Source organism: Salmo salar, chromosome ssa20 (genome assembly GCF_905237065.1).
Source record: "Salmo salar chromosome ssa20, Ssal_v3.1, whole genome shotgun sequence".
Lineage (NCBI taxonomy): Eukaryota > Metazoa > Chordata > Actinopteri > Salmoniformes > Salmonidae > Salmo > Salmo salar.
In genome coordinates, this window is record NC_059461.1 from 38,686,821 (window position 1) to 38,830,999 (window position 144,179).

Here is a 144,179-nt window from a genome sequence, read left to right on the forward strand (position 1 = left end):
GGGGGGGTTAGCGAGAGCGTTTTAAGTGTGTGAAATGCTTTCTCACACTCAGAGCTCCAGTGGAATCTAACCTCTTTCTGTGTCAGAGCATTCGATGGAGGCACAACAGAAAGCAAAGTTCTTAACAAACCTTGTGTAGTAGCAGCAGAAACCTGTGAAGGCTTGCACTTCAGAAGACGTTCTGGGTGTGGGCCAGTCTCTGACCTTGTCTAGGTTCTTTGAGTCAGGCGGCAAGCCATCCACAGATATGACATGTCCAAGGAATGTGACTTAGATGTGAGCAAGATGACACTTGCTTGTCTTGAGCTTCAAGCCAGCCTTTTGGAACCGGATGAACACTTCTTCCAGTCTGTAGGTGTGCCATGAAGGTCCTGTTGAAAACCAACACATCAAGGTAGATGAGACACACGTTCCAATGTAGGCCACGGAGTACAAGCTCCATTAATCTCTGAAGAGTGGGAGGAGCATCCGTGAGGCCCACCGGCATGACCTTAAAATGGTGCAAGGAGCTGCCAGTCGTAAAGGCAGTCTTCTGTCTTCCTTAGCTAGTTCAACTTGCCAGTTACCACTAGATAAGTCCATTATACTGAACCAAAGGGCAGTCTTCTTTCAGTCTTCCTTAGCTAGTTCAACTTGCCAGTAACCACTAGATAAGTCCATTATACTGAACCAGCATGCACCTGATAAGAAGTCCAAAGCATCTGATGTCCGTGGCAGGGGATGATGTCCGTGGCAGCTTCCTGAAATCAAGGCATTTGCACAACAGGAGAAGCCCAGGGGCTGTTGCTCTCCTAAATATGGTCTAGAACTAACAGCTTTTCAGCTTGCCTGTCCAGTTCTTTTCTCACTTTGGGCGATGTCCTGTATGCACACTGAAGGATGGGCGGGGAGTCTCCTGTGTTGATAGTGTGTTTGATGAGATCTGTGTGTCCATGATCCTGAGCACTGAAGACAGAGTATTTGTGCACCAAGCTGTCCAGCTGCTGGCGCTGCTAACTGTCCACTGGTGAGTGCTGGAGGTCAGGTTTGGGAAGAGCCTGTGGTTTTGCCTGCACATTGTTAAAGGCGGTCTCAACTACAATGTATTCCTAGCAAGGTGTCACTTGGGATACGCCATTCCTCATTGGTGGGGTTCATTACACAGATGAATGTGACATATTTTTTGACTTGGAACAAAGTATGTGCCACATACAGATCTGGGAAGCTGCTAAGTTCAGGTTCAAGTAGACCAATGTAGTTGGAGGACATTGACTGATGCTCAGTTGGGGGTCGTACTTTAGCTAAAATGTTAATTTGGAACATGGTGGGGATGCACAGGGGAGCTAAAGTAACAGCATTGCATCTGAGTGGGTCATTGTGTCAAGAACACAGCAAGGGACCAGTCCAATTCCACAGCCATAACTGTTTCTCTCCCAGATCTGTTACAGCGTGATGCGAGGAAAAAGTCCCAGCCCAGAATGAATGACTGACTAGTTTCTGACTACTTGTACATTATGGGTGAACATTTCTTCTCCTATTCTAACAGCAATGGAGAGGGTACCTAGGGTATCAAGACACTCGCCAGTCACTGACTGTGCTAACACATTGGATTTTTGGAGTGGTTTCTTCCTAAGTGAGGGGATTGACATGCGGAGGCTGTCACTAATGAGGGAGATTTCTGAGCCTGTATCAAGGAATGCTCGTACTGCAGCGTCCTCAATAACAGCAAAAACATAGGATGTAAGCCTGTCAGGCCCATTTTCTTCAACAGCAGACACTTGGCCCTCAGTGCTTGCTAGCACTCATTTCCCTGGTGTGAAATCTCTGCGTTGAAGCAAACTCGATGCTCCTGCTCTCTGGTGGGTCGTCACTGGTGTGAAGTTTCCTCTGCGTTGAAGCAGACTCGATGCTCCTGCTCCCTGGTGGGTCGTACCTGGTGTGAAGTTTCCTCTGCGTTGAAGCAGACTCGATACTCCTGCTCCCTGGTGGGTCGTACCTGGTGTGAAGTCTCCTCTGCGTTGAAGCAGACTCGATGCTCCTGCTCTTGTGGGTCGTACCTGGTGTGAAGTCTCCTCTGCGTTGAAGCAGACTCGATGCTCCTGCTCTTGTGGGTCGTCACTGGTGTGAAGTCTCCTCTGCGTTGTAGCAGACTCGATGCCCCTGCTCTTGTGGGTCGTCACTGCCTGGAGGAGGGGCTCTGTATGACTCATTCTGGTGACTGGGTGCAGGGGGCAGTCGTTCCTGTGTTTGTTTCAGATGACTCACATCAAGTCAGTGCTTTAACGTCAGCTGTGAGATCCTGAATGGCCTGCATTATTCCAGGGGATTGGTCAGTGTGAGCTGTGGAGGACACCAGGGTAGACAGCGGTTACCTCTGTGAGTAGTCAGGCAATGTCTCTAGTGTGAGTAGTGTTGTGGGGCTGGCCTGATAGACTGGGGCCATTTTCAGTGCCTCTTGAGCACGTTTACACGTGCATGCCACAGCCAAGGCCACCTCTAAGGTAGCAGCTCCATGTTCAGAACATTTTGGTTGCAACACTGGATCAAGACTTACTATGAACCTTCTGAAAAGTTCTGTTTCCCCTGTTGACTGGCCGTGGTCAGGGAATGCCTCCAGCACTAGACCAGTTATTTATGCTGCATGTACCTCTAGGGGTTCTCTGGGCTGATGATGCTAGGCATTGATGAATGTTTTAAAGTGATGCAAAAATTCCTTTCTTCCAAAAACCTCATTCAGTTTAGCTACAGCCTCCTTGTAGTCACCCTGCGTATCTGGGGGTAGTGAGAGCCAAAAGCATCCTCACTTAGCTGTGTTGGTAATAATATTGCCAGGACCTGTCCATGAGCATCATTGCATGCCTTAACAGCTAGATCTAAACTTGATTTGCACAGAGAAAAACTTTCCTTATATTTGCCATCTCCATGAAAACTAGAGGGGAGTGGAACCCCGGGGTTGTAAGGGCTTGTAAGTAAGCAATTCACGATTGTTGTATTCCGCACATGTGACAAATATAATTCGATTTGATTACCCGTGTGGTATTACCAAGTGGAGCCCGAGGCACATGTCCCTTCACTTGCAGATCGCCATCCCCACCTTGTGGTTGATTGTCATTGTCGGCTTCCTCCATGGTTAAAATAGTGCTGGTGTTCACTACTTGACAACTAAATTCTTGCCTTGAAACAAACACTCTGGGTGATTTATTTCCAATGTCCACTCACCACTAGCTAATGTAGTCGGTCAGATAATGCAATCAGTGTTGATGCTGCCTTGGTTGGTGAGAATGCTATGCTAACTTAGCATAGCCAAGTACCGCTGTCACCAGTTTGTAAACCTTATTTCTTGTTGAAGGTATTTAACACCATCTCCACCAGAGGAATTGTGGCTTCGAAGGAAACAAATAAAACACGAGTTGCAACGGAAAACTATTACCTGTGGTTGGATTTCTCCTGGACAAAGAGATACAGCCAAGCAGTCTCGGTGATAGTTGTTTGTTTGTTTTGTTCCCACCCTCTCTTGACAGGCGTAGGTGCCCCTGTGAATACTATTGCTTTCAAAGGAAAGGTCCCAAGGAACAAAATAAGTGCCTCAATACATTACGCCAAAATGAGTCATAACAAAAGGCTACACAATGATGTAGGCTGAATGCAGCAGTTAGCATATATGATATGAAAGTTTGACTTGGAAAGGTTTTTTTCGACTGGTCACAGAAAGCTGATCCACAAGTGAAGGGAAAAGGTGCGTGGAGGAGAGCCTGTAGATGTGAGAAGGAATACAACGATCAAAGGGATCATGCTTTTATGTGGCTGCTATGAAAGTTAACTTTTGGCATGTGGTCAGGGGTGGATTCATTCCGACTATTCTGTTAATGTTTCTTAAACGGAAGCAAACAGAACGAAACGGGGATAAACATACCTGAATTTGTCCAATAGAAACTCTAGTTCGCAACTGTGGGACTAATGATTACACCCTAGATCAGTTAGATGCAGGCAAGAGTGTGCAAAGCGGAATTGAATGTGACAATGTCTGTCACCTTGATTACTCAAATTTCTGTCCACCTGTGCACCTACAGTGGGGGAAAAAAGTATTTGATCCCCTGCTGATTTTGTATGTTTGCCCACTGACAAAGAAATTATCAATCTATAATTTTAATGTTAGGTTTATTTGAACAGTGAGAGACAGAATAAAAACAAAAATATCCAGAAAAACGCATGTCAAAAATGTTATACATTTATTTGCATTTTAATGAGGGAAATAAGTATTTGACCCCCTCTCAATCAGAAAGATTTATGGCTCCCAGGTGTCTTTTATACAGGTAACGAGCTGAGATCAGGAGCACGCTCTTAAAGGGAGTGCTCCTAACCGCAGCTTGTTACCTGTATAAAAGACACCTGTCCACAGAAGCAATCAATCAATCAGATTCCAAACTCTCCACCATGGCCAAGACCAAAGAGATCTCCAAGGATGTCAGGGACAAGATTGTAGACGAACACAAGGCTGGAATGGGCTACAAGACCATCGCCAAGCAGCTTGGTGAGAAGGTGACAACATTTGGTGCGATTATTCGCAAATGAAAGAAACACAAAAGAACTGTCAATATCCCTCGGCCTGGGGCTCCATGCAAGATCTCACCTCGTGGAGTTGCAATGATCATGAGAACGGTGAGGAATCAGCCCAGAACTACATGGGAGGATCTTGTCAATGATCTCAAGGCAGCTGGGACCATAGTCACCAAGAAAACAATTGGTAACACACTACGCCGTGAAGGACTGAAATCCTGCAGCGCCCACAAGGTCCGCCTGCTCAAGAATACATATACATGCCCGTCTGAAGTTTGCCAATGAACATCTGAATGATTCAGAGGACAACTGGTGAAATTGTTGTGGTCAGATGAGACCAAAATGGAGCTCTTTGGGATCAACTCAACTCGCCGTGTTTGGAGGAGGAGGAATGCTGCCTATGACCCCAAGAACACCATCTCCACCGTCAAACATGGAGGTGGAAACATTATGCTTTGGGGGTGTTTTTCTGCTAAGGGGACACGACAACTTCACCGCATCATTTGACGGGGCCATGTACTGTCAAATCTTGGGTGAGAACCTCCTTCCCTCAGCCAGGGCACTGAAAATGGGTCGTGGATGGGTATTCCAGCATGACAATGACCCAAAACACACGGCCAAGGCAACAAAGGAGTGGCTCAAGAAGAAGCACATTAAGGTCCTGGAGTGGCCTAGCCAGTCTCCAGACCTTAATCCCATAGAAAATCTGTGGAGGGAGCTGAAGGTTCAAGTTGCCAAAGGTCAGCCTTGAAACCTTAACCTCCCTGGGCAAGGTGGGACAGCCAGTGGAATCGCGTGGCGCGAAATACAAATACCTCATAAATGCTATAACTTCAATTTCTCAAACTGACTATTTTACACCATTTTAAATACAAGAGTAGGGTTAATCTAACCACACTGTCCGATTTCAAAAAGGCTTTACAGCGAAAGCAAAACATTAGATTATGTCAGGAGAGTACCCTGCCAAAAATAATCACACAGCCATTTTCAAAGCAAGCATATATAGTATGTCACAAAAACCAAAACCACAGCTAAATGCAGCACTAACCTTTGATGATCTTCATCAGATGACACTCCTAGGACATTATGTTATACAATACATGCATGTTTTGTTCAATGAAGTTCATATTTATATCAAAAAACAGATTTTTACATTAACATGTGATGTTCAGAACTAGCATACCCACCGCAAACTTCCGGTGAATTTACTTAATTACTCACGATTAACGTTCACAAAATACATAACAATTATTTTAAGAATTATAGATACAGAACTCCTTTATGCAATCGCGGTGTCAGATTTTAAAATAGCTTTTCGGCGAAAGCACATTTTGCAATATTCGGAGTACATAGCCCGGCCATCACGGCTAGCTAATTTGACACCCACCAAGGTTGGCCCTCACCAAACTCAGATTTACTATAAGAAAAATTGGATTACCTTTGCTGTTCTTCGTCAGAATGCACTCCCAGGACTTCTACTTCAACAACAAATGTTGTTTTGGTTCGAAATAATCCATAGTTATATCCAAATACCTCCGTTTTGTTCGTGCGTTCAGGTCAGTATCCGAAGGGTGACGCGCGAGCGCATTTCTTAACAAAAAATGTCTAAATATTCCATTACCGTACTTCGAAGCATGTCAAACGCTGTTTAAAATACATTTTTATGCGATTTTTCTCGTAAAATAGCGATAATATTCCAACCGGGCGATGTTGTATTCATTCAAAGAGAGAAAGAAAAACATGGAGAATTCACATGAATGCGCATCTCCAGTGTCACTGTTCTCAGCCTGACCACTCCTGCTGTTTTTCGCCCAGAGACTGGAGAGACGTCATTCCACTTTCTGGCGCCTTCTGAGAGCCTTAGAAAATGTCACGTTACAGCAGAGATGCTGTATTTTCGATAGAGATGCCACAGAAGGAGAACAAATTGTCAGACAGGGCACTTCCTGTATGGAATCTTCTCAGGTTTTGGCCTGCCATATGAGTTCTGTTATACTCACAGACACCATTCAAACAGTTTTAGAAACTTTAGAGTGTTTTCTATCCAAATCTACTATTATATGCATATTCTCGTTTCTGCGCAAGAGTAGTAACTAGTTTAAATCGGGTACGTTTTTTATCCGGCCGTGCAAATACTGCCTCCTCGCCCCAACAGGTTAACGACTTGGAGATCTGCAAAGAGGAGTGGGACAAAATCTGGTGGCCAACTACAAGAAACGTCTGACCTCTGTGATTGTCAACAAGGGTTATGCCACCAAGTCATGTTTTGCAGAGGGGTCAAATACTTATTTCCCTCATTAAAATGCAAATCATTTTATAACATTGTTGACATGCGTTTTTCAGGATTTTTGGTTGTTTTTCTGTCTCTCACTGTTCATATAAACCTACCATTAAAATTATAGACTGATAATTTCTTTGTAAGTGGGCAAATGTACAAAATCAGCAGGGGATCAAATACTTTCCCCCCCCACTGTACATTGTAAACTTTCCTTCATTGGCTATGTTGTAACAACCTCATGATGGGTATAGGGGAAATTCAAGTGTCATGTAGTAGTCTAAACCTATCAACATTACATTGAGCTGGGTGAATGGACTATGAATGAGTCATCCAATATGCTGTAATAGAAATACGGCCATGCTCATAAAAAAAATGATCATCCTCCCTCATCACCTACCGCCACTGATTTATATCTGCAACGTTCAGCGTGCTACGGATTTGAAGTGTGTGACGTTAACTCATATAGGGTCTACTCAAACAACAAAATCATTTCTGAAAATAAGTAGACCTAGGAGATCAACTTTGAATACATTCTCAATTTTCCTTAGTAGTCTATCAGCTAGGCTACTTTAAGTGTGCATTGAGGATATATTTGTAACCCATCATAAGTGAGTCTATCAGTGAGATCTCTAGAATTGGCTGAATGTTGGAGCTGTCCTTCAGCACCAATAAGTTCACCATGACAACTGCCATGTCTATACATGTCGTTTAGCGGCGCTGTCCTTTCAGCACCACACATACTCATACTGAGGATACACACTATGATATGAACAGAATTATTTGAGAAAAATGTGTATGTAAAAGCTGATTCAAATGTATAATAGCTATCAACATTTACAACTTGTTCCTCACATCTTAAATGACTACAGTCCAAACCAACACTGTTACAGACAACAAATAAACAGACCACCACTCCATTTGGATTGTTCATGACATTAGTTTTTATTAACAATGCATCCCTTTGATAGAGTGTATGCTTCTATAGGTCAGAAATACCCCAAAACACACGACCCACATTACACAAGGGAAACCACGATTCAGGCAACAAAAAATAAAAAAAATATTTAAAATTATAATACAGTATCAAGGAAAAAATAAATACATTTTCTCTTCTCTCATCTCTCTCTCTCTGCTATTGTACAGATATATAATAAATAGATCTCACATCACTCAGCCAATCTATAAATCATCCCTATAAGTCCACATGTGTAGCAGCATAATAGCAAAACAAAACGTTTCCCATGAAAATCTTATGCCAATCCATAAAATATCACATCTACCTGTCCCTCATCTCAGCCAATGATAGACAGCAATGTTGCATTGAGAAAATAACTTAGGGACCGTTACTTTCCCCAGTTTGTAAATAAGTGATGACAACCTATCATGATTTAAGACAATGAAAGTATTAGAAGCATTTGGAAGAAATATATTAATAATTTCCAGAAGAATAGTGACAATGATGATGTAATATTTCAATATGCTGTTTGCACATGCAGTAAGAACAAAGCACAGAGGTAGGGTTTGGGAAGGGCAACCAGGTGCTGTAGCCTCTCGCTCTTTGAATATGTACAATCGATGAAACAATAATACACTACACGTTACGTACCAGCATATTTCATGGCAGTTTCTGACAACATCCATAAAAATAACCAATGAAAGGTGAGAGAACACGGCTGTTGGCATTGTCAGAAGCAGTGTCTTTTCAGACCAGGGTCAGAGACAGAGGAATTACACAAGGCTTAACAGACAGCAAGGCACAGAAGTTCTGTTTTATGTGTCCAGATGGGAAGAGAGTGATGGTTAAATAATAAAAAAACACTACTGATGTTTGATTGTCTGTAGAAATGAATAGAAAAACAGTTGTTTGAACTAGAACGAGTCTTTGAGCAGAGTTGAAATGGATAAACGCACGGGGACACAGGAGAAACATACTGAGGGTATGACTATGAGGGAGGCTCCTGGAACCTTCTGTAGTGTTTCCATATGGAGGGAGAAGAGGATGGGACCAGCACTGACCTGGACGGACTAAACATCCCCTTTTTGGGAAAACTGCTCCCCCTGTTGGAGATGGGGAGGAACAGGACGAGGTGTGTCAGGTTTCATTTGTTCTCAGACAGTCCATCTCCTCTTTTTTTTTAAGCGATGGGAGGGAGACAACCCTTTTCCTCGTTCTTTAACATCCATGATCCTCCGCTCCTCTCATCCGTGCTCCCTCCATCCTAAGCTTCAACAACATACTGTGGGTATCCCATCCTGTTTTAGCCCCGTTCCTCATTCTCTTCACCCCCCATTTTCTTTACCTTTATTTAACTAGGCAAGTCAGTTAAGAACAAATTCCTATTTTCAATGACGGCCTAGGAACAGTGGGTTAACAGCCTTGTTGAGGGGCAGAAACATTTTTACCTTGTCAACTCGGGGATTAAAACTAGCAACCTTTCGGTTAAAAGTCCAACGCTCTAACCACCAGGCTACCTGCCGCTCCCTCTATTCTCCCACTCCGTTGCTGTCGTTATCTCTATGTGAAGGTTGGAGGGAGGGGGGTTGACAGGGAGACGGGGTGGGGATGGGGACGATGGGGACGATGATCAGGATTCCGTGGGACGGTCTATATCCACTCCGACAGGCTTTGGTGGCTTCGACAGGATCACTTCTGCTTCCTCGTACATCTAAGGGGGCAGGATGTGACATCAGCATGAGGTCAGAGGTCATATGAGATACATATTTCTGATGTAATCAGAAGTGTGGCAGAGAGGTGAGACAGTTGCTCCTCGACCCCTACGCTTCGATCACACCGACAGTGTCATTGCATTTTGGTACACCAGAACTACATTCATTTCCAATGGAACGCTGCGTTTGCCTTGCAGCATTGCATTGCAGAGGCAGTGGCAGCGCGTTCTGTGTGGTGCAGATGTTGGATTTTTCGAACTTGTGCATCAAACTGTATGTGTAGACGGCTTGACAAATGGTAGCAGAACGTAAATGTTGAACTTCTGTTGCATACATATCCAGATGATGCTGCGTACTATTTTGCTCAATGACGCTGTCAGTGTGTTGGAAGCGTTAACCAATGTATACGCTATGAAAGTCCCGCCTACTTCCTGGTTCAAGTCCCGTACTGTTTTTGAATGGCTTCAAGCTTATATCAAATTCATGAAAACGTGGCCATTTGAGATATACGTAAAATGATATTTGTATTCGTGGATTCATTTACTTCTACCTGATGCCTTTGATTGCATTATTTTTTTTTCAGAATTGAAAACCTTGGATAAAAGTAAATTAATCCACACATACAAATATAGTTTAACATATCTTAAATTACCCAAGTTTCATTAATTTGATGATATAAGTGTAGAGAGAGCGAGTATAGAGGACCTTACCGGTATGAAGTGTACATCCTGAAAGAGTTCCTGTATGAAGCGTCGAGATGGCAGGCGGAACATACAGTGGGCCAGCAAGTGAGACACCTCAGAGTACAAACAGATATCATCAAACGCATAGGGAAACTTCTCCTTTATCCTAGAGAGAAAGGGAGAGAGAAAGAGAGTGAGAGAGAGAAGGCAGAATAAGTAAAGACAGACACCATAAAACACAGAGTAAGGCTGGATGTTGCCAGGGACCTTACGATACAATCACGACACTTACAGTACCGTAATTTCCGGACTATAAGCCGCAACTTTTTCCCCAGGCTTTGATCCTCGCGGCTTAAACAATGACGTGGCTAATATATGGATTTTTCCCGCTTTCAATTTTTATTTCTCCAAAAAAACACATTCTGTGACGTGCTCAGTTTTTTGGCGGCATGAAGCTTTCATTAGACCAATGAAATTGCCGAACGGGTTAAGGTCAAACAACTTTTTTGGTTACTGTTTAGATTAAATCGAGCGCTCTCAAACTTCCCATCATTCTGATTACAGTAGTCATTTTGTCACCCTCATCATGGCAAAGACACAGAGAAATGCATATGATGCAGCTTTCAAGTTGAAGGCGATTGATCTGGCTGTTGGAAAAGGAAATAGAGCTGCTGCACGGGAGCTTGGTCTTAATGAGTCGATGATGAGACGTTGGAAACAGCAGCGTGAGGAATTGACTCAGTGCAAAAAGACAACTAAAGCTTACTGCAAATTTTTTATTTTTTGTTACAAGCCGTGTTTCGTTAAAGCCTATTTATTTTTGTTAAAGCCTATTTATTTTTGTTACAAGCCGTGTTTCGTTAAAGCCTGTGTAAAGTTCATTTGTTTCAATGTACCGGTAGGCACCTGCGGCTTATTTATGTTCAAAATATTATATATTTTTTAATTCAGTGGGTGCGGCTTATATTCAGGTGCGCTCAATAGTCCGGAAATTACGGTAGGTTCCGATAATACAGTTTATTCGGAAAGTATTCAGACCCCTTTACCTTTTCCACATTTTTTAATGTTACAGCCTTATTCTAAAATGGATTAAATCGTTTTTTTCCCCTCATCAATACACACACACACACAATACCCCATAATGACAAAGCAAAAACAGCTTAGATTTTTTTGCAAAACAAATAAAAAACAGAAATATCACATTTACATAAGTATTCAGACCCTTTACTCAGTACTTTGTTGAAGCGCCTTTGGCAGCGATTACAGCCTTGAGTCTTCTAGGGTATGATGCTACAAGCTTGGCACACCTGTATTTGGGGAGTTTCTTCCATTCTTCTCTGCAGATTCTCTCAAGCTCTGTCAGATTGGATGGGGACCTCATGGCTTGGTTTTTGCTCTGACATGCACTGTCAACTGTGGGACCCTATATAGACAGGTGTGTGCATTTCCAAACCATGTCCAATAAATTAAATTTACCACAGGTGGACTCCAATTAAGTTGTAGAAACATCTCAAGGATGATCAATTGAAACAGGATGCAACTGAGCTCAATTTTGAGTCTCATAGCAAAGGGTCTGAATAGTTATGTAAATATATATTATTTTTTTTTAAAATAAAATGTGCAAATGTCTGAAAACCTGTTTTCACTTTGTCATTTTGGGGTATTGTGATGTCCTTATGGGGTATTGTGATGTCATTATGGGGTATTGTGATGTCATTATGGGGTATTGTGAGTATATTGATGTGGGGAAAAATCTATTTAATCCATTTTAGAATAAGGCTGTAATGTAACAAAATGTGGAAAAAGTCAAGGGGTCTGAATACTTTCCGAATGCACTGTATATTACGATTCTCAACGTATTGTGATTCGATTCATACTGTGATTTTATCACGATTTGATGTTCCAAACATATTGCTAACTATATGTCTGCTGCAGAGACACGAGAGACCATGAGAAAACTACCGTAAATTCCGGACTATAAGCCGCTACTTTTTTCCCAGGCTTTGAACCTCGCGGCTTAAACAATGACGCGGCTAATATATGGATTTTTCCGGCTTTCAATTTTTTTTCTCTCCAAAAAAACACATTCTGTGACGTGCTCAGTTTTTTGGCGGCATGAAGCTTTCATTAGACCAATGAAATTGCCGAACGGGTTAAGGTCAAACAACTTTTTTGTTTACTGTTTAGATTAAATCGAGCGCTCTCAAACTTCCCATCATTCTGATTACAGTAGTCATTTTGTCACCCTCATCATGGCAAAGACACAGAGAAATGCATATGATGCAGCTTTCAAGTTGAAGGCGATTGATCTGGCTGTTGGAAAAGGAAATAGAGCTGCTGCACGGGAGCTTGGTCTTAATGAGTCAATGATGAGACGTTGGAAACAGCAGCGTGAGGAATTGACTCTAAAGCTTTTTTTTTGTTACAAGCCGTGTTTCATTAAAGCCTATTTATTTTTGTTACAAGCCGTGTTTCGTTAAAGCCTGTGTAAAGTTCATTTGTTTCAATGTACCGGTAGGCATGTGCGGCTTATTTATGTTCAAAATAAAATAAAACATTTAATTCAGTGGGTGCGGCTTATATTACGGTAGTTTTTAAATCAGTCATGGAAATAAATGTGCTGAAAACATGCTGACTCACTATTTAAAAAGAAGATGGAGAACAAGCTATAGGATGAAAAATACTGGAGCTTTGGCGCCAGTACAGCTGACTAGAGCAAGCTAACGCTACCTAACAAATCGATACAGAGTAGAAGTATCGATAAAATATTATTGCGATATATAACTGTATCGATTCCCCCCACCATCACTAATAAAGAGACGTATCCTTTAACCAATAAAGAGAGCGGGGGAGAGAGTGTGTGGGTGTGTCTTACGTCAGTAGTCCTGTTTCGTGGCCCTTGGTTCCAACAGAAGAGCTGAGGTTGATGACGAGGCGAAGCACTTCCTTCCTCAGCAGAACCCGACAGGCCGGGCCGTCGTAAGATATCCCCTTGCCACCTGATAAACACACACAACAGCCTATCAGAGAGCTCCATTCACACAGGGTCTGTGTGTGTGTGTGTGTGCGTACCCAGCACTATGTTAGCAGGAGACATCCCTGTGATACAGCAGCGTCGCTGCAGCCAGAGACACCAGAGAACTTGGACTGAGACATCACCTAGAGACGATGGCTGGTCTGACTAAACCACGGGAACTCTATGTAGAGAACACGGGGAGTAACACAAGCACTACTCAGTGTGGTGGAGTCACAGTAGTCTAATTCTACTTTTCAACAACACAACCACTACTCAGTGTGGTGGAGTCAAAGTAGTCTAATTCTGCTTTTCAACGACACAACCAAATCAAATTTTATTTGTCACATACACATGGTTAGCAGATGTTAATGTGAGTGTAGCAAAATGCTTGTGCTTCTAGTTCCGACCATGCAGTAATATCTAACAAGTAATCTAACCTAACAATTTCACAACTACCTTATACATACAAGTGTAAAGGAATGAATAAGAATATGTACATAAAAATATATGAATGAGTGATGGCCGAATGGCATAGGCAAGATGCAGTAGATGGTATAGAGTACAGTATATACATATGAGATGAGTAATGTAGGGTATGTAAACATGATATTAAGTGGCATTGTTTAAAGTGGCTAGTGATATATTTATTACATAAATGTTTCATTATTAAAGTGGCTTGAGTTGAGTCAGTATGTTGGCAGCAGTCACTCAATGTTAGTGATGGCTGTTTAACAGTCTGATGGCCTTGAGATAGAAGCTGTTTTTCAGTCTCTCGGTCCCAGCTTTGATGCACCTGTACAGACCTCGCCTTTTGGATGATAGCGGGGTGAACAGGCAGTGGCTCGGGTGGTTGTTGTCCTTGATAAACTTTTTGGCCTTCCTGTGACATCAGGTGGTGTAGGTGTCCTGGAGGGCAGGTAGTTTGCACCCGGTGATGCGTTGTGCAGACCTCACTACCCTCTGGAGAGCCTTACGGTTGTGGGCGGAGCAGCTGCCGTGCCAGGCGGTGATACAGCCCGACAGGATGCTCTCGATTGTGCATCTGTAAAAGTTTGTCAGGGTTTTTGGTGACAAGCCGAATTTCTTCAGCCTCCTGAGGTTGAAGAGGCGTTGCTGCGCCTTCTTCACCACGTTGTCTGTGTGGGTGGACCATTTCAGTTTGTCCGTGATGTGTATAACGAGGAACTTAAAACCTTCCACCTTCTCCACTACTGTCCCGTTGATGTGGATAGGGGGGTGTTCCCTCTGCTGTTTCCTGAAGTCCACGATCATCTCCTTTGTTTTGATGACATTGAGTGTGAGGTTATTTTCCTGACACCACACTCCGAGGGCCCTCACCTCCTCCCTGTAGGCTGTCTCGTCGTTGTTGGTAATCAAGCCTACCACTGTAGTGTCGTCTGCAAACTTGATGATTGAGTTGGAGGCGTGCATGGCCACGCAGTCGTGGGTGAACAGGGAGTACAGGAGAGGGCTGAGAACGCACCCTTGTGGGGCCCCAGTGTTGAGGATCAGCGGGGTGGAGATGTTGTTTCCTACCCTCACCACCTGGGGGCGGCCCGTCAGAAAGTCCAGGAACCAGTTGCACAGGGTGGGGTCGAGACCCAGGGTCTCGAGCTTAATGACGAGTTTGGAGGGTACTATGGTGTTAAATGCGAGCTGTAGTCGAACAGCATTCTTACATAGGTATTCCTCTTGTCCAGATGGGTTAGGGCAGTGTGCAGTGTGATTGCGATTGCGTCGTCTGTGGACCTATTGGAGCGGTAAGCAAATTGGAGTGGGTCTAGGGTGTCAGGTAGGGTGGAGGTGATATGGTCCTTGACTAGTCTCTCAAAGCACTTCATGATGACGGAAGTGAGTGCTATGGGGCGATAGTCATTTAGCTCAGTTACCTTAGCTTTCTTGGGAACAGGAACAATGGTGGCCCTCTTGAAGCATGTGGGGACAGCAGACTGGGATAAGGTTTGATTGAATATGTCCGTAAACACACCAGCCAGCTGGTCTGCGCATGCTCTGAGGACGCGGCTGGGGATGCTGTCTGGACCGGCAGCATTGCGAGGGTTAACGCATTTAAATGTTTTACTCACATTGGCTGCAGTGAAGGAGAGCCCACAGGTTTTGGTAGCGGGCCGTGTCAGTGGCACTGTATTGTCCTCAAAGCGACCAAATAAGTTGTTTAGTCTGTCTGGGAGCAAGACATCCTGGTCCGCGACGGGGCTGGTTTTCCTTTTGTAGTCCGTGATTGATTGTAGACCCTGCCACATACCTCTCGTGTCTGAGCCTTTGAATTGCGACTCTACTTTGTCTCTGTACTGATGCTTAGCTTGTTTGATTGCCTTGCGGAGGGAATAGCTACACTGTTTGTATTCAGTCATGTTTCCGGTCACCTTGCCCTGATTAAAAGCAGTGATTCGCGCTTTCAGTTTTGCGCGAATGCTGGCATCAATCCACGGTTTCTGGTTGGGGAATGTTTTAATAGACGCTGTGGGTACAACATCACCGATGCACTTGCTAATAAACTCGCTCACCGAATCAGCGTATTCATCAATGTTATTGTCCGACGCTATGTGGAACATATCCCAGTCCACGTGATCAAAGCAATCTTGAAGTGTGGAATCCGATTGTTCGGACCAGCGTTGAACAGACCTGAGCACATGCGCTTCCTGTTTTAGTTTCTGTCTATAGGCTGGGAGCAACAAAATGGAGTTGTGGTCAGATTTTCTGAAAGGAGGGTGGGGGAGGACTTTATAATAACAATGATCCAGGGTTTTGCCAACCTGGGTCACGCATTCGATATGCTGATAAAATTTAGGGAGCCTTGTTGTCAGATTAGCCTTGTTAAAATCCCCAGCTACAATAAATGCAGCCTCAGGAAATGTGGTTTCCAGTCTACATAGAGTCAAATGAAGTTCTTTCAGGGCCGTTGATGTGTCTGACTGGGGCGGGATATACACGACTGTGATTATGATCGAAGAGAATTCTGTTGGTAGATAATGCGGTCAGAATTTGATTGTAAGGAATTCTAGGTCAGGTGAACAAAAGGACTTGAGTTCCTGTATGTTGTTATGATCACACCACGTCTCGTTAATCATAAGGCATACACCCCCCACTACTCAGTGTGGTGGAGTGGTGGAGTCACAGTAGTCTAATTCTGCTTTTCAACAACACAACCACTACTCAGTGTGGTGGAGTCACAGTAGTCCAATTCTGCTTTTCAACAACACAACCACTACTCAGTGTGGTGGAGTCACAGTAGTCCAATTCTGCTTTTCAACAACACAACCACTACTCAGTGTGGTGGAGTCACAGTAGTCCAATGCTGCTTTTCAACAACACAACCACTACTCAGTGTGGTGGAGTCACGGTAGTAAAATCTCTTCGTCAAAACCCTCACAATTAAAACAGATTTCATGAGTTACCATAGACTAATTCAGACTATTTTGAGGAAGTGTATACTGGCTACGGCTTCTCAAAATGGACAAACAGTACTATTGCCGCTTTTTTCTAGTTTTTCAAGCGAGGGTCTTTTAAGGGAATCTGCGAGCACACTCGTTCGGTTCGCTAGCCGACTTCGGGTAGCCGCCAGTCGAACTGAAGCATGCTGACGCTTTTAACCGCCGAAGGTGTAAACAGTTAGCCATTGTTATGTAAGCATTGTCCCGTGTGGCTCAGTTGGTAGAGCATGGTGTTTGCAACGCCAGGGTTGTGGGTTCGATTCCCACGGGGGACCAGTACGGAGAGAGAGAGAGAAAAAAAAGAAATGTATGAAATGTATGCATTCACTACTGTAAGTCGCTCTGGATAAGAGCGTCTGCTAAATGACTAAAATGTAAATGTAAATGTAAATGCCGCCCAAAAAGCCCCAGCAGCCTTGCTTTGGCCGTGGCCCAGTGAGTCCCTGGAGCAGGTCTGCTTTGGCCGTGGCCCAGTGAGTCCCTGGAGCAGGTCTGCTGAGGCCGTGGCCCAGTGAGTCCCTGGAGCAGGTCTGCTGAGGCCGTGGCCCAGTGAGTCCCTGGAGCAGGTCTGCTGAGGCCGTGGCCCAGTGAGTCCCTGGAGCAGGTCTGCTGAGGCCGTGGCCCAGTGAGTCCCTGGAGCAGGTCTGCTGAGGCCGTGGAGGTGGAAACACAAACATCTGAGCCTTTTTGGTAAAACACAGGGAGGGTTAAATCATCAGTGCGTGTGTGTGTTTGTTCAGAGTAGTCTGTGTGCGAGTGTCTGTGTAACTGTTTTCCCTCACCTCTGCATGTGTTGTTGATCTGAGGCTGTGTGTGGTGGCCCAGTACAGTAGTTCCTACGCAGTAGAGACAGTTGTCATCAGTGTGTTCCTGTAGACCCGTCTCCTCTACACCCAGGATGTGGTTCTGGTTGTTCTCTCTGCTGGCCATCAGCTCTGAGATACTGAACTGCTGCTTCAGCAGTGGAATACGGGGATAGGGACGACCACCGTCACCTATGGTACACAGGGTAGAGAACACACACACTCTGTCACACAAACACATACTGAACTGGAAGTATCTCCAGCATTCACATGAAACTACCACCACTATCCACCCATCTCTCCATCCTCCCTTACATTCAGAGTCTCCAAAGTAGAATGGGCACTTGTCGTCGGCAGGCAGGCTGGTCTTCTGTTGGAAGTAAGGCGCGTCTCGGATGTGGAACATGTCGTTGATGTCCATGGGCAGCGCCAGGCCCACGTAGTCGTCATTACAGCTGTAGGTGGCGCTGGACACCATGGATCTCACTGAGGAGGAACGGTGCAGAGTGCTCTGGTTGATGGGGCTGAGCAGATCCTCCTTGTCCAGAGACGCAAAGCTCAACGCCTTCAGAAACCTGCCAGGCGGAAGGAGAGAGGTGAGAGGGATGACAGGACGGAGAGGGACGGGGGAAAGAAACAGAAGAGGCAGAGAGAGACAGAGATACGGAGAGGTAGAGTGTGAGAGAGAATGAACAACAAACGGAAACATGGACAAAGAGAGAACTATAACGCAAAAACAAATGAAATGTGTGGGATTCCTAATCGGCATGCCGCACCACATCTAAACAGTGCATCTATAAGACCACAGGCTTCATCTGCATGAGACTGTGGGAATCTAGCCTCCTAGTCCTAAAACCAATACGGTGCCTTTTGAAAGTAGTCAGAACCCTTGACTTTCCCCACATTTTGTTACATTACAGCCTTATTCTAAAATGAATTCAATTGTATTTTCCCCTAATCAATCAACACACAATACGCCATCATGACAAAGCAAAAACAGGTTTAGAAATTGTAGCAAATTAAACAGAAATATCACATTTACATAAGTATTCAGACACTTTACTCAGTACTTAGTTTAAGCACCTTTGGCAGTGATTACAGCCTCTAGTCTTGGGTATGACACTACAAGCTTGGCACAGCTACTGCATATTTGGGGAGTTTCTCCCATTCTTCTCTGCAGATTCTCTCAAGCTCTGTCAGGTTGGATGGGGAGCGTTGCTGCACAGCTATTTTCAGGTCTCTCCAGAGATATTATATTGGGTTCAAGTCCGGGCTCTGGCTTGGCCACTCAAGGACATTCAGAGGCTTATCCCGAAGTCACTCCTGCGTTGTCTTGACTGTGTGATTAGGGTCGTTGTCCTGTTGGAAGTCACTCCTGCGTTGTCTTGACTGTGTGATTAGGGTCGTTGTCCTGTTGGAAGTCACTCCTGCGTTGTCTTGACTGTGTGATTAGGGTCGTTGTCCTGTTGGAAGTCACTCCTGCGTTGTCTTGACTGTGTGATTAGGGTCGTTGTTCTGTTGGAAGTCACTCCTGCGTTGTCTTGACTGTGTGATTAGGGTCGTTGTTCTGTTGGAAGTCACTCCTGCGTTGTCTTGACTGTGTGATTAGGGTCGTTGTCCTGTTGGAAGTCACTCCTGCGTTGTCTTGACTGTGTGATTAGGGTCGTTGTCCTGTTGGAAGTCACTCCTGCGTTGTCTTGACTGTGTGATTAGGGTCGTTGTCCTGTTGGAAGTCACTCCTGCGTTGTCTTGACTGTGTGATTAGGGTCGTTGTCCTGTTGGAAGTCACTCCTGCGTTGTCTTGACTGTGTGATTAGGGTCGTTGTCCTGTTGGAAGTCACTCCTGCGTTGTCTTGACTGTGTGATTAGGGTCGTTGTCCTGTTGGAAGTCACTCCTGCGTTGTCTTGACTGTGTGATTAGGGTCGTTGTCCTGTTGGAAGTCACTCCTGCGTTGTCTTGACTGTGTGATTAGGGTCGTTGTCCTGTTGGAAGTCACTCCTGCGTTGTCTTGACTGTGTGATTAGGGTCGTTGTCCTGTTGGAAGTCACTCCTGCGTTGTCTTGACTGTGTGATTAGGGTCGTTGAAGTACTCCTGCGTTGTCTTGACTGTGTGATTAGGGTCGTTGTCCTGTTGGAAGTCACTCCTGCGTTGTCTTGACTGTGTGATTAGGGTCGTTGTCCTGTTGGAAGTCACTCCTGCGTTGTCTTGACTGTGTGATTAGGGTCGTTGTCCTGTTGGAAGTCACTCCTGCGTTGTCTTGACTGTGTGATTAGGGTCGTTGTCCTGTTGGAAGTCACTCCTGCGTTGTCTTGACTGTGTGATTAGGGTCGTTGTCCTGTTGGAAGTCACTCCTGCGTTGTCTTGACTGTGTGATTAGGGTCGTTGTCCTGTTGGAAGTCACTCCTGCGTTGTCTTGACTGTGTGATTAGGGTCGTTGTCCTGTTGGAAGTCACTCCTGCGTTGTCTTGACTGTGTGATTAGGGTCGTTGTTCTGTTGGAAGGTGAACCTTCAGATTGACCATCGGGTTCTTAGTCACATCGCTGACCAAGGTCCTTCTCCCCTGATTACTTAGTTTGCTCCAGGATGAGTCTTGGTGGTTCCAAACCTCTTCCATTTAAAAATGATGGAGGCCACTGCGTTCTTGGCAACCTCCAATGCTGCAGACATTTTTTGGTACCCTTCCCCAGATCTGTGTCTCGACACAATCCTGTCTCAGAGCTCTACGGACAATTTACGGCTTGGTTTGTGTCTGACATGCACTGTCAACTGTGGGACCTTATATAGACAGGTGTGTGCCTTTCCAAATCATGTCCAATCAATTGAATTTACCACAGGTGGATGCCAATCAACTTGTAGAAACATCTCAAGGATGATCAATGGAAACAGGATGCACCTGAGCTCAATTTAGAATCTCATAGCAAAGGGTCTGAATACCTATGTAAATAAGGTATTTCTGTTTTTTCATTTTTAATAAATTTGCACAAAAAAAAACACTTCTCACTTTGTCATTATGGGGTATTGTGTGTAAATTGATGAGGAAAAACTGTTTACTTAAAAAAAAAAAACGTGGAAAAAGTCAAGGGTTCTGCAACACTGGAGAAAACTGCTCTACAAATGGGATGGAGAGGTGCTCTATAAGCACAGGGGTTAAATGTATCTACGAGGGGCTCCACCCACCAAGGCATAGAGATGGACATCCTGCGGTGTGGCTGGACAACTGGACAGCTGACCCTCTTAGCAGACAACCTGAGAGACCAACACACACACACACACACACACACACACACACACACAAAACACACACACACACACACACACACACACACACACACACACACACACACACACAGCTGTTATTGCTCTGAACCAGCAGACACACACCGTTGCTGCTAAAGAGGACTAATAACCGGTGGCACTACAACACACACACACACCAGTGTTGCTACTAGAGACTACAGCTAACCCTTTCTCAGACAAGCTGACAGCACCATCACATCCAGGTATCTAAACGTGGGGTGGGTGGGTGGACACACTACTGTGGAGATGTCCACCCACCGAGGGAGGTAGACTCTGGATGGCCTGCGATGTGCATCAGCGAGGCTGGAGCCTGGACAGCTCACTCTCTTAGCAGACAACCTGAGGTACTCCACCTCAGTCTGCTTCTCTCTGTCTACCGACCAAGACTAGGCTGTGGGGAAGAACCCCTCAGGAGCCCAATCTGAGCTAGAACAAATGGAGAGTTCAATGTCTTCACAAACAAGCACACCCAAACTCACACACACATGGCCACAACAAAGACACACAGATGAAAAGGAGAGTGGAGAATGATTAAACAGAGCAGGAGAACATTGATTTGACCAGAGACGCAGACAGACAATCATGTACGATTGAGAAAAGCATGTGAGCTGACAGCTAGCAGCCAAGATGACAGCTAGCAGCCAAGATGACAGCTAGCAGCCAAGATGACATTGAAAACACAACAGGAGAAGTTGTGTATTACCTGTATATGTTAATGTGTGTGTTTGTGCGCGTATATTGCATTACCCATACGTGTGTGTGTGCAGCACACATAGCCTATGTGCATTAGTGTGTGTGTGTGAGAGACCTAACTGACCTGCGCGGCATCAGCCTCGAGTCCAGACTACCAGTCTTCATAGTGATAGCGTCAGTGAACAGTACGTCTTTAGCGGGCGACGCTAACGCCTCACTATGAGACAGAGACGGATGGATCCTCTGCTGCTGCAGCTTCTTCAGAGTAGCATAGCCTAGCGCATCCCGCGGGCTGGTGTACATGAAACTGCAGTCCGCCAGGCTCTTAATAGCCGTCATGGAGGGAGACTTGAGACTCTGGGATCTGCGGGGGAGGGTATGTGAGTAGCCAGCGGGGAACAGGGAGACAGAGTTAGACTTGGAAAGGGGCAGGTGGTTGGTCTGGGCCTGGGTTGGGCTGAGGGAGTACAGCATTTTTACGGTCTTGGCCGAGACCACTGTGTTAAGGCTGACGCAGTCCGAGGAGTCTGGTTCGGGCTCAGGGTTTCCAGCGGTCTCACGGAAGGGGCTGGAGCTCATGGAGCTGATGCCGCTAGTGGTGGTGTTGAAGCTCTGACTGCGGCTTTTAAACTGAGTCCCTCCCCCTCCTCCTCCCCCTCCTCCTCCCCCCCCTCCGGAGGAAGAGGAACCACCATCTCCTCCCGCTAGACGTTCCCGGCTACTCTGTTCCCTGGAGGGAGGCTCTCCAGGACCCCGCAGCCCAGTACCCCCTCCACCAGCCTGGTCTAGCCTCCTCTCTACCAGCTGCCCCTCTGACCCCTCCCCCGAGCCGCTGGTCACCACAAAGGAGGTTTCCAGGCTGACTGTGGGACTCTTGGGTAAGCCTCTCCCATTGAATACAGGCGTAAACACGTCGCCCTGCGATGAGGAGTAGATAGAGGGCTCTGTGACCGTCCTGTTCCTTCTCAGCCCCCCCAGTTTGGGCTCGGTGGGGGTGCAGCTGCCCCCCACTGCCTTGGGGTCACTGGTGGAGCGCAGCTTCTTTCTGGGGAGGGTCAGGGAGTTGAGGAAGCGGTTGCGTACGAAGCGGGTCGAGGCCAGGATGGTGAAGGGGCTGCGGTCCTTCCCGGGTTTGGAGTGCAGGTAGAGGGAGGCATCGTTTGATTGGTCCAACATGTCACACTTGTAATCATCCAGGATGTACATGTCTGAGGACACACACACACACACACACACACACACACACACACACACACACACACACACACACACACACACACACACAAATAAATAAGAACACATACATCCATAGTATATAAAAGTAGAATAAAAACTAGGAAAGCAAGAGCTGCTAAGGATGTACTTGAAGGAAAACTACCTTTTGGTATTTGTTTCATTTGTCCATTGCTCATGTGATACTGTGTTTTGTATCATACGATGTATTTTAGGTCATATATGCTGTATTTTGTATCATACGATGTATTTTAGGTCATATAACGCTGTGTTTTGTATCATACGATGTATTTTAGGTCATATAACGCAGTGTTTTGTATCATACGATGTATTTTAGGTCATATAACGCTGTGTTTTGTATCATATGATGTATTTTAGGTCATATAACACAGTGTTTTGTATCATACGATATATTTTAGGTCATATATGCTGTGTTTTGTATCATACGATGTATTTTAGGTCATATATGCTGTGTTTTGTATCATATGATGTATTTTAGGTCATATAACGCAGTGTTTTGTATCATACAATGGATTTTAGGTCATATATGCTGTGTTTTGTATCATATGATGTATTTTAGGTCATATATGCTGTGTTTTGTATCATATGATGTATTTTAGGTCATATATGCTGTGTTTTGTATCATATGATGTATTTTAGGTCATATAACGCAGTGTTTTGTATCATATGATGTATTTTAGGTCATATATGCTGTGTTTTGTATCATACGATGTATTTTAGGTCATATAACGCAGTGTTTTGTATCATATGATATATTTTAGGTCATATATGCTGTGTTTTGTATCATATGGAACAGAAACCCCGTCTGTCCTTGTTGCTTGCTGAGGAGTGTCATGAATAACTCACGGGGCTGGGACTCGCTCTCGCTATTGTGTTGGGAGCTAGTGGACTCGGAGTCGAGACTGAGCGTGCTTGGTACGGAGGAGAGTTCAGAGGTCATCAGTGTGTCCACCTCGTCAGGGGTGACGGGCCACAGCGTCCGCCGACTGTGTCTGACCGCATCCCAGCCATACCGTTTCAACACTTCACAGCCCTGCCGTGTCTTGGAGATCACGCCTAAGACGTACACACAAGTCCTGGAGAGAGAGAGAACAGACATGTAACTGTGGGTGAGCCGTCAGGCTAACGCTATTGGTTCATCTCTCTGTATCCTTACCCACGTATGGACAGGACCTCACAGTGTTGTGCCAAAGCCAGGATGTCAGGGATGACGTTCTCATCCTGCAGCAGGTTCAGACCCCAGTTGGATGAGCCAATGTTACCCTGGAAACAGCCACATTCACTGTCATTAACACATTGTCTCCATACTGACACAGACACTAGCAAAGCCAGAGCAGTGGAGGACACAGACCAACTGTCTGTAGTGTCTAGCCAAGAGAAAGGAAATAAAGAGCATTATGAACCAATAGTATCATTTCTTACTGTAACTAACAAGAGACAAGAACACTGATCAAACAACATTGTGAGTTATGTGCCTGGTGGTTAGGAAGACTGACCAGAGCCCAGAGGGCTGCCTTCAGCTGTTTGATGCCCTCCCAGGTGTCCAGCATCGGGCAGCGAACCGTGTAGCTGAGGTCAGGAACCACACTCTACAGAGAGAACATGAAACGCTAAGTTAGTTACAAAAACTCATAGGTTCCTCACAATAAAGAAAGACGTTTGGATATCTAAACGTAAATATTAATATGAAGGGAGTTACCTGAGCCTCCAGTAGATGGCAGCCTGTCTTATCATGGACCAGCTGACCATACAAGTGCACAGGAAGATAAACATTTGGTCTCTGTAACCTAGAAACAAAACACAGACAATATACAAACTTTCAACAACTGTGAGGAGAGGTACACGGGGAGTTGGAGTTCAATATCCCATCTGATAGATTTGTGGTGGTAGAGCGCAACAAGGTATGAGGGCTTCAGTTTCAGCCCAGCACTGATGCGCCAAATCAGGCGAGCTAGTGCTGGCTCAAACAAAAAGCCTGCACAGACTGCCTGCAGCCCTCCAGCACCAGGGCTGGTGACAACTGCACAGACTGCCTGCAGCCCTCCAGCACCAGGGCTGGTGACAACTGCACAGACTGCCTGCAGCCCTCCAGCACCAGGGCTGGTGACAACTGCAGACTTCCTGTAGCCCTCCAGCACCAGGGCTGGTGACAACTGCAGACTTCCTGTAGCCCTCCAGCACCAGGGCTGGTGATAACTGGATCATGGCTACCTGTCCAGCTTTGCAAGGTAAGCAGTCTCACCTTTGGTTGCTGCGTCTGACGTAGTTGTCTCCGTCCACAGGTTTACGGTATGTAGTTAACGCTTCATTCAGCTGCTCCTCTATCAGATCGACGTACCTCAGGTTGTACTCCTGTCACCACACAGTCAGGGACACACATAAAAACTCATCACTGGATTAGATTTGACATTTGTATTGATAGCGAGTGTATTTTGTTTTTCCAATCTGGGAACGATTTCTTTGTACTGTGTTTAGTGTGGACCAATGGAAGAGTAGCTGTTGCTAAATTAGCAGCTGATGGGTAAATTAATAAAAGAGCAGGCTTACCTTCTGCCATCTGTCCAACTGTTTGCTGACGTAGCCCCTCTCGTTGAGGTAAGAGAAGCCCTTAGGAATAGACAGGAACCTGCACAGAGAAGACTGGTTTAAGAGTGGGAACAACGTCACAGCACACCTGTGCATCTACACTGAACAAAAATATATGAACGCAACATGTAAAGTGTTAGTGCCATGTTTCATGAGCTGTAATAAAACATCCCAGAAATGTTTCACACGCACAAAAAGCTTATTTCTCTCAAGTTTTGTGCAAAAATTAGCTTACATTCCTGTTAGTGAGCATTTCTCCTTTGCCAAGATAATCCATCCACTGACAGGTGTGGCATATCAAGAAGCTTATTAAACAGCATGATCATTACACAGGTGCACCTTGTGCTGGGCACAATAAAAGGCCACTCTAAAATGTGGAGATTTGTCACACAACACAATGCCTACAGGTGTCTCAAGTAGAGGTAGCATGTTGCCAGATAATTAAATGTTAATTTCTCTACCATACCATTTCTCTACCGTCATTTTAGAGAATTTGGCAGTACGTCCAACCGGCTTCACAACCACAGACCACGTGTAACCACGCCAGCCCAGGACTTACACATCCGGCTTCTTCACCTACCGGATCGCCTGAGACCAGCCACCCCGACAGTTGATGAAACTGAGTTTGGGCAACCGAAGAACTTCTGCGCAATCTGTCAGAAACATCTCAGGGAAGCACATCTGCGTGCTTGTCATCCTCAGCAGGGTCTTGACCTGACTGCAGTTCAGCGTTGTAACCGACTTCAGTGGGCAAATGCTCACCTTCAATGGTCACTGGCACGCTGGAGAAGTGTGCTCTTCATAGGTGAATCCCGGTTTCAACTGTACCGGGCAGATGGCAGACAACATTGCAGCGTTGTGTGGGCGAGCGGTTTGCTGATGTCAATGTTATGAACAGAGTGCCCCATGGTGGTGGTGAGGTTATGGTATGGGTAGGCATAAGCTACGGACAACGAACACAGTTGCATTTTATCTATGCCAATCTGAATGCACAGAGATACCGTGATGAGATCCTGAGGCCCATTGTCATGCCATCATCACCTCATGTTTCAGCATGATAATGCACAGCCCGATGTCGCAAGGATCTGTACACAATTCCTGGAAGCTGAAAATGTCCCAGTTCTTCCATGGCCTGCATACTCACCAGACATGTCACCCATTGAGCATGTTTGGGATGCTCTGGATTTACGTGTATGATAGCGTGTTCCAGTTCCCGCCAATATCCAGAAACTTCACACAGCCATTGAAGAGGAGTGGGACAACATTCCACAGGCCACAATCAACAGCCTAATCATCTCTATATGAAGGCGATGTGTCGTGCTGCATGAGGCAAATGGTGGTAACACCAGATACTGACTGGTTTTCTGATCCACGACCCTAACCTTTTTTTTTTTTTAAGGTAACTGTGACCAACAGATGCATATCTGTATTCCCAGTCATGTGAATCCATAGATATGGGCCTAATGAATTTATTTCAATTGACTGATTTCCTTATATGAACTGCAACTCAGAAAAATATTTTAAATTGTTACATGTTGCGTTTATATATTTTTTCTGTGTAATTCTTAATGCGTGTGTGTGTGTGTTAACTGACCTGAGGAGCAGTAGAAGGCCCTTGTCTCCCAGGTGGGACAGAGCTGGTTTGAGCTGGATCAGAGCATGGAGGTTAGCCTGAGGGAACAAAACAAACATCAACTCCTCTCCACCAGGCCCCAGCCCCTCTCCACCAGGCCCCAGCCCCTCTCCACCAGGCCCCAGCCCCTCTCCACCAGGCCCCAGCCCCTCTCCACCAGGCCCCAGCCCCTCTCCACCAGGCCCCAGCCCCTCTCCACCAGGCCCAGTCCCACCTTGTCCTCGCAGGCCTCGTCCAGTATGTCCAGGGCCTCCAAGGAGACAGCTTTGCTGTGGTCGTGCAGCTGGGTGACCAGCAGCTCCATGCCCCAGTTACTGAAGAACTCCACCCCTGCCCTCAGCAACACACGCAGGTGCTTGGTGGCATACAGCCTGCACGTCTGTGGATGGACATAGAGGGATTGTTCAGGCTAAGTTTCGTTTCAACAACAACTATTCCATCATCACCCAAATAAAAGCCCATTGAATCCATCCACCCATCATTCCTAGGCCAGGCCTTACATCAGTGGCGGCAGTGAGGATCTTGGAAAGGATGACTCTGGCCAGTCCATCTCTGCTGTAGTCCAGAGTAGACACAGCCAGCTTCAACACAACGTCCTGGTTTTTCACAGAGCACAGGTTCAGCAGACTGAGGAGAAGAACACACACATGGAATCAGGTAGTGATCTGGGTTCTGTCTCGGCAGGCACCGTATTCACCATAACCTAGACATTCTGTAGAAGCCCGGACCAAACAACAGTCCCTCGACCTTTGGCACTCAATAGCCTACTTGTTGCCTTGGACTCATCTGGCCAAAAGGTTTGTTGCTGTTATTTCAACCAATCAGTGCTTTCATCCTGTTCAAGCTCATACTGACAATTATTTTAGTCAATAGTCCAGACTGACCACTGAAAGAGGCTGCACTTCTCTAGCAGTTTAATCCCGTGTAGGTGGGCTGAGAGGGTCCCCAGTAACAGGAAGTAGTGCTGGCTGAGGGTGGTGAGCAGCCCGTTGCTCTGGAGACAGGGGTCAGGCTTCAGGCCAGAGGACAAGGACAGCCAGGCCACCATGTCCTTCACCAGCTCCTCCAGGTATGCCTGGCCATCCTGGGAGAGGGAGGAGAAACAAGGAGCTCAACAATGACAAAAACCAGGAGAAAGAGGCTATTGGTTTGGAGCTAGGTAAATATCAAGGCTAGGCAAAAAGGAAAAAAGTGACACCAAAAAAAATAAAAAATGTCCGACATAGAAGTTAACCTTTAAACCTTTATTTTTCTGTTCTATTTCCTCACCTCGTCAGACTCTATGAGGAACTCGATGAACTGGCATCCTACCAGAGTGAGCTGTCTGGCTTTAGGATGGTCTAGCTCCAGACCTGCATACAGCTTACTACTGGGCTTATAGAAGTACAGCAGCCTCCGCACAAACCTGGACCACACACACACACACACACACATTTGACATTTTTGTCACTTAGCAGACGCTAAGTGAGCAATTAGGGTTAAGTGCCTTGCTCCAGGGCACAAACAGATTTTTCACCTAGTCGGTTCGTGGATTCTAACCAGTGACCTTTCGGTTACTGGGTCAATGCTGTTAACCGCTACGCTACCTGCCACCCTTTACACAAAATGGAACACGCATACGGTGAGAAGGGGGACACCTTACTACAGTCAAGCTCAGCTCAGTATTTCAGGAGTAGTGGTAATAGTGGCAGAAAAAGTAGTAGTAGTGGTAATAGTGGTAGAAATAGTAGTAGGAGTAGTGGTAATAGTAGTAGTAGCAGCAGTAGTGGCAGTAATAGTAGGAGTAGTGGTAATAGTGGTAGTAGTAGCAGTAATAGTAGGAGTAGTGGTAATAGTGGTAGTAGTAGCAGTAATAGTAGGACTAGTGGTAATAGTGGTAGTAGTAGCAGTAATAGTAGGACTAGTGGTAATAGTGGTAGTAGTAGCAGCAGTAGTGGCAGTAATAGTAGGAGTAGTGGTAATAGTAGCAGCAGTAGTGGCAGTAATAGTAGTAGTGGTAATAGTGGTAGTAGCAGCAGCAGTAGTGGCAGTAATAGTAGTGGTAATAGTAGTAGTAGTAGTAGTAGCAGCAGCAGCAGTAGTGGCAGTAATAGTAGGAGTAGTGGTAATAGTGGTAGTAGTAGCAGCAGTAATAGTAGGAGTAGTGGTAATAGTAGCAGCAGTAGTGGCAGTAATAGTAGTAGTGGTAATAGTGGTAGTAGCAGCAGCAGTAGTGGCAGTAATAGTAGTGGTAATAGTAGTAGTAGTAGTAGTAGCAGCAGCAGTAGTGGCAGTAATAGTAGGAGTAGTGGTAACAGTGGTAGTCGCAGTAGCAGTAGTGGCAGTAATAGTAGGAGTAGTGGTAATAGTAGTAGTAGTAGCAGCAACAGTAGTGGCAGTAATAGTAGTGGTAATAGTAGTAGTAGCAGCAGTAGTGGCAGTAATAGTAGGAGTAGTGGTAATAGTAGTAGTAGCAGCAGCAGTAGTGGTAGTAATAGTAGGAGTAGTGGTAATAATAGTAGGAGTAGCGGTAATAGTAGTAGCAGTAATAGTAGGAGTAGTGGTAATAGTGGCAGTAGTAGTAGGAGTAGTGGCAGTAGTAGTAGGAGTAGTGGTAATAGTGGCAGTAATAGTAGGAGTAGTGGTAATAGTGGGAGTAGTGGTAATAGTAGCGGTAATAGTGGCAGTAATAGTAGGAGTAGTGGTAATAGTGGCAGTAATAGTAGGAGTAGTGGTAATAGTGGCAGTAATAGTAGGAGTAGTGGTAATAGTGGCAGTAGTAGTAGGAGTAGTGGTAATAGTGGCAGTAATAGTAGGAGTAGTGGTAATAGTGGCAGTAGTAGTAGTAGTAGTAGCGGTAATAGCGGCAGTTGTAGTAGGAGTAGTGGTAATAGTAGGAGTAGTAGTAGTAGTAGCAGTGAGCGGTAATAGTAGTAGTAGCAGCAGCAGTGGCGGCAGTAATAGTAGGAGTAGTGGTAATAGTGGTGGTCGCAGCAGCAGTAGTGGCAGTAATAGTAGGAGTAGTGGCAGTCGCGAGCAGTAGTGGCGAATAGTAGCAGGAGTAGTGGCAGCAGTAGTGGCAGTAATAGTAGTGGTAATAGCAGTAGTAGCAGCAGTAGTGGCAGTAATAGTAGGAGTAGTGGTAATAGTAGTAGTAGCAGCAGCGGTAGTGGTAGTAATAGTAGGAGTAGTGGTAATAATAGTAGGAGTAGCGGTAATAGTAGTAGCAGTAATAGTAGGAGTAGTGGTAATAGTGGCAGTAGTAGTAGGAGTAGTGGTAATAGTGGCGGTAATAGTAGGAGTAGTGGTAATAGTGGTAGTAGTAGCAGTAATAGTAGGAGTAGTGGTAATAGTAGTAGTAGCAGCAGTAGTGGCAGTAATAGTAGGGAGTAGTGGTAATAGTGGTAGTAGTAGCAGTAATAGTAGGAGTAGTGGTAATAGTGGTAGTAGTAGCAGTAATAGTAGGACTAGTGGTAATAGTGGTAGTAGTAGCAGCAGTAGTGGCGGTAATAGTAGGAGTAGTGGTAATAGTAGCAGCAGTAGTGGCAGTAATAGTAGTAGTGGTAATAGTGGTAGTAGCAGCAGCAGTAGTGGCAGTAATAGTAGTGGTAATAGTAGTAGTAGTAGCAGCAGCAGTGAGTGGCGGTAATAGTAGGAGTAGTGGTAATAGTGGTAGTCGCAGTAGCAGTAGTGGCAGTAATAGTAGGAGTAGTGGTAATAGTAGTAGTAGTAGCAGCAACAGTAGTGGCAGTAATAGTGGTAATAGTAGTAGTAGCAGCAGTAGTGGCAGTAATAGTAGGAGTAGTGGTAATAGTAGTAGTAGCAGCAGCAGTAGTGGCAGTAATAGTAGTAGTAGTGGTAATAGTAGGAGTAGTGGTAATAGTAGGAGTAGTGGTAATAGTAGGAGTAGTGGTAATAGTAGGAGTAGTGGTAATAGTAGGAGTAGTAGCAGCAGTAGTGGCAGTAATAGTAGGAGTAGTGGTAATAGTGGTAGTAGCAGCAGCAGTAGTGGCAGTAATAGTAGGAGTAGTGGTAATAGTAGGAGTAGCGGTAATCGTAGGAGTAACGGTAATAGTAGGAGTAGCAGCAGCAGTAGCGGCAGTAATAGTAGGAGTAGTGGTAATAGTGGTAGTCGCAGCAGCAGTAGTGGCAGTAATAGTAGGAGTAGTGGTAGTCGCAGCAGCAGTAGTGGCAGTAATAGTAGGAGTAGTGGTAATAGCAGTAGTAGCAGCAGCAGTAGTGGCAGTAATAGTAGTGGTAATAGCAGTAGTAGTAGCAGCAGTAGTGGCAGTAATAGTAGGAGTAGTGGTAATAGTAGTAGTAGCAGCAGCAGTAGTGGCAGTAATAGTAGGAGTAGTGGTAATAGTAGTAGTAGCAGCAGCAGTAGTGGTAGTAATAGTAGGAGTAGTGGTAATAATAGTAGGAGTAGCGGTAATAGTAGTAGCAGTAATAGTAGGAGTAGTGGTAATAGTGGCAGTAGTAGTAGGAGTAGTGGCAGTAGTAGTAGGAGTAGTGGTAATAGTGGCAGTAATAGTAGGAGTAGTGGTAATAGTGGGAGTAGTGGTAATAATAGCGGTAATAGTGCCAGTAATAGTAGGAGTAGTGGTAATAGTGGCAGTAATAGTAGGAGTAGTGGTAATAGTGGCAGTAATAGTAGGAGTAGTGGTAATAGTGGCAGTAGTAGTAGGAGTAGTGGTAATAGTGGCAGTAATAGTAGGAGTAGTGGTAATAGTGGCAGTAGTAGTAGTAGTAGCGGTAATAGCGGCAGTTGTAGTAGGAGTAGTGGTAATAGTGGCAGTAATAGTAGGAGTCGTGGTAATAGTAGGAGTAGCGGTAATAGTAGGAGTAACGGTAATAGTAGGAGTAACGGTAATAGTAGTAGTAGCAGCAGCAGTAGCGGCAGTAATAGTAGGAGTAGTGGTAATAGTGGTAGTAGTAGCAGTAATAGTAGGACTAGTGGTAATAGTGGTAGTAGTAGCAGTAATAGTAGGACTAGTGGTAATAGTGGTAGTAGTAGCAGCAGTAGTGGCAGTAATAGTAGGAGTAGTGGTAATAGTAGCAGCAGTAGTGGCAGTAATAGTAGTAGTGGTAATAGTGGTAGTAGCAGCAGCAGTAGTGGCAGTAATAGTAGTGGTAATAGTAGTAGTAGTAGTAGCAGCAGCAGTGGCAGTAATAGTAGGAGTAGTGGTAATAGTGGTAGTAGTAGCAGCAGTAATAGTAGGAGTAGTGGTAATAGTAGCAGCAGTAGTGGCAGTAATAGTAGTAGCGGTAATAGTGGTAGTAGCAGCAGCAGTAGTGGCAGTAATAGTAGTGGTAATAGTAGTAGTAGTAGTAGTAGTAGCAGCAGCAGTAGTGGCAGTAATAGTAGGAGTAGTGGTAATAGTGGTAGTCGCAGTAGCAGTAGTGGCAGTAATAGTAGGAGTAGTGGTAATAGTAGTAGTAGTAGCAGCAACAGTAGTGGCAGTAATAGTAGTGGTAATAGTAGTAGTAGCAGCAGTAGTGGCAGTAATAGTAGGAGTAGTGGTAATAGTAGTAGTAGCAGCAGCAGTAGTGGCAGTAATAGTAGTGGTAATAGTAGGAGTAGTGGTAATAGTGGTAGTAGCGGTAATAGTAGGAGTAGTGGTAATAGTAGGAGTAGTAGCAGCAGTAGTGGCAGTAATAGTAGGAGTAGTGGTAATAGTAGGAGTAGTGGTAATAGTGGTAGTAGCAGCAGCAGTAGTGGCAGTAATAGTAGGAGTAGTGGTAATAGTAGGAGTAGCGGTAATCGTAGGAGTAACGGTAATAGTAGGAGTAACGGTAATAGTAGGAGTAACGGTAATAGTAGTAGTAGCAGCAGCAGTAGCGGCAGTAATAGTAGGAGTAGTGGTAATAGTGGTAGTCGCAGCAGCAGTAGTGACAGTAATAGTAGGAGTAGTGGTAGTCGCAGCAGCAGTAGTGGCAGTAATAGTAGGAGTAGTGGTAATAGCAGTAGTAGTAGCAGCAGTAGTGGCAGTAATAGTAGTGGTAATAGCAGTAGTAGTAGCAGCAGTAGTGGCAGTAATAGTAGGAGTAGTGGTAATAGTAGTAGTAGCAGCAGCAGTAGTGGTAGTAATAGTAGGAGTAGTGGTAATAATAGTAGGAGTAGCGGTAATAGTAGTAGCAGTAATAGTAGGAGTAGTGGTAATAGTGGCAGTAGTAGTAGGAGTAGTGGCAGTAGTAGTAGGAGTAGTGGTAATAGTGGCAGTAATAGTAGGAGTAGTGGTAATAGTAGCGGTAATAGTGGCAGTAATAGTAGGAGTAGTGGTAATAGTGGCAGTAATAGTAGGAGTAGTGGTAATAGTGGCAGTAATAGTAGGAGTAGTGGTAATAGTGGCAGTAATAGTAGGAGTAGTGGTAATAGTGGCAGTAATAGTAGGAGTAGTGGTAATAGTGGCAGTAGTAGTAGTAGTAGTAGTAGCGGTAATAGCGGCAGTTGTAGTAGGAGTAGTGGTAATAGTGGCAGTAATAGTAGGAGTAGTGGTAATAGTAGGAGTAGCGGTAATAGTAGGAGTAACGGTAATAGTAGTAGTAGCAGCAGCAGTAGCGGCAGTAATAGTAGGAGTAGTGGTAATAGTGGTAGTCGCAGCAGCAGTAGTGGCAGTAATAGTAGGAGTAGTGGTAGTCGCAGCAGCAGTAGTGGCAGTAATAGTAGGAGTAGTGGTAATAGCAGTAGTAGCAGCAGCAGTAGTGGCAGTAATAGTAGTGGTAATAGCAGTAGTAGTAGCAGCAGTAGTGGCAGTAATAGTAGGAGTAGTGGTAATAGTAGTAGTAGCAGCAGCAGTAGTGGTAGTAATAGTAGGAGTAGTGGTAATAATAGTAGGAGTAGCGGTAATAGTAGTAGCAGTAATAGTAGGAGTAGTGGTAATAGTGGCAGTAGTAGTAGGAGTAGTGGTAATAGTGGCAGTAATAGTAGGAGTAGTGGTAATAGTGGTAGTAGTAGCAGTAATAGTAGGAGTAGTGGTAATAGTAGTAGTAGCAGCAGTAGTGGCAGTAATAGTAGGAGTAGTGGTAATAGTGGTAGTAGTAGCAGTAATAGTAGGAGTAGTGGTAATAGTGGTAGTAGTAGCAGTAATAGTAGGACTAGTGGTAATAGTGGTAGTAGTAGCAGCAGTAGTGGCAGTAATAGTAGGAGTAGTGGTAATAGTAGCAGCAGTAGTGGCAGTAATAGTAGTAGTGGTAATAGTGGTAGTAGCAGCAGCAGTAGTGGCAGTAATAGTAGTGGTAATAGTAGTAGTAGTAGTAGCAGCAGCAGTAGTGGCAGTAATAGTAGGAGTAGTGGTAATAGTGGTAGTCGCAGTAGCAGTAGTGGCAGTAATAGTAGGAGTAGTGGTAATAGTAGTAGTAGTAGCAGCAACAGTAGTGGCAGTAATAGTAGTGGTAATAGTAGTAGTAGCAGCAGTAGTGGCAGTAATAGTAGGAGTAGTGGTAATAGTAGTAGTAGCAGCAGCAGTAGTGGCAGTAATAGTAGTAGTAGTGGTAATAGTAGGAGTAGTGGTAATAGTAGGAGTAGTGGTAATAGTGGTAGTAGCGGTAATAGTAGGAGTAGTGGTAATAGTAGGAGTAGTAGCAGCAGTAGTGGCAGTAATAGTAGGAGTAGTGGTAATAGTAGGAGTAGTGGTAATAGTGGTAGTAGCAGCAGCAGTAGTGGCAGTAATAGTAGGAGTAGTGGTAATAGTAGGAGTAGCGGTAATCGTAGGAGTAACGGTAATAGTAGGAGTAACGGTAATAGTAGGAGTAGCAGCAGCAGTAGCGGCAGTAATAGTAGGAGTAGTGGTAATAGTGGTAGTCGCAGCAGCAGTAGTGGCAGTAATAGAAGGAGTAGTGGTAGTCGCAGCAGCAGTAGTGGCAGTAATAGTAGGAGTAGTGGTAATAGCAGTAGTAGCAGCAGCAGTAGTGGCAGTAATAGTAGTGGTAATAGCAGTAGTAGTAGCAGCAGTAGTAGTGGCAGTAATAGTAGGAGTAGTGGTAATAGTAGTAGTAGCAGCAGCAGTAGTGGCAGTAATAGTAGGAGTAGTGGTAATAGTAGTAGTAGCAGCAGCAGTAGTGGTAGTAATAGTAGGAGTAGTGGTAATAATAGTAGGAGTAGCGGTAATAGTAGTAGCAGTAATAGTAGGAGTAGTGGTAATAGTGGCAGTAGTAGTAGGAGTAGTGGCAGTAGTAGTAGGAGTAGTGGTAATAGTGGCAGTAATAGTAGGAGTAGTGGTAATAGTGGGAGTAGTGGTAATAGTAGCGGTAATAGTGCCAGTAATAGTAGGAGTAGTGGTAATAGTGGCAGTAATAGTAGGAGTAGTGGTAATAGCGGCAGTAATAGTAGGAGTAGTGGTAATAGTGGCAGTAGTAGTAGTAGTAGCGGTAATAGTGGCAGTAGTAGTAGTAGTAGCGGTAATAGCGGCAGTTGTAGTAGGAGTAGTGGTAATAGTGGCAGTAATAGTAGGAGTCGTGGTAATAGTAGGAGTAGCGGTAATAGTAGGAGTAACGGTAATAGTAGGAGTAACGGTAATAGTAGTAGTAGCAGCAGCAGTAGCGGCAGTAATAGTAGGAGTAGTGGTAATAGTGGTAGTCGCAGCAGCAGTAGTGGCAGTAATAGTAGGAGTAGTGGTAGTCGCAGCAGCAGTAGTGGCAGTAATAGTAGGAGTAGTGGTAATAGCAGTAGTAGCAGCAGCAGTAGTGGCAGTAATAGTAGTGGTAATAGCAGTAGTAGTAGCAGCAGTAGTGCCAGTAATAGTAGGAGTAGTGGTAATAGTAGTAGTAGTAGCAGCAGCAGTAGTGGTAGTAATAGTAGGAGTTGTGGTAATAATAGTAGGAGTAGCGGTAATAGTAGTAGCAGTAATAGTGGCAGTAGTAGTAGGAGTAGTGGTAATAGTGGCAGTAATAGTAGGAGTAGTGGTAATAGTGGGAGTAGTGGTAATAGTGGGAGTAGTGGTAATAGTAGCGGTAATAGTGCCAGTAATAGTAGGAGTAGTGGTAATAGTGGCAGTAATAGTAGGAGTAGTGGTAATATTGGCAGTTGTAGTAGGAGTAGTGGTAATAGTGGCAGTAGTAGTAGGAGTAGTGGTAATAGTGGCAGTAGTAGTAGGAGTAGTGGTAATAGTGGCAGTAATAGTAGGAGTAGTGGTAATAGTGGCAGTAGTAGTAGTAGTAGTAGGAGTAGTGGTAATAGTGGCAGTAGTAGTAGTAGTAGTAGTAGTAGCGGTAATAGCGGCAGTTGTAGTAGGAGTAGCGGTAATAGTGGCAGTAATAGTAGGAGTAGCGGTAATAGTGGCAGTAGTAGTAGTAGCGGTAATAGTGGCAGTAATAGTAGGAGTAGTGGTAATAGTGGCAGTAATAGTAGGAGTAGTGGTAATAGCGGCAGTAGTAGTAGTGGTAATAGTGGCAGTAATAGTAGGAGTAGTGGTAATAGTGGCAGTAATAGTAGGAGTAGTGGTAATAGTGGCAGTAATAGTAGGAGTAGTGGTGGTAATGGTCGTTGACGTCTAGTAGTAGTAATAATAATAGTCAATGGAGAGTGGGTCTTACTTGTGCATCTGTTCATCTTTGTTGTTCCTGAGGTTAATGTTGGGCCACTGGGAGAGAATGTGAAATGACATGTAAATAGCAACAAACCAAGTGAAATACATCTAGACATTCAGTCTTCTACAGGTGTATTACAGTATTATTATGGCTGACCTTGAGGATGGTTGCGATGAGGAGCCAGTTCCAGTCAAGGTTCTGTTTGTGGTTGAGGATCTGACTGTCCCTCAGGTTCAACATCAGTGCTTCCTCTGTGTCCTACAACACACACACACACAGTTTGCTTCTCTGAAGGGCTTTGGGGCGCTTGGGGGAAAACTAACCTTGATGGCAGAGACGTGTGTTTGAGGCGTACCATAATAGTATAGATGTCTCTGTGTACTCGTGTGTGTGTCACAGACTTGCGGATGATATGGTCGAGATACAGACTATGGGGTTTGGGTCCTTGCTTCTTCTTGTCATGGAAACACTTCAAGTGGTTGACCGCCGCACTCGCCCGACTAAAATTCACAGAAAAGGAGGGGGGGGGTAAAAGGAAGTGGAAAAGTGTGTGTGTGTGTGTGTGTGTGTGTACTCACAGGCGTTTCTCCTGGGGGATGTCAAAAGAGGCAGCCATGTTGATGAGGGTGGGCAGACAGTGCAGGTGGTGACTGTGGGAGTGAGGGAGGATGGTGTTGGCCTAGAGAGATGGAGAGAGGAGGAGGGAGCGGGAGGGAACGAGAGAGAAAGTGAGAAAGAGACGTTGACGCAAACTGATCAAAACAAACCATTCACCCACAGCAGAAAAAACTGTCTTCGAATAGAGCCACATCCACAGCAGAGCAACATGCCTCTCAGAAAGTTACAGCATATTCAGATCATCAGAGAGCGGTGGCCCTGTGTTACCATGTGTAGTAGTTCTCCTAGTAGGATGGTGGCTCTCACTGATATCTGGGCCTCACTGCTGGTCACCACCTCTACCAGACCCTACAGGAGGGAGAGAGAAGGAAATGTAGGAAATAAATATCTTTAGAAAATGGGTGTTTCGAGCGCTGAATGCTGATTGGATGACAGCCGTGGTATACCCCTGATATACCACGGCTGTCAACCAATCAGTATTGAGGGCTCGAAACACCCAGTATGACCATTTTTTTTTACTGCTCTAATTACGTTGGTAACCAGTTTATAAAAGCAATAAGGCTCCTCAGGGGCTTGTGATATACGGCCAATATACCACGGCTAAGGGCTGTATCCAGGCACTCCGCATTGCGTAGTGTATAAGAACAGCCCTTAGCCGTGGTATATAAGTAGTATATAATACCGTTTTTTTATCTGGACGTCCCCGTCTCCTTACCTCTAGCAGGCCACTGGAGATGAAGGCAGACAGTAACAAGGCCAGGTAGTTATCTATCAGGTCAGGCCTGAAACAGCAGCAAGACAGACAGTCATTACAACCACAAGAGATATTGCAGGAATACACTGGTGGTTGGATCTGAGGCACCCATATTCACCGTTTTTTTATTAAGTGTAATAGGGTGTATAAATCTCTTCTAATATGGCATATTAATATCTTCTATATTTTGAATTCCTGGCGGTACAAAGAATTTACTTAATGGGACAATAAAGATATTGATTAATTGTCTGTGGTGTCATGTCTTACCTGGACCTGGCTCCATGGAGCAGGATGACTTTAGCCTCTGCAGCCACAAAACCATCAGACAGTCTCCAGCTGTCCTGGCACCTACTGGGGTCTGCAGGAGAACACCGGACAATACGCATCAACAACAGAAAACTAGTCAACACCAGAAGTTGTATTATACGCAAGTCTGATTAACGTGTATGAGCAGGGCATTATGGGCTAAAGAAATAAGTCATGTTAACAATACTCACCCACGCTGAGAAGTGCTTCAGTAAAGTCCTGGGTTACGATGGGGAGAGGAAGCCTGAATATCTCATACAACACCTCCATTAAACCTTCCTGCAGGGGGAAGGAGAAAGGAGCTCAACAGACAGAAATAAATAGTGGTTCTTGAAGAACAGATTGAGAAGGCGTAATTGGCATTTCATTCATTGAAAAAAGTATCATATTTCATTACCCACCCTCACTTCCATATTTGGTATACACAGCAGACCAATCAGGGACTGGATCCCAGAGTTCCCGGCCCTACAGAGGTTAATGATACCTGGATCGCCATAAAGACAGTCAACCATTAACACTTTCCTGACTTGGCAAAAGTGAAGACACTCAGAGGAAATTATGTGATACTAGCTTATAAAGTGAGTCTACTACCTTGCATTCTCTTCAGTAGGGTGTTTGACTGTGATCATTGTGACTTGTTTAAAGCTGTTGGTATAATACCTGTATGCTTCAAGTTATGATGCAACCACTATGCCCCAATGCAAAGGGAACCAGCTGAGAAACTGAATGGAGAGCTGAAAGAAGAGAGACTAACCAGACCAGGAACGGAAGGAAGCTACTATAGCCATCCTGCTGGACAGGAAACAAGCTTCACGGTCCTCCCTGGGGACACAAACACAATATGATCACACTCTACACCTGACAGAGAGACACTCTACGCCTGACAGAGAGACACTCTACGCCTGACAGAGAGACACTCTACGCCTGACAGAGAGACACTCTACGCCTGACAGAGAGACACTCTACGCCTGACAGAGAGACACTCTACGCCTGACAGAGAGACACTCTACGCCTGACAGAGAGACACTCTACGCCTGACAGAGAGACACTCTACGCCTGACAGAGAGACACTCTACGCCTGACAGAGAGACACTCTACACCTGACAGAGAGACACTCTACAGCAGGGTTCCCCAACTGGCCCGAGGATGATCCCCCCCCCAAACTTCACAGCAAAAAAATCATATATTTACATATATATATATTTTTATTGTTGGACATAAAAGACTAAAAACACCAGCAAATCAGCTCCAAGTGATTTTACATGTTGTTAATCTGTGCCAAAGTATTCGCACACTTAACAGAGCGATATGTGATCGAATACAAATGTAAGCGAAGTTTAATATGATTATGCTTTAGTCAAATATTATATTTGTTTGGGCTTCTTACGGTCAATTTGCAGTCCACACTTGATTTGCAATTATATTCCGTCAGCCTGACCAGCTGCTTCACCCGCGGCTGTGTCTAGTTAATGATCCCTGATATAGGCCAACAGAATATCGGAACAGAGACTATATGTTTACAACACTCACTTGAGCTGGCTCTCTGATGTGTCGGCATTGTGGCGGTAGTGGAAGTCTGTGAAAGGTGCTAGGATTTGCTGAAAGCCGGAGCAGAACAAGAGAGTAGTAGAGTAGCGTTAGCTTACATAGCACTATTAGAATAACTAAAAATGTGTATATGTATTCATCATCAGCATTGAAGGCTAAATAATTGAACAATATCACGAGTGGATACATTTTTCGTATTGCTGGTATTATACTTAAACGGTACAAAACGATCAAGCATTGCAGCAATAGGCCAGATTTTTTAAACATCTTCACAACCACTTTTTCCTGGCTGGAGATTCATGTGGACAAAGATATTTATTGATCCTAATAGATCACATATGCGGAAAAAAAGCCCATGGAATTGCTGGAAATCACCCTTTAAATCATGTGCAGCTGGGCCAGAAAGCTTTAATTAGGTGGGGAGGAAATGTCCGACAGATCTCAACTCATTAAAAGGAGGAAATGGCCACCACTCGACCTCGCTGCTTTCTCTCCCCCAACTAAATCTAATGCAGCCATTGTATGCGTCCACAAATCAAAGCAAGTCCGCCGAATCTTTAATCTGAATTATTTGTTGCGCTCGGGAGAGCGGGCCATCAGTTATTTTTTATAGTTCTAGTTATTTTGGTAAATTTTACCCCTTTTTCTCCCCAATTTCGTGATATCCAATTGGTAGTTACAGTCTTGTCCCATCGCTGCAACTCCGACGGACTCAGGAGAGGCGAAGGTTGAGAGCCATGCGTCCTCTGAAATACGACCCTGCCAAGCCGCACTGCTTCTTGACACACTGCTTGCTTAACCTGGAAGCCAGCCGCACCAACGTGTTGGAGGAAACACCGTCCAGCTGCCGACCGAAGTAGGCGCCCGGCCCGCCACAAGGAGTCGCTAGAGCGCGATGGGACCAAGAATTCCCAACCAGCCAAACCCTCCCCTAACCCGGACGATGCTGGGCCAATTGTGTGCCACCTCATGGGTCTCCCGGTTACGGCCGCCTGTGACACGGCCTGGGATCGAACCAGGGGCTGTAGTTACGCCTCAAGCACTGAGATGCATTGCGCCTTAGACCGCTGCCTGTTAGGACTGATTTGTTACTGGAGTGGCCATGCTACAGGTATGAAGGAAGGGCGAGGAGAATCAGTTTGCACAGACAGGATGTGTTGGAGAGAGAGGCTTCAGAGAGCTGATGAAACTGATCACTGTAATCTGCCTGGGAAAGAGAAAGACAACCCAAGGGTGAGTCTTGACTGGCATGGCTCACAGCCTAGTGGCTGTCTCTCAACAGTCTACACTGACTTCCTCTCCTTTCCTCAGGCTGCACTGATGGGGAAAAAGCCAATTCCCCAAGAGGTATCTTCCCACAGAAATGACAACAAATGCACCATATTGCTTTCACCTATCCTGGAGACGATGAAAGAAAGCCACCGTAGACTGACAAAGTGTGATGTGTTGGGTGTGAACCTCGAGCTCGATGCCTGTGTGTACATACTGGCACATGCCTGGGGGTGTGTGTGTGTGTCTCTCTCATGCTCTCTCTGTATTAGGGCTGTTACGGTGACCATAATACCGCCACACCGGCGGTCACGTGTCATGACCAGAGTTAAATTACATGTGACCGTTTACTCACGGTAACTAGGCATCTCCAAAAAACTGTGCTCTCATGCTGCTGATGGTCATCAGTAACCTACCAAACATTCTAACTGCCTGATGCTCAGCACTCCATTGTCCCTCTATTCACTCTGACATCAATGCAAATGTAATCGAAAATCATATCAAACACTTCATGAGAACCCATGAGCTCATGTTGCGTAACCTTTCTATGGGCTATACAATTGCATGAAAAAGAGTATTGATGGCCTCTATTAAAAAGAGGAGGATCCCATCAGCTTTCTATAGGCTAGGCATAGTATATTTATTTTTCAACTTTCCTAATATTAAGCACATTTCTTCGCTTTACAACAAGAGTATAGCCTACCTGGCTGTCATGAAAATGAACCACGGGGAAAGCGTCCTCCATTTGCTATTTAAGTGCATAGATTACATGTATTTTTTCCCCCAGCCCCTGATCCGAGGCAGGTGCATGATAATGGTCCATTCTAAATCAAAACTAATTTCACACATATATTATTTAGAATATGTAAAGACAAAATAAAATTAAGAATGGAAATATCACTTTTGAATGTCGTCTTTATTATCACTTGTGAATGATGCCCAGGGTGTGCATTAACTCAAGAAACAGCGCATGCCTTTTTTTTAGCAACTTTTTAAAATCATAGTTGCACATGTTTTGATAAGGTTTGTATCACATCTAAAGTGGCCAAATAACTTCTTAAAAATAAACAAATGAATCCGCTTTACAACCGGTGTAGAGCCTAACTGGCATTCATAGGCTGCGAGTGAGCTTTAAGTTTCGGGGAGATCATTTTCACCATAAAAATGCACCTTTATAATAAAGCATTACATGCATGACCGCATTTGTGGTCACTTTTGAGAACCGTGTTTTCCCGCTAATTGATTTCATTTTGCAACATTAGTGTTTATAGCCTACTGCGGTGTGCGCTTTGCTGCACTTATGTGAATAGCCTAATATTTTATCAACATTTTAAGCTAAACGTTCTGATCTGTTGCATCAGCTTCATTGCTTTAAAAAAATGTGAGTTGTATTAATTTGGGATCTATCACATCCCACAACTGTCCCAGACTATGTTGGGAATATTTATTTCTCGAACAGAAGGACAAGTTGACCAATAGAATGTCAACTGTTGTAGTATGGGGGATAGTAGATTGATATAGGCTAGTGCTTTTGCTGTTTGTTAGGCCTACTCATCTTTCTTGTTGGCTGACGAAAACTAAAATGTGGACAGTTCTTCTAACATCTTCAATATATCGTCCCTGATGTGTCCGTCTTCACTTGTAGCCTACTTTGGAGCCGAGATGCCGGTGATAAGGACCCGATCACAAGACGGGCATTGGCTAATAAGAATTGAGATATCTGAGAGAGCCATGTGAGTGAGAGGTGCTTCAGAGCATGACGATTGGCAGCTGGAAGTAGGGCATTATAATTCTTATATTCAGCCCAAGGGCACAACGCAAAGTATGGATTTTTTAGGGGGCATTACGGCCACACAAGGGGGATGCCGCCGAGAAATTTGAGGACTGGTGAGAATATTATCAAGTGCTTGTCAAATTGTCAATGAGAGACTGATGAAGTGTGTACAGCCTGCGCAAGAAACAAAGCATAGCTCATGCCTTTAATTACTTTTTTCAAATCCTTATTAGAGTCCCATCACGCTGCCTCAGAATGTATTAAAAATCAAAACACAGCCAAATGTTTGTATCACAACTAAAGTTGCAGAAATAACTCTAAATTAAGCATATAGGAGGACCTGTTTCTTTGTTAACCATTTTACACAGAATAGCCTCATGTGTGCACTCCCTCGGAAATTGTTTGGAGAAAATATCCTTTCTATTTTATTCAGATATGAAGAATACAATTTAGCATACTATAAAATAATGGCACGAATTTTAAACAAATCTTGTCTGCTAAACTAGTGTAGCCCACAGCCATAGCTAGATCAGGGCCTAACATCAAATCAAATGTTATTTGTCACATGTGCCGAATCCAATTGGTGTAGACCTCATCGTGAAATGCTTACTTACAAGCCCTTAACCAACAATGCAGTTCAAGAAATAGAGTTAAGAAAATATTTACAAAATAAACTAAAGTAAAAAAATGTAATAAAAAGTAACAGCTAGGGGTAGTGTGTCTATGCATAGATTATAGGTAGTCCGGGTGGCCATTTGATTAATTGTTCAGCAGTCTTATGGCTTGGGGGTCGAAGCTGTTAAGGAGCCTTTTGGTCAGATGCCAAGCAGTTGCCATACCTGGCAGTGGTGCAACCGGTCAGAATGCCCTCGATGGTGCAGCTGCATAATCTTTTGAGGATCTGGGGACCCATGCCAAATCTTTTCAGTCTCCCGAAGGGGAAAAGGTGTTGTCGTTCCCTCTACATGACTGTCTTGGTGTGTTTGGACCATGATAGTTTGGTGGTGATGTGGACACCAAGGAACTTGAAATTCTCGACCCGTTCCAATACAGCCCCGTCGATGTTAATGGGGGCCTGTTCGGCCCTCCTTTTTCTATAGTCCACGATCAGCTCTTTTGTCTTGCTCACATTGAGGGAGAGGTTACTGCCAGGTCTCTGACCTCTCTATAGGCTGTCTCATTGTTGTTGATGATCAGGCCTACCACTGTTGTGTCATCAGCAAACTTAATGATGGATTTGGAGTCGTGCTTGGCCACGCAGTCGTGGAGGAGCAGGGAGTACAGGAGGGGACTAAGCACGCACCTCTGAGGGGCCCCATTGTTGAGGATCAGCGTAGCAGATGTGTTGTTGCCTACCTTTACCACCTGGGGGTGGCCAGTCAGACCAGAATCAAGTTGCAGAGGGAGGTGTTTAGTCCCAGGGTCCGTAGCTTAGTGATGAGCTTTGTGGGCACTATGTCATTCTCACATAGGTGTTCCTTTTGTCCTGGTGGGAAAGGGCAGTGTGGAGTGCGATTGAGATTGCATCCACTGTGGATCTGTTGGGGCGGAATGCGAACTGGAGTGGGTCTAGGGTTTCCAGGATGATGGTGCTGATGTGAGTGCTACGGGCGGTAGTGATTTAGGCAGGTTACCTTCGCTTTCTTGGGCACAGGGACAATGGTGGTCTGCTTGAAACATGTAGGTATTACAGACTCAGTCAGGGAAAGGTTGAAAATGTCAGTTTAGATACTTGCCAGTTCTGAGTACACGGCCTGGTGATCCGTCTGGTCCTGTGGCCTTGTGAATGTTGACATGTTTAACCTGTTGGGGGTAGGGGGCAGTATTGACACGGCCGGATAAAAAACGTACCCGATTTAATCTGGTTACTACTCCTGCCCAGTAACTACAATATGCATATAATTATTGGCTTTGGATAGAAAATACCCTAAAGTTTCTAAAACTGTTTGAATGGTGTCTGTGAGTATAACAGAACTCATATAGCAGGCAAAAACCTGAGAAGATTCCTTACAGGAAGTGCCCTCTCTGACAAGATCTTGTTCTTCTTGTCTCCGTTTATTGAAGACTGAGGATCTTTGCTGTAACGTGACACTTCCTACGGCTCCCATAGGCTCTCAGAGCCCGGGAAAAAAGCTGAATGATATTGAGGCAGCCCCAGGCTGAAACACATTTGCGCGTTTGGCAAGTGGCCGATCAGAGGACAATGGGCTTAGGCGCGTGCACGAGTCGACCCCGTGCTTTATTTTCTTTCGTCTTTTACCTAAACGCAGATTCCCGGTCGGAATATTATCGCTTTTTACGAGAAAAATTGCATAAAAATTGATTTTAAACAGCGGTTGACATGCTTCGAAGTACGGTAATGGAATATTTAGAATTTTTTTGTCACGAAATGCGCCGTGCTCGTCACCCTTCTTTACCATTCGGATAGTGTCTTGAACGCACGAACAAAACGCCGCTATTTGGATATAACAATGGATTATTTGGGACCAAACCAACATTTGTTATTGAAGTAGAAGTCCTGGGAGTGCATTCTGACAAAGAACACCAAAGGTAATAACATTTTTCTTATAGTAAATCTGACTTTGGTGAGTGCTAAACTTGCTGGGTGTCTAAATAGCTAGCCCTGTGATGCCGGGCTATCTACTGAGAATATTGCAAAATGTGCTTTCACCGAAAAGCTATTTTAAAAATCGGACATATCGAGTGCATAGAGGAGTTCTGTATCTATAATTCTTAAAATAATTGTTTTGCTTTTTGTGAACGTTTATCGTGAGTAATTTAGTAAATTTTTCGTAAATTCACCGGAAGTTTGCGGGGGTATGCTAGTTCTGAACGTCACATGCTAATGTAAAAAGCTGTTTTTTGATATAAATATGTTCTTGATTGAACAAAACATGCATGTATTGTATAACATAATGTCCTAGGTGTGTCATCTGATGAAGATCAAAGGTTAGTGCTGCGTTTAGCTGTCTTCTGGGTTTTTGTGACATTATATGCTAGTTTGAAAAATGGGTGTCTGATTATTTCTGGCTGGGTACTCTGCTGACATAATCTAATGTTTTGCTTTTGTTGTAAAGCCTTTTTGAAATCGGACAGTGTGGTTAGATTAACGAGAGTCTTGTCTTTAAAATGGTGTAAAATAGTCATATGTTTGAGAAATTGAAGTAATAGCATTTCTAAGGTATTTGAATAACGCGCCACAGGATTCCACTGGCTGTTACGTAGGTGGGACGATTTCGTCCCGCCGACCCTAGAGAGGTTAAAAGGTCTTGCTCATGTCAGCTACGGAGAGCGTGATCACACAGTCGTTTAGAACAGCTGGTGCTCTCATGCATGCTTCAGTGTTGCTTGCATCGAGGCATTTAGCTCGTCTGGTAGGCTTGTTTCACTGGGCAGCTCGCAGCTGGGTTTCCCTTTGTAGTCCATAATAGTTTGCAAGCCCTGCCACATCCGACGAGCGTCAGAGCCGGTGTAGTAGCATTCAATTTTAGTCCTGTATTGACGCTTTGCCTGTTTGATGGTTCATCTGAGAGCATTGTCGGATTTCTTATAAGCGTCCGGATTAGAGCCCAGCTCCTTGAAAGTGGCAGCTCAAACCTTTAGCTCGGTGCGGATGTTGCCATCTGACCACTTTCTTATTGAGCGAGTCACTGGTAGTTTCTGCTTTTATTTTTGCTTGTAAGCATGAATCAGGAGGATAGAATTATGGTCAGATTTGCCATCTGGAGGGCGAGGGAGTAAAGGTGGTCTAGAGTGTTTTTCCCTCTGGTTGCACATGTGACATGCTGGTATAAATTAGGTAAAACGGATTTAAATTTGCCTGCATTGAAGTACCCGGCCAACAGGAGCGCCGTTTCCGGATGAGCATTTTCTTGTTTGCTTATGGCTTTATACAGCTCGTTGAGTCTGGTCTTTGTGCCAGCATCGGTTTGTGGTGGTAAATAGACGGCTCTGAATAATATAGATCAAAACTCTCTTGGTAGGTAGTGTGGTCTACAGATTATCATGAGGTACTCCACCTCAGGCGAGCAATACCTCGAGACTTCTTTAATATTAGACATCGCGCACCAGCTGTTATTGACAAATAGACACACACCCCCACCCTTCGTCTTACCAGACATAGCTGTTCTGTCCTGCCGATGCATGGAAAACCCAGCCAGGTCTATATTATCTGTGTTGTCGTTCAGCCACGACTTCAATGTCCCGTTGGTAGGATCATGTTGAACGGAGATCATCCAATTTATTTTCCAGTGATTGCACGTTGGCCAATAGAACGGATTGTAGAGGCGGGTTACCCACTCACAGACAAATTCTCACAAGGCACCCCGATCTCCGCCCCCAGTATTTCCGTCTTTTCTTCACGCGAATGACGGAGATTTGGGCCTGGTCTCGGGGAGGCATTAAATCCTTTGTGTCGGACTCATTAAAGAAAAAAATCTTTGTCCGGTTCGAGGTAAGTAATCGCTGTTCTGATATCCAGAAGCTCTTTTCGGTCATAAGAGAGCGTAGCAACATTACGTGCAAATAAAAAAACTAAATAGCACAGTTGGTTAGGAGACCATAAAATGGCAGCCATTCCCTCCGGCCCCATTAACACAGGGACAACTCACCGTATGCTATTCTGTTCTTCTGAAATAGACTACATTTTCTTCATATCATGTTTCTTTAGACCTGTCTAAAATAAATAATGGATTTATTGTGATGGTGTAGGTTATATTACATGTAGATGTTCCAAAGGTCTGCATCAGTGGCTTTTAGGCTATGCATGGAAGCCAAGAGATGCTAAACGTGTTTATGTTAATTAACAGTCAATTACCATGAGACCGGCAGTTATTTGCTTGACAATCACCGGCAGACAAAATGTAATGACCGCCACAGCCCCAGTCTGTATGTGTGTGTGCACGCATGGTAGCGTGTGTACCTCCAGCTCCACATCATTGCGTATGTATTGCCTGGTGTGTGGATGGTTGAGCAGGTGGAGGATGGTGGTGATCAGAGCCTCATTGATGCGGCTCAGCTGACAGTCAATCACACTCTTTAAGATGGCGCTGAGACCCCCCCTCTTGGTCACTACCTCCGGGTTCTTCAACGCTGCAGAGAGGGGTTGACATGAAGACACATGAAGACAAAGTGTTATTACACAGTAACTATGTGTATGCCGAGACGCCACCCACCCAGTTCGCAGACGATGGCGATAGCGGCACGGACCATGCGGTCCCTCTCCTGCAGCCCGTCTGTTCCCACGGCGATCAGAGAGTTGGTGACAGAGCTGGGGAACAGCAGGGGGTTCACTGTGATCATCTACAGAGACGGAGAGAGACGGGACAGCGAGAGACGGTCAGATGGGAGAGGAGAAGTGAGACGGTCAGATGGGAGAGAAGAAGTGAGACGGTCAGATGGGAGAGGAGAAGTGAGACAGTCAGAGGGGGAGGAAAGAGAGAAAGCGCAGGAGAGGGAGTCAGAGGGGGAGCAGAGAGAGAAAGTGCAAAGGCTACAGCACTTGTTTTGTAAGCTTATTTTAAAAGCAGACATAGGTCTCTCCTCCCCCCTTCTGCCACATTCAGAAGGTGGTGGGTCTAATCTGGGTGTGAGTAAAGCAGGTCTGTGCATCTGAGGCCCTTCCTCCCAGACACGTTCCCCTGAGCTAAGGTCCATTAACTGGAAAGGACCCAGACCACCAGCTGGAACAGGCTAGCTGGCTGACCAACTTGGGCTACTGTCAATGTAGCCAAGTATCTACCTCAGGTTTCTGATTTCACCGCAGGTGTTGCAGAATGACCTCTACTGTGCATTCCAAGGTTAAAACATTTAAGTTGAATCCAGTATTTAGGCCTATACTTTATTCCTTTGTATAGGGTTAGATTTGCATTGTTAATTGTAATATGTGTGTGTGGTAGTGTTACCAGTAAACTGCAGAGTGCTAAAAATACCCCAGCCCAACACAGATCATCCAATAACAGTCTATGCATACTATGCTACTATTCTGTGCTGCCAGTTAAAGTACAAATATTAAGTAGACCATGCAGTGTAGAATAGTCACTTGCAGTGTAAAAGTAATGAGTAATTACTGTGTCCATGTCAATTGTAATTATACACATGATATTACAGAGTTTGTGCGATATGAAGACAGAAGAGCATGGATCTTACCTTTCTGACCAGCCGGAGGGCCTGAGTCCTCTCCCCCTCATTGCTCTGCTGGATGTCAATGCACCTGATCACAGCACACAGTAGGTATGAGATCCCAGCCAGGATCATATCCCACCATGCTAACATCACCATGGAATAGTCCTTGTTTTATGGTACCGATGATGTGTAGTAATAACTTTCCAAGCAACAGACTACCACAGTAGTGCAATAACTTAACGCCTTTCTTTTAATGAACTACGGTGTTGTAACATATGGGCATTTCCATTTAAAAGGACCCATGAGCACCAACATGTGAAGTCCATAGGAGCATGTCAAATGAAGGCTAAGACTCTATATTTTTGAGAAATTAATGCATACAGTATATACACTACATGACCAAAAGTACGTGGACACCTACTCGTCGAACATCTCATTCCAAAATCATGGGCATTAATATGGAGGAGGTCCCCCTTTGATGCTATAACAGCCTCCACTCTTCTGGGAAGGCTTTCCACTAGATGTTGGAGCATTGTTGTGAGGACTTGATCCATTCAGCCACGAGCATTAGTGAGGTCGGGGTCTGATGTTGGGCGATTAGGCGTGGCTCGCAGTCTGCGTTCCAATTCATCCCAAAGGTGTTCGATGGGGTTGAGGTCAGGGCTCTGTGCATACCAGTCAAGTTCCTCCACACCAATCTCGACAAACCATTTCTGTATGGACCTTGCTTTGTGCACAGGGGCATTGTCATGCTGAAACAGGAATGGGCCTTGTTGCTCCTAGACGTTTCCACTTCACAATAACAGCACTTACAGTTGAACGGGGCAGCTCTAGAAGGGTAGAAATATGATGAACTGACTTGTTGGAAAGGCGGCATCATATGACGGTGCCACATTGAAAGTCACTGAGCTGTTTGTCTATGGAGATTGCATGGCTGTGTGCTCGATTTTATACACCCGTCAGCTACGGTTGTGACTGAAATAGCGGAATACACTAATTTGAAAGGGCGTCCACATAACATTTGACTGGTACTGTTTATTCAAAATTTGGACACACCTACTCATTCCAGGGTTTTTCTTTATTTTTACCATTTTCTACATAGTAGAATAATAGCGACATCACTACTATGAAATAACACATATGGAATCATGTAGAAACCAACAAAGTTTAAACCTATCAAAATATATTTTAGATTCTTCAAAGTAGCCACCCTTTGCCTTGATGACAGCTTTGCACTCTCTTGGCATTCTCTCAACCAGCTTCACCTAGAATGCTTTTCCAACAGTCTTGAAGGAGTTCCCACATATGTGGCTGCTTTTCCGGCTGACTATGCAGCTGTCTCTGCGGTCCAACTCATCCCAAACCATCTCAAATTGGTTTGAGGTCGGGTGATTGTGGAGGCCGGGTCATCTGATGCAGCACTCTATCACCCTTCTTAGTCAAATAGCCTTTACACAGCCTGGATATGTGCTCGGTCATTGACCTGTTGAAAAACAAATGATAGTCCCACTGAGCGCAAACCAGATGGGATGGTGTATTGCTGTAGAATTCTGTGGTAGCAATGCTGGTTAAGTATGCCTTGAATTCTAAATAAATCACAGACAGTGTCACCAGCAAAGCACCCTCACGGCATCACACCTCCTCCTCCATGCTTCACGGTAGGAACCACACATGCGGAGATCATCCGTTCACCTACTCTGCGTCTCACAAAGACACGACAGTTGGAACCAAATATTTGGACTCATCAGACCAAAGGACAGATTTCCACCGGTCTAACGTCCATTGGTCATGCTTCTTGGCCCAAGCAAGTCTCTCCTTCTTATTGGTGTCCTTGAGTGGTGGTTTCCTTTGCAGCAATTCAACCATGAAGGCCTGATTCACGCAGTCTTCTCTGAACAGCTGATGTTGAGATGTGTCTGTTACTTGAACTCTGAAGCATTTACTTGGGCTGCAATTTCTAAGGCTGGTAACTCTAATGAATTTATCATCTGCAGCAGAGGCAACACTGGTTCTTCCTTTCCTGTGGCGGTCTTCAGGAGAGCCAGTTTCATCATACCGCTTGATGGTTTTTGCGACTGCACTTGAAGTAACTTTCAAAGTCCTTGAAATGTTCTGCATTGACTGACCATGTCATAAAATAAATGATGGACTGTCTATTCTCTTTGCTTATATGAGCTGTTTTTATCATAATATGGACTTGGTCTTTTACCAAATAGGGCTATCTTCTGTATACAATCCCTACCTTGTCACAACACAACTGATAGGCTCAAACGCATTAAGGAAAGAAATTCCACAAATTAACTTTTAACAAGGCACACCTGTTAATTGAAATGCATTCCAGGTGACTACCTCATGAAGCTGGTTGAGAGAATACGAAGAGTGTGCAAAGCTGTCATCAAGGTAAAGGGTGGCTACTTTGAAGAATCTCAAATATAACATATTTTGACTTGTTTAACACTTTTTTGGTTACTACATGATTCCATATGTGTTATTTCATAGTTTTGGTGTCTTCACTATTATTCCACAATATAGAAAATAGTAAAAATAAAGAAAAACCCTGGAATGAGTAGGTGTGTCCAAACTTTTGACTGGTACTGTATAGTGTAAATGATTTGGATTTTAAGACATCTTGAAGTATTACAAAAATAAAATGAAAAATGGTGTGGTCGTGTTTTGGGGCGGAGCTCATTACAATAATAGCCAGTCTGTAGAATACCCAAATATGCAAAAGAAGGATATTGCATATTTCTACCTTTGTGGGAGATTTTACCGCCATCCAGTTACCAGAATTTGCATCTGCACAGTTCTTCCAATAAATGTGTATTTGTGAAACTGTGTGTAAATTGTTCAAAGTAGTCCTTGTGCATAGAGATATGATTTCTTAAGCGTTGAAAATAGTGTTTTTTTGTTTAGCACCCATTTTAGAGTAAAAAAATTGAGACAAAGCGTAATTCCGTAACCGTGGAATTGCCCATATTAAACATAGCTCTTGGCGTTCCCCTAGGATAGGGGGCGCTAAAGCGATTTTTGAAAAAAAATCGTGCCCATTTTAAACGGCCTCCTACTCAAACTCAGAAGCTAGGATATGCATATAATTAATACTTGTGGATAGAAAACACCCTAAAGTTTCTAAAACTGTTTGAATGGTGTCTGTGAGTATAACAGAACTCATATGGCAGTCAAAACCCCGAGACAGATCAAAACAGGAAGTGGAATTCTGAATTGCGAACTCAACTTCATCACGTTGCCTATTAATCACACCGTGAGCTATGGTTCATTGAGCACTTCCTATTGCTTCCACTAGATGTCCCCAGTCTTTACAAAGTGATTTGAGACTCCTACTGTGAAAACTGAATGAATGAGACGCTGTGGAACGTGGTCACACGGAGAGGGCCATCACCATTATGACGCCGGCGCACCTGGTTACCCTCCCCTTTCGAAACGTCTTTAAACACAATGCAATCGTCCCCCTCGAATCTTATTGGCTCTCTTGTTGAAAAACGCCCTGAAGATTTATGTTATACAATGTTTGACATGTTTGAATGAACCTAAATGGGAAAAAAATGCTTTTTGTCGAAATGGCTGTCCCGCGCCCGACGGAGGATTTGGATCAGCCTTCAGACGCGCTAACAAGAACAAGCTAATGGAACATAATGGATGAACTTTTTCGAACGAAAATACATTTGTTGTGGACCTGGGATTCCTGGAAGTGCTTTCTGATGAAGACAACTGATGAAGACAACAACCAAAGGTAAGGGATTATTGACAATAGTATACAAGACTAGATGTGATATGCGATTGTTCCAAGATGGCGCTGACCTGTAACGTTAGCCTATTTTTCAGAGTATCGCATCCCCTTTCATCGCAGAGTATGATTACCCAGTAAAGTTAATTTTAAATGTGGCATTACAGGTGCTTTCAAGAGATATTCATCTATAAATCTTAGAATGACAATATTACATTTTAAAAATGTTTTCGAATAGTAATTTAGTAAATTGTAGCTCTGTTTCATCGGATGCATTTGAGGGAAAATAGTTAGTCAACGTTACGCACCGATGTAAAATGCTGTTTTTATATATAAATATGAACTTTATCGAACAAAAGAATGCATGTATTGTGTAACATGATGTCCTAGGTGTGTCATCTGATGAAGATTGTCAAAGGTTAGTGCTGCATTTAGCTGTTTTTTGGTTATTTGTGATGCATGTGGTTGGTCGGAAAATGGCTATGTGGCTACTTTTACGATATACTCCTCTAACATAATCTAATGTTTTGCTTTTGCTGTTAAGCCTTTTTGAAATCGGACAACGTGGTTCGATTCAGGAGAGGTGTATCAATAAAACGATATAATTTGAAAAAAAAATGAAATAATAATTATTAAATTTTGTTATGCTAATAGCGATATGATTTTTCGCTGGATGTCCGTCCCGCATACAGGACGGAGGCCGCACAGGGGTTAAGCTTCTGAAGTTTCAAAATTGTATGTTAGTTAATGGTATGACATATCCGTTTTTTAGATTCCTGTTTTGGAAATAAGTGGTTTTGATCCGACAGCGACGCTATGTTAAGTGATCCACAGTGAATCCAGTGTGTCTTTATGCAGGTGCGGTGAGGTGACAGAGAATAGCTCTCACCTGGCGACCAAGTAGTCCACCTGCAGTCTGAGGACCTTTTGCAGCACATTGTTGTCTCTGATGAGGTACCTCAGAGCCCTCAGCCCTGCAGCACGCACCTCCTTGGCCTCGTTCAGCAAGGCTAACCGCAGGCTGGGGAGGGGACACAAAACAGCTCAGATACTGAAACTAAATGGAAAAGAAACACATACTGAAAAAGAATGGACAAATCGGATAGTTTGACCCCAAAAAATGCCTGCAATGACCGATGACTCATTTGGATTAATTCACTTCCATTTATTGACCAGGTTAGGATATATCCCACATACAAATAGCCTACTATGTTTTCTTGGTTATACTATACGGTACTACTTACTGATAGAAGAATTTGTATGTTTAAGATAATGACTAAAGTATTCCAACCTGAAACCATATAATTGTATGAAATGTGTTAGAGTCATAATCCAATAATGTGTGTGACTAGACCATTGTGTTACTATTTCACAATATGAGCTGGGTATAGTGGAGACATTCAAGGACAACTGAACTGTCGACTTGTGATAACGGTGAAACTAATAACTGGAAAGAGGCCTCCCCACCCTAGGGAGGAGAAAAACTGTTCGAAATGGCTAGGCTTGCAGAAGAGGATGAAACATGTTGCAGAAGGGTGACAAACAATGTATGTGAACTTTGGAAAAAATACAGTCCACCTAAAGAGAGGTGGAGTTTCTACTGATGTGAGTTCATTTGTGTGAGTGTGTGTGTGTGTGCGTGCGCTATAAAAAGATTGTGTTCTCATTTTGAAGACAGAGCGCTCTCTGAATAAAGTGTTGATCTATTGCAGATTGGGACTTTGTCTGATTCTTCATTAACCAGAGCCTTACAACCTCTGGGAATTTGTCAAAGCTATAAAATAGTTCAGTTAGAACATTGGGATAAAAAAAAATTGTGACACTTACCAGATGATGATTTCTTCATATGTAAACCCAAACTTCTCCTCGCAATGGCCAATGCTGCTTAGCAGCTGAAACGGACACAGAGGACTAGACTTAGTATCAGCTGACAGAGGATGCATTGGCTATCCATAACAGGCTGAAGACAATTTAATACATAGACAACAGTCTCTACAGAACATCACCATTTATGGGAGAGTGGCCAGAAGGGAGGAACATGACAGCGCGCCTGGACTTTGCAAAAAGGCATGTGACTCGGAGCATAAGGCAAAAGATTCTGTGGTCTGATGATACAAAAATGTAACTCTTTGGCCTGAATGCAAAGTGCTATGTCTTGAGAAAAGCAGGCAGCACTATCCTACCGTGAAGCATGGTTGTGGCAGCATCATGCTATGGGATGCTTTTCAGCTGCAAGGACTCGGAGACTGGTAAGGTTAGAGGGAACTATGAACGGAGCCAAATCGATAATGAGAACCTGCTTCAGAGTGCAAACGACAGACTGGGGAGAAGATTTACGTTCCAACAGGACAATGACCCCAAGCATAAAGCCAAAGCAATGCTGGAATGGCTTCAGAACAAGAATGTGAAAGTCCTTGAGTGGCCCCGCCAAAGCTCAGACATGAATCCCATAAAAAAAATCTGTGGAAAGACTTGCAGTTCACCGCCGCTACCCATCTAACTTAACAGAGCTTGAGAAAATCTGCAAGGAAGAATGGGAGAAAATGACCAAATCCAGATGTGCAAAGCTGATACAGAACTACCCAAGACAACTCAAAGCTGATACAGAACTACCCAAGACAACTCAAAGCTGTCATCGCCGCCAAAAGGTGCTTCTACAAAGTATTCACTCATCTTTTCACTTTGTCATTATGTGGTAGTGTGTGTAGATGGGTGAATTATAACTTTTGAAACCATTGTGAATTAAGGCTGACACAACAAAATGTAGAATAATCAAGCGGTATGAATACTTTCTGAAGGCACTGTATTGGCTAGTGAACACATTGAGACAGACACACATTTTGGGAATGTACATTATAGTTAAAATCATTAGGATTATTTTCCTGACATTTACAGTACACTGAACAAAAATATAAAAACGCAAAATGCGCCAATTTCAAAAGATTTATATGAGTTCAAATCAAATTTTATTAGTCACAACTGGTTCACCTTACAGTGAAATGCTTACTTACAAGGCCCTAACCAACAATGCAGTTTAAAAAATATGAATAAGAAATAAAAGGAACAAGTATTTAAAGAGCAGCAGTAAAATAACAATAGCGAGACTATATAAGGGGGTAACGGTACAAAGTCAATGTGCGGGGGCACCGGTTAGTCGAGGTAATTGAGGTAATATGTACATGTAGGTAGAGTTATTAAAGTGACTATGCATAGATGATAATAACAGAGTAGCAGCAGTGTAAAAGAGGGGGGGGGGGGGCAATGCAAATAGTCTGGGTAGCCATTTGATTAGATGTTCAGGAGTCTTATGGCTTGGAGGTAGATGTTGTTTAGACGCCTCTTGGACCTAGACTTGGCGCTCCGGTACCGCTTGCCATGCGGTAGCAGAGAGAACAGTCTATGACTAGGGTAGCTGGAGTCTTTGACAATTGTTAGGGACTTCCTCTGACACCGCATGGTAAAGAGGTCCTGGATGGCAGGAAGCTTGGTCCCAGTGATGTACTGGGTCGATAGCACTACCCTCTGTAGTGACTTGCGGTTGGAGGCCGAGCAGTTGCCATACCAGGCAGTGATGCAACCAGTCAGTGTGCTGTCGATGGCGCAGCTGTAGAACCTTTTGAGGATCTGAGGACCCATGCCAAATATTTTCAGTCTCCTGAGGGGGAATAGGTTTTGTCATGCGCTCTTCACAACTGTCTTGGTGTGCTTGGACTTACAGTTCATAAAAAGAAGTCAGTCAATTAAAACAAATTAATTTGGCCAAAATCTATGGATTTCACATGACTGGGCAGGGGTGCAGCCATGGGTGGGCATTGGAGGACATAGGCACACCCACTGGGGAGCCAGGCCCTGTCAATGAGAATGAGTTTATCCCCACAAAAATGGCTTTATTACAGACAGAAACCTAGTCATAAGGTCAAAGGAATTGTCCGTAGAGCTCCGAGACAGGGTTATGTCGAGGCACAGATCTGGTGAAGGGTACCAAAAGAATTCTGCAGCATTGAAGGTCCATATGAACACAGTGGCCATTCTTAAAAATGGAAGAAGTTTGGAACCACCAAGACTCTTCCAAGAGCTGGCTGCCCGGCCAAACTGATCAATCGGGAGAGAAGGGCCTTGGTCAGGGAGGTGACCAAGAACTCCAGAGTTCCTCTGTGGAAATAGGAGAACCTTCCAGAACGATCCTAAGCACACAGCCAAGACAACGCAGGAGTGGCTTCGGGACAAGTCTCTGAATGTCCTTGAGTGGCTCAGCTAGGGCCCGGACTTGAACTCAATCTACAATCTCTGGAGAGAACTGAAAATAGCTGTGCAGCGACACTCCTCATCCAACCTGACATCTTGAGAGGATCTGCAGAGAAGAATGGAAGAAACTCCCCAAATACAGGTGTGCCAAGTTTGTAGCATCATACCCAAGAAGACAAGAGGCTGCAAGCGCTGCCAAAGGTGCTTCAACAAAGTACTGAGTAAAGGGTCTGAATACTTACGTAAAATGTGAAATCTTATTATTTATTTTTTTTAAACACATTTGCAAAAATGTCTAAACTGTTTTTGTTTTGTCATTATGGGGTATTGTTTGTAGATTGATGAGGAAAAAAACTATTTATTCAAAGTTAGAATAACAAAATGTGGAAAAAGTCAAGAAGTATGAATACCTTCCAAATGCACTGTATATTTTCTCATTTACCTTGACATTAAATTACTTCCCCAATCGGTGCGGATAGAGCAGCTTGCTATAGAGCAGGTAAGAAATGCAATCTGTATACAAAGTCATTAAGAGCAAACAGCATGGTTTAATCATAATGTAAGACAAACACATACACTGTGCTGCCAGTCACTATGTAGGGCGCGAGATGCAACTGAAATTTTGCGGTTGAGGAGAGAGCGAGAGAGGATGGAGGATGCTTGCCTTAATGCATGTCATAAGATGCACAGCGCTTCATCTGAATTAGGCCCACAGAATTACACTTACAGAGGAGTGGCTTCTAAGGACGGTCTTTGAGCAGCACTAGAATTAAACACGTCTTAACTTTTTGTAGTTAATGAATCCAATATGAAACTTAACAACTATAGTATCCTTAACAATCATTGAAAAAGTTAATCCATTCTTTTAAACATCTCTACCTAATTTCGGAATAATTCTTGTAACGTTGTCAGTAGGCTACAGCAACCTATGTTTCAGAGGGAAGGGGCAGGTAGCCTACACACACACACACACACACACACATGCACAGCCACTTGCAAAGATTTCCAGCTGGCAGGCAGACGTTTCTTAGTGACAGAATGAAGGCTTTGAATAGGCGATTTGTTGCAATATTTGTGGGACTGGAAACAAATGGCCGGAATGTAAAAGAACATTATTAACCGGTTCCCATGCTTTTAAAAATAACAGTGCTGTTCCGGAACAGCATAGATCACTTTCGTTTCTGGTTCGGGTTCTGTTTGTGTTCTGGCTTGTATGGTTATGGCATCTTTTGCATTGTCAATCTGACAAAAGCTTTGTTTTATTGCTATAAATCAATGAGCTTAAACACTTTGCTGTAGGGTTGAAACAAAACTGCCATTCTCACACCGTAAACCCCAGGGTCCAGAGATGCTGCAGGATGCGGGAGTGGAGCAGGGTGGTGGGGTAGGTTGTGTGTGTGTGTTTGGAATCAGAAGTGACGTCAGAGCCCAGGCAGGCAGGAGGAATGGGGGCTTGTGACACTCAACAGGGGGATAAGATCACCTCTCGCAACAAGATGCTGCACTTGACACATTAAATTACTTATTCCAGTTACTAATAAGCATGCACCAATTATGAAATTCACTGTAAAAACTTAAATTCCCTTGGATTGATGAGGAATTGAAAAATGTTATGGTGGAGAGGGATGAGCCAAAAGGAATGGCAAATAAGTCTGGCTGTACAAACGATTGGCGAACGTAGCGCAAATTGAGAAAGTGTGTGACTAAACTGAATAAAAAGAAACCATACTATGAAACAAAAATAAATGATATAAGGAATGATAGTAAAAAATGTGAAATCAGATGGCTCATTCATCACAAAACCCACTGATATTGCCAACTACTTTAATTATTTTTCATTGGCAAAATTATAAAACTTAGGCATGACATGCCAGCAACAAACGACAACACTACACATCCAAGTATAACTGACCAAATTTTGAAAGACAAGCATTGTCATTTTGAATTCCATAAAGTGAGTTTTATTTATTTTTATTTCACCTTTATTTAACCAGGTAGGCAAGTTGAGAACAAGTTCTCATTTACAATTGCGACCTGGCCAAGATAAAGCAAAGCAGTTCGACAACATACAAAAACACAGTTACACATGGAGTAAAACAACATACAATCAATGATGCAGTAGAAAATAAAATAAAAAATAAAATAAAAAAATAAGATTATATACAATGTGAGCAAATGATGTGAGATAAGGGAGGTAAAGGCAAAAAAATGCCATGGTGGCAAAGTAAATAAAGTATAGCAAGAAAAACACTGGAATGGTAGATTTGTAGTTTGAAGAAAGTTCAGAGATAAAATATAAATAATATGGTGCAAAGGAGCAAAATAAATAAAATAAATAAATACAGTAGGGGAAGAGGTAGTAGTTTGGGCTAAATTATAGATGGGCTATGTACAGGTGCAGTGATCTGTGAGCTGCTCTGACAGCTGGTGCTTAAAGCTAGTGAGGGAGATAAGTGTTTCCAGTTTCAGAGATTTTTGTAGTTCGTTCCAGTCATTGGCAGCAGAGAACTGGAAGGAGAGACGACCAAAGGAGGAGTTGGCTTTAGGGGTGACCAGAGAGATATACCTGCTGGAGCGCGTGCCACAGGTGGGTGCTGCTATGGTGACCAGTGAGCGGAGATAAGGGGGGACTTTACCTAGCAGGGTCTTGTAGATGACCTGGAGCCAATGTGTTTGGCGACGATTATGAAGCGAAGGCCAGCCAACGAGAGCGTACAGGTCGCAGTGGTGGGTAGTATATGGGGCTTTGGTGACAAAACGGATGGCACTGTGATAGACTGCATCCAGCTTGTTGAGTAGGGTATTGGAAGCTATTTTGTAAATGACATCGCCGAAGTCGAGGATAGGTAGGATGGTCAGTGTTACGAGGGTATGTTTGGCAGCATGAGTGAAGGATGCTTTGTTGCGAAATAGGAAGCCAATTCGAGATTTCACTTTGGATTGGAGATGATTGATGTGAGTCTGGAAGGAGAGTTTACAGTCTAACCAGACACCTAGGTATTTGTAGTTGTCCACAAATTCTAAGTTAGAACCGTCCAGAGAAGTGATGCTGGACAGGCGGGCAGGTGCAGGCAGCGATCGGTTGAAGAGCATGCATTTAGTTTTACTTGTGTTTAGGAGCAGTTGGAGACCACGGAAGGAGAGTTGAATGGCATTGAAGCTCGTCTGGAGGGTTGTTAGAAGGGCCCAAAGTGTCCAAAGAAGGGCCAGAAGTGTACAGAATGGTGTCGTCTGCGTAGAGGTGGATCAGAGATTCACCAGCAGCAAGAGCGACATCATTTATGTATACAGAGAAAAGAGTTGGCCCAAGAATTGAACCCTGTGGTACCCCCATAGAGACTGCCAGAGGTCCAGACAGTAGGCCCTCCGATTTGACACACTGAACTCTGTCAGAGAAGTAGTTGGTGAACCAGGCGACGCAATCGTTTGAGAAACCAAGGCTACTGAGTCTGCCGATGAGGATGTGGTGATTAACAGAGTCAAAAGCTTTGGCCAGGTCAATGAATACGGCAGCACAGTATTGTTTCTTATCGATGGCGGTTACGATGTCGTTTAGGACCTTGAGCGTGGCTGAGGTGCACCCATGACCAGCTCTGAAACCAGATTGCATAGCGGAGAGGGTGCGGTGGGATTCGAAATGGTCGGTAATCTGTTTGTTAACTTGGCTTTCGAAGACCTTAGAAAGGCAGGGTAGGATGGATATAGGTCTGTAGCAATTTGGGTCAAGAGTGTCACCTCCTTTGAAGAGGGGGATGACAGCAGCTGCTTTCCAATCTATGGGAATCTCAGACGACACGAAAGAGAGGTTGAACAGGCTAGTAATAGGGGTTGCAATAATTTCGGCAGATCATTTTAGAAAGAAAGGGTCCAGATTGTCAAGCCCAGCTGATTTGTAGGGGTCCAGATTTTGCAGCTCTTTCAGAACATCAGCTGAATGGATTTGGGAGAAGGAGAAATGGGGGAGGCTTGGGCGAGTAGCTGTGGGGGGTGCAGTGCTGTTGAATGCAGTAGGGGTAGTTAGGTGGAAAGCATGGCCAGCCGTAGAAAAATGCTTGTTGAAATTCTCAATTATAGTGGGCTTATCGGTGGTGACAGAGTTTCCTATCCTCAGTGCAGTGGGCAGTTGGGAGGAGGTGTTCTTATTCTCCATGGACTTTACAATGTCCCAGAACTTTTTAGAGTTGGAGTTGCACGAAGCGAATGAGGAAGAGGTGAAAAAATTATTGTTGTCTATCAACAATGACAAGCCCCCGGGGTCTGACAATTACTGAGGATAATAGCGGGCGATTTTGCCACTCCTATTTTCTATATGTTATATCTAAGCCTACTAGAAAGAGTGTGTCCTCAGGCCTGGAGGGAAGCAAAAGTCTTTCCACTACCCAAGAATAGTAAAGCCCCCTTTACTGGCTCAAATAGTCAACCAATCAGCCTGTTACCAACCTGTAGTAAACTTTTGGAAAAAATTTGACCAGATACAATGCTATTTTACTGTAAACAAATTGGCAACAGACTTTCAGCACGCTTATAGGGAAAGACGTTCAACAAGCACAGCACTTACACAAATGACTGATGATTGGCTGAGAGAAATTGATGATAAAAAGATAGTGGGGGCTATTTTGTTAGACTTCAGTGCGGCATTTGACATTACAGATCATAGTCTACTGCTGGAAAAACGTATGTGTTATGGATTTACACCCCCTGCTATATTGAGGATAAAAAGTTTCCCTTCTAACAGAACACAAAGGGTATTCTTTTGACCAAAAAATGGCACAGAAAGAGGGCTGCCTTGCTTTTAGAGCATAGGAAACTTGGCAGTATTTTGTTTTTTTATTTATTATTTCTTACATTAGCCCAGAAAATGTTTTGAGTTATTACATACAGACGGGAAGAACTATTGTATATCAGAGAGGCGGTAACTCACCAGCACTACCAGCATTACAACCAGGTATATGACTTTCCCGAAGCGGATCCTTCGTTCGCACCCACCAGGGCAATTGAGGCCGACCCAAAACAACACCGGCGAAGGAGAGGTACTCGGAGTGGTCTTCTAGTCCGACTTAGGAGGCGTGCACACAACGCACCGCTTCCGAGTATATTACTCGCTAATGTTCAGTCTCTGGATAATAAAGCTGAGGAGCTCAGGGCAAGGGTTTCTTTCCAGAGAGACATCAGAGATTACAACATACTCTGTTTCACAGAAACATGGCTCTGTCGGGATATACTGTCTGAGTCGGTCCAGCCAGCTGGGTTCTCAGTTCATCACGCAGACATGAATAATTATCTCTCCGGGAAGAAGAAGGGCGGTGGTGTATGTTTCATGATTAACGACTCATGGTGTAATTGTGATAACATACAGGAACTCAAGTCCTTTTGTTCACCCGACCTAGAATACCTCACGACCAAACGCCGACTGTATTATCTCCCAAGAGAATTTCCTTCGGTTATAGTCACAGCCATGTATATCCCCCCTCAAGCCGATACCACGATGGCCCTCAAAAGAACACTGGACTTTATGGAAACTGGAAACCACATATCCTGAGGACGCATTTATTGTAGCGGACAAAGCAAATTTGAGAAAAAGGCTGCCAAAGTTCTATCAACACAGACTGTAGTACTCGCGCTGCTAAAACACTCGACCACTGCTACTCCAACATCCGGGATGCTTACAAGGCCCTCCCCCGCCCTCCTTCGGCAAATCAGATCACCACTCCATTTTGCTCCTCACTCCCTATAGGCAGAAACTCAAACAGGAAGTACCAGTGCTAAGGACTATTCAACGCTGGTCTGACCAATCGGAATACATGCATCAAGATTGTTTTGATCACGTGGACTGGGATATGTTCCTGGTAGCTTCAGAGAATAACTTTGATGTATATACTGATACGGTGACTGAGTTTATCAGGAAGTGTATAGGAGATGTTGTACCCACTGACTATTAAAACCTATCCTAACCATAAACCGTGGACAGATGGCAGCATTCGTGCAAAAATGAAAGAGCGAACAACCACATTAAACTATGGCAAGGTGACTGGGGAATATGGCAGAATACAAACAGTGTAGTTATTCCCTACCCAAGGCAATCAAACAGGCAAAACGTCAGTATAGAGACAAAGTGGAGTCGTAATTCAATGGCTCAGACTAGGGTAGCACAATTTTGGGGAATATTCAGAGGTGGAAACTTTCCGTGGGAATTAACAGGAATTAACGAGAATATGCAAATTAATAGTAATACCATTTAAATGTAGATGTTTTTTTCATTGGATATATTTACCATAACATGGAGACAGAAACATAAACCTTTTACCTTATCATAAGTAGACATAATTGCAAATGATTAAATCCTTCCAATAGGAATAAAAAAACAAGTTACGAGTTGAACTTTAATTAAATGAGTTGACTCCTCACATGGGATGATTTCACTGAACAACAAAAAGGGAATATTGAATGATCCCCAATGATCCATCGCATCCCCCAAAAACATTTTCAACATACATCTGTTGAAACTAAAGCTTTGGTTGACTTCTTCTCAGGCTTCCATGTCTTCTCCCTGGACCTCCTCAATGTCCACCTCCTGAACATCAGACTCTGAAACCTTATCGTCAGTGTCACTTTCCAACCTTGTTAAAGATGGCTCGTTGTCAGGCTCAAAAAGCCTGGAATCTGCAGGATGGCCACCAATTTTTCGACCCTTCTATTGGTCAGCCTGTTGCGTGCTTTGGTGTGTGTGTTCCCAAACAAGGACTAGTTGCGCTCTGAGGCGGCTGATGTTGGTGGGATTTGGAGGATGATGGAGGCAACAGGGGAAAGAGCCTCAGATCCACAAAGTCCCTTCCACCAGGTGGCCGATGAGATATACTGGCACAACTGTCATATTGCATCTCCATCCCAAAGCCCTTGCTTGGAAGTGTATTTCGCCAGACTGCCAAGAACCTTGCCCTCATCCAGGCCAAGGTGGCAAGACACGGTAGTGATGACACCATAGGCCTTGTTGATCTCTGCACCAGACGGGATGCTCTTGCCAGTATACTTGGGGTCCAACATGTACGCTGCAGCATGTATAGGCTTCAGGCAGAAGTCTTCACGCTATTTGATGTATTTCAGAACTACAGTTTCCTCTGCTTGGAGCAACAGTGAAGTGGGCAGGGCAGTACAGATTTCTTCTCTTACATCTGCAAGCATAGTCTGAACATCAGATAGCATTGTCTTCCTCAATCCATGCAATGGCTACTGCTATAGGTTTCAGGAGTTTCAGGCTGCTTACCACACTCTCCCAAAATACATCATCCAGGGGGATCCTCAATGGGGCTGTCCATATTGGCAGACTGTGATATGGCCATGTCTTGGAGAGACTCCTTCCCCTCCAGGAGACTGTCAAACATGATGATAACACCACCCCAATGGGTGTTTCTGGGCAGCTTCAATGTGGTGCTCTTATTCTTCTCACTTTGCTTGGTGAGGTAGATTGCTGCGATAACTTGATGACCATTCATGTACCTAACCATTTCCTTGGCTCTCTTGTAGCGTGTATCCATTGTTTTCAGTGCCATGATGTCCTTGAGGAGCAGATTCAATGCACGAGCAGCACAGCCAATGGGTGTGATGTGAGGGTAGGACTCATCCACTTTAGACCAAGCAGCCTTCATGTTCGCAGCATTGTCTGTCACCAGTGCAAATACCTTATATGGTCCAAGGTCATTGATGTCTGCCTTCAGCTCATCTGCAATGTAGAGATCGGTGTGTCTGTGCCCTTGTAGAACACTGGTTGAGGGGTGGCCAACATCCGGTGAACTTGCAGAGCGCAAAATTCAAACTACAGAATTATAAATATTTAACTTTCATCTAAACACAAATGTAATACATCAAAATAAAGCTTAACTTCTTGTTAATCCAGCCGCTGTGTCAGATTTCAAAAAAGCTTTACGGCGAAAGCACACCACGCGATTATCTGAGGACAGTGCCCCGCATACAAAACCATGAAAAACATATTTCAACCAGGGAGGTGCGCCACGAAAGTCAAAAATAGCGATATAATAATTGCCTTACCTTTGATGATCTTCTTCTGTTGGCACTCCAAAAGTGCCAGATCTGAAGATCTTTAATATCAATAGAAGTCAATTATTAATCATTACCTCGATTGGGCGCATTCTGATTGTCGTAAGTACTTGGTTATCTGCACGAACCCTAGCTAATAAGTTCAATTAACAATACAAAAATTGGCTTAATTATTTATTTACTAAATATCTAAACAAGCACACAGAATTACACACACATACATAATATACATACACATACAATTTACATACAGTGAGGGAAAAAAGTATTTGATCCCCTGCTGATTTTGTATGTTTGCCCACTGACAAAGAAATGATCAATCTATAATTTTAATGGTAGGTTTATTTGAACAGTGAGAGACAGAATAACATTAAAAAAATCCAGAAAAATGGATGTCAAAAATTTTATAAATTGATTAGCATTTTAATGAGGGAAATAAGTATTTGACCCACTCTCAATCAGAAAGATTTCTGGCTCCCAGGTGTCTTTTATACAGGTAAGGAGCTGAGATTAGGAGCACACTCTTAAAGGGAGTGCTGCTAATCTCAGTTTGTTACCTGTATAAAAGACACCTCTCCACAGAAGCAATCAATCAATCAGATTCCAAACTCTCCACCATGGCCAAGACCAAAGAGCTCTCCAAGGATGTCAGGGACAAGATTGTAGACCTACACAAGGCTGGATTGGGCTACAAGACCATCACCAAGCAGCTTGGTGAGAAGGTGACAACAGTTGGTGCGATTATTCGCAAATGGAAGAACCACAAAAGAACTGTCAATCTCCCTCGGCCTGGGGCTCCATGCAAGATCTCACCTTGTGGAGTTGCAATGATCATGAGAACGGTGAGGAATCAGCCCAGAACTACATGGGAGGATCTTGTCAATGATCTCAAGGCAGCTGGGACCATAGTCACCAAGAAAACAATTGGTAACACACTACGCCATGAAGGACTGAAATCCTGCAGCACCCGCAAGGTCCCCCTGCACAAGAAAGCACATATACATGCCCGTCTGAAGTTTGCCAATGAACATCTGAATGATTCAGAGGACAACTGGGTGAAAGTGTTGTGGTCAGATGAGACCAAAATGGAGCTCTTTGGCATCAATTCAACTCGCCGTGTTTGGAGGAGGAGGAATGCTGCCTATGACCCCAAGAACATCATCCCCACGTCAAACATGGAGGTGGAAACATTATGCTTTGGGGGTGTTTTTCTGCTAAGGGGACAGGACAACTTCACCGCATCAATGGGACGATGGACGGGGCCATGTACTGTCAAATCTTGGGTGACAACCTCCTTCCTTCAGCCAGGGCAGTGAAAATGGGTCGTGGATGGGTATTCCAGCATGACAATGACCCAAAACACACGGCCAACGCAACAAAGGAGTGGCTCAAGAAGAAGCACATTAAGGTCCTGGAGTGGCCTAGCCAGTCTCCAGACCTTAATCCCATAGAAAATCTGTGGAGGGAGCTGAAGGTTCGAGTTGCCAAACGTCAGCCTCAAAATCTTAATGACTTGGAGAAGATCTGCAAAGAGGAGTGGGACAAAATCCCTCCTGAGATGTGTGCAAACCTGGTGGCCAACTACGAGAAACGTCTGACCTCTGTGATTGCCAACAAGGGTTTTGCCACCAAGTACTAAGTCATGTTTTGCAGAGGGGTCAAATACTTATTTCCCTCATAAAAATAGAAATCAATTTCTAACATTTTTCACATGCGTTTTTCTGGATGTTTTTGTTGTTATTCTGTCTCTCACTGTTCAAATAAACCTACCATTAAAATGATATACTGATCATTTCTTTGTCAGTGGGCAAACGTACAAAATCAGCAGGGGATCAAATACTTTTTTCCCCTCACTGTGTACACACACACATTTCAAGTCGGAAGATTACATACACTTAGGTTGGAGTCATTAAAACTCGTTTTTCAACCACTCCACAAATTTCATGTTAACAAACTATAGTTTCGGCAAGTCGGTTAGGACATCTACTTTGTGCATGACACAAGTAATTTTTCCAACAATTGTTTACAGACAGATTTCAGTAATAATTCACTGTACCACAATTCCAGTGGGTCAGAAGTTCACATACACTAGGTTGACTGTGCCTTTAAAGAGCTTGGAAAATTCCAGAACATTCTGTCATGGCTTTAGAAGCTTCTGATAGGCTAATTGACATAATTTGAGTCAATTGCAGGTGTACCTGTGGATGTATTTCAAAGCCTACCTTCAAACTCAGTGCCTCTTTGCTTGACATCATGGGAAAATCAAAAGAAATCAGCCAAGACTTCAGAAAAAACTGTAGACCTCCACAAGTCTGGTTCATCCTTGGGAGCAATTTCCAAACGCCTGAAAGTACCACGTTCATCTGTACAAACAATAGTACGCAAGTATAAACACCATGGGACCACGCAGCCGTCATACCGCTCAGGAATGAGACACGTTCTGTCTCCTAGAGATGAACATACTTTGGTGCGAAAAGTGCAAATCAATCCCAGAACAACAGCAAAGGACCTTGTGAAGAAGCTGGAGGAAACAGGTACAAAAGTATCTATATCCATAGTAAAACAAGTCCTATATCGACATAACCTGAAAGGGCGCTCAGCAAGGAAGAAGCCACTGCTCCAAAACCGCCATAAAAAAGCCAGACAACGGTTTGCAACTACACATGGGGACAAAGATTGTACTTTTTGGAGAAATGTCCTCTGGTCTGATGAAACAAAAATAGAACTGTTTGGCCATAATGACCATTGTTATGTTTGGAGGAAAAAGGGGGACGCTTGCAAGCCGAAGAACGCCATCCCAACTGTGGAGCATGGGGGGTGGCAGAATCATTTTGTGGGGGTGCTTTGCTGCAGGAGGAACTGGTGCACTTCACAAAATAGATGGCATCATGAGGAAGGGAAATTGGGTGGATATATTGAAGAAACATCTCAAGACATCAGTCAGGAAGTGAAAGCTTGGTCGCAAATGGGTCTTCCAAATGGACAATGACCCCAAGCATACTTCCAAAGTTGTGGCAAAATGGCTTAAGGACAACAAAGTCAAGGTATTGGAGTGGCCATCACAAAGCCCTGACCTCAATCCTATAGAAAATTTGTGGGCAGAACTGAAAGTGTGTGCGAGCAAGGAGGCCTACAAACCTGACTCAGTTACACCAGCGCTGTCTGGAGGAACGGGCCAAAATTCACCCAACTTATTGTGGGAAGCTTGTGGAAGGCTACCCGAAACGTTTGACCCAAGTAAAACAATTTAAAAGGCAATGCTACCAAATACAAATTGAGTGTACGTAAACTTCTGACCCACTAGGAATGTGATGATAGAAATAAAAGCTGAAATAAATCCTTATCTACTATTATTCTAACATTTCACATTCTTAAAATAAAGTGGTGATCCTGACTGACCTAAGACAGGGAATTTGTACTAGGATTAAATGTCAGGAATTGTGAAAAACTGAGTTTAAATGTATTTGGCTAAGGTGTATGTAAACTTCTGACTTCAACTGTAATGTCCCAGACAACAACTGATCTGACATCATATTCTTTAAGTACCAACAGACAATTTCAACTGGTTGAGAAAGGGAAATATTGTTCCATTCCACAAAACGTTTGATGTTATCAAAGGGCTTTCCAGGAGACCATTCTGAGAGTGGAGAGAAAAGGGGAAAGGTATTTATAACCTCACCCAACAGGGCAATGTCATGACACTATGAACAAGGCAGGTCCTACAGGCCCTAGTTTTGTCACACCTGGACTACTGTTCAGTTGTGTGGTCAGGTGCCACAAAGAGGGACTTAGGAAAATTACTACAGGGCAGCACAGCTGGCCCTTAAATGTACACAGAGAGCTAACATTAATAATATGCATGTCAATCTCTCATGGCTCAAAGTAGAGGAGAGTTTGACTTCATCACTACTTGCCTTTGTAAGAAGTGTTGACATGCTGAATGCACCGAGCTGTCTGTTTAAACTACTAGCACACAGCTCGGATACCCATGCATACCCCACAAGACAAGCCACCAGAGGTCTCCTCACAATCCCTAAGTCCAGAACAGACTATGGGAGGCGCATAGTACAACATAGAGCCATGATTACATGGAACACTATTCCACATCAGGATACTGATTCAAGCAGTAGAATCAGATTGAAAAAAGCAGCTAGTGAGGATCCCTAATAAATACAAATACAAAAGGAGATGCAGGCCTCGATGCCATACACACACTCTCGGCAATGGGTCGCGTTAACGTAGGATTCTTCATTTTTCTTGCAGAAAGGTAAAGATAAAACACAGAAAATAATACCCATGGTCTGGATGACAACTAAACCTGCAGATGTACTTGCTGCAACCTTGGAAAACAGAGATCACATGCAGTATCTCCAGTTTCTAAAGAACAACTTTTACTAGACAACCGCTGGAAATCTCTGGTTTCAAAGTTATGTGTTGACGCACATGAGGTCACAGCTCTGCCTCATGGCCTGAGCTCCTGTTACCATCACTGCCTGTCAGCATCACAATGACAAGCTCAGCTAGGCCTGCCAGCAGCAGCTCAGGACCAGCGGGCCAAGGAACAGTCAATGACGACACACAGGACCATAGGGCCAAGGAGAGGTCAATGGTTACATTCAGGAGAATATGTTCAGCGGGTGCATCTCAATAGTGTTAAGTGGCTTCCTAAACTAAAGCTAAATTAACCTTCCTAAATGAAGGGGGTATGCCATTTCATGTTCCTAGCCCTGGGTGGATTTCAGTAGTGTTCATCAGCACTGATCTGAAAAGCTAGGTGAAAGCAATAAACTTGCAAACAGTATCATGCCTGCCAGTAATTCACTGTCACCTGACGAGTGAAGAAAGGTGAAAGTGGCATTTGAACCAACTAACAGCTTGATGCACGAAGCAGCACCAGACACCTAAACCAAACACTGTCTACTAAAGATGCAAGAAACTACATATCTGCCATACAATTTACAATAGACCACCTCCAGTCCAAACTGACCAATAATGGGTCTTTACGACCGGCTTCAGCAGACAAAATGATTGCTCTGATTCTCCACACACAAACACAAACATGAATCGTGATCTTACTAGTCCCATTTCTTCTTTTCTTTAGTTTGATCTCATACTACCTTCCAATTAATTGTGTTTTTCGCCTAAAGGGTCAATGACATTTATAAGATGTGACATTTACAGTTACCTTTGACCGCCAAACTACTAAAGACAGTCCAACAATGTTAAGTTGGGGGACAATACTGCAGCGCTACACTATATATTTCAATAATGAGGGCAGTCGCCATAATCGGCATTACATAAATCAGTACTACCTTTATTAAATTGTTCAGGTGGCCCAGTTTCCGCATGTTGGTGATGCCGTGTGGCTTGGCGACATTTTGAAGGATTTCACGCAAGTTGTCAGAGGGTTCTGTGAAAGAAAAGGGAGGTGAAATACAATCAAAACATTACAAAGCCTTAATATTCCAGTAATACTGAGCCCGGTTCCCGTGCCACCCATACATAAATGATGTATGCACGCATGACTAAGTTGCTTTGGATAAAAGTATCTACTAAATGGAATGTATTGTATATTATATATAGTACCAGTCAAAGGTTTGGACACGCCGACTCATCTAAGGGTTTTACATTTTTACTATTTTCTACATTGTAGAATAGTGAAGACATCAAAACTATGAAATAACACATATGGAATCATGTAGTAATGAAAAAATATATTTTAGATTCTTCAAAGTAGCCACCCTTTGCCTTGATGACAGCTTTGCACACTCTTGGCATTCTCTCAACCAGCTTCACCTGGAACACTTTTCCAACAGTCTTGGAGGAGTTCCCTCATATGCTGAGTACTTGTTGGCTGCTTTTCCTTCACTCTGCGGTCCAACTCATCCCAAACCATCTCAATTAGGTTGAGGTCGGGTGATTGTGGAGGCCGGGTCATCTGATGCAGCACTCCATCACTCTCCTTCTTAGTCAAATAGCCCTTACACAGCCTGGAGGTGTGTTGGGTTATTGTCCTGTTTAAAAACAAATGATAGTGGGACTAAGAACAAACCAGATGGGATGGTGTATCGTTGTATAATGCTGTGGTAATAATGCTGGTTAACTGTTCCTTGAACTCTAAATAAATCACTGACAGTGTCACCAGCAAAGCAGCCCCACACCATCCCACCTCCATGCTTCACAGTGGGAACCACACATGCAAAGATCATCCGTTCACCTACTCTGCCTCTCACAGAGACACGGCAGTTGGAACCAAAAGTCTCAAATTTGGACTCATCAGACCAAAGGACAGATTTCCACCTGTCTACTGTTCATTGCTTGTGTTTCTTGGCCCAAGCAAGTCTCTTCTTGTTATTGGTGTCCTTTAGTAGTGTTTTCTTTGCAGCAATTCGAACATGAAGACCTGATTCACGAAGTCTCCTGTGAACAGTTGAGGTTGAGAGCGGTCTGTTACTTGAACTCTGAAGCATTTATTTGGGCTGCAATTTCTGAGGCTGGTAACTCTAATGAATGTATCCTCTACAGCAGAGGTAACTCTGGTTCTTCCTTTCCTGTGACAGTCCTCATCAGAGCCAGTTTCATCATAGTGCTTGATGGTTTTTGCGACTGCACTTGAAGTAACTTTCAAAGTTCTTGAAAACATGTCTTAAAGTAATCATGGACTGTTGTTTATCTTTGCTTATTTCAGCTGTTCTTGACATAACCTTATTTGGTAAAAGACCTAGTCTATGTTATCTTCTGTAAACAGTGGCTTGTGAAAGTATTTCCCCGCTTGGCATTTTTCCTACTTTGTTGCCTTACAACCTGGAATTAAAATGTATTTTTGGGGGGTTAGTATCATTTGATTTATACAACATGCCTACCACTTTGAAGATGCAAAATATGTTTTATTGTGAAACAAACAAGAAATAATACAAAAAACTGAAAACTTGAGCGTGCATAACTATTGACCCCCCCAGAGTCAATACTTTGTAGAGCCACCTTTTGCAGCAATTATAGCTGCAAGTCTCTTGGGGTATGTCTCTATAAGCTTGGCACATCACCCACTGGGATTTTTGCCCATTCTTCAATGAAAAACTGCTCCCTCTCCTTCAAGTTCGACCTGTTTGGAGAGCTCCTTGGTCTTGATGGTGCCGCTTCCTTGGTGGTGCCCCATGCTTAGTGGTGTTGCAGACTCTGGGGCCTTTCAGAACAGGCGTATATATACACTGAGATCATGTGACAGATCATGTGGCACTTAAAACAAATGATGTGACTTCTGAAGGTAATTGGTTGTACCAGATCTTATTTAGGGGCTTCATAGCAAAGGGGTTGAACACATATACCCCCAAAGCCAATTCCTCCTTCGGCCGTCTCTCCTTCCAGTTCTCTGCTGCCAATGACTGGAACGAACTACAACAATCTCTGAAACTGGAAACACTTAACTCCCTCACTAGCTTTAAGCACCAGCTGTCAGAACAGCTCACAGCACCTGTACATAGCCCATCTATAATTTAGCCCATACAACTACCTCTTCCCCTACTGTATTTATTTTGCTCCTTCGCACCCCATTATTTCTATTTCTACTTTGCACTTTCTTCCACTGCAAATCTACCATTCCAGTGTTTTACTTGCTATATTGTATTTACTTTGCAACCATGGCCTTTTTTTGCCTTTACCTCCCTTATCTCACCTCATTTGCTCACATTGTATATAGACTTATTTTTCTACTGTATTATTGACTGTATGCTTGTTTTACTCCATGTGTAACTCTGTGTTGTTGTATGTGTCGAACTGCTTTGCTTTATCTTGGCCAGGTCGCAATTGTAAATGAGAACTTGTTCTCAACTTGCCTACCTGGTTAAATAAAGGTGAAATAAAATAAATATGCACACACCACTTTTCCATTTTTTATAATTTTTTGAAACATGTTATTTTTTTCATTTCACTTCACCAATGTGGACTATTTTGTGCATGTCCATTACATGAAATCCCAATAAAAATCCATTTAAATTACAGGTTGTAAAGCAATAAAATAGGAAAAACACTAAGGGGGATGAATACTTTTGCAAGGCACTGTACCACCCCTACCTTGTCACAACACAAACGCATTAAGGAAATTCCACAATTTAACAAGGCACACCTGTTAATTGAAATGCATTCCATGTGACTACCTCATGAAGGTGGTTGAGAGAATGCCAAGAGTGTGCAAAGCTGTCATCAAGCCTACTTGGCAACTTTGAAGAATCAAAAATATATTTTCATTTGTTTAACACTTTTTTGGTTACTACATGATTCCATGTGTTATTTCATAGTGTTGATGTCTTCACTATTATTCTACAATGTAGAAAATAGTAAAAATAAAGAAAAACCCTTGAATGAGTAGGTGTGTCCTTACTTTTGACTGGTACTAATATATATATATATATATATATAATGATGTAGCCAACAGAGAAAAGGGGTGCTCAGCCAGCCACTAAGCTTAGGTTGGAATCCATTCTACTGCACAGTGAAAATGTGATCCAAGTAGTAAGTAACACTGAGGGATAAATTGGTGTTGGTGAAGATATAGACCTTGCATGCAACGCTTTAAGGCTGTTGTTTACAATGCCATGCACCAGCCTTATTGAAAGTATTACTGATTAACCGCTATTGATCCGTTTACAATCCGTCACAGACACAGTCTGGTGCCTTCAGAGTGGGAGAGGAAGTGGCATCGTGAACAATATGAGGGTATGCATGTAGGATGCTAGTAAATACTCATACTCACTGTCAGCTATATCCAACCATAACGTTAGGGGTTCACACCGAGTGAAAGCTAGTATTGTTATAATGGGTATTGTTTGCAGCAACTTATGTTGATGAGGCTGGGAAATGAGCCTGGGAAATCGATGAAAATGCATTCTGATTATTGGTAGCTGAATTCTTTGATAACCAGCTTGCCGAGTCTCAAGCACCAAAGAGGCGTAGCTAACCTAACATTATCTGCCATCCGAATCAAGATGACGCTCTTCTATTGAGTGTTGTTTTGATTAGTGGGCTAGCATTATCTAGCTAGCTTGGCTATAAAATGTAGTTGTTATGGCCAGGATGAGCAAGGTAGTTACCCATTTAGCTAGCTAACGTTGCCTGGCTAATGATTTGGGCATGTAACGTTAGTTATAGCTTGCTAACTAGCTAACGTTACATTCCTATATTTGCATTGTGGTATCTAACTAACGTTATTCAATTATTATAGCTAGCTAGTTAACGTTAGCCAATAGGTTTATTTCAAGTCGGGTCACGACAGTTGCAGTTTCTATTACTAGCTAACTTCCAACTGGATGATTTCCCTGTTTGCCCTGGGCGTCACAGTTGGTCTGCCCAATTTGCCATTTTGACAACTCAAGAGGTTATTTACTTATCGTTACCTCTTGTCAAATCGAGCGGTACGTTCTCTTCCCCGCTGTCATTCCGACCTGTCCAAGACAACGGGGACATTGTAAGGCTACCCACCTGGGTCATCAGAAATAAAATAAAATAGTGGCATAGAATTTCAAGATCATAAAGCTTAAGTCGGGGTGTGATTTCAGGCTTACCTCGCATCCGAAGACTTCGGATAGGACGGCCACGGATGCTTGCCGCCATGTTTCCGGAAATATACACAACACCGGAAACTTCGTGAATTCTTGTGAGAGAATAGGGGATTGGGTTTATCGCACCAACACTACTTTAGCGCCGCATATCTCTTGTGCCTCTGGTCTGGTCAGTGGTGGAAAAAGTACCCAATTGTCATACTTGATTAAAAGTAAAGATACCTTAATAGAAAATGACTAAAGTAAAAGTCAGCCAGTAAAATACCACTTGAGTAAAAGTTTAAAAGTACTTGGTTTTAAATATACCTAAGAATCCAAAGTAAATGTAATTGCTAAAATATACTGAAGTATCAAATGTAAAAGTATAAATCATTTCATATTCCTTACATTAAGCAAACAAGACGGCCCAATTGTATTTTTTATGGATAGCCAGGGGCACACTCCAACACTCAGACATAATTTACAAAGAACCATTTATGTTTAGTGAGTCCTGAGTCCACCAGATCAGAGGCAGTAGGGATGACCAGGGATGTTCTCTTGATAAGTGCTTGAATCGGACCATTTTCCTGTCCTGCTAAGCAATCGAAGTGTACTTTCGGGTGTCAGGGAAAATGTATGGAGTACAAAGTACATTATTTTCTTTAGGAATTTAGTGGAGTAAAAGATGTAAAAAATATAAATAGTAAAGTCCAGATATCCCCAAAAACGACTTAAATAGTACTTTAAAGTATTTTTACTTCAGTACTTTACACCACTGGGTCTGGTGAATCGTCTGAGAGCTTATTTGAGTTTAAACACCGACTAAAATACATAGTGAATGTTTCACATTCAAAGAGAGACATCCATTCATTCACATTGCAATCCAGGTAAAATAAACGAAACAACCATAGTATAGTCAAGGCACATTTATCTATAGTTATTTCAAGACAATCAATTAAACAGTTGAAGTAATCAGTTTTTTCACCAGATAACATAAAGATGACCAGTTGCAGTGTGCATTGCAGAGTTCAGTGCTGGTTGTCTCAGTACATTCTGACACAGAAGTCTCAGTCATTGTCATAAATGCAGTCTGTAAGAAAATAAACAAGTAGAACCATGTTTGAAAAATTATTATGCATTGGATTCCAAACAAATACAATTAAAAATAAATGTATGTAGGCCTACAGTTGAAGTCGGAAGTTTACATACACCTTAGCCAAAAACATTTAAACTCAGTTTTTCACAATTCCTGACATTGAACACTAGTAAAGATTCCCAGTTTTAGGTCAGTTATGATCACCACTTTATTTTAAGAATGTGAAATGTCAGAATAATAGTAGAAAGAAAGATTTATTTCAGCTTTTATTTCTTTCATCACATTCCCAGTGTGTCAGAAGTTTACATACACTCAATTGGTATTTGGTAGCATTGCCTTTAAATTGTTTAACTTGGGTCAAACGTTTCAGGTAGCCTTCCACAAGCTTCCCACAATAAGTTGGGTGAATTTTGGCCCATTCCTCCAGACAGAGCTGGTGTAACTGAGTCAGGTTTGTAGGCCTCCTTGCTCACACACACTTTCAGTTCTGCCCACAAATTTTCTACAGGATTGAGGTCAGGGCTTTGTGATGGCCACTCCAATACTTTGACTTTGTTGTCCTTAAGCCATTTTGCCACAACGTTGGAAGTATGCTTGGGGTCATTGTCCATTTGGAAGACCCATTTGTGACCAAGCTTTAACTTCCTGATTGATGTCTTGAGATGTTGCTTTAATATATCCACATAATTTCCCTTCCTCATGATGCCATCTATTTTGTGAAGTGCACCAGTCCCTCCTGCAGAAAAGCAATCCCACAACTTGATGCTGCCACCCCCATGCTTCACGGTTGGGAAAGTGTTCTTCGGCTTGCAAACCTCCCCCTTTTTCCTCCAAACATAACAATGGTCATTATGGCCAAACAGTTCTATTTTTGTTTCATCAGACCAGAGGACATTTCTCCAAAAAGTACAATCTTTGTCCCCATGTGCAGTTGCAAACCGTAGTCTGGCTTTTTTATGGCGGTTTTGGAGCAGTGGCTTCTTCCTTGCTGAGCAGCCTTTCAGGTGATGTCGATATAGGACTCGTTTTACTGTGGACATAGATACTTTTGTACCTATTTCCTCCAGCATCTTCACAAGGTCCTTTGCTGTTGTTCTGGGATTGTTTTGCACTTTTCGCACCAAAGAACGTTTATCTCTAGGAGACAGAATGTGTCTCCTTCCTGAGCGGTATGACGGCTGTGTGGTCCAATGGTGTTTATACTTGCGTACTATTGTTTGTACAGATGAACGTGATACCTTCAGGTGTTTGGAAATTGCCCCCAATGATGAACCAGACTTGTGGAGGTCTACAATTGTTTTCCTGAGGTCTCAAAGAGGCACTGAGTTTGAAGGTAGGCCTTGAAATACATCCACAGGTACACCTACAATTGACTCAAATTATGTCAATTAGCCTATCAGAAGCTTCTAAAGCCATGTCATAATTGTCTGGAATTTTCCAAGCTGTTTAAAGGCACAGTCAACTTAGTGTACGTAAACTTCTGACCCACTGGAATTGTGATACAGTGAATTATAAGTGAAATAATCTGTCTGTAAACAATTGATGGAAAAATGATTTGTGTTATGCACAAAGTAGATGTCCTAACTGACTTGCCAAAACTATAGTTTGTTCACAAGACATTTGTGGAGTGGTTGAAAAATGAGTTTTAATGACTCCAACCTAAGTGTATGTAAACTTCTGACTTCAACTGTATATTATTTCATCAGCCTGATTCTGTTAGTAGGCCTGTCTTGTCTGCAAAGTAATATCTTCAAAGCAGTCCGTACAGCTGGCAATGTCATTGTTTAAACAAAGTGTTGTACAGTTAGTCACAAATAATGGTAAAACTTTATTTGGATAGTCTATCTACAGACTATCAGTAACATGTAAACTAACTATCTACTAACCCTAGCTCTAACCCTAACCCTTCTTCTAACCCTTACCCTAACCCTTATCCTAACCCTAAATTTAACCCTTATCCTAACCCTATACTTAACCATTACCCCAACCCTTATTTTAAACCTAACCCTAACCGTAACCTTAGCAAGCAGTTTCTTATCAACTGATAGTTTGTTGATAGTATGATAGTCTGTAGAGCATCTACAGATGGAAAATCTGGACTATCCAAATAAAGTGTGAACCAGATCATTTCTAGAATGGTTTTAAAACATACTTTCTCCTATGTCGTCATAAACATCTCCACCATCCCTGTTGAAGTAAAATCATATGTCAAAACATTAGTTGTGTGTGTGTGTGTGTGTGTGTGTGGGTGTATGTGTGTGTGTGCGCACATGTGCGTGAACGTGTGAATATTTTGAGTGAGCGCATGCGTATTTCAACAAACAGAAATAACTCTTGAACTTACTGTGCAACATTGACCATGGACACATAACCAACTAGAAAAGAGGAATACATATTGCTATTAATCATTCATATTTGATTGTGAATAATTCATCCATAACAACTGATGCCAACTTACACTTCCCGTCTCTATTCCTGCCAATCAGTTTGCCGTTTGTTGGCTTCACAATGACATCGATCACCTCTCCTGGCTTCAACTGTAGGTCTTTATTCCCCCATTTCTTACTGTCCAAGGTAGGATCTATGGTAACATCATATAACACCTGGATCTCCCCTTCAAACTGACAGTGGAAGATGTCAACACAGTTACTACTACTCAAATCATGTAAGTAAGTACAATATAAATCTGACCATATAAAAAAGATAAATCGATTGATTATCAACAGAATGTTATCTGGGAATAACTGTGATTCTGTCATTTTAAAATGTTTTTTAATTGTATTTAGGTTTTCTACTTTATTCAGATATGGATAGTTTAAAACGAGACGGGAGACAGTAATGTGCCAGGCTCAACTAAATTATGTCATTATGCTTTCTCCTGTCACAATTAGACATTTTACCCTGAATTTTTTCCTGAATTCCTTTTCCTCTTTCTCAAACTTCTTTTTCTTCTTGGGGTCCATCACCTCTTGCTTTCCCTTAGGTGTCAGCTGAGGGGGACTGAAATGGAGAAACACAAAATGATTTAACTTAGGTATTGATTTCAAGCTCATTTGTGACTATTCAAGAGTATAGCTGACCCAACTCTGGCACTGTGACCCTCTTCTCACCTGTTGAGAGGAGGAGGAGGGGCAGTAAAGCTCTGGGACTCCACGTCATCATATATCTCGTCTATGGACATAAGACAGACCAATGAAGCAACACACTTCTTTAACTTGATTACACAGTACACACCATACAGTACAATAAATAGAATGGTGGTTTTATTTAAAGAATACAGGGAAATAATATGACTGGGAAATAACTGGGAAGACTGTTGTTCACTTTCCCAGTGAACAAGTGATCATATCATTACCTCCCTCTTTAAACACTGTAGGTAGTGGAGGGGGAAATCTGAGAATGAAGATCAAACAGTTATTGAACAAAAAGATCAAGCTGGTGTATTCACTGTATTGAGATTATACATGCAAAAGGTTTCAGGGGTCAATCATAAAGGTAAAGGAGAGAAGGGATAAAAACGCTCTATGTGTCAATGCGGCGCTGTTCCAGCATCACTTTTGCAATAATACTTCTGACCACTAGATGTCAGTCAAATACTAAGCAACGATGAGGAACACCTCGTGAGTGAGAAACTGTATTACATTGACAAAGATTCCTACTCGATGCATAAAATATTCACAAAATCACCACATAGTTACATAATTGCATATACCTATTTTGATTTGATCCATCCACATCATCATAGATATCACCATCCTCAGCTGTCATAAGAAGAAAAAAATAACAACATGGCAAAAGGCTTGTTATTGCTATGGGACCGGCTGAGTAACATTCCATGCTTTGAACACTGCATATGCTGCAGTCTAGTTGTTTTTTGTAATTTGCTATATTACTGGTCTGTTATAAGTTCTGATGAATTATAGATAATATCAATATGAGACTTACCTTGTTGGACCTTGACCCCACTGAAAAACAAAAATCTAGACTATTGAAGCATAGACACCAATGGGTCACAATGACACATCACATAGACAACAAAGTAACCAACAATCCAAAGCTCTAACATTTAACATTTAGTTTCTTTTTTATTTTACCTGCAGGCATTGTCCAGGATGCCTACATCATCGTAAATCTCAGGCTTTCTCTCAGACTGGTTAGGTAGGGGTCCTTTCTTCTGCTCCTTTATAAGGTCATAGTCAATGCCCACTGACTCAGTCCGTACATAGCCATCTACAACACAGCAAGGAGGAGGCAGTGAGAACAGGAAGAGAGAGGGTGGTGTGTGTGTGTGTGTGTGTATTTATATGTGTGTATTTACTGTATGTGTATACACTTACAGTTTCCCTCATTGTTCCTGGCCAGCCAACGTCCCTCTGGGTTGTCAGTGATGCGTATGATATCTATAGTCTCTCCCTGTGCTAGTGGCAGGTCAGTCTTTCCTCCTTTACATTCCACCTGAGCCTTGGCTTTGTGAATCACCTGAATCGGCCCTGAGAGCTACAAACAGGGATATGTGTTACTCCACTACACATGGCTGTAATAGATATAACTCCAGATATATGCATATCCTGCTTACCTTGTACTTTTTCTTTGCCTCTTGCTCCTTCTTCTCTTTGGCTTTCTGCATTTTCTTCTCCTGCTCTAGTCGTTTCTTCTCCTCTTTGTCGCTCTTCTTCTCTTGCCCTTTCACTTCGTTGGTTTCTTTCGATCCTTTAGCCTCCTGTTCAATCCTGTCGTGAGAGAGAAAGAGAGTAAATGTTGGATAAAGAATTATACTGGGGTTGAGAATCAAACATATAAACTCAGCAAAAAAATAAACGTCCCTTTTTCAGGACCCTGTCTTTCAAAGTAATTCGTAAAAATACAAATAACTTCACAGATCTTCATTGTAAAGGGTTTAAACACTGTTTCCCATGCTTGTTCAATGAACCATAAACAATTAATGAACATGCACCTGTGGAACGGTCGTTAAGACACTAACAGATTACAGACGGTAGGCAATTAAGGTCACAGTTATGAAAACTTTGTTATGAAAAAACACAGTTATGAAAACCACTAAAGAGGCCTTTCTACTGACTCTGAAAAACACCAAAAGAAAGATGCCCAGGACTGCAGATGTGGCCAGGGCAATAAATTACAATGTCCGTACTGTGAGACGCCTAAGACAGCGCTACAGGGAGACCGGATGGACAGCTGATCATCCTCGCAGTGGCAGACCACGTGTAACAACACCTGCACAGGATCGGTACATCCAAACATCAGACCTGCGGGACAGGTACAGGATGGCAACAACAACTGCCCAAGTTACACCAGGAACGCATTATCCCTCCATCAGTGCTCAGACTGCCCGCAATAGGCTGAGAGAGGCTGGACTGAGGGCTTGTAGGCCTGTTGTAAGGCTGGTCCTCACCAGACATCACCGGCAACAACGTCACCTACGGGCACAAACCCACCCTTGCTGGACCAGACAGGACTGGCAAAAAGTGCTCTCCACTGAAGAGTTGCGGTTTTGTCTCACCCGGGGTGATGGTCGGATTCACGTTTATCGTAAAAGGAATGAGCGTTATCACCGAGGCCTGTATTCTGAAGCGGGACCGATTTGTAGGTGGAGGGTCCGTCATGGTCTGGGGCGGTGTGTCACAGCATCATCGGACTGAGCTTGTTGTCATTGCAGGCAATCTCAAAGTTGTGCGTTACAGGGAAGACATCCTCCTCCCTCTTGTGGTACCCTTCCTGCAGGCTCATCCTGACATGACCCTCCAGCATGACAATGCCACCAGCCATACTGCTCGTTCTGTGTGTGATTTCCTGTAAGACAGGAATGTCAGTGTTCTGCCATGGCCAGCGAAGAGCCCGGATCTCAATCCCATTGAGCACGTCTGGGACCTGTTGGATCGGAGGGTGAGGGCTAGGGCCATTCCCCCCAGAAATGTCCGGGAACTTGCAGGTGCCTTGGTGGAAGACTGGGGTAACATCTCACAGCAAGAACTGGCAAATCTTGTGCAGTCCATGAGGAGGAGATGCACTGTAGTACTTAATGCAGCTGGTGGCCACACCAGATACTGGATGTTACTTTTGATTTTGACCCCCCTTTTGTTCAGGGACACATTATTCCATTTCTGTTAGTCACATGTCTGTGGAACTTGTTCAGTTTATGTCTCAGTTGTTGAATCTTATGTTCATACAAATATTTACACATGTTAAGTTTGCAGAAAATAAACGCAGTTGACAGTGAGAGGGCGTTTCTTTTTTTGCTGAGTTTAGATGATAATACAACAGAGGTGTCACTATTATATATAAAACATATTTTTATGTTCTATTCATTATTTTTCTGTGATAAAGATTCCTCTCACCATCTCTCCTCTAAGTCTTCATACATCTCTTCCTCACTCAACTCTGCCTGTTAGAGGATGGGACATACAATATTACAATCAAGCTTTAAAGTGAAGCTGCAAACTAACAGAAATGATTGTTATCAAAGACGGATTAAACTTGTTGTAGAGAAGTGGACTGTAAACATACTGTATCTAAATATGTAAATGACCATTCAAACACATTTTCAGTCAGAAGTGGCTTACTGAAGCTACATACCGCAAGTGTCTCGATATTGCTCTTTACCACTTCCTCTTTTCTCCCAGCATGTTATTTCTACAGCTATATGTGTCACACTTACTTTAACACCGATCATGTGCCCTGTCTAAATGCATGCTATGTACAGTGCAGTAACTAGTTGTACAGTTTCGAGGCTCCATATTACCGGTATCAGGCAAATCGGATATTATACCTCAATTTTCAGGTTGGGATGTCCTGTAATGAAAACCAAACAAACATATAAATCATATTCAGTTATATGTTCATTATTGACATAATTTATGTCTTAGCTTATATCCACAACATTGAGTATTAAACACACTTTTATTTCTTAATTTGAACCAATCATCTTTGTTCCACCAAATTATTTAGGGCCTAGCTACACATATTATTCACAATGCCCCGTAGCGCTCGTATAGGTGAGGTTGTGTAAGAATGGAAGTGGCACCTCCAGGGGGAAGGGGTGAAGGGAGATTCATGACCCCAATGTCGTCATAGCTCTCCTCCTGGTCGGCCTGGATTCTGATCATCATTCATGGTTAGAAAGACACACACACACACACACACACACACGGTCATTCATGTTATTATCACAACACCAAAGACTTTAGAACAGGGATGGGCAACTTTGATGGGGTTGGGGGGCCACAAAAAAAACTGAATTTAAGAATAACCAGTGTTGTGTTCGAGACCACCTAAAGCAAGACCGATTCAAGACCAACACCGGAGCAAATCAAGTCCAAGTCAAGACCAAGACCGGAGGGGGAGCGAGACTGAGTGAAGACCGGGAGGGGGACAAGAGGTCTGAGATCGAGTCAAGACCGAGACCAGAATTTTTTTTGTCCAATTCAAGACCGTGACTGTAATTTTGTCAAATCGTCACCATAATAAGAGTTCAACATTTCCAGTATTTCTGTAATAATATTTCAGAAGAACATATGGATTCTTTATACATTCAGAATGGTAAAGAAAAATGCATGCAGAGGGCAAATAGAGATGCTCTACAAATGTTTACTAACTCAAACACAGCAGGGAACAATGAGGACCTTCTATGCTTTCAGAGAAAGGCTAAGGATTTATAGCATAATACAAATAATAATAATAATATTATTTCAATGATGTTCTGATTTAGTCTCTTCAGTTTTTGTTAGAACGGAAAAGGTTAAAACTGAAGAGAAAAAAATATCCAATCAATATTTTTCTAGCTAGCTAAGTTAGCCACTGGCTAGGCCATCCGAAACTTGATAGAAGGCATCTGCCATTCAACTGTATTAGGGAAACATTTTAGAGTGACAGTGGAATCAACCAATCACATTGACTTGTAATTGACCCAACAGGTCAAAGGTTTTCCCACGGTTTAATTAACTAGCTAGCTTTTGTTATAGGCTAGTTTGCAGCGGCTGCAGTGGGTGTTATCGAAGTGGACGTTGTTGCTCATTTTTTAGCTTCTCTCCTTCTCCCCAAGAATAACTTTCAAAAAGAAGTTCAGTTTCAAATGATCATCATCTGGTGGAACTGTGTTTTTTATTAAAGCTCACATACTGTTGATAACCATCTCTTTGAAAATAACTTGTGTGTGTGAAACACATTGTTGCATTTAAACTTTAGATCAGTGGTTACTTTGTGTGCTAAACGTGAAATGTTTTTTGCAATGGGAAGTAATAGTTGTACATTTCGATTGGGAAATGCTTACCCAATGGTTGTGTTTTTGTATTCTTATGATTGGGACCTACTGGCTTATTATGTCCGAGTGCATGGACTGCTGTCTTTCCATCGAGCCTATGCAGTGGTGTAGTTGTGCCTGGAAAAGTGGGTCCTGTGTGAAGCAAAGGCGCCCTTGGGAAAAATCCTATTGGATTTTTCAGGTTTTCACTCTCAAAATAACGCCAAAAATGTGATGTTGTAAGTCAACAGCAATGCTTAAACCACACCAGGAGACCACTGTTGATGTCTGGGAAAAATCTAGAATTTTGGGGGGGAGGATATAGTTGCCCTTTAATTCAATTGAGCAAAACAAATGATACAAATCAGCATTATATCATTCTGTCAGGTAGGCCTACATTGCAGTCAACATTTAATTGGGAAGGTTTTTTGGGGAAAACCTTTAGAAATGTTCATGCAAACAGCACATGATGACTGGATTACACATCACAAATAGCCAACTAACCAAGACTTGTTGACCAAACGTTTTCAATGCACGGTTTGATTACCCAATGTTGCATTAGTTCGCATTTACTGTTGGATATAATATGTTGAAACGTCTTTCCTACCAACCAGCTACCGATGTCATTCTTCTGTGAGCTGCTCCATGAAAACCAGTTGAGAGCTTCGCGCTCTTCCTGCCTGTAGATGATATTCAGTTGAAACTAGGCTATATGTGCTGCGCGCATGTTAATTCATTTCACGTGCTTTCTGATTGTGTAGGCTACTTTGTGCATGATTTCTCTATTGTAGCCTACTACATCATTAATACGTCGTATACCATCACTACACTACTTTGAGATGCACCAGAAGGGATTAAGAAGGGTGTATAGGCAATGCCCACTGAAAAGAAAGTGGGTATAGGACGTATACCTATGTATAGCCTCCACTACACCACTGACCCTTTGTGTTTTACAAAAAATGCACTCTAATACTTGAGTGAGCTGGTATTATGGTTGCTGTCCTTTCCGCATCATGAGCCTGTCACACACTGAAGGCCTAGGTCCAATAGGTTTGCCACTGTGCAAATATGTCTATAATAGATTTAAAGACTGTTAAAATTTCACCCTGTCTCCCCTTTACTTATAGTGAATGCACAACCTTCAACAATTTCCCCTACTCTTCCCTACCAGCGAGTCAAGGAATTTTGGGAAAAAGTTTGAGCATATTTCTTTCATGAAAATAAAGGACAGTAATGGTACGAGTAAGGAAGGAATCCCAGGTTTCAATAGTCCACAAGATATTCATGTTTCAAAAAGGAGTGTATATATTTGGACCGGCGAAGCGATTTTATGGCTGACTGAATGGAAGCTGTTTTTTTACTCTGCTGGTCTCGGCTGGTTCCTGAAGAAATTATGAGTCCTCACTGTCCGAGACTAGTCAAGACCGAGTATCCGACACCGAGACAAAATAGAGACACTCAATATCTGGTCTCGAGACCGGACTTGAGTACTACAACACTGGGAATAACATCCAAAAGTCTACAGTGTGTCAGTTCCTTCCATATGTTTTTGTCTGTGTATGATATCAGTAAGTATGTGATATTAAGAACCCCAGTAGCTTCCTGTGACAACCTAAATATAGAAATTAGCTCAGTGGCGTATCGCGCGCGTGGGGGGAGGCTATAGGGGTGTGTGGTACGCTAGTGAGTTAGCCTATGGTGGTTAACGTTTGTATGCTGTAAGGAGTTTCTTCTTGAATCGGTGATTCTCATAAGCCAAGTATTGTACTTACATAGCTGCAGGGGAGTTAGAGAGGAGGCAGGGTGTCAGAGGTGCAGGGAAACTGCTGGTGTGGGGAGCAAGAGGACAAGGAGGAGGCCCCGCTGCGCTCAACTCAGGACCTGTCACACAACAACAAAGCAATAGAACCATGCTTGTTGTGCATGTTTTCTCCTAATGGTTAAGGTTAGAATTTGAGGAGGGTAAGCTGATCCTAGATCTGTGCCTTAGCTTCTACCTCTGGTTCTGTCATTCTCTTTATGAGACATGATGACATATTTAAGGAAGAGGACTGGGTCTTGTGACATGTCAACTAGACACAATAATTAGGTTTTAATGTATTTCGGGTGTACATAGAGGAAAGGAGAAGAGATCTCACCTTCAGTCCTAAACCTCTGTAAGGTAACATGGGGAGGCCTGTTGGGTTTCAGAGGAGGGTCCCCCAGAGAAAACACATTAGGCAGGGGTTTCTTCTTAGGGGCAGAGGGATCATCATTCTCTTCATGAGGGACCAGTCCATCCTTCGCTGCAGCTTGCGCTGTCAGGAAGTTGGGTTTCAGAGTGAGAGGAGGTTGGGGAGGCATACATTTGCTAGAGTTCAAAGTTTGGAGGCTTGCTTCACTTTCCTGTCTAGAGAGGGAGTTCTGCTGGGTGTGGGGTGGAACGAATTTGAACATGGAGATCGGGCGCAATTTGGGGGTGGATGGTGTTGGATGTTCCTTCAGGGTCTCCTGGTCAAGGTTGGACTGCAGTGATGACATGGAGATCTTTGGTTTGAGGGCTAAGGGCAGTTTAGGGACTGTAGCGGTGTTTTCTGACTCACTGTCCTTTACCCACGGGGGTTTGGCTGAGCCTGAGGCCAGAGCCGGTTTGACCTTGTTGTCCAGAAAGGCTGTGTTGACAGGAGGTCTTTTCAGTGGAGGTATGGTGAAAGAGGACTCAGGCCCTGAAGACTTTGTGTCCCTGATGGTCTCAAAAGGCCTGGGTTTGAAGGACTGGGGTTTGGGGAACAAGGTTCCTACATCTTCTCTGGCTGCGGTCTCAAATTTCTTCTGAAACACAGGCTTAGTTGCAGGGGAGTTAGTGATGGTCAGGGCTTCTCCTGATCGACTCTTCTCCAGGGCAGCTAGCTTGGCTAAGAGAGGGGAACTAGTGGAGAGGCTGGAGTGGGATGCCAGTTTAGGGTGAACCCCTCCCTCCACGGGGCTGCCTTCTCCTGTGTTGAAACGAGCCATAAGAGCCCTGACGTCTGATCTTTCCTCCTGGGTAGAAATATGGTGAGAGAATTACATACATTGTGTCATTTTGGCGTTACTTTGATTGTAAATAAGAATAGAAGATGTTTCTGAACAATTCTACATTAATGTGGATGCTACCATGATTACGGAAAATCATGAATTCATCATAAATAATGATGGTCATACCCTCAAAAAACATGAATAAAGATCGTACCTCCCAAAAAAGCTAACCTCTCACCATTACCAATAACTGGGAAGGTTAGCATCTTTTCAGGGGTATGATCTTTGTGCCTCTGTACCTTTCTCACTCATCATTATTTACCGTTCATTCATGAATATCCATAATCATGGTAGCATCCACATTAATTTAGAATTTTTCAGAAACATCTATTCTTATTTATAATAAAAGTGACTCAAATTAGACGATACATTATTCACCATTCTGTTCCTTTGGGCACAAAATCATCTAAAACACAACCAAAACAAACAGCAAATGATTCCAACAAGTATGTAGTCACAAGCTTGATGTAGTCATTGCATGCTAGGAATATCGGACAAAATACTCAACTTTTGACTACTTTAATACACTATGAGTGAATTTGTCAGAGTACTCATGATGACTTCTTCAAATGGGGGGAGCAGAAACATAAAGTTCTTTCACTTCTCAACGATAAATCAGATATGTATGAATTCATGAAAATACCCTCAATTAAAAGGTGATGTTCTGTACTGTCGCCTCCTATGAGACATTTTAGCTTCACTGTCCAAATAAATACGGAAGGGAGTGTATACTGTATTACATTTATCTCAATGTCTTCCTCTCCTTTAATTGCACTGATCTGAAAACCAAGGACAGGACAGATGAAACCACGAAGGTGATGTTGATTTTGCCTGTCCAGTACTTTCCAATCAGTGAGGAGACAAGATGATTCCTCTTTAGACCATTGGGATACAGATGCAGCCATATTTTACCCATACCTTTAATTCACAGCAAAATACATTAATACATGTGACTCAATGACTCGTTCTAACAGTCCTTATTAAAAAGGTTTCCTTTCAGCTTTATTTGGCAGGCAAATATCTGTAAGAGACGTCCACAACCATGGCATACATCAGAAATAAGATAATTAACTAAAAGGTAACTTCAAATAAACCAGAACGTTCTTTGGGAAAGTAATTCTTTAGACTTTGTAGATATACACACTCAAAAATCAATTTCCTCCCATGGCATCCACCCTGACACAAGCACTCACCTAATCTGTCCACGTTTCTCCATACACTGTATAGCCCTGGCCTTGTGTGGGTCTGGAGACAATGTAATACTATCCTTTACAAAGACCTATGATTTTTATACATACACAGGAAGTGTATGGGCTATTACTATTCTGATCAAGGGAGGTGAGAAATGAGAAGTGCTATCGGCAGTCTGTACACAGTTTATATGAACACAACCACTGTCATAGCAACTGACATACATTGGCATTTTAACTACCAAACCGTAGCTGCTTTGAGCCAATAGTACAGTGGCTTGTGAAAGTATTCACCCCCCTTGGCATTTTTCCTATTTTGTTGACTTACAACCTGGAATTAAAATAGATTTTTTGGGGGTTTGTATCATTTGATTTACCTACCACTTTGAAGATGCAAAATATTTTTTTTATTGTGAAACAAACAAGAAATAAGACAACAAAAAAAGAAAACTTGAGCGTGCATAACTATTCACCCCTCCACCAAAGTCAATACTTTGTAGAGCCGCTTTTGCAGCAATTACAGCTGCAAGTCTCTTGGGGTATGTCTCTATAAGCTTGGCACATCTAGCCACTGGGATTTTTGCCCATTCTTCAAGGTAAAACTGCTCCAGCTCCTTCAAGATGAATGGGTTCCGCTGGTTTACAGCAAAGTCATACCACAGATTCTCAATTGGATTGAGGTCTGGGCTTTGACTAGGCCATTCCAAGACATTTAAATGTTTCCCCTTACACCACTCGAGTGTTGCTTTAGCAGTATGCTTAGGGTCATTGTCCTGCTGGAAGGTGAACCTCCGTCCCAGTCTCAAATCTCTGGAAGACAAACAGGTTTCCCTCAAGAATTTCCCTGTATTTAGTATTTTTTAAATAATTTTTTAAATTTTCTTTAAGCAATGGCTTTTTTTCTGGCCACTCTTCCGTAAAGCCCAGCTCTGTGGAGTGTATGGCTTAAAGTGGTCCTATGGACAGACACTCCAATCTCCACTGTGGAGCTTTGCAGCTCCTTCAGGGTTATCTTTGGTCTCTTTATTGCTTCTCTGATTAATGCCCTCCATGCCTGGTCCGTGAGTTTTGGTGGGTGGCCCTCTCTTGGCAGGTTTGTTGTGATGCCATATTTTTTTATAATGGATTTAAATGGTGTTACGTGGGATGTTCAACTTTTTGGATAATTTTTTATAACCCGACCCTGATCTGTACTTCTCCACAACTTTGTCCCTGACCTGTTTGGCAAGCTCCTTGGTCTTCATGATGCGGCTTGCTTCGTGGCATTCAGAACAGGCGTATATATACTGAGATTTACATTTACATTTTAGTCATTTAGCAGACGCTCTTATCCAGAGCGACTTACAGTAGTGAATGCATACATTTCATACATTTTTTTTCTTCCGTACTGGTCCCCCGTGGGAATCGAACCCACAACCCTGGCGTTGCAAACACCATGCTCTACCAACTGAGCCACATAGGAGATCACGTGACAGATCACATAAAACTTAGATTGCACACAGGTGGACTTTATTTAATGAATTATGTGACTTCTGAAGGTAATTGGTTGCACCCGATCTTATTTAGGGGCTTCAGATCAAAGGGGTTGAATGCATATGCACGCACCACTTTTCCATTTTGAATTTTTTGGAACAAGTTATTTTTTTCATTTCACAAAATCCAAATAAAAATCTATTTAAATTACAGGTTGTAATGCAACAAAATAGGAAAAACACCAAGGAGGATGAATACTTTTTCCTTTTCTATGTGTAAGCAATCCATAGGCTTGTAGGAAAATAATTGATTTGATGTGGTCTAGCCATCATTTTTGTCACTTAATAATTGACAATAATAATAATTTAAGTGACATGAGAAAGTGTGACCACCATGATTCTCTGAGGAGAAAGCAGTAATACAAGTGTTTTTCATCACAGCTCTCTACAGTTTCTACAGTCCCTCCCATATCTGGTTTAGATATTCAACAGCATTTTCTAAAGTACAACAGTTACTAAACACACTGACATCATCAGTACAAAAGTTACAAAATACACACCACAAAAACACAACTAGCCTATTCTACTGTAAGACATTCTGAACAGTTTGGCTTTATTCATGAACATACACTACGAATACAAAACATCCTTCCATGACAGACTGACCAGGTGAACCAGATAAAAGCTATGCTCCCTTATTGATGTCACTTGTTAAACCCACTTCAATCAGTGTAGATGAAGGGGAGGAGACAAGTTAAAGAAGGTTTTTTAAGCCTTGAGACATAGATTGTGTATGTGTGCCATTCAGAGGGTGAATGGATAAGACAAAAGATTTAAGTCCCTTTGAACAGGGTATGGTAGTAGGTGCCAGGTGCACCGTTTGTGTCAAGACCTGCAACGCTGCTGGGTCTTTCAAGAATGTCCACCACCCAAAGGACATCCAGCCAACTTAACTGTGGGAAGCATTGGAGTCAACATGGACCAGCATCCCTGTGGAACGCTTTCAACACCTTGTAGAGTATAAATGACACACATCCTGTATAGCACAACACAAAACATTAGTCATTTCCAGCCACTTCCTTCAGTTATTCTTTTCAGTCCTACTGAAGTGAGACCACCATGAACTGATGAGTGATTAAAAATGGGGAATCATGGCACTTAAACTGTACACTTTGAAGAGCACTGACAACCAGTTCAAATGGACACGACAGATGACTTAAAATTGTTATTACTTGTGATTGTCGTTGTACAATACGCCTCATGATATCAGATGAAGACAGTACAGGAATTGCAATAAGATGGACAATAAGTATTTTTCAACAAACTGTTGCCTAGCTTCAACACACCACATCCATCTTCTTTCAGTTGAGTCTGGTCTAACCCCTATGTCTAACCACACATGGGTGGAGGCTGTTGCCGAGCTGGAGGACAGTGTTAGACACCATGACCTATATCTGAGCCTCACAATCATGGAAAACTATTTTATTTTTCCTGCAGTCTGTACTTCAACTGTAAATAAGGAAGCAATGAAACTGCCACTAGATGACGGTTGCATTTGATGCTGACAATGCTTACTTAGTGAAACTGAAACCAATTCATCATTCTGACTGCTTCACATGTTCCTCATTTGCAATAAGTATTTTCTGACAGTAAACCCAACATCACGCAGGACTGTATTATCCGCTGCCCTGCATGACGGTGTCTCTAGAAAGTATTGTGGCTGAGAGGAGGTTGTCGATATCCTGGATGGTATTCGAGGTTCTCTGGAGGGCCTCCGCGATGCTCTCGCTGACCGGCTCACAGTGGGCCACGTGCTCTTTAGAACCACAGCCCACCACTGTAGAACCCTTCTGGGCTCTAAGAAGATGACTGTTCTCCAACAGAACTGGGTAGAGCTGGTTAAAGAACACAGATCATCCACTGATTAGCCTATTGTTAATCAAGGACATGTGCAGTGCCTTAAAATATTCATACCACTTTACTTATTTCACATTGTGTAACAACCCGAATTTAAAATTGATATTTTTCCCCCTCACCCATCTACACACACACACAATACCTCTCAATGACAAAGTGAAAACATGCTCGTAGAACTCTTTGCAAATGTGTTGAAAATTAAAAACAGAAATATCTAATTTACATAAGTATTCAAACCCCGAAGTCAATACTTTGTAGAAGCACCTTTGGCAGTGATTTCTCTAATCTCTAAGCGCTTTCCACACCTGGATTGTGCAACATTTGCCCATTATTATTTTATAAACTCTTCAAGCTCTGTCAAATTGGTTGTTGATCATTGCTAGACAACCATTTTCAGGTCTTGCCATAGATTTGTTAAGTAGATTTAAGTCAAAACTGTAACTCAGCCACTCAGGAACATTCACCGTCTTCTTGGTACGCAACTCCAGTGTATATTTGGCCTTCTGATTTAGGTTATTCTCCTGGTGAATGGTGAATTCATCTCCCAGTGTCTGGTGGAAAGCAGACAACCAGATTTTCCTCTGGATTTAGCTCCATTCTGTTTATTTTTTATCCTCAAAATCTCCCCAGTGCTTAACTATTACAAGAATACATATAACATAATGCAGCCACCACTATGCTTGAAAATATGGAGAGGGGTACTTAGTAATGTGTTGTATTTGGATTTGTCCTAAACATAACACGTTGCATTCAGGAAAAATCATGAATTGCTTTGCCACATTTTCAGCAGTATTACTTTAGTGCCATGTTGCAAACAGGATGTACAGTGCATTCGGAAAGTATTCAGATCCCTTCCCTTTTTCCACATTTTGTTACCTTACAGCCTTATTCTAAAATTGATGAAATACACCTTAAGTATTCAAACCCTTTGCTATGATATTCTAAATTGAGCTCAGGTGCATCCTGTTTCCATTGATCATCCTTGAGATGTTTGTACAACTTGATTGGAGTCCACCTGTAGTAAATTCAATTGAATTGAAAAAGGCACACACACCTGTTTATGTAAGGTCCCACAGTTGACACAGTGCATGTCTGAGCAAAAACCAAGCCATGAGGTCAAAGGAATTGTCCGTAGTACTCCGAGACAGAATTGTGTCAAGGCACAGAAAAATGTCTGCAGCATTGAAGGTCCCCAAGAACACACCAAGACTCTTCCTAGAGCTGGCCGCCTGGCCAAACTCAGAAATCGGGGGAGAAGGGCCCTGGTCAGGGAGGTGACCAAGAAACCTCTGACAGAGCTCCAGAGTTACTCTGTGGAGATGGAGGAAGCTTCCAGAAGGACAACCATCTCTGCAGCACTTCACCAATCAGGCCTGTATGGTAGAGTGGCCAGACAGAAGCCACTCCTCAGTAAAAGGCACAACAGCCCACTTGGAGTTTGCCAAAAGGCACCTAAAGGACTCTCAGACCATGAGAAACAAGATTCTCTGGTCTGATGAAACCAAGGTTGAACTCTTTGGCCTGAATGCCAACCTGGCACCATCCCTAAGGTGAAGCATGGAGGTGGCAGCATCATGCCTTGGGCATGTTTTTCAACGGCAGTGACTGGGAGACAAGTCAGGATCGAGGGAAAGATGAACGGAGCAAAGTACAGAGAGATCCTTGATGAAAACCTGCTCCAGAGCGCTCAGGACCTCGGAAGGTGAAACTTTGCCCCAGTCTAACAGGACAACCCTAACCACACAGCCAAGACAACGCAGGAGTGGCTTCGGGACACGTCAGTATCCGGACTTGAACCTGATTAAACATCTCTGGAGAGACCCGAAAATAGCTGTTCAGCGACACTCCCCATCCAACCTGATAGAGCTTGGAAGGATCTGCAGAGAAGAATGGGAGAAACTCCCCAAATACAGATGTGTCAAGCTTGTAGCATCATACCCAAGAAGACTGGAGGCTGTAATCACTGACAAAGGTGCTTCAACAAAGTACTTAGTAAAGGGTCTGAATACTTATGAAAATGTAATATTTCTGTTTTATATTTTTAATACATTTGCAAAAAATTCAAAAAAACTGTTTTTGTTTGTCATTATGGGGTATTGTGTGTAGATTGATGAGGGGGAAAAAACAATTTAATACATTTTAGAATAAGGCTGCAATTAGGGATGCACGATATATCGGTGAGAATATCGGAAATCAGCCGATATTAGCTAAAAATACCAACATCGGCCCGATGTCTAGTTTAACGCCGATGTGCAAAACCGATATCAAAGCTGACGTGGATACGTAATATAACGTAAGTAAATGACGTAATGACGCCACGAAAAATACAGCGCTACACAGAACAAAAGTAGAAAATAGTAATAGTAATATACTTTAGTAAGAGCACACTTACAACAACTAAACAAGTTCAAGTTGAACAGTCATTTGAAAGAGTAAGAACATGTCAGCAAGACAACTCAAAGGCGAAATCCATTAACACCAAGATAATGGAATTCATGCCCTTGACAATCAACCATTCTCTGTCGTGGATGATGTTGGCTTTAGCCGACTGGTCTAGCAACGGTACACACTACCAAGTAGGCACTATTTTTCAGATGTTGCCCTACCGGAGTTACACAGTATTGTTGAAATGCACATCTATGAGCTACTTACTATGGGCGTCAATGCTATTAGCTTCACGACTGACATTTGGACCAGCGATGTCAGCCCCATGAGTATGCTGAGTCTGACAGCACAGTGGGTCGATGAGGATTTCATACTGAGGAAAGCCGTATTGCATGCTCAAGAATGTGCTGGTTTTCATACCGCTGATGCCATTTCAATGGCATTTGAGAACATGTTTGAAACATGAACACACTCCTAGCGCCATTTGAACAACTGACTGGAGAAATAAACCCATCAACTGCGTCTGCAGCAGACGTGATACCCTCTGTCATGGCAGTGAAACGCCTGCTCAACAAAACTGCCCACACAGACCGTGGGGTTAAAACTTAAAAAGTACTCCAGGCTGTGAACAAGCGATTCGGTGGCATTCTCTCTAAGCCTATTTACTGTGTCGCCACCATGCTTGATGCAGACAAGAACCAGAGTTCACGTGAAATGTTAACATACACAGCTGGACAAGATGGAAACAGACACAGTGACAGTGCGCACCGAGGAAGAGAGGCCACGGACAGACAGAGCTGAAACTTCACTGCTTGATATGTATGATGAAATCCTGGTTGAGACTGAACAAATGAACAACAAAACAGCACAGCAAGTGAAAGAAATAGGTTTTGATGATGTTTTACTGGTAATGGGGATGTACGTAAATGCCAACAAAATAACTTTTTGGTCAGTGTGGTGTGGTGTGTGTAACCTTTATTTAACTAGGCAAGTCAGTTAAGAACAAATTCTCATTTACAATGACAGCCAAAACCAGACGACGCTGGGCCAATTGTGCGCCGCCCTATGGGATTCCCAATCACGGCCGGATGTGATACAGCCTGGATTCGAACCAGGGACTGTAGTGACGCCTCTTGCACTGAGATGCAGTGCCTTAGACCGCTGCATCCATGTGTGTGTGTTCAGTTATTTAACTGTACTAGAATGCTTAAAAGGCTGCAAAAAAATCTATATCGGTATCGCTTTTTTGGGCAAGGAAAATATCGGATATCGGCCAATAATGTATTAATCGGTTTCCTTCCTCTCCGGCAACTGAGTTAGGAAGGATGCCTGTAGGCCGTCACTGTAAATAAGAATTTGTTCTTAACTGACTTGCCCAGTTAAATAAAGGTTAAATGTATCTTTGTAGTGACTGGGTGTATTGATACACCATCCAAAGTGTAATGAATAACCATGCTCAAAGGGATATTCAATGTCTCCCCCCATCTACAGTACCAATAGGTCCCCTTCTTTGTGAGGCATTGGAAAACCTCCCTGGTCTTTGTGGTTGAATCTGTGTTTGAAATTCACTGCTCGACTGAGGGACCTTACAGATAACTGAAACTTGGAAACATGAACAGATACAGAGATAAGGTAGTCATTCAAAAATCATGTTAACCACTATTATTGCACAGAGTGAGTCCATGCAACTTATTATCTGACTTGTTAAGCACATTTTTACTCCTGAACTTATTTAGGCTAGTAATAACAAAGGGGTTGAATACTTGTTTCGAAAAACCTGATTCCACTTTGAGATTATGGGGTATTGTGTGTAGGCCAGTGACAAAAAAATCTAAATGTAATACATTTTAAATTCAGGCTGTAACACACAAAGTATGGGGTCTGAAATGACTACCTCCCTGTAGCACTCACTTCCATCATCATGAAGTGCTTTGAGAGACTAGTCAAGGACCATATCACCTCCACCCTACCTGACACCCTAGACCCACTCCAATTTGCTTACCGCCACAATAGGTCCACAGACGACGCAATCGCCATCACACTGCACACTGCCCTAACCCATCTGGACAAGAGGAATACCTATGTAAGAATGCTGTTCATCGATTACAGCTCAGCATTTAATACCATATTACCCTCCAAACTCGTCATTAAGCTCGAGACCCTGGGTCTCGACCCATCCCTGTGCAACTGGGTCCTGGACTTCCTGACGGGCCACCCCCAGGTGATGAGGGTAGATAACAACACCTCCACTACGCTGATCCTCAACACTGGGTCCCAACAAGGGTGCGTTCTCAGCCCTCTCCTGTACTCCCTGTTCACCCACGACTGCGTGGCCATGCACGCCTCCAACTCAATCATCAAGTTTGCAGACGACACTACAGTGGTAGGCTTGATTACCAACAACGACGAGACGGCCTACAGGGAGGAGGTGAGGGCCCTCGGAGTGTGGTGTCAGGAAAATAACCTCACACTCAATGTCAACAAAACAAAGGAGATGATCGTGGACTTCAGGAAACAGCAGAGGGAGCAGCCCCCTATGTACATTGACGGGACAGTAGTGGAGAGGGTGGAGAGTTAAGTTCCCCGGCGTACACATCACGGACAAACTGAAATGGTCCACCCACACAGACAGCGTGGTGAAGGCGCAGCAGCGCCTCTTCAACCTCAGGAGGCTGAAGAAATTCAGCTTGTCACTAAAAACACTCAAACTTTTACAGCATCCTGTCGGGCTGTATCACCGCCTGGAACAGCAGCTGCTCCGCCCACAACTGTAAGGCTCTCCAGAGGGTAGTGAGGTCTGCACAACGCATCACCGGGGGCAAACTACCTGCCCTCCAGGACACCTACACCACCTGATGTCACAGGAAGGCCAAAAAGATAATCAAGGACAACAACCACCCGAGCCACTGCCTGTTCACCCCGCTAACATCCAGAAGGCGAGGTCAGTACAGGTGCATCAAAGCTGGGACCGAGAGACTGAAAAACAGCTTCTATCTCAAGGCCATCAGACTGTTAAACAGCCATCACTAACATTGAGTGACTGCTGCCAACATACTGACTCAACTCCACCCACTTTAATAATGGTAAAATTGATGTAATCAATTTATCACTAGCCACTTTATATTATATAACGTTTACTTAGCCTACATTACTCATCTCTTATGTATATACTGTACGCTATACCATCTACTGCATCTTGCCATCTGATATAATTAAATGTATCACTAGCCACTTTAAACAATGCCACTTTATATAATGTTCTCATACCCTACATTGCTCATCTCATATGTATATACTGTACGCTATACCATCTACTGCATCTTGATGTAATGTATCACTAGCCACTTTAAACAATGTTACTTCATATAATGTTTTCATACCCTACATTGCTCATCTCATATGTATATACTGTACTCCATACCATCTACTGCATCTTGCCTATGCCGTTCGGCCATCACTCATTTATATATTTGTATGTACATATTCGTATTCATTCCTTTACACTTGTGTGTATAAGGTAGTTGTTGTGAAATTGTTAGGTTATATTACTTGTTAGATATTACTGCATGGTCGGAACTAGAAGCAGAAGCATTTCGCTACACTTGCATTAACACCTGCTAACCATGTGTATGTGACAAATAAATTTGATTTGAATACTTTCTGATGGCACCGTAGCTGTTAGCCTGGATGCATTAGCCTGGTCTGTTTCTTCCAAAGCCAATGTGGTGTTGTCTTGTCTTGCTAAAGACAACGACGTAGACAGTGTTGTAGAATTCAGAAACAGTTATGTACCCTACCCTGGCTTATTACCCATAAAAGCCACCCAGAATAGTGACACTAAGGATACAGTTGAAGCGTTTGATCTTCTCCAGCTCTTCAGCAACACAGTTAGGCCTGAAACAGAAAACAAATAATATATTACTAAGCAAAAAATTGCTATGCTAGCAAGCGCAACACTTACAGATCCACCATTTAAAAAGACATTTCACTCAATACAACATAGCTGAGCATTAATGTCTAAACTTCGATGATTTTGGTACACAGACCTGCTTTATCTTACCTGCTTTGTCTTGTTTCAGTGGTATTAATGTAACCAGACTCAGAAATGTGTACTTCCTGTATAAAGGGCTCTGAACTGGTCTCCTGCACAGAGAGAGAAATACAATGCATCTCAATGCAGCAATACACAAACGACTAACACACACAACTGTATGGATGGATGAAACATGTGCATGGTCTAACCTGGTTCAAGCAGCTCTGTGTAACAGGGAGCTTTAGAGAGTGTCTGGCCTGGTTGTAGCCGTTCAGGATCCTGTCAAAACAATGTTTCACTTTCAACTTTTAATGTTACATGCACAATTACAGTCAAATGCCTTTCTTGCAAACTCAAAAAAACTCAAAGGCAATAATATTGGATGGTACTCATGAATAGAATTTGAAGTTAAGAGAATTGGCCACAACCATGAAGAGTTTTGCTGATTTACAGTAACTAATTTATTCAAATGTTACTGATTATTAATAACAAGGTAGTAGCACTGCCTGAAGTCTAGAGGTGTGCTAGCCGTAGTCATCAGAGGTGGTCCAGGTCTACGGTAGTACCTCACCTGCTGGCTCGAGTCACCATAGAGCACACAGAGTAGACCTGCCCAGGTGTGTCAGGGGGGAGGCTGCTCAGGTGGTACATCACATCCTTTACCTGAGGGAAACACCAGAACATGAGCAATGCTATCAGTCGGTCCTAAAACATAACTACACACATACTGGAACTCCTATTAGATGAGTGTCAGCATCCCAAAACTGTTTTAAGATTCCACAATTAATCATGGAAGCATCTGTAAAAGTCTTTACTGCCATAAAATCAGTATGATATGGTAATAACAAAAGATGGCTTTCTACTGCATGTAAGCACATGACAGGATATAGCCAGCATAAATGACATGGCAGACTGCTACACTGTGCAGGGTTCAAATTACAGGGTGAACACTGGGTAGCACAAGTCTTAAGGAAATACCAACAGCTATTGTACGGGTACCCTCAAGAGTAAATATGTCACTTTAAAGCGTGATTAGGTCAGGGTTTCTGGTAGGAAAATGTGGAGCAGGACATTAGACCGAAAGGATTTTAATTTACAGGAAATGTAAGATATTTACTGGACCCATATGCATTGAGTGCGTAACCTGATTAGGACGTCCACTCACGGTGCTCAGAATGACAGAAATCACATTTAGATAATTATTAATTCATATTAACAGAACACGTAAGTCTAGGATGCAACGACGTGCGGTCTTTCTTACCCAATTCTGATTTTCACTTTGAAGATGTGAGAATAACTGTCCGCATTTACTTTACCTCAGGAAACAAGACAAGCACCGAACCGCAAAATCACTAGCCTGTCAATCTACTATCCCCATGGTAGAAAAGTTAACCTGTTCTATTGGTCAGCTTGTCGAGAAAAATAGCCTATTTCAAAACAGACTCTGGGACAGTTGTAGGACGATAGATCCTAAATTCATACAACCAATAGGACTAGGCTACGTAGATCTTTTTTAAGCTATTGAGTGATGCAACAGATTAGAACGTTTAAATTAAAATGCTGATATAATAGTTTAAGAGATAGCAATGCGCACAAGGCAGTAGACTACGTGCAAATGTTCGTTCCATAATTAGCGGGAAAACACTGTTGTCAAAAGGGCACCGCACGTGAGCGGAAGTTTACATACACTTAGGTTGGAGTTATTAAAACTAGTTGTTCAGCCAGTCCACAATTTTTTGGTGAACAAACTATAGTTTTGGCAAGTTGGTTAGGACATCTACTATGTGCATGACACAAGTAATTTTTCCAACAATTGTTTACAGACAGAGTATTTCACTTATAATTCACTGTGTCACAATTCCAGTGGGTCAGAAGTTTACGTACACTAAGTTGACTGTGCCTTTAAACAGCTTGGAAAATTTCAGAAAATGATGTCATGGCTTTAGAAGCTTCTGATAGGCTAATTGACATCATTTGAGTCAATTGGAGGTGTACCTGTGGATGTATTTCAAGGCCTACCTTCAAACTCAGTCCCTCTTCGCTTGACATCATGGGAAAATCAAAAGAAATCAGCTAAGACCTCAGATTTTTTTTTTAGACCTCCACGGGTCTGGTTCATCCTTGGGAGCAGTTTCCAAATGCCTGAAGGCACCACGTTCATCTGTACAAACAATAGTACGCAAGTATAAACACCATGGGACCACGCAGCCATCATACCGTTCGGGAATGAAACGCGTTCTGTCTCCTAGAGATGAACGTACTGTGGTGCGAAAAGTGCAAATCAATCCCAGAACAACAGCAAAGGACCTTGTGAAGATGCTGGAGGTAACAGGTACAAAAGCATCTATATCCACAGTAAAACGAGTCCTATATCGACCTGAAAGGCCGCTCAGCAAGGAAGAAGCCACTGCTCCAAAACCGCCATATAAAAGCCAGACTACGGTTTGCAATTGCACATGGGGACAAAGATTGTACTTTTTGGAGAAATGTCCTCTGGTCTGATGAAACAAAAATAGAACTGTTTAGCCATAATAATCATCGTTATGTTTGGAGGAAAAAGGGGGATGCTTGCAAGCCGAAGAACACCATCCCAACCATGAAGCACGGGGGTGGCAGCATCATGTTGTGGGGGTGCTTTGCTGTAAGAGGGACTGGTGCACTTCACAAAATAGATGGCATAATGGGGAAGGGAAATTATGTGGATATATTGAAGCAACATCTCAAGACATCAGTCAGGAAGTTAAAGCTTGGTCGCAAATGGGTCTTCCAAATGGACAATGACCCCAAGCATACTTCCAAAGTTGTGGCAAAATGGCTTAAGGACAACAAAGTCAAGGTATTTGAGTGGCCATCACAAAGCCCTGACCTCAATCCTATAGAAAATTTGTGGGCAGAACTGAAAGTGTGTGTGAGCAAGGAGGCCTACAAACCTGACTCAGTTACACCCGCTCTGTCTGGAGGAATGTACCAAAATTCACCCAACTTATTGTGGGAAGCTACCCGAAACGTTTGACCGAAGTTAAGCAATTTAAAGGCAATGCTACCAAATACTAATTGAGTGTATGTAAACTTATGACCCACTGGGAATGTGATGAAAGAAATAAAAGCTGAAATAAATAACTACTATTATTCTGACATTTCACATTCTTAAAATAAAGTGGTGATCCTAACTGACCTAAGACAGGGAATTTTTACTAGGATTAAATGTCAGGAATTGTGAAAAACTGAGTTTAAATGCATTTGGCTAAGGTGTATGTAAACTTCCGACTTCAAATGTATTTCCATCAATTAATAGGCCAAAAAGCAGTATTTCACAATGCGATTTTTTTCTTCTCCCGGACAATTGGCCGGTGCCAATTTTATTAAATCGGCTTTTCTATTATTATTATTATTTTTTTATTTTTTTTTATTGGCCAAAAACCGGCTGTTACCGGCTAACAGAAACCCTGGATTAGGTGACGTATTGTACCTCCCCAGGCCCAGGGCCAGCTCTGTGGTGGGTGAAGTAGCTGGCCAGCACTCCGTTAGACCTGATGACTGAACCATCCCCTGGAGAAACCTCCACGACTGGGATGGCTCCATCCACTATCCTGGACAGGAGAAACACACAGACAGGATGTAATGGTTAGACAGAAGAAAATAACTGGACACAAGGTTGGTCAACAAACCTTTTTTAAACAGTTGAGATGTCACATGCTTTCTATGTTTTATGAATATAGTATCTCATTTACTAATCATCTATATAACAAGAAACCTTAGCCTGTTCAAATCAAGTCACGTAAATACATATCATCCTGCAGAAAGGTACCTGTACAGCACCCCTTGGCACCACACCACTTTAACCAACTCAGTAGGGAGGTCTTGGTCTGCCTCCTGTTCATCTTGGACCAGAGAGTATCTGAACTTCCACCTACAGTAAAAATACATGCATCTCTACAGTTTACTGGTAGATGTTGACATGGAGGTAATTATACACTACTAGTTTCGGCAGTAATATCTTTGTCTAGTTTCATATCATAAAATAAAATGAATCAATCAATCAACCTGTGCTGATGAGGGGAAGGGCATCTGAGAGGCAGGGCTTGGGGCAGGTAAGACCTCTCTCCTCTAGATGTGTTTGTCATTGCTCTCTCAGTCTGGTCTCTCCCCCTGGCTGTCTCTTCTTCTGTCTCCCCCCTATTCCTCTCTCCAGAGGGCTGGGACTGGGCGCGCCAGAGGCGAAGGGCCAGAGACAGAGGGTAGCGCCACACCAGAGGAACACAGGAGACAGAGTGATGCTGGACCACTCTGGTGGACAGGTATACCTCTCCTGGCTTAGAATATAGAAGTTTGTCAGAATAATAAAGAAACTTACCATTGGCTTCACACAACCACATTGACATTGTAATTAAAAAATAAACAACATTCAAGAATCCGGAGCACTTTGAGCATTGCAAGCCTTACCTGTTGTTCAGCACAGGCGCTACTCTGTTGAGATGGAGTCTTTGGCCTACAGGTTTGGTTGTCTTGCTGTGTGTGTTCAGTGACAGACCTATTTGGGTCTCGGCTCCGAGGCCTGTGGTGTTGGTTGTGACTAAGTCTGCAGGTGAAGTTTACAGAGAACTCCTCTCCAGAGGAAGAAAGCAGCAGACTGGCCCTCCGCTCCACTGAACTGACAACGGTCTCTCGGTTCAATCCCACCTCAGCAGTACAGGAATAACATGCAGGCCACTCCACCTCGGGGTCAATGCTGAATACCTGCTGTAAGACAGGTGAAAAGCACATTCTCAATGGTGAAAGGTTAACTAGGTAGTTTCCTGTGGTATGTGGACAACTGTGGGCAAAATAATGTCCTGTTAGACAGGGGAAATTGTGTGACGTGTATTTGATGATTTAAAAATGTCCCAATTACACAAAAATTAAGTGTAGGCATAATGTGGTAATTAATTCCTTTCTTCTGCAAAAAAACGAATAGTTAGCAAAACTGTGTTAGCTAGCTACCTTTCTGTGGTCGTCTGGGATGAGTTCTTCAGGCAGGTAAGGTCGTGTTGCATACTCGTTCCTGAACTCCAAAGCACCAAGCATCAGGTCCTAGAATAATGACAAATTAGGATTGGCAAACACATGGGTTGTTTTTATTATGAGATTGGGTTCTGCTGATGTTAGCTACCTTGTAGCTGCTGGTGGCGAACCTGGTCCTCTGTCGAACCTTCTCACTAGACTGAAGAGGATGTGCAGATCGTGCAGGGGCTTTCTCCAACATGAACTCCGAGCCACAGGGCGACAAGTGCAAACGGGAATCATCTACGTAACGGACGTCCACCGAATCATCCTTGTACATGATCATCAAACTGATATTAGTGTTGCTGCTGGTCATCATAAACGTTATTTTATATATTCTAGCTAGCTAGATAGTAAACAAAATCACATTTAGCAGCGTTGTTGTCAACAACAAAACTCCCGCAACATACAAGGTGTGCTCCTATTGGCTGCTGCTGCTGCTTCTTCTACTGCGCATACTTTGACCAAAATGAGCATAGCGCCACCTACTGAGCTTTTCAGGTAACACGTATATTGAAAGAATCCACACACTGCAAGACAAAATAAAAGTCCATCTGTAAGTTATGCACATAATAAAAGTCCATCTGTAAGTGATCTTGATGCTCCTTTCCAATAAATATTGAGGGTCTTATTCTGGTGACATGAATGTTGTTTGACAAATACAAATATTCTTGCTCTTATCCATAGTAAGATTTTATTTGGTACTTGAAAATTTCAGCAAAAAAGAACATTTTGTGTACACTATGTCATCACGCACTGACTTATCAGCAACAAGTCTGTTTGCTACAAACACCACTAGTGGGAAAATGTGCATATTATTTTAATGCGGATTTTAGAATATTCGCATGAACATCTGTCGCCAATATGATGGATGTCTAGCTAGACTAGTGTGTGAAATATACATATTATAAAGAATTTATTGCAGACAAACAATACTGTGAATATTATTTACAAACTATAAAACAAACATTCCTTTGTATGGGGTTCATCAATTGATGATGAACTACTAAGAATATATTGTGGAATCCATCCTGAGAGATTTCTGTTGCAGTGGTCTCTTAATCAGTTTCAAACTGCCGACTGCAAAGGTGTTAAATTCTTGTTCAACAAACAAATTGGATTCAAAATGACCCCGTTCCCACTTCCCAGCAAGAGACAGAACTGTACTAAACAATTCTGTGAAATAACTTCACATTCTAAAAAACGCTACTTTGAACCTGTAAAAGGAAGAGCAAAAACACCCCTAAAGTTGAAATAACTTGAGTTCTCTTTAATGGCCAGTTTGCTGCCACTTGCCAGTATTCAGTACTTTAAGCTCCTTTGTTAGTTTCACAAATCCACCACCTTAAAATGCATAGACTGATAATGGGTGGTTGACCATCAAACTGAAATAAATGGCCAACTCCTCACAGATGTATAATTAACAAAATGGCCCTGGAGTTCAATAGTGCAACATTCAGAACACTGAAAGCTGAGATGTACTATAGAGAACATACAATTCTCTTGAATACTGTATTTATTTACCCTGTTGTACCCTGTAGCAACATCCGATGCAGTGCAGTGTCCGTTCTATACATCACATTTGTATCTGCAAGTCTGAGTGTCACCTCCAACTGAATAAGCCCTTGCAGTATTCCTGGAGCTGAACCCTATGTTCTGTCGTTGATTATACAGTTAGTTTGCTACTCTGCTGTTGAGATAAGTTTACATAGGCAGCCCATTCAGATTGTCAATTACTTGCACATCTGATACCCATCTGCTATTTTCCCTAATGTGTAAACAGCACAAAACCCCATGGAATCTGATCTTTCGACTTCAGATTAATACCACATCCATATGTGGACCTCAATCCTGATACCATCTGGATAATCTATGTGACCTCAATCTGGATGCTCAGATCAGATTTTTTGGCTCTGAAGTGCGTTTTTTTGCCAATTGCCTGCAGTTATCAGGACAACCACCCAAAAATGTAACAGGAAATGAGCATTGCATCTGTGTGCTACTTCAGAGGCTACATCAATGTGAATGCACAAATATGATATGGGTCACTGAGTGTGGACAGGCAGAAAAAAATATTTTCTTTCTATATCTAGTGTTGGGTTTTTAGGGTGGCTGTGTTTCAAATCCACAGCACACATTTTCCCTGTGGCGTTAAGACGAAGACCAAGGGAAATAAGTGTTTCTGAAAGAATCAAAAGCAGAGAAGGAACTCCGCCCACCCCCCAAAAAATCCAAACTCAGAACAGTCGGTATAACTCAGCGGATTATTGATGCAGTTGATTGTCCCCCATCTTCCAACCAACACAAATCCCAGCCAGAAGAAAATCTGTAAGTGAACTGCCAGGAATAGCAAACTGTATTGTTAAAAAAAATAAAAAAAAAAAACATCGCTAGTTCTTAGATTTTTTCCAGTCGCAAACATTCCAGCATGTCGAACACGAAAGGTATGTGCCAGTTCAGCCTGTCGCAGCGCTCTCATCGTCGTCTCCTCTCGGACTCCAGGCAGAACTTCTCAAAAGCTTCCTCGATTTCAGGGTCCATCTCATCCTCGTCATTGAACGACCTGGAACACAAAACAATGTATATTCATTAAGAATGAACTGAACAAAGTGCAGGCAAATTCATGAAGGTTATATACAGGTTTGTTTCAGTGTACAACTAAAGATCAAAGTCACAGTCCTTCAAAGGAAAAGACAAACAAACAGTGGAAAGTCCAAAATAATTGTCAAAGACTCGAGTAACCCAAGTCATAGACTGTTCTCTCTGCTACCGCACAGCAAGCGGTACCAGAGTGCCAAGTCTAGGTCCAAAAGTCTCCTTAACAGCTACTACCCCCAAGCCATAAGACGCCTGACCAATAAGACTGCTGAACAATTAATCAAAATGGCCACCCGGACTATTTACATTGACCCCCCCTTTCTTTCTACACTGCTGCCACTCACTGTTAATTATCTATGCATTGTCACTTTACACCTACCTACATGTACAAATGACCTGGACTAACCTGTACCCCCGCACATTGACTCAGTACCGGTATCCCTGTATATAGCCTCGTTATTGTTATTGTGTTACTTTTTACTTTAGTTTATTTAGTAAATATTTTCTTAACTCTATTTCTTCAACTGCATTGTTGGTTAAGGGCTTGTAAGTAAGCATTTCACGGTAAGGTCTACTACACCTGTTGTATTCAGTGCATGTGACAAATAACATTTGATTTGAGTGAGGGGTAGACAGGGGTCGGCTAAGCCCCCTTTCTGGTCCATCTGCTGACTAGTCTGAATCAGAGGCTCTGGCTTCCCCTGTTGCATTGTGGGCAAGACAATCACACTGACCCACAAGTGAACGACCTCACGCTGCTCTCAGGTCATGTGACCTTGGCATATGGACACATGATATGGCCGAGGGTAAAAGGTCACACAATCAATCCTACAGTGTATTAGTAACTATGGCACTGGATTGTCTGACCTATTTGGTGTGTTTGACTGGCTCCCACAACAACAACAAATATTCTAGAACTACAAAATAGCATTCTAGAACTAGAGAGGAATATTCTAGATCCACAGATACATATATTTTACGGATTCAGTACCATAATGACTCACACGAGAAACCAACCAAGGCAACTGAAAGAGCAAAGATCATGACCACAACTAATCACTGTATAGACAATTAACATAGGTATATTTGTCATTTAGCTATACTCACGATTCATTTCCATTCTCTTCACAGTCCTCTGGGAAACAATCGTCTTCCCGATCCAGGATATCCTGGTATTTTTCGGAATATTCTGTAACACAAAAACATGCATTTAGGGACAATGCAAAGCTTTTGCAGGGTTTTACCTTGATGAATAATGTCGATATACTCACCAGGGTCAGCTGCTGTGAAGGGAGTGCCGTCTGCAGTGTAGAACGTAGGCTCATTCTGAGAGGAGAAACGCACATAGACACAAAGAACAGCGGTGAAAAGGTTAGTGGGCATGAAATTAAAATTTGAACATCTAAACCTGTTTCTCAAAAAGGTGGATCGGTGCCAATTCCTTTTGGATCACGGGTTTAAAGCTGGGAGCTGGCTTGAAACTTTAGAAGTTTAGAAGATTAGATGGAGGGAGTAGTGTTGTTTTCTAGCCCCAACTCCTCACCATAAAGTAGTTGGGGTCATTGTCAGGTGTAGCGTCGGAAGCAGCAGCAGCATGGACTCTGCCCCAGTTACTAGACCTCAGCTCCACCAGCCGCAATAACATCTGCTTCACATCTCTGATGGACACACAGGCAGTCCTTTATTCATTGGACCAATCACTCAGTCAGCATCAATAACATCTCCTTCACACAACAGACAGTCATTCATTCATTCAACCAGCTTTTATCCAATCTAAGAAGCATTCATTTTAATTCTAAATGTGGCAGAGGTAGTTTTGACAGAGTGTTTCTACTAAACAAGTCTCTTTATTCATCTCACACGCACACCTGCTGCACTGGGCGTCCAGTACGATGTTCTCAATCCTCTGGACTAGCTGGTCCATTTCAGACTTCCCTTTCTCTTTCCACACATCCTCCAGAACCGAGCCTGTCAACTACAGAAAACATCACAGATAAACTTCAATGTAACATAGGGGAATTTGTCTTGCGCATTATAACAAACTTGACGATAAACATTATTACATTGTAATACAATCTTTTCCATTCACTCGGGATGATGGCCTGCAGATTTCTCTTGAAACACAGTAAATAACTGTACCACAGATGACGTGGAACATTGAGTCAGCTTGAATTTAGAGATCAGAAAAGTTGCGAAATAACCTTGAGCAGTTTGACAGCACAGATGAGGTTTCCATCCACTGGGTTAGAGAAGAGGGCATTCATCAGCTCCCTCAGGGCGATTAGCAGGATCTCAGCTCGGGATGGAGGCCCCTTTGCACTCTTCACCTGAGACAACCAAGAGGCCAGGTTCTGTCATTCTCTAGGGTTTATTATCAACTCAAAATGGATCGAGGGGAGGGGTTATGGAAGGAGGTTGGGTTATGGGAGGCAAGTGTCAAAGTTGTGAGGGGCTGAAATGGAAATCGTTTTTAAAATCGAGTGTCACTTTGGAAATAAGTGTTTTAATGAATAATTTTAAGTGCTTTTGTTCTGGAATACAATGTACATCTTGCTGTACATGTTTTTACCAAATTAAATTCAGCTCAATTCAACGCATAAATACCCCCAAAAGCCTGGGACAGGACAAAGGTGCTCCTGCTCACCTCCAGTCTGAGATAAAGCTCCCCCAGAAAGAGCACATAGGCATGGAACTTCTTCTGTGTCTCCAGGTCTCCCCGCACCGCTACGTCTCTCTGTTCATACTCTGTCCGACACCTACAGCACCCAGATACAGAGCAAGAGAGAGGGTTTCTGTATAAATGGCTACAAGTGTTTCTTGTGGTGAAGCATCAGGATTAAGCTGGTGATGAAATTATACTAACAAAGCTCACCGTTTTAGTAAAAGCTGACGAAAGTTTCCACTTGCTGGGCTGAGTACGAGGTTATGAGACAGGAAGTTACAGAGCCTTGCCCCAGTGTACGAGAAATTGGGGATAGCAGTAGACTGCAAAAATAAACATACACTTTTTTTTTTTAAACGACACTAAAACAAAATACAGTAAACTACAGTATAGAATCGCTATAAAATGAAAAAGCACGTAGATGACCGAACCGTGTGTGTGTGTTGATACACATACTTGTGTGTAGATGAGTTCCACCAGTTCTTGCAGCGTCTCCTCAGTAGTGACCCAGCTGTTCAGCATGTTTACCATGTGTTCAATGTCCGTCTCAAAGGACCCCGGCGAGGAGTTTAGGTAGCTGAGAAACTCCTCAACCAATTCAGCCAATGTCATCTCAGTATAATAGCCATCACTGCCATCCTCCGAAACGGATTCCTATAAAATGGAGAACACTTGTAATAGAAGATAGGTGAAAAACATAGAAACTAGCTAGTAGCTACAGTCAGTACCTCCAGCTGAGAGCTACTCATTAGTTGTGGATGAGGTGATTGATTAGTTTGGTCCTTATAATGTAAAGTGCAGTCGCCAAGACACTAGGCAACCCATTATCCATATCCATTATTACCGGGTGTGCAGACTTTTTGTTCTAACCCAGCACAACCACACTAGATTTCATTTAATAAGGGGCTTAGTGATTACCCTAGTTGAACCAGGTGTGTTAGTAGTACTGGACTGGAACAAAAGCCTGCAGGACCACTGCTTTCATACCTCATAGGGGGAGAAGCTAGCAGGGTAGAACTCCGGTGCATTGGCTGACAGAATGGAGCTATTCACCAGAGAGTCCACACTTTTCACTTTGGAGGCAGGAGTGCTGTGGTTGTGAATGAATTGGTGTGGTTTGCTTGGTCTTCTGCTTTCTGAGGAAGCAAATTAAGATTTATTTTAAAAACATGTAACTAGCAATAGAGATCTGGGTGGCACATTAAGTAATGTGCTTGCCCTGTAACAGGGACACTGGGTGGCAGTGACCTAGCTCGTCATGTGACGTGATTTGGCCGCCGTCCTTGCACTTCATTTAGCAGCTAAGTCACTGACTTTTACATTTAGTGACAGGTGCAACTAGATAGCTATTTAGGTAATTCGTCCGAGGGCTCAAATGTTCTAGGGGCGTTTTAAACAACGATAGTTTGGGCGATCTAGCACCGAGGTAAAGACAGTTTCAAGTTGGATATTCAACGGATATTCGCATTTTCAAACATCAATAGCTTTCAAACCACTTGAGCCACAGACTCCAAATAAGTGTCATGATGTTGGAAAACTTGTGCACAACATTGCACAGGTCTTATTTTCATGATTTGGATATTAACTCGCTTTCCAAAGCTAATTAACATGCGGAAATGTGAGCAGCATTTTGTATTCCTACTTGAATTAGTTAGCTCCCTAACTAATACAACTAGGAATACAAAATGCTGCTCACATTTCCGCATGTTAATTAGAGTGAGAAAGCGAGTTAATGTAAACAAAGTACAAACTTTTTTTACATTCAAATTTCAATAGCTCCTTGGTCATTTGACCTACTGACTTCAAACAAGGTTCAGAATGTCCACTGAGTGGGCCTACACATTGCACACCCTTTAGTTTGTCCATTTTCATCTCACACGTTTTTCATGAATTTTTCAAAATGTAAAATTTCAATAGCTCCTTGGTCATATGACCGAATGACTTCAAACAAGGTTCAGAATGTCCACTGACTATACCTTCATATCGCACACTGATGTTTTGTCTACTTTCATCTCATGCTATTAGACTTAAATCTGTAAGCTTTGTAGGCATTCATTTTACATGGTTGTTAAAAAAAAAAAAAATTGAAGTTAACAGCTTCGCAATAACTATCTTTCACATGGACACCGAAAAGATCTGCAAATGGCTGTATGTGGTATGGATCAAGGACAGGAGAGGTGTTCAAACAGAGGTGCTTAAAGGAAGGCGCACAGGTAGGCCTCATGCAAAACAATGTTTCATATGCTCTTTTTAATCACAGTAATAGGCAGGGATTTGTCAGTCACAGTGAGCTTGAAAGAATCATTTTTCATAGCATAACTTTCATATACTGTACATTAAGACAAATCCTTCTACGTTGAGTATTAGAACGCAGTTTACATAACCTGATAATGACTTGATATTTGAGTGCATTCACAACAAGCCACCTGCAGACAACTTACAAAATGCAATAGTGCATTTAAGGGTTAGTTTTTCTGATGAAAATACTTATTTGATGCATGGCCTACTATTTCTAACTGGTAAAATTAATTCCTACATCTTTATCTTATTATCTTTAAAATGGTGTAAAATAGTTGATTGTTTGAGAAAATGAAATTATGAGATTTTTGCTGTTTTGTATTTCGCGCCATGCTATATTTCACTGGCTGTTGAATAGTGTGTCCCGCAGGTGGGACGCTAGCGTCCCACGTAGCCCATTGAAGTTAATGCAACCGCTGTGTCAGATTTCAAAATAGCTTTACGGCGAAAGCAGATTGTTCAATATTCTGAGTACAATATTCTGAGTACAATATTCTGAGTACAGAGCTCAGCCATCAAAGCAAGCTATACAGTTACCCGCCAAGTTCTGGAGTCAACAAAACTCAGAAATAGTATTATAAATCTTCACTTACCTTTGCTGATCTTCATCGGAATGCACTCCCAGGACTCCCAGAAGAAATGTTTGTTTTGTTCGATAAACTCCATATTTATGTCCAAATACCTCCGTTTTGTTCGCGCGTTCAGATCACTATTCCAAAGGCATAATGCGCGAGCGCAAAACCTGAGACGAAAAGTCAAAAAGTTCCATTACCGTTCGTAGAAACATGTCAAACGATGTTTACAATCAATCCTTAGGGTCTTTTTAACATAAATATTCAATAATATTCCAACCGGACAATAGCTTATTCATTACAGAGGAAAAAGAAGGAACGGTGCGCCTGCGTGACAGCGCAGTAAACAACTCATTGGTCTCAGGCAGTCATCTTGTTGAGTCACCTCTTATTCTCTCCCCAGTAACAGTAGAAGCATGAAACAAGGTTCTAAAGACTTGACATCTAGCGGAAGCCTTAGGAAGTGCAAAATGAACCCTAAGTCACTGTACACTGTATAGGCAATCACTTGAAAAACTACAAACCTCAGATTTCCACACTTCCTGGTTGGATTCTTCTCAGGTTGTTGCCTGCCATATGAGTTCTGTCATACTCACAGACATCATTCAAACAGTTTTAGAAACCTCAGAGTGTTTTCTATCCAAATCTACTAATAATATGCATATCCTACCTTCTGAGCCTGAGTAGTAGGCAGTTTACGACGGGCACGCGTTTCATCCGGACGTCAAAATACTGCCCCCTACCCTAGAGAAATTAAGTAAGCATGCCCCATTCAAAACATGTAGAACCAGGAACAGATATAGCCCTTGGTTCACTCCAGACCTGACTGACCTCGACCAGCAAAAAAACATCCTGCATTAGCATCAAATAACTCCGCGATATGCAACTTTTCAGGGAAGTTAAGAACCAATATACACAGGCAGTTAGGAAGGCAAAGGCTAGCTTTTTCAAACAGAAATTTGCATCCTGTAGCACAAACTCAAAAGTTCTGGGACACTGTAAAGTCCATGGAGAATAAGAGCACCTCCTTCCAGCTGCCCACCGCACTGAGGCTAGGACACTGTCACCACCGATAAATCTACAAATATCGAGAATTTCAATAAGCACTTTTCTACGACTGGCCATGCTTTCCACCTGGCTACCCCTACCCCAGTCAACAGCTCTGCACCCCCACAGCAACTTACCCAAGCCTCCCCAATTTCTCCTTCACCCAAATCCAGACAGCTGATGTTCTGAAAGAGCTGCAAAATCTGGACCCTACAAATCAGCTGGGCTAGTCAATCTGGACCCTCTCTTTCTAAAATAACCCGCCGCAATTATTGCATCCCCTATTACTAGCCTGTTCAAGAGATCCCCAAAGATTGGAAAGCTAACGCGGTCATCCCCCTCTTCAAAAGGGGAGACACTCTAGACCCAAACCGCTACAGACCTATATCTATCCTACCCTGCCTTTCTAAAAGGTCTTCCAAAGCCAAGTTAACAAACAGATAACTGACCATTTCGAATCCCACCGTACCTTCTCCGCAACGCATATTGGTTTCCGAGCTGGTCATAGGTGCACCTCAGCCACGCTCAAGGTCCTAAACGATATCATAACCGCCATTGATAAGAGACATTACTGTGCAGCCGTCTTCATCGACCTGGCCAAGGCTTTCGACTCTGTCAATCACCACATTCTTATCGGCAGACTCAACAGCCTTGGTTTCTCGAATGACTGCCTCGCCTGGTTCACCAACTACTTCTCAGAGTTCAGTGTGTCAAATCAGAGGGCCTGTTGTCCCGGACCTCTGGCAGTCTCTATGGGGGTGCCACAGGGTTCAATTATCAGGCTGACTCTTTTCTCTGTATACATCAGCTCTTGCGGCTGGTGATTCTCTACGCAGACAACGCCATTCTGTATACTTCTGGCCCTTCTTTTGACACTGTGTTAACCTCCAGACGAGCTTCAATGCCATACAACTCTCCTTTTGTGGCCTCCAACTGCTCTTAAATGCAAGTAAAACTAAATGCATGCTCTTCAACCAATCGCTGCCCGCACCTGCCTGCCCGCCTAGCATCACTACTCTGGACGGTTCTGACTTAGGTATTTGTAGTTGTCCACATATTCTAGGTGTCTGGTTAGACTGTAAACTCTCCTTCCAGACTCATATTAAGCATCTCCAATCCAACATTAAATCTAGAATCAGCTTCCTATTTCGCAACAAAGCATCCTTCACTCATGCTGCCAAAAATACCCTCGTAAAACTGACTATCCTACCGATCCTTGACTTCGGCGATGTCATTTACCAAATAGCCTCCAACACTCTACTCAGCAAATTGGATGCAGTCTATCACAGTGCCATCCGTCTCGTCACCAAAGCCCCATATACTACCCACCACTGCGACCTGTATGCTCTCATTGGCTGGCCCTTGCTAGGTAAAGCCCCGCCTTATCTCAGCTCACTGGTCACCATAGCAGCACCGACCCGTAGCACATGCTCCAGCAGGTATATTTCACTGGTCACCCCCAAAGCCAATTCCTCCTCTGGCCACCTTTCCTTCCAGTTCTCTGCTGCCAATGACTGGAACGAACTGCAAAAATCACTGAAGCTGGAAACTCATATCTCCCTCACCATCTTTAAGCATTAGCCATCAGAGCAGCTTACATATCATTGCACCTGTACATAGCCCATCTGTAAATACCCCAGCCAACTACCTCATCCCCATATTGTTATTTTTTTTTCTCCTTCGCACCCCAGTATCTCTACTTGCACATTCATCTTCTGCACATCTATCACTCCAGTGTTTATTTGCACACACTGTATACAGACTTTTCTATAGTGTTATTGACTGTACATTTATTTATCCCATGTGTAACTCTGTAGTTGTTTGTGTCACACTAATTTGTTTTATCTTAGCCAGGTCGCAGTTGTAAATGAGAATTTGTTCAACTGGCTTGCCTGGTTGAATAAAGGTGAAATAAAAAAAATACTGTGTGGGAATGTCTTATGTCCGTACTACATGTAGTGTTGGTACATGGAATATTCCTCAAATGCATATATCATAATACTTCTATTTGCAATAGTAATTTATGTTCAACAACTGACATTTTCAGATAATATTTTGACAAACACACTTTGGTGCTTACAATTCATTCTCTGTTGTCATAGATTTGGTGGGCACTCATCTGTGATCTTTGATATGACTTTCTTTAAGCACATACTGATGAAACTGTCACTTAATATTTTTTTCTTAAAGTCTACAAACACTCTACATTTGTTCACTCTGTGATAGGGTTGGATCCTATATGCTACTTTTATTATTGTCCTGTAAATGGTTCAGTGCCTATAATTTAGGCTGTGTGTAGAATGCGGCATAAATTAAATTACCTCTATTACTACTAGATTATAGTGATAAGGAAAACAGCATTCAAATTTGGCTTGTGTACTCATTTGCCTATAACTAATCATAATTCCATTATTTTTACATAAAAAAGAGAATACTTCAAAATGAGAAGATCCTGCCATGGAAAAGACGACTAGGTGGACATAAAGTGGAAAGGAGGGGAAATAACTCACACTATGCAGCAGGACACCTTCAGCTGTGGGGTCTTTGTAATGCAGGTTTGATAGTTAAATTTTCAACAATGAATGTTATGCTGTTATGTGACAATTAGGTCAAAAACTCCATTTTATTTTTTGGTGAAGATGGCCAAGGAAGTTGCACAGAACTTCCCCAACATCCCCTCTCAAATTGATATGGAACCTTCAAAAACACATGGAGCAACTGCGAAAAGAAATGACTGAGGATATACTAAAAATGTCTGGTATGTAATGACATTTAATTCAAAGTAAATTCTTTATTTTTATGTAGTTGTTCAGTTCATGCCTATGCTTTCAGAGTTCAACAAAGCCAACAACTGCTTCATGTGTGCCACTGATAAAGAACCTGGATGTGGCCCAAAGACTGACTGGGTTAGTAACTTTATTTAACATGTTTATAATCTTTTGACAACAGTGACAGCATGTAAGACAATTAATGATATAACACAATGGATGGCTAATTCGTCATTGATATTATTTATAATGTCTTATGCTTTGTTTTGTTTTGATTGAATGTTTTGCATGCCAACGGTGGTTCCATGTGCTGTGCCTAGGAATGAAGACAAAAGAGTTCAACAGAGTAAAGAACACAAACTGGAAGTGCTGTCTTTGTTGTTGAAAATGTATGCTATACCCCATCCACACTGAAGAGGCTCTGAAATGTACATCAACCAGGGATAAAGAGAAAGTTACAACTGAAATGTTTTGTACTTATTTTAAGTTAAGTATCTGTTGACATGTTGGAAAAGATTAAAGGTCTACAGTTTCTGTTTAATTTGTCAATAATCCATTTTTATTCATTGATTTACTGGCCACCATTACTGTGGTTACATGTTCAGTATATGTATTGACCAGCAAACCCACTGCAGCCTTCCTCACTAGCTCACTCTCCATCCCTGCTTTGGACAATTAATAGCATGACTCTCATACTTTGCCCTTTTCCTTTATGGTTAATATTAACAACGAAAGGAGATATTATCTGTCTCTCTCCTATTGTGTACCACTGTTAAATACTGTGGGGGGAAGAAAAAAAACACAGGGAAAATAAGTACTTAAAACGACCAATTATTATAGATAAATATTAAAGAAAAGGGTACACAACACTGGACTGAACCCCCTAATTGTCATACTAATATTAATGTACAACAATATAGAAGATGCATGACTAGAGGTCATGCAATATGGGTGTATATCCACTGCACACTTTTTAGGGGTGTAATTGACATGACCAAGGAGCTATTGAAATGTAAAACTATGAAAAATGTACATTACACTGTGATTTTACAGTACAAACAAGAGTGTGCAATATAGAAGGGTAGTCAGTGTAAATTCTGCACCATGTTTGAAGTCAGTAGGTCACATGTCCAAGGAGCTATTGCAATTCTAAATGTAGAAAAATTCATGTAAAATCATGTAAGATGAAAATGGACTAACTAAAGGGTGTGCAATATAGAAGGGTAGTCAGTGGACATTCTGAACATTGTTTGAAGTCACTAGGTCATATGACCAATGAGCTATTGAAATTAATAAATGTAAATAATTTAAAATAGTGCGAGATGTAAATCAACAAAAAGAAAGTGTATGCAACGTGTCTATGCCATCGGGTTAGCTAGAACCAGGTTTGAAAGTGTTAGGAGTAATAGTTAAAGAGCTATTGAAATTTGAAAAATGTGATTTATCGCCATGTTGACGGTCCCTAACTGCTGTTGGTGGACGTAAGTAAAACTACAAGGGAATATCCGTCGAATATCAAACCTGAAACTGTCTTTACCTCGGTCGCTCTAGCTCGGGAGCTAGAATGTTAGCCTAGTACCATTAGTTGTTCGGGCTAGTTACCTAGCTAACTTGTTAACACACATAGCTAGCTAAAGCAAATGGGTAAATGCATAGTTGATCTGACAGAAAATCTTACCTCCGCCGATAGCGTCACTATTGTTTGGGTTGTTCTCAGTCAAAGGTGGAGACGTCCGAGGTTGCCGAAGAGGCTCACGCTGGTTGAAAACAGATGTGGCGTCCCCGTCTCCTACATCTGCAAGGCCGGGGCTTCTTGGCTTTATACGGGCTCTACCTGCGCCTGGAGCTCGGTCGAAATTCTCAGTCATCTCTGTTGCTTTTTTTGTGTTATGACCTTTTCGGTGAGGCGCAACAACAACAAAAAACTGAGGCGGTTTGGCAATTCCAATAACTTGTTACGGAATTATTTAGTTTGGCCTCACTCACCCTACCTCATTTTCATATTTACTAGCAAGCTAGCTACTTTATGTTCTCGAACGGATATTACAACATATTTCTGTAAGGGCCACTTCCTTCAACAAATCCGACATGGGCTGAGATGATCTATAACCGTGTGAACGTGTTGTCGCCCTCTATGGGAGGGGAGCGGTAGAGCAACAACAGTGCTGAGCCTATACCTCATTGAGCGGACTGAGTAGCCTGGAAAAAACTCCCAGGAAGCCTACATTGATCTGAAGCAAGAAAGTATGTTTATCTAGCTAATACACATACTGTATCATGTTAGATGTGATGCAGTTTCTTCAGCAATGAAAGCGAGTGGGGAGATTGAGTAATAAACACATACCTCCCATTCTACAGTAAAACTACAGATGCATCCGAGAGCAGAATCAGAATCCTGTGGATCACACCAACCCTCACATGTGCCGCTCTCCCCCTGCTCTCTCAGTAGCTGCCCACTATAGCCATGTGTGTTACACCAGAACTCAGAAGAAGCATTCATTAATTGTTTAGCCTCCAGTCATTTTCCACTTGTTTCCCAAAGCTGGATCACAGTATGTCAAAGATCATACCCCTTGCAGAAATGTGGAGACCCACTTTGATAAAAGATTATGGCCCCTGTTTTCTGTTATTGCAAAATGGGTGTCTTGGAGGGAGTTCAAACATTCACAAGTCAAGTCCTGGGAATGCGTACAAGATGAAAGATGACAATACCTTTAGGAATCCATGAAGGAGTAATAGACTAGCTAGAGTTGGTATAGCCAACAGCAGCACTGTGTGTGTTCAGCTCAATTAGTTTAAAGGAAAAGCCGCACACACTAGTAGCTCCGATAGGGGTTCATTTTGGACTGGGCAGGAATACACTTGTTAGTATTCTGGCAAATGGTGGGGCAGGTAAGCAAACCCCGAGGGGCAGGGAAGCAAACACCCTACGCATTGCACGAATACCCCGATAGTTGGGAATTGTAATATGACTCATATAGCGTGTGTTGCTACAGTACCCTATGTTGAATTGCATTGCAACATTCAAAAGCGTTGATAATTCGTTGTGAGTCCATAAACCATAATTACAGGGACAATATGAGCAGTTCTAGCTCAAAGCAAATACCATCATGATCCCTGGCCTCCTGCAGTAGCTCCAAGCATCTTCACAGTAGCTCCAGACCAGGAATCACGGTCTCTAGTTAAATGGGATAAATCTGGTAATTTTGGAAACGTTCTGTCTTTCATGTTAGTTTTGCACGCACTTTGTGCTCTTTTCCCAATTGCACGCCCTTACATAGATACAATTAGATGTTCAAAAACAGGATGAGAGAGGCACGGGACATTTGTGGTGTTAACGTTCTCCCCTTAGTCTTTTGATCTGACATCTGACAGCTGTCATTGATTAGACGATTTGATGACAATTAAAGGAGGAAGTGGGTGGGGAGAGACAGTTCATAAATAATAATAATACAGTTGAAGTTGAAAGTTTACATAAACTTAGGTTGTAGTCATTGAAACTTGTTTTTCAACCACTCCACAAATTTCTTGTTAACAACTATAGTTTTAGCAAGTCGGTTAGGACATTTACTTTGTGCATGACACAAGTAATTTTCCCAACAATTGTTTACAGACAGAGTATTTCACGTATAATTCACAATTCCAGTGGATCAGAAGTTTACATACACTAAGTTGACTGTGCCTTTAAACAGTTTGAAAAATTCTAGAAAATGATGTCACGGCTTTAGAAGCTTCTGATAGGCTAATTGACATCATTTGAGTCAATTGGAGGTGTACCTGTGGACGTATTTCAAGGCGTACCTTCAAACTCAGTGCCTCTTTGCTTGACTTCACAGGAAAATCAAAAGAAATCAGCCAAGACCTCAGGAAAAGAATTTGTAGACCTCCACAAGTCTGGTTCATCCTTGGGAGCAATTTCCAAACGCCTGAAGGTACCACGTTCATCTGTAAAAACAATAGTACGCAAGTATAAACACCATTGGACCACGCAGCCGTCATACCGCTCAGGAAGGAGACGCGTTCTGTATCCTAGAGATTAACGTACTTTGGTGCGAAAAGTGCAAATCAATCCCAAAACACAGCAAAGGACCTTGTGAAGATGCTGGAGGAAACAGGTGCAAAAGCATCTATATCCACAGTAAAAACGAGTCCTATATCGACATAACCTGAAAGGCCGCTGAGCAAGGAAGAAGCCACTGCTCCAAAACCGTCATAAAAAAGCCAGACTACGGTTTGCAACTGTACATGGGGACAAAGATCGTACTTTTTGGAGAAATGTCCTCTGGTCTGATAAAACAAAAATAGAACTGTTTGGCCATAATGACCATTGTTGTGTTTGGAGGAAAAAGGGGGAGGCTTGCAAGCCGAAGAACACCATCCCAACCGTGAAGCACGGGGGTGGCAGCATCATGTTGTGGGGGTGCATTGCTGCAGGAGGGACTTGTGCACTTCACAAAATAGATGGCATCATGAGGAAGGGAAATTATGTGGATATATTGAAGCAACATCTCAAGACATCAGTCAGGAAGTTAAAGCTTGGTCGCAAATGGGTCTTCAAAATAGACAATGACCCCAAGCATACTTCCAAAGTTGTGGCAAAATGGCTTAAGGACAACAAAGTCAAAGTATTGTTGTGGCCATCACAAAGCCCTGACCTCAATCCTATAGAACATTTGTGGGCAGAACTAAAAAAGTGTGTGCAAGCAAGGAGGCCTACAAACCTGACTCAGTTACAGCAGCTCTGTCAGGGGGAATGGGCCAAAATTCACCCAACTTATTGTGGGAAGGTTGTGGAAGGCTACCCAAAACGTTTGACCCAAGTTAAACAATTTAAAGGCAATGCTACCAAATACTAATTGAATGCATGTAAACTTCTGACCCACTGGGAATGTGATGAAATAAATCGTTCTCTCTACTATTATTCTGACATTTCACATTCTTAAAATAAAGTTGTGATCCTAACTGACCTAAGACAGGGAATCTTTACTAAGATTAAATGTCAAGAATTGGGAAAAACTGAGTTTAAATGTATTTTGCTAAGGTGTATGTTATCTTCTGACTTCAACTGTATGTTTTATTGAAAATTACACCAAATAGGTGCAGTGAAATGTGGTGTTTTACAGGGTCAGCCAAAATAGTACGGCGCCCATGGAGCATATTAAGGTTAAGTGCCTTGCTCAAGGGCACATCGTCAGATTTTTCACCTTGTCTGCTCTGGTATTCAAACACACACACACACACACACACACACACACACACACACACACACACACACACACACACACACACACACACACACACACACACACACACACACACACACACACACACACACAGCTTCCTACCCCACATACCCTGCGCCAGATGTTGTTAAATAGTGCTTGATGTTAGATATTACAATGCAGAAATGTGAGATCTACAGGCTATTAACTTTTTTTCATGTTACTTACTGTATGAAACAGGTGATTCTTGCTTGTTCAGTATCCATGTGACTCAAGGTCTCCTGCCATTCGGGAATGTTGCATCTCCACACTAATGGGTGATAGTTAAGGAAATAATGTAATCCCATACCAGTGTAGCTATCTCCCTTCCATTTTCATGTGGTTTCCAGTTTGTTTGGGAACTCTACTCATTAGTGCAACGGTTGCCACGTGGAATATCTGGTGGGCCTGTAATGGTTGCCTTTTGTCATTACCTACCTCAGTCAGCCTGATAAGAATAATTCCTCAGGGCGACCTGAAAACCACACTGGGTCTCTGTGCTGTGGGTTTTCATCCTTTTACCATAACCTGTCACCTTAAAATATATCTACTTTGAATGTAGTTGAGAAGCCGAGCATTCTGATTGTTCTTTCAGAGTTATTGTATTAACAGGATTACTGCAACTCGCTGTTGGCTGGGCTCCCTGCCTGTGCCATTAAACCCCTACAACTCATCCAGAACGCCGCAGCCCGTCTGGTGTTCAACCTTCCCAAGTTCTCTCACGTCACCCCGCTCCTCCGCTCTCTCCACTGGCTTCCAGTTGAAGCTCGCATCTGCTACAAGACCATGGTGCTTGCCTACGGAGCCGTGAGGGGAACGGCACCTCCGTACCTTCAGGCTCTGATCAGTCCCTACACCCAAACGAGGGCACTGCGCTCATCCACCTCTGGCCTGCTGGCCCCCTACCTCTGAGGAAGCACAGTTCCCGCTCAGCCCAGTCAAAACTGTTCGCTGCTCTGGCACCCCTATGGTGGAACAAGCTCCCTCACGACGCCAGGACAGCGGAGTCAATCACCACCTTCCGGAGACACCTGAAACCCCACCTCTTTAAGGAATACCTAGGATAGGATAAAGTAATCCTTCTACCCCCCCCTTAAAATATTTAGATGCACTATTGTAAAGTGGTTGTTCCACTGGATATCATAAGGTGAATGCACCAATTTGTAAGTCGCTCTGGATAAGAGCGTCTGCTAAATTACTTAAATGTAAATGTAAATGTATTTGTCAGATTTGTCAACCAGTTTAAGTTGCAAACTTTATTGATGAACATGAGAACATCTGGATACCGAGGAGGAAATAGCACATTTATTTAATTTACTTCAAAGACATAAGGTGTAAAGAATGCAATGAAATGTTCACCTTCTTTCCACCTCCAGTTAAATATTACACAAAATAAATAATTTACTTAAACACAGTCAAAACTCAGTGGTTAAGTATCATACATTAGTTTTTTCTTTCACTGTATTCACTTTTGATATGGTTCCAAGATCTCATGACCACTAGGATCTTGCTCAATTATATATATTTTTTCCTGCACTTACCGATCTGTTAGGCCTTCTTCTTCATTTAAGAATGTTCAGATCATTGAAATGAGATTGAGGACCATGAACAACAGTTAAATTCTTTTTTTGTATACACAAAACCAGTGCTTCCTCACTTCATCCACTCAGTGTGTGAAACAACGTCCTACTTTGTTCCCACATGTCACACCCGAAGGACAGTCCGAAGGACAGTCCACATCTTTCCAATGGTTTGGCACAGAATAGGATTCAAATTTCACCCTGTGCCATAGAAAGCACTGTACATCCCCAAACCAATAAACCATCTCAACGAAAGTCAAAAGCAGGGAGTATACGCACAGTTAATTACCTTCCTTAGAGAATATATGTCTTTTATAAATGGTATAGTTCAGATGCTCTCTGTCCAGATTAGAGTACATTTAAAAAAAATCTTTATTTGAAAGATTGCTCAGTGTTGAATAGCTCTCCCACAGGGTATGTCTAGTCCAGTGAAACGCTCTTCTTCATCACACCATGATGGGGAGGAAGTGGGTGGCCATATTTCTCCTCCGTGTTTTCTTCCCTCTCAGTGGCCTCCCGTGGACACTCAGGCCCACAAACATCTGTCTCTTCTTGTTCCTCCACTCGGCTGAGGCATAGGTGTTATAGCCATTCTCCTCAATACGCTCCTTCAGTGTGCAGTCAATGCCAAACTCTCTCTGGAAGAACAAAGGACATTACTGGGATACATTCTCATATGTGTATTTGGATACTGACTCAGTACATTTCATACTGAATCAACTATTTTCATTTGTGAAGTGCATACACTAGCAAAGGATGTGAGAATACTGTATTTATAGTTAATGTACTGTTCATACAAGAGTCAAAATAGATATAAAATATATCAATGTTGAAATATTTCCAGGTATTTATTCAACCTTTCTACAGTGCATTCAGACCCCTTGACTTTTTCCACATTTTGTTACATTACAGCCTTATTCTAAAATGGATTGAATTGTTTTTTCCACTCATCAATCTAACTGAAATAAATCAAAATCAAATCACATTTACTTATGTAAATATCACATTTACATAAGTATTCAGACTCAGTACTTGGTTGAAGCACCTTTGGCAGCAATTACAGCCTTGAGTCTTCTAGGGTATGACACTACGAGTTTGGCACACCTGTATTTGCTGAGTTTCTCCCATTCTTCTCTGCAGATCCTCGCAAGCTCTGTCAGGTTGGATGGGAAACGTCGATGCACATCTCTTTTCAGGCCTCTCCAGAGATGTTCAATCAGGTTCAAGTCTGGGCTCTGGCTGGGCCACTCAAGGACATTCAGAGGCTTGTCTCCCAGTCACTGCAGCTGAAAAACATGCCCAAGGCATGATGCTGCCACCACCATGCTTTACCTTAGGGATGGTGCCAGGTTTCCTCCAGATGTGACACTTGGCATTCAGGCCAAAGAGTTCAATCTTGGTTTCATCAGACCAGAGAATCTTGTTTCTCATGGTCTGAGAGTCCTAGGTGCCTTTTGGCAAACTCCAAGCGGGCTGTCATGTGTCTTTTACTGAGGAGTGACTTCCGTCTGGCCACTACCATAAAGGCCTGATTGGTGGAGTGCTGCAGAGATGGTTGTCCTTCTGAAAGGTTCCTCCATCACCACAGACGAACTCTGGAGCCTGTCAGAGTGACCATCGGGTTCTTGGCCACCTCCCTGACCAGGGCGCTTCTCCCCCGATTGCTGAGTTTGGCCGGGCGGCCAGCTCTAGGAAGAGTCTTGGTGGTTCCAAACGTCTTCCATTTAAGAATGATGGAGGCCACTATGTTCTTGGGGACCCTCAATGCTGCAGAAATGTTTTGGTACCCTTCCCCAGATCTTTGCATCGACACAATCCTGTCTCTGAGCTCTACGGACAATGCCTTTGACCTCATGGCTTGGTTTTTGCTCTGACATGCACGGTCAACTGAGGGACCTTATATAGACAATTGTGTGCCTTTGCAAATCATGTCTAATCAATAGAATTTACCACAAGTGGACTCAAACCAAGTTGTAGAAACATCTGAAGGATGATCAATGGAAATAGGATGCACCTGAGCTCAATGTCGAGTCTCAAAGCAAATGGTCTGAAGACTTTTTATTTTTAATACATTTGCAACAATTTCTAAAAAACGTTTTTTGCTTTGTCATTATGGAGTACTGTGTGTAGATTGATGAGGGGAAAAAGTAATTTTAGCATAAGGCTGTAACGTATCAAAATGTGGAAAAAGTCAAGGGGTCTGAATACTTTCCAAATGCACTGTACACTGTATTTATTTATCTGAATTTTGCAGTATTAAATCTCTTGAGATGCACCATCTCATTCAAGTGTCCAAATGTAAAAACAAAATAAACAAACAATACTTAGTGACAAGAATAATATGGCAACTACTGTCTAATAACAACCCAATTCAACTTAGTCAAGATGTACCATGTACTAGAGGGGTACATTCAATAGAAATAGTTAGTTATGTAAATCGGTTACAGTGATAGATGTGATGTAGTCTAATGTCTGTGTCACTTAGCACTATAGTCATTACTTGCTGACCTCCAATTTCCTGTTTGAATCATATGCACTTGGTTTGGATGGTGTGCTCTTTGAACTTCTGATAGTTTCCACTGACCATTAGTTAAAAGTGAACCCAGCTCCAAAGATAAGAACTCTTGTGATAAAGTCGAAGGAATCTAAGTGTATGTCTTTGAGGCTGGTTAAATGACCTCTGACCCGGATACTGACCGCTCCGTACAGCTCACCCTTCCTGCTGATAGCCAGGTAATAGTTACTGCCCAGGCCTTTGATAGCCACCACCCCCACATCCACCGACGTGATCTCCAGAATACCTGAGAACACACACAAAATAACATGTATAATCATATAGAAACAAGTGATACATATTTTATAAATCTTTTATAATCATCATGACCACTTATAGGGGAGGATTTAGGGGATATCTGTAACCGTTCAGGCAGGGAATTTTAAGGCAGACCACAGACATAACGTTGGCCCAGATCAGAACACAGAGGCAGAGTACATAGAAGCTATGGAATGTGTTCTGGATCTGCTGTAGTCATATAGATAAGAGCTTGTAAAACTATCAGGAGTGTCTGCCTGTCCCTCCTTACATGAAATATTGGTTTGTATTTGTGTTGTTTATTAGGTTTAACCAAATGGGAAAAGTAAGTTAAATGTGTTGAAAAGAAGTGTTGCAACTTAAAATATAGGTTTGTTAATAATCAAATATAACAGTTGGCGTTGAATCATGTATTTGGTTTCATCAAATATATATATTTTTTTAAATTGAGAAAACCTAACTGATTTACTTGTAACCAGCTGAAGTAAAAAATAATGACTTTGATCCGAAGAGTAATTTTGTTTATAGTGTAGAGCCTTTGTCAAGACAAAACATAATCTAGATGTGTTTTAGAAAGCCTCAAAAACACATCTGAAATCCTGTGGGTTCATAATCAACTGTCATGCTGTCAGTCATATTTCTGTTCCTCTAATACTCTAGTTCATAGCCAGAGAAAATCCTGAAGAATCTCTTAAACTGTAGGGTAGAGTTTCATCCATCCATCCAGCCTTCCTTCATATCACCCATATAAGCAGGCTTCGTCTATGTAGGGCCACAGTCTACACAGAAGAACAGACTTCAGCTTAATAACTAATTTGGCATGAGGATGATAATGAAAGCAGGTTGGATTTGTTTGTGAATAGTTTGGCTCATTTGGTATGTAAGCCACCAATTCCCAGTGCAAATATACACACACACACACTCTCGCACACGCAGACGCACGCGCACGCACGCACGTATCTAATCTGACGCTGGTGTGTGTTAATGGCCGCTCTGGTTCCTATGGTACGTTTGATTTCATGACACCCTCCTTCACTTCCTCTCCACACTTCCTGTGTGGTGTTGTTATCCTATCCTGACACACACACACACATACACACACACACACACACACACACACACACACACACACACACACACACACACACACACACACACACACACACACACACACACACACACACACACACACACACACACACACACACACACACACACACACACACACACATACACACACGCTGCAGGGAGTTGTCGTGACGATGGCCTTTGATCAGACTGCCACAGCAGTTCCCCTCCTTCGTCCCTGATGAGTATGTGAAGCCGCCTGTGTCACTGTCAAGCTCCCTTGTTTGTGGTCGGACCGTCTAAAGGTGCCGTGTGAACTTGAAGGGGCAGGTGTCCTGGAAAAAGTGCCCTTCGAAATATACTGTGACCTACATCCCTGTCTCCACATCAGTGAGGTAGCCTCTGCATTAGTTTCCAGTTCAAACAGGTTCACACCGGCAGGTGAAGTGGTGGTGGGGACCATGACAGAACGGCCATTGAAGATCTGAGAGTTGCTTCTGTAAGGGATTAGGTGTCAGGTATCGAGTGAGGATGTAAGACTATCTAAGGCTGTTTCTGGGCCCTCTGTAAACATGCCATGGGATGAAAGGAGAGGGAACAGAGGAGGACAGATGAGCCATGACAGAGAGACAGGGAGGGGAGGATTAGAAAGACCTTAATGACCACTGATCAAACACACACACCGGAGGCTGGGGTGAGATGGCTTATATGGGTGGCAGGTAGCCTAGTGGTTAGAGAGTTGGGCCAGTAACCGAAAGGTTGCTAGATCGATTCCCTGAGCTGACAAGGTACACATCTGTCGTTCTGCCCCTGAACAAGGCAGTTAACCTACTATTCCCTGGGAGGCCGTCATTGTAAATACGAATTTGTCCTTAACTGACTTGCCTAGTTAAATAAAGGTTAAATAAAAAATACAAATAAAATAAAAAATATCAAGTGTGTGTCTGGGACACAGAGTCCCAGACACACACACACATAGGTGTGCATATAGTTGCGAGCAAGCATTGTGCACACACACATGCACGCTCACACACATACACAGTCTCTACAGCATTTCTCTATGGAGAAAAGCCACCCGTATCCACTCAGTCTTTGATGATTCATGTCCAGCACTACTGTCTACTTGCTTACTCAGGAATGATATCTACAACGCATCAAGGGTGGAAAAAACTAACCGAAGCCATTAGGACAAATGTATTTTTTGTTCCACATATTACATCTCACAACACTCAACACCAAATGTATGTGACACTGTGTGTTATGTAGTGGTGATTCTGATACACCACACATTAAAACATGGCCGTGGGTCAACCACACATTTCCAACTGATTATTTAGTGGAAAATTAGTTGCATGCTGGACACTTTCTCCTAATGTGTGGCTCATTTGATACGCTCGGTTTTGTAGTTACTGCAGTAAATGGTGTGTTAGGGTGGAGTGGGTGCAGACAATGCCAATGTGAATTGAAGGTGGATTATCCACAGTGGGTTGCCAGTTAAAGGTAGATTTTCCACAGTGGGTTGCCAGTTAAAGGTGAATTTTCTACAGTGGGTTGCCATGTAAAGGTAGATTTTGCCATTTTTCATTGCTATTCATGGTAACTGGAAGTTACCTCTTTTAAAAAATGGGACAGAGCTTACAGTACAGATACACTGTGCCAACTTGATTTAAGAATAAGGAAAACATTTACTTAGATATCTGAAACCATTCCAACTGTATCGTCATGTTGATATATGGGAATGACGGAAACAAATCACCTGTAATGCAGATGAGGACCACATTGAATGTAATTAGTTTGTTCATACCCTGCCTCTCTCCACGTCCATAAACATCTTCACATCTCTTATGTCAGTGTCCCTTAGAATACTGTCTGTGGTTTCCCTTCTGACACACACACACACACACACACACACACACACACACACACACACACACACACACACACACACACACACACACACACACACACACACACACACACACACACACACACACACACAGAGCGAATGAGGAACATGCCAGTCCCAGTCTGGAGGCACCTCAGCACACATGACTCCCCGCAGAGAGAAAGACACAAGCACATTTGGTGGCCTCCTATATTGCCCTCCTGCGCTCTTGACAGGCTGAGCTCACACTCACACCATCCCAGCTTGGGGTAATTAGACTAATCCGTCCGCCGCCACACATCTGTTAGAGCCTCAGAACTGGTCGAGTCCACCATTACGCTTCTCGGTAACTGTGTATAATGCATTAGAAATATTTTAGGCTTTTCAAATGTAATGAGATGCAACAATATAGCAAACCAGGTTATTGATAAGCACAGTTTTGTCTAGTTGGTTTTTTAATCTGATGCCGTCTAGATGTGTAGCTTTAGTTAAATGAGCTTATTTTCGCAAAGCGCCATATTGCCCGGGAATCAATTCCAGCCCTCCCTCTCTGTAAGCTCCCAGCAGAATCCCAGCACCATGGAGCGACATGTGGGAAAGTTTTTCACAGGCATCCCCATAAATCTGTGGGAGGTTGGATACATGCTCTTAAACAGCCCCCAAAACCACCACCTCTACATCTGTCGAGATCTTTGCAAGGTTGGTAGTTCAAGCCCAATACCAGTTGTTCCCCCTCAATCGCTACTATGTTGTAACCAGGTTTCAAAGCTCGGGTCTCAGCCTTGGACACAAACAAACTGAACCTAAACCATATCTCCAAAAAGGAGGAGTAATAAGAATGACTAGTGAAAGATTGAAGCTGTTTTTAATCAAAAATTGCTAACTTGGTCTCCAGCAGGGGCGAAAATCTGATATCAACTTTGGAGGGGACAATTACATGAAATTTTCTCAAGAGCAATTCCTGAGGGGGACACCAAAAGTAATGCTGTAACACATAGCCTACGTTGTAATATGGTAAATGTATATTGAGGAACCAAAGAAATAAGGTGTTTGCCGTACTCCTAACTACCGGTACCCAAAACTACACAACTAATCACAACAGCAATACCATTGCCTTTAACAAATCTTAGTTCAGTCACCAGTTTAAGTTGAGAGTGGGGGTATCCATGGCATTTTCCAATTATGTTCCTATTATACAAGTCAAAAAAATTGAGAACCTTTCATAATGTTGCCAAACAAAGACTCAACAAACTTACCTGAGACTCCCTGTCTCTGCCAGTCTGTCCCTGCATATCTGTCCCCAGCTCTGCTGTCTGTGTGCCATCTGTTGCCTGCTCTGCCTAATGACATCATTGTGAAACATTTCCATTAGTATTTCACTTCTTTCTTATGAACATTTTATCAACTAGTCTTTGAGATATTAGGCTACTAGGGTTCTTACTTTTCGTTTTGGTGTACTGAAAAATACTCTGATGTCCGTCTTTTTTCTGCCATTTTTCTACCTGGCTGGCTACACACACACACACACACACACACACACACACACACACAGTGTGTAGGGTATTTACAGTAGGAGATGGGCTTCTACCATCTTATCTTCTATCATTCTATCATTCTATATGGGCTTCGATCTAAAAGGTAGCTAGCAAATGTGAAACGGATTGCAGTGACAAGAGTTGACAGCTGTATGAGTTCACCATTTACACAACATATGCTGCAACCTTTTGTCATTTTAATCGTTTGTTTCATATTGGCTGGCTTCCAACAATAGCTGAATTTGCAAAGCTAGCGAGCACCAATTCCGTTTCAGTGGTGTTTGCTATAATCTTTGCTACCCGGGTTAAATAAAGGTGAAATAAAATAAATAAATAAAAGTTCCCTTGCGACAATTTAGCTTTTGCAACGAGACCATTAAATATATTTAAGACAATGGTAGAACAGAGTGTAGTTCTGTTCAGTTTGGACTTCAGTTTATCACTAACCTTATCACAGGGACTTTGACGCACTAATTTACATGCATGCTGATCTTGGAATAAATTGACGATAGCAAAGATTCCATCTTTGACGACGCCACATAAATGGAATAGGTACTAGCTTGCTTAATAGTTAATGTTTGCGCGCTAGCTCTGCAAATTCAGCTAGTATGTGTGTGAATCCTGCCAACATAAAACAAAACACTGCTATGGCGCGATTGACTGGATTAACCTCACCTCAGTTACGTTCATTGAGTGCCTTTCAGACAGTAGATACGAACCCTCTGTTACCTTGCCAACTAAGGAACTGGCAGTGGATCAAACCATTGTGAGGCAAAGGGTGGGGGGGGGCGCAATCTTTTGAAACTTAAAAACGAGCTATTAAGTGTCTATAATCAGCACAATTGATTTCATTGCGTATTATTAATATTATTTAAATTACATAGTTATGTTTACAGTGATATATTGGGGGGGACAAATCATATTTTTCCCAGGATGGGGGGGTCGTGTCCCCCCCATCCCCCCTGGGATTTCCGCCCCTGGTCTTCAGATATGCTTCTGTACTGCACAAACTGCATGATTTTACATTATCTATGGAAAGATTGTTCTTGCTATCAGCAAGCATGTTGCAAACAACATATTTTCTTTAGGAAATGTCCTTTTCTAGTTTTATTCATACAGTATTATCATTATTATGATGTTATTATTTTCTATCAACCCAGACTTTTTAACTGGGCATTGCCACAGAATCAATGCCATGAACCTGATGCTGTGTCATTTTCAGGGGCTACAAAGGACATCATCCTAAGGGATCATGTCTAGGCCCAGGGCCAGAGACTGGAGCTGCTCTCCTGTAGTATCTCTTTCCCTGTGAACCTGATAGTGGGCCATATAATCCACACTGTCCCCAGTCCCCCCCAGGAAATGACTTTGTGGCAGCACCATTGATACTGAACACTAGCAGCTTTGATGTGACCACAATGATGTTCAACCATGTCATTCATGAATTAGTACCCCTCCCCTACTACTGCAGTCAAACCCAACCCAAAGATAAACTTGGTCACCTTATGTAAAAATGTGTATTATATACAGCAGTATATTACTAATATGTGCTAGTATAACTGTAGTATTATAGCCTGTAGTATAAAGAATTGTGAGGAGTAATGATGAGAGACAATAGAAAGGTTCAATAAGTTAACACCTTCGAGCTTCAAGTTGAACCCTCCGATCATCTTAGAACAACAGCCGGTCCAGCAATGTCTTCACTATGTCACAAACACCCAAAAGAGGCATTTTGAAATTCATTGCATTTTTTTGCTTCACTGTCATATAAAGACAGTGCAATATCTATAAAGACATGTATATATAAGTGTAGGCCTCTAAAGACATTTACAGTTGAAGTCGTAAGTATACATACACCTTAGCAAAATACATTTAAACTCATTTTTTCACAATTCCTGATATTTAATCCTAGTAAAAATTCCCTGTCTTAGGTCAGTTAGGATCAACACTTTATTTTAAGAATGTGAAATGTCAGAATAATAGTAGAGAGAATGATTTATTTCAGCTTTTATTTGTTTCATCACATTCCCAGTGGGTCAGAAGTTTACATACACTTAATTGGTATTTAGTAGCATTGCCTTTAAATTGTTTAACTTGAGTCAAACATTTCGGGTAGCCTTCCACAAGCTTCCCACAATAAGTTGGGTGAATTTTGGCCCATTCCTCCTGACAGAGCTGGTGTAACTGAGTCAGGTTTGTAGGCCTCCTTGCTCGCACACACTTTTTCAGTTCTGCCCACAAATGTTCTATGGGATTGAGGTCAGAGCTTTGTGATGGCCACTCCAATACCTTGACTTATTTGTCCTTGAGCCATTTTGCCACAACTTTGGAAGTATGCTTGGGGTCATTGTCTATTTTGAAGACCCATTTGTGACCAAGCTTTAACTTCCTGACTGATGTCTTGAGATGTTGCTTCAATATATCCACATCATTTCCCTTCCTCATGATGCCATCTATTTTGTGTAGTGCACCAGTCCCTCCTGCAGCAAAGCACCCCCACAACATGATGCTGCCACCCCCGTGCTTCACGGTTGGGATGGTGTTCTTTGGCTTGCAAGCCTCCCCCTTTTTCCTCCAAACATAACGATGGTCATTATGGCCAAACAGTTCTATTTTTGTTTTATCAGACCAGAGGACATTTCTCCAAAAAGTACAATCTTTGTCCCCATGTGCAGTTGCAAACCGTAGTCTGGCTTTTTATTGCCGGTTTTGGAGCAGTGGCTTCTTCCTTGCTCAGCGGCCTTTCAGGTTATGACGATATAGGACTCGTTTTTACTGTGGATATAGATACTTTTGTACCTGTTTCCTCCAGCATCTTCACAAGGTCCTTTGCTGTTGTTATGGGATTGATTGGCACTTTACGTACCAAAGTACGTTAATCTCTAGGAGACAGAATGTGTCTCCTTCCTGAGCGGTATGACTGCTGCGTGGTCCCATGGTGTTTATACTTGCGTACTATTTTTGTAAAGATGAACGTGGTACCTTCAGGCACTTGGTAATTGCTCCCAATGATGAACCAGACTTGTGGAGGTCTACAATTTTTTTGGAGGTCTTGGCTGATTTGTTTTGATTTTCCCATGATGTCAAGCGAAGAGGGACTGAGTTTGAAGGTAGGCCTTGAAATACATCCACAGGTAAACCTCCAATTGACTCAAATGATGTCAATTAGCCTATCAGAAGCATCTAAAGCCATGACATCATTTTCTGAAAATGTCCAAGCTGTTTAAAAGCACAGTCAACTTAGTGTACGTAAACTTCTACCCACTGGAATTGTGATACAGTGAATTGTAAGTTAAATAATCTGTCTGTAAACAATTGTTGGGAAAATTACTTGTGTCATGCACAAAGTATATGTCCTAACCGACTTGCCAAAACTATAGTTTGTTAACAATAAATGTGTGGAGTGGTTGAAAAACGAGTTTTAATGACTCCAACCTAAGTGTATGTTAACTTCCAACTTCAACTGTATATAGAAATGTAGGGTCTATAAAGACATGTATAAACAAGTTTAGGGTCTATAAAGACATGTATATACAAGTGTAGGTCTCTAAAGACATGCATATAAAAGTGTAGGGTCTATAAAGACATGTATATACAAGTGTAGGCTATATAAAGACATTTATATAAAAGTGTAGACTATATAAAGACATTTATATAAAAGTGTAGACTATATAAAGACATTTATATAAAAGCGTAGACTATATAAAGACATTTATATAAAAGTGTAGGCTATATAAAGACATTTATATAAAAGTGTAGGCTATATAAAGACATTTATATAAAAGTGTAGGCTATATAAAGACATTTCTGTCATCTTCTTGTCAAAACAAACACCAATAGTGCCTTTCCTTACTCTTTCCCATAAGCCTCTTTGATTGATTCTGTGGTTTAGAACTCCTAGGAGAAACGTTAAAGACTTCCATATACACGGGATGCGGGTGTGTGTGTGTGTGTGTGTGTGTGTGTGTGTGTGTGTGTGTGTGTGTGTGTGTGTGTGTGTGTGTGTGTGTGTGTGTGTGTGTGTGTGTGTGTGTGTGTGTGTGTGTATGTGGTGGGGGGGGGTGGTAGTTTAAGTGAGCACATGTGTCTCTGGTGGTGGTTGATTGGTTTGCTACATCCGAACACACACCCACTTGAGCATGTGAGTGCCCGCACACAGATAGGCTCACACACTTATCTAACTGGAATAACTGTACTGTAAAAATAGGGCATGAGTACTAAACATATCCATTCATGTTACTGTACCTCTGTAAATGAATCACATTCACATTATACTGTATTAACCATAAACCACACGGCATCAGCATTATGTACAATATGTATGGACTTAAACAAAGCGGACTGGTTGTGTGTGAGAGCATGGTAGTGATTGACATATCCTCTCCTACCCCGTGTCCTGCTCCTGTCTAGCTGTTATCAGTACTGTTGACCCTGGGCTGTGAATATGGACAGATAACAGGTTGGTAATCTACCCCTCCTGTTTTAATCATCTTAGAGCTACCATCATTGTGCGGAATGTTGCGACAGGACAGATATCACAGGGATGTCTGATAGATACAGAAAGAAGATTCTTGTCAGGAATGTGTCGCCTAGCTCTAAGAATGTCTATGTACTGCTGGGAGACAGATCTTGCCACAATTTAGATTCAACATGCCGTATTGATGATCAATGCTAAAAAAGTTGTGCTGGAAACATGTCTTTCCAAACATACAGTAAAGTTATTCAACACAAGTCAATCATTTTAAATTGTTTCCCTTTTTCTGTAATTTGTATGATATTCTGTAGTGAAGAGTGAGGAAAGCCCTGACAACACAATGGTTTATTTTCAATACACTATGGTTGAACCTCTGTTTCCCCTCTTTTACTCTCCTACTAATTGAAAAACACACTCTTGTGGTTACTTACTGAGGGGGTCGTCTTTGCTCTTGGTCCCATTAACTCTGCCATTCGTATCGATCCGCAGGAAGAACTTCTGGAAGGAGAAGAGCTTCCTCCGCCGCACATCTCCCTGCAGGTGGTTGTAGCTGCGTACGTGCCTCCCCAGCGGAACCCCAATACTTTCCAAGGGACCTCCAGTTTCCCTAGTCTCTCCAACCCTGGATGCAGCCAGGGAACTGTTCACTGGCGTCCTAAGAGGGCTGCTGGGGCTGAGGGACTGGGGGCTGGGGGGCTGGAGGCTGGGGAACTGGAGCCTGGGGCTGGTTGGCTGGAGCCTGCCACTGTAGAGAGGTTGATGGCAGACAACCACAGGGAGGGAAAGGGTGAGCAGCAGTGCTAGCAGCAGAGACAGGGACAGGCTGGAAAAGAAGGACCTAGAGATAAAGCTGGAGCCAGAGCCAGACCTAAACCTGGACCCAGAGCCAGACCTAAACAAAGACCCAGAGGTGGCCCAGGCAGTGACAGCCGTACTCCCTCCAGCAGCCCATGTGGTCATTGTAGAATGGTGTGGGGAGGACTGGAAGCAGCCTCACAGCCTGGGACATGCTGCTGGGGACAACGGGAGGCTGGGACGTCAGGGAGGGGAGCCCTCCTGGAAAATGTGGCTCTCTGGTACCTAGTCTACCAGGTCTAAATGCAAAAGAGATTTCCTCCTCAATGATACCTATTTGGGTTGAAAATGTTGGTAGCTAGAGCAATTATTGTACTGAAAGTCAATGTATTCCAATGTTCTCTTTCACTTTTGTTCCTATACTGATGTCCTGGTAGATAAATTAAGACAAATACAAATCGATAAATAAAGCAGCCTATTGTCCCACTCGTCTTATTGTTGCCAGTGCAATTACCATCAGTGTATTCCAATGACAAATCAGGCAGGCGTCATATGTTCCACTTTTGAAATTGTTCTTCTGTCCTTAGCTGTTCCTGGTGCTGAATTTAATTCCAAACCAGAAATCCTTAGATGGCTACTCCCACAATGAAAGGTCCACTGGCATAGGGACATTCTACTATAACACTTTCTCCAGGTTCATCCCTCTGTCCCTTAAGGCCCAAACATTCAACAGCTCACTGCTGCCAGATACCCTCCACACGTTTCCAGATTTCACTAAAAAGAGAGAGATGGTCAATCAAAATGTAGTGCTAAGTCCTGGTTGGCCAGTGGGTGCCTGTGAGACATGTCCTCCTCTCTTTCTCTCTCCATGAATGAGTGTGGAGTGGACTCCTCTCCCTCTCAATTACAGTGGCTCCACCTTCACTGAGGTAACAGGCTGAGGAGGGGTGTGTGTGTTTGTGTGTGAATATGAGACTATGTCTTTTGATCTGCCCCTCTCTTTAACTCCCACCTCTCTCCTTCTCTTCCTCTCTCTCACCACCCACCTCTCTCCTTCTCTTCCTCTCTCTCACCACCCACCCACCTCTCTCTTTCTCTCTCCCTCCCCCTCCAGCTCCCCTTCCACCTCTCTCTCTCCCCCTCCACCTCTCTCTCTCCCCCTTCTACAATCTCTCTATACCCTCCACCTCTCTTTCTCCCCCTCCACCTCTCTCTCCCCTCCACCTTTCTCTCTCCACCCTCCACCTCTCTCTCTCCCCTCCACCTCTTTCTCTCCCCTCCACCTCTCTCTCTCCACCCTCCACTTCTCTCTCTCCCCTCCAACTCTCTCTCCACTTCTCTCTATCCCCCCTCCACCCTTCACTCTCTATCCCCTCCACCCTCCACTCTCTATCCCCCTCCACTCTCTATCCCCCTCCACCCTCCACTCTCTATCCCCCTCCACCCTTCACTCTCTATCCCCTCCACCCTCCACTCTCTATCCCCCTCCACTCTCTATCCCCCCTTCACCCTTCACTCTCTATCCCCTCCACCCTCCACTCTCTATCCCCCTCCACTCTCTATCCCCCCTCCACCCTCCACCCTCCACTCTCTATCCCCCTCCACCCTCCACTCTCTATCCCCCTCATCCTCCACTCTCTATCCTCCTCCACCCCCCTCCACTCTATCCCCCTCCACCTCTCCCCCCTCCACCTCTCTCTCTCCCCCTCATTCTTTCTCATTCTCTCTCTCCTTCCACCTCTCTCCCCCAACTCCACCTCTTTCTCTCTCTCTCTCTCTCTCTCTCTCTCTTTTTCATTCCCAAACCGGTGCCTCCCACTACACTTACCCTGCTCTCATTTCCCATCAACCCTCTCACATATGGGAGTAAGTCGGGTGTGTGTGTGTACGCATGCATGCGTGAGAATATGGGGCAGGGGTGGAGGTGTGAATGGAAACCAGGGTAGGATAGGATTTATCTGGGTTGATAGTACAGGGGTGGAGGTGTGAATGGAGACCAGGGTAGGATAGGATTTATCTGGGTTGATAGTACAAGGGTGGAGTTGTGAATGGACACCAGGGTAGGATAGGATTTATCTGGGTTGATAGTACAGGGGTGGAGGTGTGAATGGACACCAGGGTAGGATAGGATTTATCTGGGTTGATAATACAGGGGTGGAGGTGTGAATGGAGACCAGGGTAGGATAGGATTTATCTGGGTTGATAGTACAGGGGTGGAGTTGTGAATGGACACCAGGGTAGGATAGGATTTATCTGGGTTGATAGTACAGGGGTGGAGGTGTGAATGGAGACCAGGGTAGGATAGGATTTATCTGGGTTGATAGTACAGGGGTGGAGGTGTGAATGGAGACCAGGGTAGGATAGGATTTATCTGGGTTGATAGTACAGGGGTGGAGGTGTGAATGGAGACCAGGGTAGGATAGGATTTATCTGGGTTGATAGTACAGGGGTGGAGGTGTGAATGGACACCAGGGTAGGATATAATTTATCTGGGTTGATAGTACAGGGGTGGAGTTGTGAATGGAGAGGATGTAGTGGGAGTTTTTTTATAGCTGTGTGTGTGTGTGTGTGTGTGTGTGTGTGTGTGTGTGTGTGTGTGTGTGTGTGTGTGTGTGTGTGTGTGTGTGTGTGTGTGTGTGTGTAATTTGAAGTGCAACTACTTGGTACTGGTACCATCAAGATATGAGAAATCAGACCTGGTGCCATTTCCCATCCAACCACTGCTAGTTCCAATCCAATGGCAACTCTAAGAGGATCTCAGTCAGACCTCTCTCACCTCGCCACCTTCCTCTGAGACTCAAGTGTCACATGGCCAATTAGAAGCTCTTATACTCCCCTACTCAGAGTTGAGCCACGTCCTCACATTTTCAGTAATTCAATTCAGTTGGAGAATTTAAAAGCTTAATCAATATAACTTAATTCAACTACATTTCCAATCTGGGAATTGGTGGTTTCTAACATGCTGACTATACCGGGCGCGTGCTTGCGTCCGTGTGCACTTGCGTCCGTGTGCACTATCGCGCGCATGTTGATTTTGAACTCTGAACCAACTTTATTAATTTTGGGACAGGTCGAAAAGTATTAAACAATCATGGTAATTTATCTAGCTAACTTGCTGTTGCTAGCTAATTTGTCCTGGGATATAAACATTTGTCACGACTTCCGCCGAAGTCGGTCCCTCTCCTTGTTCAGGCGGCGTTCTGCGGTCGACGTCACCGGTCTTCTAGCCATCGCCGATCCACCTTTCATTTTCCATTTGTTTTGTCTTTGTTTTCTACACACCTGGTTTCATTCCCCAATTACATGTTCATGTATTTAACCCTCTTTTTCCCCCATGTTTTTGTGCGTGATTGTTTCTATGTTCATTCGGTACGTTATGGCTGGTTTTCGACGGGTGCTGTTTTCACCCGTGCGTAATTGATTACCGTTTATTGTTGGTCAAGTGTATTGTTAACTTGTGCCTTTATTTTGAGTAAAGTACGTTACTCACTCATTCTGCTCTCCTGCACCTGACTTCATGCACCAGCTACACCCACCTTCTGACAGAATCACGCACCACAACCATATGGAGTCAGCAGGAGCAGACAACCCCATATTAGGGGTCGAGGAGCGCGTCCAGCAGCATGCGGCCATGCTACAACATCTCGGCACCGCCATGGATCGCGTCCTGAAGACTATGGATCGTTGGGAGAGAAGAGGAGTTCCTCCAGCGCCTCCACCAGCACCACCAAGGGCACCACTACTCACCCTCCTTCACCCGGTCCCAGTGGGATTCAGCTCGCTCTTCCGAGGGAGTATAATGGGACGGCTGCGGGATGTCAGGGGTTCCTACTCCAGCTGGAGCTCTACCTGGCCACCGTCCACCCGGCTACTTCAGGCCGTGAGAGCGTGTCCGCCCTCGTCTCCTGCCTCTCAGGGAAAGCCCTGGAGTGGGCCAACGCTGTATGGGGGGAAGGAGAAGTGGCATTGGACCAATTCGAGGATTTCACCCGCCGCTTCCGGGCAGTTTTCGACCACCCGCCTGAGGGTAGAGCGGCGGGTGAACGTCTCATCCACCTTAGGCAGGGGATGAGGAGCGTGCAGGAGTTCGCTTTGGATTTTCGGACCCTGGCTGCCGGCGCGGGATGGAACGACAGGGCCCTGATCGATCACTACCGTTATAGTTTGCGCGAGGATGTCCGTCGGGAGTTGGCCTGCAGGGACACCACTCTCACCTTTGACCAGCTGGTGGACCTGTCCATCCGGTTGTATAACCTGCTGGCTACCCGCAGACGTCCAGATCGGGGTCTGTCGATTCCATCCCCCAGCACCACCGCTCCTATGCCCATGGAGCTGGGAGGTGCTACACTTACGGCGACCGGAGGAGGGGCCAGTCCATGCACCATCTGTGGCCGCAGAGGGCACACTGCCAGTCGGTGCTGGGAAGGTTCCTCTGGGAGCCGAGGCAGCAGGCAGGGCACTCTCATGTCACCCCAGGTGAGTCGGCACCAGGCTCACCCAGAGCCCTCTGTTGCACACATGTTTTTGTATATTAATTTTCCTTGGTTTTCCCCACATTCCCAGCATAAGGTGCTCGTGGATTCAGGCGCAGCTGGGAACTTTATTGACAGATCATTTGCACATAGTTTAGGGATCCCTATTGTTTCAGTGGATATGCCCTTCCCAGTTTACGCCTTAGATAGTCGACCATTAGGGTCAGGGCTAATTTGGGAGGCCATCGCTCCACTGGGCATGGTGACGCAGGAGGGTCACAAGGAGAGAATCAATCTCTTCCTTATTGATTCTCCTGCGTTTCCCATGGTGCTGGGCCTACCCTGGTTGGCCTGTCGTGACCCCACTATTTTGTGGGAACAGAGGGCTCTCATGGGGTGGTCATGAAAGTGCTCGGGGAGGTGTTTAGGGGTTTCCGTTGGTGCGACTACGGTGGAAAGTCCAGACCAGGTCTCCACCGTGCGCATCCCCTCTGAATATGCCGATTTGGCTCTCGCCTTCTGTAAGAAGAATTACCACCCCATTGACGGCGGGATCGTGTGATACATCTCCTGGTAGATGCACACTTCCCAGGAGTCACGTGTATCCCTTGTCACAGGAGGAGATGGCAGCTATGGAAACATATGTCTCTGAATCCCTGGGGCAGGGGTACATTCGGCCCTCCACTTCACCTGCCTCCTCAAGATTATTTTTTGTGAAGAAGAAGGATGGAGGTCTGCGCCTGTGTATTGACTATCGAGGTATCAACCAGATCACTGTTAGGTACAGTTACCCGCTACCTCTCATAGCCAGTGCGATTGAGTCGATGCACGGGGCGCGCTTCTTCACCAAATTGGATCTCAGGAGCGCTTACAACCTGGTGCGTATCCGGGAGAGAGACGAGTGGAAGACGGCTTTCAGTACCACCTCAGGGCACTATGAGTACCTCATCATGCTGTACGGGTTGATGAATGCTCCATTAGTCTTCCAGGCCTTTGTAGATGACATTTTCAGGGACCTGCACGGGCAGGGTGTAGTGGTGTATATTGATGACATCCTAATATACTCCGCTACATGCGCCGAGCATGTGTCCCTGGTGCGCAGGGTGCTTGGTCGACTGTTGGAGCATGACCTGTACGTCAAGGCTGAGAAATGTCTGTTCTTCCAACAGTCCGTCTCCTTCCTAGGGTACCGCATTTCCACTTCAGGGGTGTGCATAATTGGCCGACTCCCACCATGGTAAAGGAAGTGCAGCAGTTTCTAGGGTTTGCCAATTACTACCGGAGGTTTATCCGGGGCTTTGGTCAGGTAGCGGCTCCCATTACCTCACTGCTGAAGGGGGGACCGGTGCATTTACAGTGGTCGGCTGAGGCGGACAGGGCTTTTGGTCACCTGAGGGCTCTGTTTACCTCGGCTCCCGTGCTGGCTCATCCGGATCCCTCTTGCGTTCATAGTGGAGGTGGATGCGTCCAAGGCTGGGATAGGAGCCGTGCTCTCTCAGCGCTCGGGTACGCCACCAAACCTCCGCCCCTGTGACTTCTTTTCGAAGAAGCTCAGCCCGGCGGAGCGAAACTATGACGTGGGGGACCGGGAGCTGTTGGCTGTCGTCAAGGCCTTGAAGGCGTGGAGACATTGGCTTGAGGGGGATAAACACCCTTTTCTCATCTGGACTGACCACCGCAATCTGGAGTACATCCAGACGGCGAGGAGACTGAACCCTCACCAGGCAAGGTGGGCCATGTTTTTTACCCGTTTTGTTTTCAGCCTATCCTACAGACCAGGTTTCCAGAACGTGAAGGCAGACGCACTGTCCCGGATGTATGATACAGAGGAGCGGCCCATGGATCACACCCCCATACTCCCGGCCTCTTGCCTGGTGGCACCGGTAGTGTGGGAGCTGGACGCGGACATCGAGCGGGCGTTACGTACAGAGCCCACTCCCCTCCAATGTCCAGCAGGGCATCTGTACGTTCCGTCTGCTGTCTGTGACCGTTTGATCTATTGGGCCCACATGTCACCCTCCTCTGGTCATCCGGGCATTGGTCAGACAGTGCGCTGTCTTAGTGGGAAGTACTGGTGGTCCACTTTGGCTAAGGACGTGAGGGTTTATGTTTCCTCCTGCTCGGTGTGCGCCCAGTGCAAGGCCCCTAGGCACCTGCCCAGAGGGAAGTTACAACCCTTACCCGTTCCACAACGGCCGTGGTCGCACCTGTCGGTGGATTTCCTAATGGATCTTCCTCCCTCACAGGGTAACACCACGATCCTGGTCGTTGTGGATTGGTTTTCTAAGTACTGCCGTCTCCTCCCTTTCCCCAGTCTCCCTACGGCCCTACAGACTGCGGAGGCCCTGTTTACACACGTCTTCCGGCACTACGGGGTGCCTGAGGATATAGTATCTGATCGAGGTCCCCAGTTCACGTCAAGGGTCTGGAGGGCATTCATGGAATGTCTGGGGGTCTCGATCAGCCTTATCTCGGGTTTTCACCCCGAGAGTAACGGGCAGGTGAAGAGAGTTAACCAGGATGTGGGCAGGTTTCTACAGTCGTATTGCCAGGACCGGCCGGGGGAGTGGGCGGCGTTCGTGCCCTGGGCAGAGATGACCCAGAACTCGCTCTGCCACTCCTCCACTAACCTCTCCCCCTTCCAGTGCGTACTGGGGTACCAGCCGGTTCTGGCGCCTTGACATCAGAGCCAGATCGAGGCTCCTGCGGTGGACGACTGGTTTAGGCGCGCTGAGGAGACATGGGACGCCGCTCATGTGCACCTTCAGCGGGCCGTGAGGCGCCAGAAAACCAGAGCAGATCGCCACTGCAGTGAGGCCCCGGTGTTCGCACCATGGTGCATTACCACCACCAACTGGACTGAAGTGTGGACCTCAGTTCATCGTTCAATCACCCACGTGGGTATATGCTCCTAAAAACCAATCAGGAGATGGGAGAGGCGGGACTTGCACCGCGTCAAGCGTCACAAATAGAACCAAGTTCTAGTTTAGAACCTGGCTACACAGACGCTTGTTGACGTGTGCGAGCAGTTTGGATGCAATGATTGAATAACATGTATGTGTACATTTATTTTGCAATGCTTGCACACGTAACGCGAGCAGTGTGCTCAGTATGTACTGTAAGAACTGAAAGGTACACTCAGCAAGATAACATCATCATACACAGGGGAGCAACTTCCTACTTACAGAATAAAAAACAACTAAAATCTGCAAAGATTGCCAGTATTAGATCTTAACAATGAGGGCGTCATCAAGGAGGAATTTGTTTGCCATGCTAAGTGTAACTGGGTCATTCCACAAAAAGAGTGCCTTTTGCTTCCCTTTGATATTTTAAGTAGAAATTGTGCACCAATATTGAATTTGAAAAGCCTGTTATATTAAATGAAGTGCACTTTAAAGTTTAGACCACATGGAGAAATCAATAAATCTGATTTTTTTATATGAATAAAGGCTTGTCAAAGTGCCAAAATTCAGCATTTTGACATGTCCCTCCATCAACCCTGTGTCACTTCTAGGAACATTTTAACCCACTTAAATTTCCAATTTCTCAAAGTTTCACCATCATTGTAAAGCCCTAGTTATTTTGTTGCTTTGACAAAGACATTTCTGAAGATAATTATTTACTTCATGTGATTAGTGATTAATTTACAGCTGTTCCTGTCACGTCCTGACCAGCAGAGGGCGTATTGCTTAGTCTTGGTCAGGATGTGGCAGGTGGTTTGTTTGTTTAATGTTGTGTTGGTGATTGGGGCTTCCAATTGAAGGCAGGTGTGTATAGTTGCCTTTGATTGGAAGTCCTATATAGGTGTGTGTGTTTGTCTTTGGGGTTGTGGGGAATTGTTCTTGCACTGCGTTTGCATAGCCTGTAAGACTGTCCATGTTGTGAGTATCATTTATTGTTTTGTTTTCCGGTGGATGCTTTGCCTTTTACCATTAAAAGAAAATGAGTATCCACAATCCCGCTGCGCCTTGGTCCTTCTCTATCCAGTATGACATTTTCAGCAACGAGTACGACATATTCTGTGACAGAATTCCCCACCAAACCAGGACCAAGCAGCGGAAGAAGTCTGGCGAGGACTGGAGAACACTACGGGTAAGGGAGACCGAGAGGCACCCCCAAGATTTTTTTAGGGGGGGGCACAAGGGCTGTTTGACGGGGCAAGATTGGAGGGCCAGTCAACAGTCACCAGAGCTGCCCGCCAGTCAGTCACCAGAGCTGCCCGCCAGTCAGTCACCAGAGCTGCCCGCCAGTCAGTCACCAGAGCTGCCCGCCAGTCAGTCACCAGAGCTGCCCGCCAGTCAGTCACCAGAGCTGCCCGCCAGTCAGTCACCAGAGCTGCCCGCCAGTCAGTCACCAGAGCTGCCCGCCAGTCAACAGTCGCCAGAGCTGCCCGCCAGTCAACAGTCGCCAGAGCTGCCCGCCAGTCAACAGTCGCCAGAGCTGCCCGCCAGTCAGGAGTCGCCAGAGCTGCCCGCCAGTCAGGAGTCGCCAGAGCTGCCCGCCAGTCAGGAGTCGCCAGAGCTGCCCGCCAGTCAGGAGTCGCCAGAGCTGCCCGACTGCCAGGAGTCGCCAGAGCGGCCCGACTGCCAGGAGTCGCCAGAGCGGCCCGACTGCCAGGAGTCGCCAGAGCGGCCCGACTGCCAGGAGTCGCCAGAGCGGCCCGACTGCCAGGAGTCGCCAGAGCGGCCCGACTGCCAGGAGTCGCCAGAGCGGCCCGACTGCCAGGAGTCGCCAGAGCGGCCCGACTGCCAGGAGTCGCCTGAGCGGCCCGACTGCCAGAGCGGCCCGACTGCCAGGAGATGCCAGAGCGGCCCGACTGCCAGGAGATGCCAGAGCGGCCCGACTGCCAGGAGATGCCAGAGCGGCCCGACTGCCCGGAACTGCCAAAGCGGCCCGACTGCCCGGAACTGGCAGAGCGGCCCGACTGCCCGGAGCTGCCAGAACCGGAGCCACCTCCAGATATAGGTGGGTTGGGGAGAGGGGGTGTAGCACAGTGCCGTCGGTAACGGCAGCCACCCTCCCTTCCCTCCCTTTTTGTTTAGGGGTTATTGTTTGTTGGTTTTGTTGGGGTATTGGGGATTTTCTTGTGTTTTTCTTTTTTAGGTGCATCCCGGAGTCTGCACCTTGAGGGGGGGGTACTGTCACGTCCTGACCAGCAGAGGGCGTATTGCTTAGTCTTGGTCAGGATGTGGCAGGTGGTTTGTTTGTTTAATGTTGTGTTGGTGATTGGGACTTCCAATTGAAGGCAGGTGTGTATAGTTGCCTTTGATTGGAAGTCCTATATAGGTGTGTGTGTTTGTCTTTGTGGTTGTGGGGAATTGTTCTTGCACTGTGTTTGCATAGCCTGTAAGACTGTCCATGTTGTGAGTATTGTTTTGTTTTCCGGTGGATGCTTTGCCTTTTACCATTAAAAGAAAATGAGTATCCACAATCCCGCTGCGCCTTGGTCCTTCTCTATCCAGTATGACATTTTCAGCAACGAGTACGACATATTCTGTGACAGTTCCTCATTTTAAGGTCAACCTTGTTAAGT

At 43.5% G+C, this 144,179-nt stretch overlaps 5 protein-coding genes across 18 annotated transcripts; all 5 read right to left on the reverse strand.

Annotated features, from left to right (window-relative positions):
• Positions 1–7,731: 7,731 nt before the first annotated feature.
• Positions 7,732–74,497, reverse strand: LOC106580589 (rapamycin-insensitive companion of mTOR). Of its 12 annotated transcripts, XM_014161813.2 has the most exons (36): positions 70,639–70,675; positions 70,155–70,252; positions 54,373–54,437; positions 53,435–53,566; positions 48,825–48,888; positions 47,852–47,978; positions 47,599–47,768; positions 39,617–39,684; positions 38,841–38,908; positions 38,488–38,570; positions 38,278–38,365; positions 38,048–38,138; positions 37,742–37,808; positions 37,294–37,374; positions 36,987–37,087; positions 36,764–36,908; positions 36,565–36,666; positions 36,415–36,461; positions 28,171–28,306; positions 27,786–27,985; positions 27,402–27,528; positions 27,116–27,280; positions 26,863–26,939; positions 25,230–25,308; positions 24,925–25,034; positions 24,382–24,469; positions 24,179–24,271; positions 23,839–23,945; positions 23,529–23,758; positions 21,553–22,636; positions 20,616–20,684; positions 17,751–18,010; positions 17,415–17,627; positions 13,040–13,163; positions 10,192–10,330; positions 7,732–9,480 (listed from the first exon to the last, which is right to left on the reverse strand). In XM_014161813.2, the coding sequence occupies exons 2-36, from the start codon at positions 70,188–70,190 to the stop codon at positions 9,400–9,402; spliced, it is 4,917 nt and encodes a 1,638-aa protein (XP_014017288.2). In that variant the 5' UTR covers positions 70,191–70,252; positions 70,639–70,675; the 3' UTR covers positions 7,732–9,399. The 12 variants fall into 12 exon arrangements, with proteins under 12 accessions (XP_014017288.2, XP_045559256.1, XP_045559255.1 ...); XM_045703299.1 differs by lacking the exons at positions 7,732–9,480; positions 10,192–10,330; positions 13,040–13,163; positions 70,639–70,675 and adding exons at positions 16,094–17,315; positions 74,232–74,279; positions 74,400–74,497; XM_045703301.1 differs by lacking the exons at positions 7,732–9,480; positions 10,192–10,330; positions 13,040–13,163; positions 70,639–70,675 and adding exons at positions 16,096–17,315; positions 74,232–74,316; positions 74,400–74,445.
• A 789-nt stretch (positions 74,498–75,286) lies between these two features.
• LOC106580587 (FYN-binding protein 1) lies at positions 75,287–88,375 on the reverse strand. Its single transcript, XM_014161805.2, has 18 exons — positions 87,976–88,375; positions 85,864–86,746; positions 85,498–85,606; positions 82,511–82,584; positions 82,256–82,278; positions 81,825–81,871; positions 80,048–80,201; positions 79,809–79,968; positions 79,566–79,701; positions 79,417–79,436; positions 79,184–79,232; positions 78,827–78,864; positions 78,582–78,642; positions 78,372–78,471; positions 77,930–78,092; positions 77,816–77,846; positions 77,624–77,658; positions 75,287–75,465 (listed from the first exon to the last, which is right to left on the reverse strand). Exons 2-18 carry the CDS (start codon positions 86,717–86,719, stop codon positions 75,443–75,445), a joined length of 2,079 nt encoding a protein of 692 aa, XP_014017280.1. The 5' UTR covers positions 86,720–86,746; positions 87,976–88,375; the 3' UTR covers positions 75,287–75,442.
• A 1,661-nt stretch (positions 88,376–90,036) lies between these two features.
• On the reverse strand, positions 90,037–103,263 carry cssa20h5orf34 (chromosome ssa20 C5orf34 homolog). Of its 3 annotated transcripts, none has more exons than XM_014161807.2 (11): positions 102,929–103,263; positions 102,760–102,849; positions 102,223–102,516; positions 101,824–102,092; positions 101,588–101,689; positions 101,249–101,369; positions 98,351–98,442; positions 97,989–98,058; positions 97,807–97,889; positions 97,557–97,640; positions 90,037–91,339 (listed from the first exon to the last, which is right to left on the reverse strand). In XM_014161807.2, exons 1-11 carry the CDS (start codon positions 103,136–103,138, stop codon positions 91,057–91,059), a joined length of 1,698 nt encoding a protein of 565 aa, XP_014017282.1. In that variant the 5' UTR covers positions 103,139–103,263; the 3' UTR covers positions 90,037–91,056. The 3 variants fall into 3 exon arrangements, with proteins under 3 accessions (XP_014017282.1, XP_014017283.1, XP_014017281.1); XM_014161808.2 differs by having other exon boundaries at positions 90,037–91,329; positions 97,594–97,640; positions 102,223–102,519; XM_014161806.2 differs by having other exon boundaries at positions 102,223–102,519.
• A 231-nt stretch (positions 103,264–103,494) lies between these two features.
• LOC106580586 (polyadenylate-binding protein-interacting protein 1) lies at positions 103,495–116,816 on the reverse strand. Its single transcript, XM_014161803.2, has 11 exons — positions 116,443–116,816; positions 109,067–109,215; positions 108,536–108,733; positions 108,290–108,402; positions 108,062–108,173; positions 107,619–107,744; positions 107,286–107,392; positions 106,961–107,075; positions 106,689–106,743; positions 106,525–106,606; positions 103,495–105,382 (listed from the first exon to the last, which is right to left on the reverse strand). Exons 1-11 carry the CDS (start codon positions 116,630–116,632, stop codon positions 105,295–105,297), a joined length of 1,335 nt encoding a protein of 444 aa, XP_014017278.1. The 5' UTR covers positions 116,633–116,816; the 3' UTR covers positions 103,495–105,294.
• Positions 116,817–121,308: 4,492 nt separating this feature from the next.
• LOC106580601 (fibroblast growth factor 10) lies at positions 121,309–134,339 on the reverse strand. The gene is made up of 3 exons (XM_014161842.2): positions 133,811–134,339; positions 124,303–124,406; positions 121,309–122,243 (listed from the first exon to the last, which is right to left on the reverse strand). The coding sequence occupies exons 1-3, from the start codon at positions 134,337–134,339 to the stop codon at positions 122,052–122,054; spliced, it is 825 nt and encodes a 274-aa protein (XP_014017317.1). The 3' UTR covers positions 121,309–122,051.
• Between the last annotated feature and the right edge of the window lie 9,840 nt (positions 134,340–144,179).

Excerpts from the sequence above, each read along its gene's own strand:
- LOC106580589 (XM_045703299.1), bottom strand. The coding sequence starts at position 74,448 with ATGGCGGCAAGCATCCGTGGCCGTCCTATCCGAAGTCTTCGGATGCGA. Across the intron at positions 38,909-39,616 it reads ACATCAGAGAGCCAGCTCAA|GGAGGACCGTGAAGCTTGTT; the intron begins GTGAGTGTTGTA and ends TTGTGTCCCCAG. Across the intron at positions 24,470-24,924 it reads GTCAGACGCAGCAACCAAAG|GTTACAGAGACCAAATGTTT; the intron begins GTGAGACTGCTT and ends TTTTGTTTCTAG.
- LOC106580587 (XM_014161805.2), bottom strand. The coding sequence starts at position 86,719 with ATGGCTCGTTTCAACACAGGAGAAGGCAGCCCCGTGGAGGGAGGGGTT. Across the intron at positions 78,643-78,826 it reads TACAGTGTTTAAAGAGGGAG|ACGAGATATATGATGACGTG; the intron begins GTAATGATATGA and ends TTATGTCCATAG. Across the intron at positions 77,659-77,815 it reads TCCATGGTCAATGTTGCACA|GGATGGTGGAGATGTTTATG; the intron begins GTAAGTTCAAGA and ends TTACTTCAACAG.
- cssa20h5orf34 (XM_014161806.2), bottom strand. The coding sequence starts at position 103,138 with ATGATGACCAGCAGCAACACTAATATCAGTTTGATGATCATGTACAAG. Across the intron at positions 102,850-102,928 it reads TCGCCACCAGCAGCTACAAG|GACCTGATGCTTGGTGCTTT; the intron begins GTAGCTAACATC and ends TCATTATTCTAG. Across the intron at positions 102,093-102,222 it reads GCGCCTGTGCTGAACAACAG|CCAGGAGAGGTATACCTGTC; the intron begins GTAAGGCTTGCA and ends CTATATTCTAAG.
- LOC106580586 (XM_014161803.2), bottom strand. The coding sequence starts at position 116,632 with ATGACTGAGAATTTCGACCGAGCTCCAGGCGCAGGTAGAGCCCGTATA. Across the intron at positions 107,076-107,285 it reads CTGGACGCCCAGTGCAGCAG|AGATGTGAAGCAGATGTTAT; the intron begins GTGTGCGTGTGA and ends TGTGTCCATCAG. Across the intron at positions 106,607-106,688 it reads CTTCACAGCAGCTGACCCTG|AATATTCCGAAAAATACCAG; the intron begins GTGAGTATATCG and ends TTTGTGTTACAG.
- LOC106580601 (XM_014161842.2), bottom strand. The coding sequence starts at position 134,339 with ATGACCACATGGGCTGCTGGAGGGAGTACGGCTGTCACTGCCTGGGCC. Across the intron at positions 124,407-133,810 it reads GAGCAAAGACGACCCCCTCA|GTATTCTGGAGATCACGTCG; the intron begins GTAAGTAACCAC and ends GTGTGTTCTCAG. Across the intron at positions 122,244-124,302 it reads AGGGTGAGCTGTACGGAGCG|AGAGAGTTTGGCATTGACTG; the intron begins GTCAGTATCCGG and ends TTGTTCTTCCAG.